This window comes from Pogona vitticeps, chromosome 3, assembly GCF_051106095.1.
Source record: "Pogona vitticeps strain Pit_001003342236 chromosome 3, PviZW2.1, whole genome shotgun sequence".
Lineage (NCBI taxonomy): Eukaryota > Metazoa > Chordata > Lepidosauria > Squamata > Agamidae > Pogona > Pogona vitticeps.
This window is the reverse complement of record NC_135785.1, coordinates 28313627-28424906: the sequence shown is the minus strand read 5'-3', so window position 1 is coordinate 28424906 and position 111280 is coordinate 28313627. Positions and strand designations below refer to the sequence as shown.

Below are 111280 nucleotides of genomic sequence, written 5' to 3'. Positions count from 1 at the left end.
TTCCTCCAGAGGTTTCAGATCCCACAATTCCTCACCGTTGGCTATGCTGGCTGTTCTAGGAACTGGAAGCCTAAATTATTGGAGAAACAAGAGTTTCCCCACCTCAACTGTAAGGCTTGTTACAGCTCTTGAAAAAACTGCATCAAGACCAACAATTCACAAATATTTCTCTCAGTATCCTATTTAAATTTTCCTTACAGCAGTGGCAGATTAGTGTTCGGCCACAGTGGAAAAGGTATACTGTGGAAGGTATACTTCTCATTTGCAGAATCGACTTTCTGGTTGCTTGGTTGGTTGGATGGTTGGTTTTCCAGAAGCCAGGCTTTCTACCAACCACAAGATGGTTCAAAGGAATATTGGAAATCAAATAATTCTGAGCCTACAAATTTGTTTTGTGTATTGAAACTGAATACAGGTCACATTCTTTCTACACAAAAATCTGTTCCTGCTTACTTCTTTATTTCACCAGTGTACTTCACAGGATGAACGGAGAATCATGTTCCTGCTGCTGCTAGACAATTGGGACTTAGAAATCATCACCAGTATTGCAAATCCCTAACAGTAGATCCAGATCTATGTAACAACCCTGAGAAAATGTGCTTTCCTTTTTATTCAGTTTTATTTCAGCTTATACACCAGAACATAAATTATATTAAAAAAATTGGGACTGGTCAAAAAGAGAAAAACTGGTGAATAATTGATACCCCCTTCTAGCAACTATTGGAGATTCAAGGTTTTAGTAAATCAGCTTAATCCATAACCTGCTTAAAGCATCTTTTCCAAGAGTTAGATCTTAACTATTGCTAGTGAAAATTGTAAGATTAAAACTATCATTTAGAATCTATCATACAGCAAGTTGCAGAGTAGACCTTTGGTCTAGATAGGCGGGGTAGAAATCCAATAAAATTAAATAAATTAAAGATTCTGGGTGACACAAAATTGGAATCAGGTTTGGTAGTAGTGGGCAGGGATTGCATTGTTCTAATATGCATGTGCATATAGACATGTACATAAAGCTGAATAAGGACTCTCCAGGAATGAACAGGCTTGCAGTGCTGGAGGGACAGTTGATGCCAAGGCACAAGTGAAATTAAGCTCAGAATCAAAGGTTTCTAACCTTAGATTGTGAACTTGCCAGGCTTCTTAAACTTGCAAATGCTGTTTTTCACATCATAGCTGTTGTAATAGATATGAAATTAGTGAGTGTGCTGCCTGTCCTGTGCTGACAGTAACAGGGAAGGGCAGTGAGGCCTCTTCCCTCTCGTCCTTTAAGCGGGAGTTAATGACATTTTTATTTTAGGAAGCATTAAAGGCAACCTTAAGTTTCTCTTTATATGTCCACCATCATTTGGGGTTTTATTGAATGTAGGGTTTGATCTTACTGGCTTTGTTGGGAGGTCAAGGTTATTGTTTATTTTATCTTTGTAACACTTAGAGTAGTGTCTCACACTAAATCAGTGGTATATAAATTTACGAAATAATAAATTAATTAAAAGACTTTGTGAAACTGTGTGAAGGAATACAAGCTCCCAAGATGATCCAGCCTGTGCTTGTTGCAGCTGCAAGGACTAAAGATGTGTCAAGCAGAAGAAGTAACAGGAATACTGCAAAAGCTCACATTCTGTGGTGGTGTTTGTTTCCAACTGTACTTTAGAAAAGTAACTTGCCTTTCCTCCTGTTTTACTTATTACAACTACCGTACCATTAGTAAGATAAGCTTTTTAAATCAGTTCCACAAGCACATTGCTGGCCTGAACCAAATATTACACCTGTCTTTCACAGACAAACTATCCGGACATTAGAGCTGCTAACATCTCTTTTTGCTTTATATAACAAGACTTTGACAAGTGAAATAGAAGCATAGACATCATCCCATTTTTGGTGACAATGCTGAATTTGTTAGCCTATCTGTATATAGAATATCCATGATGGAAATACAGCTAACAGAACAGCTTCTGTAAGTCAAAGGCATGAAAAGAAGCATGCTGAAAATGAGCAAATTTGATAGCATGTAATGGTAGGTAATAATTAAAATAATTAAAATGCTCCTGTTTTATTTCTACAGCTAGATGAGTATTTTGGCACAAATTTGGCAATTTGCTACTGAACAAATTGTGTAGAGATTGCCAATTTTGCTCTGGCGATAAAAAAAATGGTGAGGTAGAATTTGTCTGATCAAGAGCACAAATCTTATGCCTGTCTGTTCATGTTCTGTTCCATTTAATGAGACTTACTTCCCGTTAAGGGTGCATACACTATGTAATGCCTAGCCTTAATTTGATTTTGTGAAGTTGCATACCAATATTGTTCATAAAAACTCAGAATAAATATTTTGATTGTTCACTTATTTTGAGTTCTATCTGTTTAAGACCAGCTTGTGCTTCCACTTCATGCAGCAGCCAACAGAAAGTAGGCACATTCTTATTAGATCTGAAGGAAAGGCTGCTTGCTGGTGATGTCATTCTCAGAAACAAGGATTTCTGAATAAGGATATATATTCTTTTGGCCAAAGCACCAGTAGCACTGACATTTCTAAGATATGTCTTATAAAATGTTTCTGGAAGGTTCCTTGCTGCCTAAAATATTTCGGCAACAGTAAGAATTAGAAACATGATCCCCCCCCCCCCGGACACTGCCAATCTCCTGACTTAAATAATTGGGGAGGTTAAATCTTGAAATCAGGTGTTTTTCTTTCTTTTACCTGAGATCTCTAAAATGACAAGAAGCATTAAATTTTGCAGTAACTGGGACTAGTGATATCCCAGTTCAAATTGTTTTCCCCAAAGCCCAGTTGGTTCAACTAATAATTACCTTCTATTTTATTTAATTTATATCCTACCTCTCTCTCTTGCAAGGTCCAAGCCAGTAGACAACATCAATTTAAAAAGCAGATGCAGCTAAAACACAATGAATGAAAGTATTAAAACCCTATTAAAATGATCATCAGATTAACCACTAAAGCCTTTTAACTACAACAGCAACAAACCCCCACTATTAAACGGTCCAGATTAGTGACTAGAAGTCTTTTAAAATAAAAATGACATTACCTGTGGACAGGAAATAAGAAATAGGCCAGTCTACCCTCCCTTGGAAGGAAGTTCCATAGTTAAGGAACAGATATTGAAAAGGGCCATTCTCGTATCCTCACCATATAGGCTTGTGAGGATGATGTAGGGCAGAAATGCCTTTTCTGAACATGTTAAGACCTATGCAGGCTTACGGAGGGAGATACGGTCCTTCAGATGCCATGGAATCAAACTGTACAGGTAATCGCCAACATTTTGATTATGTTTGGAAACAGACTGGTACCCAACATTTCTAGCTGCTTTTACCAACAACCTGAGGAAAGTATTGCAGATCACTGAAGATTCTGAACACCTTCCAAAGCCAGGCTTGCATAAAGCATTCTATAAGTCAAGTAGCGTGCAACTCAGGCACATGCATCACAATGGCCAGATCAGATTTCTCCCAGAAAGGGTGCAGCTGGTGCACCAACTTTTCACTCTACAAAGACACTCCTGCCCACTAACAAAAACTGGGCATCCAGATTTATGGCTGAATCCAAGCTTTTAACCTTAGTTGTCAGAGACAGTGTCACTCCATCGACAATGTTTAAATGCCTATTCCCTGGTTTGCCTTTTGACTGACCAGGAGCACCTCTGTATTGTCCAGATTAAGCTTCAGTTTTTCACCTTCATCTAGTCCAGTAGCACCTGAAAATGAAAATATATTGGACTCTTCTGTAAATCATGTCAGATAAACTTCAGTTACGAGGCTTCCCTTTCTGGCTACAAACTAAACAATTATAATTATTTTCAGAGGTTTGTTCATTTCTCCTAAAAGATCTCTGAAATGGTAATTGCTAGAAACACATATTTGCTTGGATGCTACTGATTTAAATACCTGCCTTACTTAAGCTGTGACTACATGGGCTCTTCTTATAAAAGGATGAATTTGAAGTATTTTTTACTGACCACATGACACAAAGACTCGTCCGGGAACATCTATCTTTTTAAAAGCTGAAATAATTTAAATGGTCTTTCCCCCATGTGGTTAGTTGTAATATGACCTTGTAAAGACAGGGGGCATTCTGTAGGTGGTGCTTTGGTGACATAGGCAACTGAGTTGTGATGTTCACGACCAGGGGAATATGTCCCCACATTCTTTTTCCATGATGATCCTCTAACTTTTTAATTTAAAAGAAGTCATACATATATGGGTCACCATTATTATTTTCTGTATTTATGTCCCCATCAGTTCCCATTCAGATTTGCTGAGGCAGGACCAGAGGAAGGAAGAATCAGCAGATGCAGGACCACAGGAAAGAAGGGGAGGCTGTGGGCCAAAATGCTACTCCTATTGCATCCAACATGAATAGTGAACTTTTAAACCAATCTGCAGCCTCTGTGTGAGCACTGGCTGCAATTTCAAATGTAATACACTCCGATTTAGTTTTCTAGTGTAGTTGCTCTCGTATATGGTAGAATTGATTCTCCTGGAGGTCCAACTGGGCTTACTGATAATAAACTTTTAGTAGTGACTAATCATAGATGTTTGGTCAAATCATCTGGTAACATTCATTCAGACTAAAATGGAAAAGTAGGAGTAGGAAATCCAGATGTTGTAGAGCTCCAAATCACATCATCCTCAACCAGAGTAGCCAAGGGTCAGTGATGATGGGGGTTACAGCCCAAGCACAGGATAGGAGGAAATGAAGAATATACATTAATACCAGCCCAAGACTTCCATCTCAACCTAGAAATACATTTGCTAATGTTTATTCACTAAATGGTGAAAGGAGGACTATAGGACATAGGGGTGGCGGGTGGGGAATGCCATTGTTTGTTTATATGTGCTGTTCCTAGTCTTTATGCCGCTTTATCAGCCAACTCCCTATCGCTGCAAAGCCCCTTCTTTGTTTTCTGTGTGACAGCTCCAGCTTAGTCAATCAACTGCTGCAGTCAGTGTTTGCATCACATGATAGGAGCTAACAAAGAAAACAAAACCTTTTCAATGTGGGGAGGGGGGGAGGGAGGGTGTTCAGTGCTGTGAATGCATAGAGTGGAGCCATGCCAGCTGCTCCCTGCTACTAGGTCTGCTTGCCAGTTGGTCTTTTTTAGCACTATTCAGCAATACTATATAGGTGTGTGTGCATGCAAGAAAAGAGCCAAAACAAACCCAAAAGACAGGCCACTAAACACATGAGGATTAGGCAGAAATCCTTGTCCCAAGAAAATACCCAAAGAAAAGCAGAAAGGATTCTGGATGTTTCACTGCTTTCCCACCCGCCCCCATCGTATTCTTTCAACTGGAAACTGAACTTTATCTGATGGAAAATCTTGTTTTTTTTCTTGAGAAGGAACCCAATCTCTACAGCAATCAAAATGCAAAAAGGAACTCAACTAAACATGACGATGTTTGCAATCCTTCAGGGAAGAATCTTTGAACGTAGAAGGATAAAAGGGAAATAGGAACATTGCTGATGTAACGTCTGAGTAACAAATATTTGGGTGCTTCTAGATTAAGTTTTTAAGTCTAACCATCTTGCCTTGCTCATGAAGTTTTATGGGGGGACCAGATGATAATTGTCTTCCACTTGTAGAAAAAGTAGCCATGGTAGTCAGGGCAAGCATTATTGGTAAAAACAAAAATAAAAATAAAAATAAAAACAAAAGAACAAATGCAAAAGACAAAAATGGGATGGCACCTTAAAGACTAAAATATACTTTAATGTGATTTTTCATGCAGAAGTCCACGTCTGCAGACATAAGATCTTCCACTTGTAACCCCTCCCAAATCTTCCTGTTTCTGCTCCTTTATTTTCTAATTGTGAGAAATCTGTCAAGAAAAGAAAGACTGGAAATCTGTGTATTGTCTTTTGAGTGGTAATATTAGGGGCATCTATCTAGAAGCACCATGATTGTTGAAAACATCCTTTGACATTGGAGTTCTGGAGAAAACAAAAAAAAAGTTTAGGGATCCCTTTAAAAGAATATTATAACTCACCTTTTATACTGTAGTTAAGACGATGAAAGCACTAGGGTTGTGCCATTCATTTTTTGGGGGCAGGCGAACACCAACTCCTAGAAGTCCCACTCTGTAGAGTGCGCTTCCCAAAGAACTACTACTCCCAGGAACCACCACAACAGATTATCTCCTATATATTCACTACAGGAAGCAATGCTGGTGATCAAAATGTAGATTTCTGTAGACATAGGTCTTTATTTAGATGGAAACATCTTGAATTCTTCTTGGTCAGTTTTTGGAGAACTTAAAAATGAATACTTAAAAGAACTGCTGGCTATAGCTCAGGGGTTTAGGCATCCTGCTGTGGAGCCAGAGGCTGGGAGTTTGATTCCCCACTGTACCTTCCTCACAGGGACTGGACTTGAGGATCCATAGGGTCCCTTCCAGTTTTGCAGTTCTATGAAGAGGAGGAGGAGACGTTTTCAATAATGAAGCCTGCTTTGTCAGTATTAATGGATGAATAATTAACAATAACATTTTCAAAAGAACAATCAAATAATAAATACAATTTAAAAAAACTTACTACATCAGATTAGAGAGTTCCAGACATACAAATGGCCCTGGGGAAATCAAATTCCTTTCCCCTGAGAGTTGTGTTTGAGATAATTTTTCAAGGGGCAGTGTTTCTGTGATAGGTAAGGCCAAAGACAAAACAGATGGGGGAGGGGGTGTCAATTTTCTCTTAAAGCTTTCTCTACTTGAACTAGGGGACATGGTGGCACTGCGGGTTAAACCGCAGAAGCCTCTGTGCTGCAAAGTCAGAAGACCTGCAGTCGTAAGATCGAATCCACGGGACGGATTGAGCTCCCGCCAACCTAGCAGTTCAAAAGCATGCAAAATGCAAAAATGCTAGTAGATTACAGTGGACCCCTCGACTTACAGATGGCTCAACTTAAAAACTTTTCGAGTTACAGACTTCTCTCGCTGCAAAATTTAGGTTCGACTTGCAGCCAGAGAATCAACTTACAGACCAGAAAAAAACCAAAATGGAACAAAAAACGGAACAAAAACGGCTGGTTACAGATTAATCAGTTTTCAATGCATTGTAGGTCAATGGAGACTCGACCTACAGACTTTTCAACCTTTTCGATTAATTCCGTAAGTAGAGGGTCCACTGTAATAGGTACCACCATGGTGGGAAGGTAATGGCATTCCGTGTCTAGTCACAGCCATGTGAGCACAGAAGATTGTCTTCGGACAAAAAAACCGCTAGCTCTATGGGTTTGAAACGGAGATGAGCACCGCCCTCTAGTCGGACACGACTGGACAAATTGTCAAGGGGAACCTTTACCTTTACCTACTTGAACTAGGCATTTCAAAATTTTAGAATGAGAGGGGCAAAAGGGAATCTAAGATCTGATAAGCCATGCCAGTAATGGTTTAATGAGGAATGGGGTGTGGCTATCTGGCGAGGCTCTGAGATCTGGATCAGCATCCCAAGATGGGTGGATTCATCCCAACAGTGTAGGTTTCCTTGCCCTTTGCTTATCTAATCTTGCTTCCTGCTTCCCTCAGTGGCCAACAGTGGCGTCTTGGGAAGCCCACCAGTAGAACTGAATAGCCATCTGCTGCCTTACGAGCTTCCTAACAACCATCACTCCTACAGACTAGCAACAGCCCCTGTGGTTTAAAAACAAGGAACTTCAGGACTCAGAGCACATTTAACATTTGAATTCCATATCAGCTCTTGCTAGCTAAATACAGTTTATTTATTTTTAAGCCACGTATTCCAAGGTCTTGTGGCACTTACCCAAACAATGATCACCACATTGTGAAACATTTTTGCTGAACATTCCTTAGCTGTCATTTTACCTTGTGCTCCACCTCCACCTGCTGGTAAGAAGGTTTAAAGCCAGCAGTTCTTCCAAGTCAGTGCTCTGAATGGTATCAAGAACTACAGTTCTAGAAAGCCAAGCTGTTGTTCTGTGAACCAATATTCTGAATAGTATTTGTCATTCACACATTTAATGGAATGACTCCAGACTTAGGACAAAATCCAATTGTACCCAGGGTGTTGTGGACAAATCTCTGGGCTTTGAACAGAGAGGTGCCCATTCAAATCCCCACAATGCCATTGAGTGCTATATCCATGCCTAACTGACCCCACAGAGTAGTTTTGAGGATTAAATGGGATACATCCACCCCCACTGCTGGCCCAAATTCCTCTAAAGAAGTATAGGATATTATGCATTTTTGGGGGAAATCCAGCTGTACAACTCTTTCATGTGTGAATTGTATGATAGAAGCAGATACTGCTCCATTTTATCCCATTGTCCATTGGTTCACTTTCCTGCTCTACAAAGCATGGGGATTTTGGAAGGAAGGAAGGAAGGAAGGAAGGAAGGAAGGAAGGAAGGAAGGAAGGAAGGAAGGAAGGAAGGAAGGAAGGAAGGAAGGAAGGAAGAAAGGAAGAAAGAAAGAAAGAAAGAAAGAAAGAAAGAAAGAAAGAAAGAAAGAAAGAAAGAAAGAAAGAAAGAAAGAAAGAAAGAAAGAAAGAAAGAAAGAACTTTTCCAGGCTCTGGATATCCTGATGGGCACATTTGCAGAACTGTATCTTCTTCAAGTGAGGTGGCATGGAGTGTGGCAGCAGGAAACTACAGAATGGTGTATAAATAAAGCAGATCTTTCCATTTATGAAACTACTGTCTGCTTTTTGCCTTTGTTGTAAAGTGGCTGTCACCTTCTCAGCCTTCCTGCATCTCTTTCTGAGAAATGGTATTTACACTTCCTCTGTGCTTCCCCACATTCAGATATAAATTAAGCCCGCAAGATTGCAACAGGCTGAAACTCTGCATGGGTTCTTTTGATTTAAGATCATTCTTGAAGTTTCTTTTTATAATATCAGGCCTCATTGGCTTTCAGCACAAGGATCTTGAGTTAAACCGCCAGTGCTGCTAGTTGAGAGGAATGTGGTGAAACATAAACCCTACAACTGGAAGGAACATGGCCTGTATCCAGAGTTAAAGACCTTTGATTTATCATGGAGCTCCAGCGTGACTCCCATCTTCGTTTCACAGGATGAACAAATAAATAAACTGATGTGGGTGATATTGTTTGGATCTGAGATGGGTCTAATGAAATCTAATGTCATCCTCTAATCTCATTTTTTGCCATCTTCTACCAGAAGTGCCCTTCTGTTTTTTGTCTACATAGAACAATTAGAAAATCTCTACACAAAAAAGAGAATCAATATAAATCTAACATAAAGAATGGGAGCACAGAGGAAACCAGTTTTAGAATATTTCAGCCTCTTAAGACACTTTGTTATGGATCTCACAGTAACTTTTTTTAAAAAATAGGGGGGTTACAAAGGAAGAATTGAGAGGGACACAGTGAAAACTGATCTTATAAACAAGTTCCAGTACATTATTTAAGGGCTTAAATAGAAACCAAGGTTTCTTGATGCACTACCCATTATTAACAACCTAGTTTCCTGTAATATTGATTAGAAAATGGTTGTTTCCCTTGGCAGCATCTGACCTTGGCCCCAGAAATAAATTCTTAGAATTTCTTTGACAGTAATATCAATCTGGCAGAGAGGTCATCACCTGGTCAGGACCTGCAGTCTCAAGTATTTAGCAGTTTGATAGTCCCATTCCTGTGTTAACAAACTATTGTCACTTTCTCTATAACCTGTATCCTCACCTCGTCATGATACCTACCACCATGGGGATATATGGCATGTGATTTGCACCTTTTGGGTCCAGATAAGTGGATTTTGATCCATGAAAGCTCATGCCAAAATACATCTTGTTAGACTTTGAAATGCCATAATATTTTGCCACTTTCCTTACCCCTTTAATTTTGCCAACAGAATTAGTCACACCAACATTCTTCACCAATGCAGCTTCACAGGGAAGCTTCACACCACCTTTGCTTCCTATCTTGCCATTTTATAGCACACCTCACAAGCACTATACCGTGTAACTTACTTGACATATTCAAGCTTTTCTTCTTCCAGCAGGCGAGGCTTCCTTACTATGCATTTGAAGGTAAGTGATAGATCCAAATCCATACCTAGTTAGATCAGTAGTACACTTTAAAGCAGGGTCAAGCTTTTCATTCTAGAGATGAGATCCATTTTGAGAAGGCTTGCAACAATGATCTGGGAATGGGTGGGAATAAGGCAGAGTGGGCAACTTCTAGAATTCTGGGAACCATGCCTGTCCACCTCTAGACCTTAGAGGGCCATGCCGACTCCCACAATCCCAGTCTCCAAATATTATTCTTCCAGGAAAAATATATTTTTAAATTTAAAAATTCTTCTTGCACATCTATTAGCAAAGCAAAAACAAAAACTTTAAAAAAATTTATAACATTGAAGTCTGAAAGGTCTCCAGACATGACAACATTTCCTCTGACATCCTTTAAATGGCACAAATACATTTGTTAAGCAAAAGGAAGGGGTAGGAGGCTGAAGGGTGCAGGGCTGCTAAAGGCCACACGTCCCCGGTGGGCCTACATGTGGCTCATGGTCTACACTTTGCCCACCTTTCCACTAAGTAAATAGGCAGAGGGAAAGAAAAGTGCTGCAAATATAATTTTTTTCCAGCTTAGACAATTTCTCACCAACAAACCTAAGCACAGATCAGTTCCATTCTCATCTGCTGAGAAATAGGTCCCAATGCAACCTTCCCATCTTAGAGCCTAAAGCTATGTTCCACACACAGCAGCTTTCTGGACTGTAGACCAAAGTTGTTTCTGTGCAACACTTCCCAAAGTGCAAACTGGACTTTAAGTAGCTGCTAAACTTCAACCAGAGATAAAAACAGAAGAAGCTGTGGGTAACAAGTTCCCCATCTCTGCCTTCAAAATTGCTAACTTCTACAAAAGCTAAAAAGCACAAGGCAATGTTTCTATTTTCTTATGCAGATATTTGGGGACAATAGGCTGCATTCAAATGTCCTCTTCTGCAGGGAGTACCTCTTGTCCACAGAAGCGGTTCACCCAGTAAAGCAGATGTGGACTGCATCTCTCGCCATTGGCTATGCTTGCTTGAGTTGAGGTGCTCTAGTAAGCATGTCCAGTGGTGAGGGATGTTAGAAAAGGCAGTCCAACAGCATTTACAGCAATGAAGAAATTACCATTTGAGGATTGAAAGTAGACAGACTAACCACTTTCTGCTAATACTATAGTCATGTGAAAGAGAAAGGACACCATCTTTGCGTTCTATGGTTTTACATATTAGGACATAATAAAAATTATCTGGTCCTTAGCAGGTCTGAAAATTTGGTAAATAAAACCTCAGATTAACAACACATGGCATATTACACCATGTCATGATTTATTTTGCAAAAATAAAGCCAAACTGGAGAGGTCACGTGTGAAAAACGCTCTCTGGTTCCATAAGAATTAAGAGGCTAAATAGCAGACAGGTGGTCATATCAGCAAGTATGATCACCTCTATAAAAGCTGGTTAGCAGTTTGTTGGTCTGGAGCATTCAGGTGTGTGTTAACACAATGCCAAAGAGGAAAAACATCAACAATGATCATAGAGAAGCAATTGTGGCTGCCCATAAATCTGGAAAGGGTTCTAAGGCCATTTCCAAATAATTTAAAGTCCATCATTCCACAGTGAGGAAGATTACTCAAAAGTAGAAAACATTCAAGACAATTGCCAGTCTTTCCAGGAGTGGGCATCTAAACAAATTCACCCCAGAATAAGGCTATGCAAGGCTCAGAGAAACTGCAAAAATCCAGTTACATTTCAGACCCCAAGAGTTACATTTCAGACTCTACAGTTCACATGGTAAATGTTAAAGTTCATGACAGTACAATTCGAAAAAGAGTGAACAAGTATGGTTTGTTTGGAAGGGTTGCCAGGAGAAAGCCTCTTCTCTCTAAAAAAGAACATGGCAGAATGGCTTATGTTTGTAAAGCTGCATTTGGACAAACCATAAGACTTCTGAAACAATTTTTGCACTGCTTGTCAGTTTGTACAGCAGCAATCTTGCCCTGGAAAGCATTCAGAAATCTTCATAGAGACCGTTTTAAATGGTAGAAATTGAAAATGGCTCATGGGATGCCCATATCTTGTGGACCTCTGTTAGTGGAAAAGGAAAAGGGAAGTGACCTTTGACAATCCCAACTCTCCTAGCAAAACACTCACTCAAAGCAGAGCTTTGGAAAGCAAATGGGCACAGAGAAAATGGATAAATGTCCATTCTAACCCATATCTGGGAGAGGATATTGGGCAGGTATTATGAAACTTTTTTCTTTTTTTGGCATGGTAACAAGGATTCAATTATCAAATCAATTTAATTTGCATGAAGTCACACATGAGTGAAATGACTGAAACAGCCAGTTTTCATCTAGATTACTTGAGACACAGTTACACAAAAGATTAAATGTTAAGATCCTTTTGAGAGGTTTTTCTCCACATTTCCCTGGTGAAGTACTTACTTGTGCACATGGCCACAAGGGGGAGGGCTATCTTAGGGCGGTAATTAACTCACTGTATTACAGTAAAGGAGCAATTCCTCCCCTAGAAAAGAAATGTCTGAAATCAAAGGACTTTGCATCAGACAATAAAGTCCCCTGGCTGCTATGTTCTCAGCCTGCCTTTTGTTCTCTCTTATAAACTGCAGCCAGATACCAGCTGGAACATTTTTGCTCAAGAGCTACAGCTGCTTGGATTTGTCTGTTGCTATATGTAAGAACGCATTCTTGGATTTTGCAGAAAAAATGAGAAAAAAGCCATTTGGTTCTTACATAAGACAAATGCTATAACAGGTGATGCCTTTATTACATTTCTGAAAAATAAGCTAGCTTTTAATACTAACCTGTCTTCCTCAGGTGGTGTACCAAGACTTTGTGGATTGTTCAGAGGGGGAAATGAAAGTCCCCAAAATTCAAGGCAGATGATTGTGCTAGATCTGCTTCTTAAGATAAGTTCACTTTTTGGAGCCTTACTGAAACACACACATTTATGAACATGCTTAGGCAGCAGATGGCAGTATTGACTAGCATACATTTTTGTTCAGGGACACTGTGCAGCAGTGACTCCTGGCCCTAGGTCAGGAATACTGATGTGGAATTTAGCCAAATGCATGCCAGTGAATAGTAAAATCTGCAAAGCATCACAAAGCACTAGCAGGATCCCACTACTATTATAAGGAATGGCCTCAACAAGTTAACCTGCCTCTTTTCTCCTTATGAAGTTCAGAAAAAATCAGGACAAGGCCATCTGTTCCTCAAAAAAATACAAATGCAGGAATAATTTGATAAAAGCATCACTTATTCTTGCATTTGTATTGTTTTTTTCCTTATGTAACGAAGTTGAGACCCAACAACATAATGAATTAGTGCCGTAGCAGCTTGCTGGTTATCTGGGGCAAGTAATGTAATGATTGTGAGGAACATCTATTAATGTCCATAAGGTACATGATGCAGTTGCTTTTACAGTTCTCAATTTGTTTTATTTATAACTTGGCTTCTGCTCCTGGAGAAATAGTCCAAATGATCTTCCTCTGATTTCTCTGCTCCTAATCCAGCACAAACCACTACTGTATCTGAACAGGAATTTATCACATAGCCTTTCTCTGGATTGCTAGAACTAAGCAATAGCTTGCAAAATTTAGCTCCCTCTTCCCCAGAAAGTTCTAATGATTTCATGTTATAAATATTCTATCATGTCCCACACAGCTATGAAATGTAGGCATTAGCTGTGGATGTATTATATTAAAATAAAATTATCCTTGCATGCATGGATTTTCTGAAACAGGATCTCCACCTCAGAAATCCATGCATGCAAGAATAATTGCTATCTCTCCTTTGCCCAGTCGGGCACATGACTGATGAAATGTCCTATTCTGCAAACAGTGCGTGACTGATGAAGGACAGCCTACCAGAGGGGGCAATCTGCTGTGTAATTGCCCTCCTGATTCATCTTTCTCCAAGGAGTTTCTGTTCCTGGTTTTCATAAGCGTTTAAGTAGAGCAGTTTGTTGTTGTCATGCGCCGTCAAGTTGGAACCAACTTACAGCAATCAGAAAGAAGGATTTCAAGGTAAGTGAGATATTTAGGAAGAGCCTTTACCAGTTCTGCACCCCCAGTGAGTTTTCAGGGCTGAGCAGGGTTTGAACCCAGGCCTCCTGAGCCCTAATCCATTGCTCTATCCACTACACCACACTGAGTATCAAGTAGACAAGCAATTTATGCATATTCTCAGGAGCATGAAGGGGCTCATTTTGCAGACTGTGTAAGGCAGTCAATTTATAACTGCGCTGATACTTGAACTGTGCACCGGCCACTTCCTGGCTTACATCATTAACATCAGCAGGATATCATCTCGATGTCAGAATCATGAACTGCTGGATAGCTTTGTGGTTTATGTACAGAGGTTGGGAGTTCAGTTCCCCACTCCCTCCTTCACAGGAGATCATCGCAGTGATCCATAGGGTATCTTCCAGCTCCGCAGTTCTACTATAATGGTGATGGTGATGGCCAGCAAGACCTATACAGGTGTGATCATTTTTTTCCTGTGAATTATATGTACAATAAAGTGTTAACTGAATTTTTTGAATTTTGAACATTGTGGTCCATATCTGTTGGGGGGGGGGGGAGGCAAAGTTCTGAAAAGTTTTTTTTTTGTACTACATCTCCAAGAAGCCATTATCTGTTATGGCTACTGATCATGTTTGTTTGGAATTCTGGGACTTGTGGTAAAAAAATACTCACACCTTTCCCCAAGCTTTAAAGCAGGCTTGTCCAACCTGCGGCCCGAGGGCCACATGCGGCCCAGGTCAGCTCATAATGCGGCCCAGTGCAATTGTTTATTTTTTAAAGAAATTCCAAAGTTTCAAGTTACACTGCCGGCACTTGCAGCCGGAATGCGGCTGGGGCATGTCACAACAGGGGGGGGGGGGAGAGGGAAGGAAGGAGCGGGAGGGGAGCTGCGTGACTGCATTGCGCCGTCCCCGTCAATAGGTGGACCCCCTCCTGGCCCCATAATGTCACCGGAGTTGAAGCTGGCAGCCTCTGCTGTCTGAGATCACAGCTGCTGGTAAGCACGCTTGGAGAGGGGCTGCGGAGGATGGGTAGGGCTTCCCCCCCATGCGGCCCAAACCACATTTTCATCTTCTAATGTGTCCCAGGGAAGGTGAAAGGTTGGACACCCCTGCTTTAAAGAAAGGGAGATTGTTGTATAAGGCTATAGTTTACACTGCTGAAAAGAAGTTACACATTAAAGCCTGCAGCCCACAGGTGAGCTGAGCATGGTTCATAGGCGTCCTGTAGCTTTGTGACTATCTCTACACATTTCTTTCACAGTTGAATGATCTCTGTTGAATTTTATTTTGTTCTTATGGATTCAGTTCTCCACCCAGTTAAGATTACCATTAACCTTGTTCTGCCTTTTATGATATTACCTCACCCACCCAGCTTAGTAACCTCTGAAGATTTGGTTACTACTCATCTGCTCTTTTACCTAACACATTCATAAAGTTGTTAAACAACACTGTGCAATTATTATTATTAGGCCAAGTGTGCTGGATTTCTGGGGTGGGGCAAAGTATAGCTTTCCAGATATCATTGAACTGTTCTTCACTCACTCTTCTTTAAGATGGCACTACTTTTATTTCAATATGTGGCAAGCCAGTCCCATCCAGTTCACTTTTCTAACCAGGCTCATGGTTGTCTGTCCCAATACCACCATAGCCCACTTAGCATTTCTTTCCAGGTTGAAAAGGAGCCATGGTCCAAAGCATAGGCATCCTTCAGTCTCGAGAGACCATGGTAACATGCTCTGTATCAAAGAGTGTCCTCTCCAGAGCATGAAGCCTGGGTAAAGTAATATGGAAGATAAGCTGTTACCCAAGCAGCAGATCCTCCCTCTCCACGTTGCTGAAATGGTCCAATGGAAAGGAAATACAACTGGTTCCAGCAACGTCGCAGGAGTTGGCAGAACGACACAAACTGTCTTCAGGACTCCAGCTCCAGATTTTGCTCTAGGTTAACTCCTGAAGCCGTTTCCATTAGTGGATATAGCCACAGTGCAGTGGAGATTTGAAATCAGAGTTTTACTCCTCCTAGATGGGCTGCCTTCCAAGGCTGACGAGCCCCACCTACCCGGCCTGCTCTCCAATAATGCAGAAGTATGATCTGACTCTTAAAACTTTCCTGCCTCCCAGGTGTATGCAATTCTAATTGGCTTTCCTATTTACCATATTAAGGTCAGAGATGGCGCATAGTCCAGGGACACCCTCAGCCCAGCTTCTGGGTTGTTGTTTTTTTTTTTTTGGTGTTTTTTTTTTTTGAGACCAAAAGAAAGCCCAGCACAAAAAACAAACAAACAAAAAAACCTCCTCAGCAAAATGTCCATGCAAGCATACCTGGCCTTCAGTCTCAGCCCAGCTTCCTAGGGAAAAGGGCCCAGGGCCCTGGGACACCCTCTTTTAAAGTAGAAAGCCCCACCCCTAGGCCATGCGGTGGGGGAGACCAAAAGAAAGCCCAGCAAACAAAACAAAGAAACAAAAAAAAAACTCCTCAGCAAAATGTCCTTGCAAGCATACCTGGCCTTCAGTCTCAGCCCAGCTTCCTAGGGGAAAGGGTCCAGGGACAACCTCATTTAAAGTAGAAAGCCCCACCCCCTAGCCATGTGGTGGGAGAGACCAAAAGAAAGCCCAGCAAAAAAAAAAAAACAAACCACTGACCCACATTTCTTATTGCAACACCCCTTCCAAGTTATTGGCAGGTACGACAGGCTAGAGAACTTGAGAAATTGTAGAAGTGCAGAAGTATTAATTGAGCCTAATAAAAACATGGCCTGCCACTGGATTTTGAATCTTGTGTTGTTCTTCTGGGCCACCATAGTCTTTCCGCCCCATATTCTGGCAATACAGTACAGTGGTGCCTCAACTTACAAACTTAATTGGTGCCGGAACTCCGGTCCAATATCCAGCTACAAATCTACTCAGCCTTGCCCTTCTCTGGAATACCAGTGTGTCAACAAAGTGCACACTTGAGAAGAGTGCTGCATCGCAATGAGAGATATCAGTGCATTGAGGAACTGAACCACTGTTCCTTCAAGAATAGTTGTAATCCAAAATAATTCAATGGCCAAACCCTGGCACAGGCCTACTGTCTCTCACATGACACAGGCCTTCATCAATAAGCGACTGCCTGGCAATCGGATGGCAAAAATACTGGAACATGATTTCTAGCCATACAGAGGAAAAACCGTAACCATAGCGATCACTTCTGATCTTGCTGTATGTTTTACATGTTGTCTTGTTGGGCATGCAATAAAAAGGACTATCCTTGCTGATGCATCTTTCCAAGAAAAGCCAAGAGAGACAAAGAGAAAGCAATGGTCGGCATCTGCAAAATGAAGAGCTGATAAAATAAGCTATTGGTAGAAAAATGGAAGTGGATTTCCTAATACTTCTGGTTATTTTTTGAGATTAGTGCATCCCCCTCTATTACTTGGAGCAGCCCTTCAACGCCTGGCATGTGTCACTCTCTGGCCCTATACACTTACTAGGTGTTTAGGTCTGCTGCCAGACACATGCTTCTCTGATCTTTCTCTTTCCCTAGCTAAGGAAACTGGACTGTAGACACCCAAGATATTTGTTACTTTTCTCTAGGGAAGTGGTTCCTAACCTTTTTTGAGTTGCAACCCCCCTTTATAATAGCCAATTAACTTGCAACATACCTTGCAATGTTTCCATAAAAAACATTTTAATAGGGTAGTCATCCCATCCATACTTTTCTCAGCATACAGTATTTATAACCTATGTGAGACAGTGCCGTTGGCTAGCAAGGAACAAATTGTTAATCAGAACATAGCCGACTCTACAAATGGACAACATAGGAGGTGACTCTACACATGGACATCACCAGATGGGCAAAACCGAAATCAGATTGATTACGTTCTCTGCAGTCAAAGATGGAGAAGCTCTATACAGTCAGCAAAAACAAGACCTGGAGCTGATTGTGGCTCTGATCATCAGCTTCTTATAGCAAAATTCAAGCTTAAACTGAAGAAAGTGGGAAAAACCACTGTGCTAGTCAGGTATAATTTAAACCAAATCCCTTATGAATACACAGTGGAAGTGAAGAACAAAATTCTTAAGGAACTAAATTTGGTGAACAAATGTCTGAAGAACTATGGATTGAGGCTCGTAACATTGTACAGGAGGCAGCAACCAAAACCATCCCAAAGAAAAGGAAATGCAAGAAAGCAAAGTGGCTGTCCAACGAGGCAGAGAAGGGAAACAAAATGCAAGGGAGATAGGGAAAGTTACAGAAAATGGAATGCAGACTTCCAAAGAATAGTAAGGAGAGACAAGAGGGCTATTTTAAATGAACAGTGCAAAGAAATAGAGGAAAAGAATAGAAAGGGAAAAACCAGAGATCTGTTCAAGAAAATTGGAGGTATTAAAGGAACATTTTGTGCAAAAATGAACATGATAAAGGACAAAAATGGTAGGGACCTAACAGAAGCAGAAGACGTCAAGAAGAGGTGGCAAGAATACACAGAGGAATTATACCAGAAAGATTTGGATGTCCTGGACAACCCAGATAGTGTGGTTGCTGATTATCCTGGACAGTGAAGTCAACTGGGCCTTAGAAAGCATGGCTAACAAGGCCAGTGGAGGTGATGACATTCCAGTGAAACTATTTAAAATCTTAAAAGACGACGCTGGTAAGGTGCTACACTCAATATGCCAGCAAGTTTGGAAAACTCAACAGTGGCCAGAGGACTGGAAAAGATCAGTCTACATCCCAATCCCAAAGAAGGGCAGTGCCAAAGAATGCTCCAGCTACCGTACTTATTTCAAATGCTAGCAAGGTTATGCTCAAAATCCTCCAAGGTAGGCTTCAGCAGTATGTGGACCAATAATTCCCAGAAGTACAAGGTGGATTTCGAAGGAGCAGAGGAACTCGAGACCAAAATGCTAACATGAGCTAGATTATGGAGAAAGCCAGAGAGTTCCAGAAAAACATCTACTTCTGCTTCATTGACTACATAAAAACCTTTGACTATGTGGACCACAGCAAACTATGGTAAGTCCTTAAAGAAATGGGAGTGCCTGACCACCTTATCTATCGCCTGAGAAATCTATATGTGGGACAGGAAGCAACAGTTAGAACTGGACATGAAACGATTGGTTCAAAATAGGGAAAGGAGTATGACAAGGCTGTATGATGTCCCCCTCCTTATTTAACTTATATGCAGAATATATCATGCAAAAGGCAGAACTGGAGGAATCCCAAGACAAAATTAAGATTGCTGGAAGAAATATCAACAACCTTAGATATGCAGATGACACCACTCTGATGAGAAAAAGTGAGGAGGAATTAAAATAACCTCTTAATGAGGGTGAAAGAGTAGAGCGCCAAAAATGGTCTGAAGCTCAACATAAAAAACAACTGGATCCATCACCTCCTGGCAAATAGAAAGGGAAGATATGGAAGCAGTGACAAATTTTACCTTCTTGGGCTGATCACTGCAGATGGTGACAGCAGCCACAAAATTAAAAGGCACCTACTTCTTGGGAGGAAAGTGACGACAAACCTAGACAACATCTTAAAAAGCAGAGAGATCAGCTTGCCGACAAAGGTTCACATAGTCAAAGCTATGTTTTTTCCAGTAGAGATGTATGGAAGTGAGAGCTGGACCATAAAGAAGGTGACTGCTGAAGAATTGATGCTTTTGAATTGTGGTGCTGGAGGAGAATCTTGAGTGTCCCCTGGACTGCAAGGAGAACAAACCTATCCATTCAGAAGGAAATCTACCGAGTGATCACTGGAAGGACAGATCCTGAAGCTGAGGCTCCAATACTTTGGCCATCTCATGAGAAGACTCAGTGGAAAAGTCCCTGATGTTGGGAAAGTGTGAAGGCAAGAGAAGGGGACGACAGAGGACGAGATGGTTGGACAGTGTCATTGAAGCTACCAACATGAATTTGATCCAACTCCGGGAGGCAGTGGACATGCTCCAGAGGGCCTGACATGCTCTGGTCCATGGGGTCATGAAGAGTCGGACACGACTTATTGTGTGGCGTATTCTAGTACCCACAATAAGGGTACTGGAGTAGGTGCTTTTGTTGGACATGCACAGTTCTGACGATTTTGATATATTTATAACCTAATTCCTAGGATTTCTTTGTGGTTTCCACCATCACTGATTCCCCTTGAATGTTTTAACTGTGCATGATATGAAGCAAGAGACTATTCTCTTGCTATTCTCAGTGGCCAAGGGCCATCTGAATTTACATTAGGCCAACTGAAGCCACATTGAACTCAAATCCCTCCTAATCTAGGGATGCTGCAAATTACTCATGACACCTTTGGACTGACCTAACCTTATGCCACTGTTGGGGCTGTGTCCCTGCACTGGAGGAAGTCTGGATCTACAGTAACTCGGCTTATCACTTGCTGTGTCACATCTCTGTCTATTCAGATCCCAGGCAGCAATACAGTTCTGTCAGCATATTACTATGCCAACAGATCTGAGATCAGCTGGGAGAAAAGGGCTGTGCCAGCAAAAGGACATTTCTGCAAGCAGAAGAGGCTTGTGCCTAATCCATAGCTGACCCACCTCTGAGTTAGGAGTGCCTTATAGCTCAGCTTCTCCCTCTAATGCTACCAGGTTTTGACTCTGTACAACAAATATTAAACTAACCTGAAGAATATAGCAGCTAACCCATGATGTTGGCACTACATCAGAAAGCAAAGGAATCTGTGCCAGCTGGGAAACTGAGCATAGCATTGTTAACCAAAATTGTTGATCATCTGTAATTCCTAACAGACACCATTTAATGTACAATTCTCAAATAAATCATATAAATTAAAGACTTAAAAAGAAAACAGCTTAACACATATTAAATTTTGAAGTAATTTATTGGAAATAAATCCTGGATTACAAACAAGCGATTCTCATTTACAGAATGTGCTGACAGCTAATGGCAAGAAATATAGCCTTCCAGTTACCAGCATGTCATGCAACCCTGTGAGATTTACAGAGCCATTTATACCTAGCTAACATTTATCTCAGCCCTTTAAATAGTTCATTTGTGGTCCAACTACCTGCTTATAAGACATTCCCTGAAAAGAGTGCCAGATCTCACCTCTGTTTTGCTATGCTCTGCAACACGATGTTGTTAGCAGTCACAATGCCATTTCAGTTTTGTTCCTACTACTTAGTGAAAATGTCACCCTCTTACGTCACTCTGCTGAAAACTTCTTTAAAATGAACATGCTGTGGCACTGAATAAAAATGGCTCGAGTCACAGCAAAAGAAAAATTCTGATTTAACCTGCTAACTTGTTCAGCTGAAGTGGGGTGATATTCAGCCTGCATGCATGTTAGTGCTCTCTGGATGAGTTAATGTAAACATTGTAGCATTATGGAATAAGCCACCAGGTGGTTTTTCTTTCTTTTGTTTGCACACTCACCACAGCTTTAGCTTGAGTTGATCCCAAGGGTAGTACCCATCCCACCCTAGCAAAGGAATGATGGCATTAAGAAACACTGACATTCAAATACATTACAACAATGAAGCATTCTGTGAAATCTCTGATGCACTTGAAGACGGAAGAATTCTGATCTTTATGTAATCTACAGTCAGTTAAGCCATTGGTTTTACATTACATTGTTTCATTAAACAATCTCCCAAGAAGCACAGGATAAGGTCTTCTACCAGAATCGTTTGAGAATTAAGTTGCCACATGCTACATAAGAACTAAGCTACACATACATAAGATGTTTTTTAGATAAACAAAAGCCACAGCGCATATCTGTGAACTGAGCTGCATGGGTGTGCTTTGAACTAGTCACACAGTCATTATTTGATAAGCTTACCTTCTCCATTTTAAATAAAACCACTTCCATTTATACAGAAGATAAACAAAAATCAGTGTTTACATATGATGCAGTCACTAAGTATCTACACTGCTTATATTTAATAACATAAAGCATGAATTTGATTCACAGAATAAGTAGGTCCACGATTGTAAGTTAACAATAATTCTTTATTGCTTTATACATGTGGTGCTTTTTCAAGGCACTGTGGCATGGACTAGAAAACCTGGAATGACTTGTGAAGGAACTTGGAATGACATATGGCCAACATGGAAAGTTCTTCAGAAGCAAGACGACAGCAAATTTAAATTCCAAGTTATCAAACATCAGGAAAGAGAGTTCATAGTTCACAGGAGAAACGTAATTATTGTGTATCAAGCTCAGCTCCTTCACATTCCCATCCTGATACTCTGAATAATCTGGAAGATAGCTACAAAAGGAAACAAGCTTAGATATTCCTAGCCAAATAGGTAATGACAATGTTGAACAGATGCATCTTAAAAGTTATACATGCTTACATTAAGTCACTGCCAGTTTAATAAATAGTTCAGAAAACTATTATAGAATAGTTATTATAGAATACCGTTAGTATTAAATTTAATACTAATAACCTGTCTGAAGTAAGGCATCATATTTTTACACCACTATTTGTTTCATACAAAGATTTTTAGCCAAAGAAAGAATATTAAGACAACTGAGTGAAACACTGAACTTCACCATATGGCAAAAAACCTCTTCTGTTTTCCAGCTGAAAGCAACCTTTTTTATTAACAGTCTTCATTCTAGTTATGCTGCATTCAGTTCAATCCTGTCTTTGCTCAGAAGTAAGTTTCACTGTTCTCAGTAGGACCTACTTCAGATGTGCTTAGGGTTGTTGTATTAAAAAGGGAAAGTTTCCAAGGTTCTATTTTTTTAATGAGACTTTATCATGAACCATCTGGCTGCACCAAGGTTACCTTATATGTAAGTTAACCATTTAAGCAAGCTTCAAATCACAATTAAGTATAAACCTACATATATTACTATGTGATGCAAACCTGTTCAGCTGGGTTGGTTAACTGACTTCATTCTGCAGAAGTGAGCTTGAGACTGATTGTGAAATAAAAATTCTACAAATACTTACAGGAAAGTATCTTATGCTTGCATTGCTTTGAACATATGTTACATCACTTTAATGTTATTTAGTGAGTTTGGTCAGATAAAGAAAAGCTGGCCAGATTGTATGTTAGACAGAAAGTTTATATATGTATTATGTAGAGAGACTTTCTTAATCAAATCATGACTGATAACAATAGCAAAGCACTAACAGAGGTGAAATTACTTGTTAAGAGTTGAATTATGAATCTGTCTGGATATTAGAATTAAGACAGAATCTCTTGAAAATAACAACAGCTGCAAAGGCGTGCTTAATAATGTAGAATGAATTTCCACCCCCAAGCCATGAAAAATTTCCACTCTCCTTGCTTATAGCAAAGTGTGAAGACTTATTTTAAACTGGCTTATGATAATGTATCATTTATTGGGATGACCTTAACTGCCTATACATTTATCAATTTAATGGTTCTTATTGCTTGTTTTGTTTCATTTCAATTATTTTACGGTTGAATCTCTTTTTATGTCCTATGATCAAGAACTGTCTGCCATTACTTTAGTATTGTGAATGTGGAATTTAAATATAATGAAATACTGTACTATAATAACAGTGACACCATCATAGCCATCACATTCAAAGGATTATTTCTGGACCCCTCCAGAATTCGCTGTCCATATGACCTTTTGTCTGAATGTTTATCATATATAGTCTTAGGTTGAAAAGTGTGTCTTTCAACCCAATCTTCGTGTGAATGGAATTATGACTACTACTTTCTCTCCTCCCCTCTCTCTTTCATTATATAAAATAATTCTGTTTTTAAATTTGCTACCTTCTGCATGAACCCATGTCTGAATCACTGAATATCTGCGATTCCAGAACCAGGACTACTTGACTAGGATGAAGTAACAGAAAAACACTTGCCTGGCTCAGCTGCCACCTATCAGTAACTTACCCGATCCGCACACCACGAAGATGAACAACGCCAACAGCCAAGGCCCCACCGACGCCTTCTCCTCGGGGGCATTTCTCTGTGGGAAGAGCCAGCACGTCAGGACGGCTCTATGCAAGCAAGTAGAGGACCTGGAGTGCCCGATCCGCAGCGGCCTCACCTGGTGGCCCTCGTTCCGCACCCTCCCCGAAACGAGTCACAGAGTTCCCTTCGGACCCCCACTCTTGCACGCAAGTAAGACCCCCTCAGGACTAGGGGAAACTTCACGGCAAGAGAAAAAAGGATCCAAGGTACAAGGTACCACTGGAGGACTCCAAGGGTGGGTGGCCGGGTGTCCCTTTTCTCCCTCTCCCTCCCCCACTTCTGTTCGTGAGGAGAACCGGGCGAGGGACCGACCTCAAGGGCAGCCGCCGAAAGGGAGCGGGATGGGGACTCGCTTTGAAGGGAAGCTGAGAAGCCTTCGCAAAGGAGGGGCGACGGGCCGCTGGTCTCTGTGAGGAAAGCGCCGGAGGATGGGAAGTTAACAAGGGAAGGGGGGGGTCCCTACCGAGGTCTTGGCCACGTTTCCGCGCTGCGTAATGTTCTTGCTGTGCTTCTCGTTGGCCATCCGGATCCGCTGCTTCGCCACCATCTTTGCTGCTGATGCTACCGTCGCCTCAGGCTACCAGGTCAGGCACCGAACCGCCACCGCCGCTTCACCCGCGGACGCCACCAATGCCTGGCCTCGGAATGAACACTAGGGTCCCCCTGCGCTGAGGTGAGGGAAGGCAGGTAGAGAATCCCTCCGCCCGTTCGTCCGCCTCGCCTCTCCGGCTCCCTTCAGCCAAGCGCCGCGTAAGCAGCAACCGCCCCTCACAAAGGTCCCACCCTCCGGAAGCAGGTCACCCTGCGGCTGGGAGGCGGGACTATCACCCGGAAAAAATCCTCTATGCGTCGGCTGTCTCATTACTCATGCCGAAGAAGGCCACCGAGCCGACGGTAGAGTTTGCCCCTGACTTTGCTGGTCAGCGTCCAATCAGGGGTGGGCTCGGACACGCAGCCTATCAACAGGTTGTCCTAGGGCCACGTGGCCAGGGAAATTCCATGCCCCTCCCCTCGGGCTGTTACACGTCACCGGAATATTGGCTTCCGCAATTGAGTTGGCGGGGCAGAACAGAGAGACGTGTACGGTTCTCGGCTGGGCGCCCTCCCCGTAACCCGGAAGGAGAAATAAGCGGGCCCAGTTCAAGATGGCGCCTCCCACGCCGCTTCTAGCAGGTAAGTTTGGTACTAATAAACAAGCACATTTCCCCCGCCCCTTTAGCAGTTCTGTACTGTATGGGATAGTCCTTGTGAGGTGCAGTTTGTTCGTGATAGTGTTATTGGGAGGCTTTCTCGAGTCTGCTTTTCCTTTATTCCGAGAGTGTGGCGTGGAGTTCTGTCCTCGTGCAAAAAGTTGCACTGTATTTACAGGGCAATCCTGCCTCTTTGAGGAAAGACTAGATGGTTGCAGGCCATCCAGTTTGATGAAGTAGGTTCTAGTCTTGTGGAAGCTCGTACTGCAATGAGTCCGGTTTTTGTGCACGTTTTTGTAAGACTCCGTTGTTTGGAGTGATGGAAGAAGGTGATAAGAGTACGTGCTTTGAGTACAGAAGGTCCGAGGCCCAAATCCCTTTTGGTAGGGTAGGAAGTGGATGAAACTCCGTTGGAAACTCTGAACGATTGCGTTTAGACTGGGCTGGAACTAGAGTCTTCTGGCAATCATAGATAGCGGCATGTACATTATACAAAACAAGATAGGGCAAGTTAGAACATTGCAGAAGTTAAAATACAGCCACTGATGTATTTCTAGTAAAGTTTTCACAAGGTTACAGCTTTACATAATAAAGCTTATTCTTTAATCCACAGGTCCCCAACCCCCGGTCCGTGGCCTAGTGCCAGTCCGTGGCCTGAACTGGCCTGCGCCACGGAGACAGACCTCCTGCCCCACCCCTGCACACACTCATCCCTGCACAGCTGATTTGCACATGCACACGTGCTCCAACACGCCGCACCATTTACGCATGCTCATACTTGTTCCTACATGTGCAGGAGCGTGGGGGGGGGTGCCCTGCCTTCCCCAGCTGGTCCACGGGTTGAAATGGGTTGGGGACCCCTGCTCTAATCTACCTTGCTTCGGTCAGGAGGAGTGAATAGTCCTTCCATATAAACAATGTAAGATACTTGCTTGGTGTGAAGTCTGACTGACTTTATTTTTACAATTTACCAAAGCTAGAATTTTGTCCTCACTGAGTGTAATTCCCATCCAGTTCTACTTTTGAGCAAGCGTATGTAAAACTGAAAGTCTAGCAACCAGGAGTAGAATCTATACCCTTCCATCTGGAGTCCACCTTTATGAATTTTCCATTGATTTTCCACACTAGACACTGTTCCAAGTCCTCCATACAGAGTACATTACCATAGTCTTTCGAGACTGAAGGATACCTAATGAATGATGATTTAAAAAACAAACATATCATATTAAAAACAATTTAAAAACATTTACAAATCTAAGATTTAAAAAAGCATTCTTGAGACACTTACTGATTAAATGCTTGCCTGAAGAGGAAGGTCTTTATTTGGGGACAGAAGGTCAAGAGGAAGGGGGACCACCTGACTTCTTGGACCAGTGCATTCCAAAGCCTGGGGGCAACCACTGGGAAGGTCCTTTCTTCTGTCCTTGCTAAAGGAGATTGGGAAGGTGGTGGAACTGGGCCTTCCTAGAAGAACTTAAAAACCAAGAAAGCTCGTATGGTGTGATATGATTCTTCAAACAGTCTGGACCCAAGCCATCTAGAGCTTTATTTATAGGTAATAATTGGTACTTTGAATTGGGCCTGGAAACAGACTAGCAGGCCAGTTCTGAAGCTGTTGTAAGCAGGAAGTTCCATACTCCCTGTAACTAGTGCAAGTCAGCTGGCTACAGCATTTTGAAACAGCTGAAATTTCCAAACATTCTTCAAAGGCAGCTCCATGGAGAATGCTAGTAATCCAAACTGGATGTAACTAAGGCATATGTCACCATGGTCAAATCACATATCTCAAGGAGCAGGCACAACAATATTGAGCTATTATTGATGGTTTCTTCTAAAGCAGGGTGGGCATGGCGTAGACCAAGGTTTGCATGTTGCTCCAGAGTCCTAAAGGAGAGTCCTAGGATATAGCATAACAACATTTGGGGGTTCAAAACACCTTTTTGTGCTCCCAGAGAGTTGGGAGGCAATTTTGCCATGATTTGAACCTCTTTGCACCTATGCCTCTTGATTTTGTTTTTTTTTTTTTTTTTAAAATATTTTTGGCCCCTGGAGAGTTTCAATTTTTGTTGAAAAAAATGGGAGTGCGTAAAAGCCCTTTCGCTCTCTACAGATCATGTATGACCATTTATGACTCCTGAATCTCTTAAGACCCATCCCTGTTTTGTAACCAAAGTCCATTGTCCTTCTTTGAATTAAATGAGGAATTTTCTTTATTTCCATCTTCTTGATCTGATTTTTTTTTTAGAAGTAAAGTTAGATGTACAGGCAAAGGTATGTTCATATTTTTTTCTTACTAAACAGGGATAAGACTGTCTCAGTCACGTTTTTATTACATCAGCATAAATATTATTTCCTTCAAAACCTAATCTATAAATGCTTTTGTTTTGCTAGTGCGAGGATCAGAAGGACTCCATATGCTGAATGGGCCTCCTCAGTTAACAGAAAATACAGCTTTTCAAAGGTATTTGTTTCTTCATTTTTGTCAACTGTTAACCATTTTGGATTGTTATAACAGGACAACTAACGTACATATATCAGCTTAGTAAAAATGTGTTTGGTTGGTTTATGCATTGTTAAGTAGAGCTTCCATTCAAAAGCTTTAGACATATATTCCTGGCTGTTAATAGAAATTATCCTTCCTACAAATCAACTGAATGAGAATGTCGTATTCCCAGATTTTTAAAAATTAATCAGAATGTCTTCAGGTACATGTGCTCTAAATTTCCATTTCTAGCTAGCATGGGTAGTACAAGATACTAGAAAAATCAGATAGTGAGACACTGATGTGCCTGAATCAGTTACTCAATAAAGATATTTCCCATGTAAGTACACAGCATCCTCACTTGTATAGACCCCTGAAAGCATATGTTCTGTACATTTAATATTGCACTTAGTGTGTCCTTTGATGTGCATTTCATTGCACATTCTATTGAAATCAGTGCATGCAACCTCTGTATTTGAATAGGCATCTAATGTGCCTTTCAGATGTTTTCAGTGCATTCAAAATGCATTATGCCTGAAGTGGCTGATCAGGAAGGTGCACAGGGATACAAATTTGACTTTTTGGATTGAAAGAGGAGGAGTCATCTGCCATCTCACAGGACACTGGGTGAGAGAGTGTGTTACTGCTGTTGTCGGCTGTAGCTTCCCCTGTGGAAGTTTGGCTCCAGACTCTTACTGCCTTGTAGTACTGGGTCTGTGCATCTGGCTGCTTCCCACCCCCTGGTCAACACCAGCTACCTTGCTCCAGGGGAGAAGGGGCCTACATAAGCAGAGCCCTCTCAGGAAAGGTGGGGTGTTGGTTGTTTGGTTTCGGGATTGAAAAATAAGGGTGAGGTCCATTCTTCCTGCCTAGAAGGATTCCTTTTTATTTGCCTGCCTGTTGCTGTCAGTCTGGGGTGAGCGGGATGTGTCTTTCAAATAAGGAGGCCCATGAAGGGGAGCAGGGAGCTGCCATTGGCATTACACTGGGTAGAGGGAGATATGGGGAGAGGGAGATATGGGGAGAGGAGACAAGAGAATCATTGTAGGAGGGGGAAGGGAACCGTTTTCTGAGGGCTCTTGGGGAGTTTCCTGTTGCCTCAGCAGGTGATCCTGTCGATGCTCTTGGTGATCTCTGGAATGGGGAAATGCCAGGGCGGTGGACACAATTGCTCCTAAGCTTCCTCTCCCATGGTTCACCAGGGAGCCGGCAGTGATGAAACGAGTGGGATGGAGACTAGAGTGACGATGGTGGAAAACTCAGAGTGAATCTGACCGAACACGGGCTAGAACCCATTTGAAGGCCTGTTCTGTGGCAGTGGCTGCAGCAAAGAAAAAGTTCTTCGCTGCTGCCATTGCATCTGCACAAAGTTGTCCAGTGGAGTTATTTTGAGTGGTCAGAGGCTTAGTACATGCCCCACGAAAAGAACAAAATATTGACCACTCCACAACCGACTGTGAGAAATTTGTGTGACACTTTGCAGATAAAGTCACTCGGGTTCACTGTGACTTGGATACTGTAATAATTGATACAGACCCAGTGGATGTAACTTTGGCCCTGCCTTGTCCTGTTTTAATGGATACTTTTCATTTGGTGCAGCCTGATGATGTGGACAGGATTCTTGGAGAGGAGAATGCCACCACATGTGTACTGGACCCTTGCCCTTCCTGGCTCATAAAAGCAGCCAGAGGAGGAATGGCAGATTGGGTATTGGGAGTGGTAAATGCCTCCTTGCAGCAGGGTAGGATCCCTGCTTGCTTAAAGGAGACAGTCAGAAGACCACTATTGAAGAAGCCCTCCCTGGTTCCCAGTGTATTGGATCATACCAGCCAATCTCAAACATCCTATTCCTGGGCAAGGTACTGGAGCGTGTGGTGGTTTCTCGGCTCCAGGGATTCTTGGAGGAAGCGGATTATCTAGACCCATTTCAATCTGGTTTCTGGTTTGGCTATGGGACCAAGACAGCCTTGGTCACCTTGGTGGATGACCTACGCTAGAAACTGGACAGGGGGAGTGTGTCACTGTTGGTTCTGCTGGACCTCTATGAGGCTGGGAATACCTCCAATGGCATTCCACAGAGTGTCCTGCCCATCTCTCCCAGCAGAAAGACTGAGAAAAAATTGACAAACATTGTGGGAGAGTTGCAAGAGTTGTGTTTAGGATCACCAACATGAAAGGGCACCATTTTGATGGGAAAGGAGGAGGATAAAAAAGAAGGCGAGAGGAGGGGAGAGGTTAGTCTAAAGATGGAGGAAGAGGAAGTTTGTTGGATGTAGGAGGAGAGAGTAGAAAAGGAGGAGGATTTAGTTGAAATAATACAAGAAGACCCCTGGACAGGAGAATGGGTAGAATTCAACTTTCCAAGGCAATATGTAGAAAAGGAGTGGAAAAGACGAGCATATAGAAAGCCACCCTATTGGGGAGAGACGGAGGAAAGAAAGAAATGCAAAGAGTATAAAGCTTGGCAGCAAAGAGAAGAACAATGGTGGAGAGCCCATGGGGCCAGTCCCTTCCAACCGAGAGTGAGGCTGAACCCGGGCAAAAAGGTTTGGGAGCCAGAGGTGGGCTGGGTTTTCCACCCTTAGCAATGATGTTATCTGACTATGCACCTGATGGATCAGGCAGTATTCCCAAGTGGAGTTCAGGAGTTTTGAGTTCTTCACTCCTTCAGTTAAAAGGGGAATTGATGCGATTTGAAAAGGTTAAAAGTGATGACTTGTTATTGGAACCAGAAATGGAAAGTGTGGACATAAACAAAGCTGAAGAATTGTTAACAAATAAACCTGTTTTATTAGAAGACTTTGGTGTGCAACATACTTCTGTAGGGTGACCTGTGTCGGAGGAGGTAATGGACGCGCAGGGCAATATCGCAACCTCTCAGCAGCTTTTGATACCATTGACCATGGTATCCTTCTGGGCCGCCTCTCTGGGATGGGACTCGGAGGCACTGTTTTACAGTGGCTCCAGTTCTTCCTGGAGGGGAGAACTCATAAGGTGGTGCTGGGTGACTCCTGCTTAATGCCCTGGCCATTGGCCTGTGGTGTTCCTCAGGGTTCTGCTTTATAACATCTACATGAAACTGCTGGGAAAGAAGTTTTGGAGTTTGGCGTCACCAATATGCAGATGACACCCAACTCTCCTTTCCACCTAATTCCAGGGAAGTTGTCCTGACTAAACCAGTGCTTGGCATCAGTAATGGTCTTGATGAGGACAAACAAACTGAAACTTAATCCAAACAAGGCAGAGGTGCTCCTGGTTAGTCGGAAGGCAGATGAGGAAATAGGGATACTGCCTGTGTTGGATGGTTGGACAGTGTCATTGAATCTACCAACATGAATTTGACCAAACTCCCAGAGTCAGTGGAAGACAGGAGGGCCTGATGTGCTCTGGTTCATGGGGTCACAAAGAGTCAGACATGACTTAACAACTAAACAACAACATACATCTCTCACACAACACAGCTAGAGGCTCAAATTGCACCTCTAAATAAGTATGGTAATTCTAGGCCAGTACGTGTATTTGCATTCTGCTACAGGAATCATACAAGAAATCTTTGTTCCTAGATAAATCGGCAAATGTTCCAGTTATCTTCAGGCAGCCTTTCTCTTAGTGACTAGTTTTCTAAGTGAGGCTTTAAAATTGTCTAGGGGGGCGGAGTATAAATCAAATAAATAAATAATTTTTTGTTGTTTTGATTTGTTTTGATAATATTTTTATTTAGCAATTTTAATATAATGTATATTTAATTCATTTTAAATATTTGAATAATTTATTGTTTTTATCCATCTCTTTTAATGATGTAAGTTACCCAGGGTCCTTTTATGGAGAAAGGCAGAGTAAAATATTTTAAATAATTTTTTTTCTAAAATTGCTTCCAAACAGTTAATGTATTTGTGGTTTACCTGGAAAGGTGGCCTTTAAATTATGCTTGTTAAGACATGCTAATGTCACATGTGTATATATGAAATTATGAGAGAGAACAAACTTTGTTCTGTGTTTCCCATTTCCATCCGATTATGATCAGTGGAAGTCAGTGAATTGTATCCCTTCCAGGACTGGTAATGTTCAGGGATGAAATACTGTACTGATCATTTGCTGTTGCACACAACACTCCTTGGCTTCTTCCCAAACATACTATGGTAGCATCTATACCCACATGAGCACATTAAGGACCTGTTTTATTAGAAGTTCCTTTCCTCAAGAGAGCCTTTCCTTGCTCTAATGCAGCAGCACTTACGTCACATTCAACTGCCCCTTATCTGGCCTTTGGTCAGTTCAAGGATTGTTCTCCAGGGATTTTTTTAAAATGGTGAGATTAAAGCCGCTGTTTTAGTTTGGCCAATCAAAAAAAAAAATGTAATGTTTGAAATTTTATTCCTGTATGCCTTGATATTAATACAAAAATGAAAACATTTATTTCATTGTTTTACAATTTTATAGAGATATTTAGCCATTTATCCTGTTAATGTGTTTTCTTGTTATATACAGTATATTTGAATTGTAATAGACATCTGCCTTTATTTTTTGTTTTTCAGAGAGTCTGGAAAAAACAGTAAAGTCTTTACTTTCAGCAAAGATGGTTCACTTTTCGCTTGGTGCAATGGAGAACAGTCAGTATTTTATTTTTTAAAAAACATAAGTTTGTGGGCACTTAGTACATCATATTCTTCTATACATTAAGTGGCAGTAAGGAAATATTGTATTTCCTTCTATTCCCAGCTGTCCATTCCTTCTGACAGAAGAGTAGTTTGTATGCTGTCACATAGAGTGTTACTGTGATATCTGCCAGCAGAGTAATATAATGTGACCAAGCTAATTTCTAATAGAGTTGTCCTTGTTGCTTGTTACAGTCTAAATCTGAACCTTTGAGTTTGTTCCCAAAGAGCACAGTTCTCAGCATTATACATATATACAGTATGTGTGTATGTCTGTTTTGTTAAATCTGTAAAAAATTAAAATGTATAGAGGTTCATTTTCCAGTTCCTGGAATCATGCTCAAGCAATCATGTGTGCCATATGGGACTTGAAAAGCGACTTCTGCCTGTCTCTAGATTTAAGAACAGAGTCATAAAATATGTATGTAAAGAAGATGAAGAACTTGGAGCTAATAATTAGGAATTTCCTTATTATTTTTTAAAAAATTTCTGCGATACTGCAATATTCAATATTATTAAGGTGAACAGAAAACAGTTTGTTTCTTATCATGTGGGCAAAATCAAGCAGATTTAGAACAGCTAAAATGGCTATTAATTAACCACTCTAATCGAGCTTTGTTGACGTGACCTTTTTTGGTTCCAGAGTAAACATTGTGAATGTCACCAGCCACAATGTGCTGCATTCTTTTGATCTGCCAAAGACAGTTTGCCTTGAATTCTCTCCAAAGAGCAATGTTCTAGTAACGTGGCAGCCCTACACAAGTAAGTACTTCAATATCTGCTTCAGCTGCCTTCATTGTAATCATAGCTTCAGCCCTGTTTGTTCTGAGACATAGAATGCTCATGGAAACTCTCTAAAAGATGTGGCAGATCCTTCTTCTTTGGCCCTTGAGCCCCTTTTGTTCAGGCCCTTGGCCTTCTACCACTGCCAAATTAGCCACCATTGCAAAATGGCAGCCCAAAAGCAGGTGATCCTGAACAGTGATCTCCTTTTTCCCCCCTCTTGCAGCAAAAACCTCAGAGATACTCTGCTGTGCATTCTTGTGGGGTTTTTTGATGCAAAAGGACACTGTGGCACCCTTCTATAGCTGTAAAATTTGCCAGCAGCTGCAAAGGTATGCCGTCTAAAGCAGAGGTCCCCAACCCCTGGTCCGCAGTCCGGGTCCGTGGGCTTCACAGGACTGGGCCACGGAGACAGATCTCCCGCCCCCCCTGCACAACCACTTGGTGGGTGTGGCGTGCATGCGCGGGTGAACTTGCACGCCCCTCTCATCTGCATAAGCATGCCACCCCCACCCGTAAATGTACCACACTGACCGGCTACTGGGGGGGTGCTCCCAGCCCCCCAAATGGTTCTGAAAAGGTTGGGGACCACTGCTCTAAAGGACAGTGGGACATACAAAGCAGCTGAGAAGCAGGGTTAAAATGCTATCAATAAACTAAATCAGCATATACTTAATATATCTAGTACTGCAGCTCTGCTGTAATTTCACCTTAAGCTGCTTTACGGGCAGAGCCATGGGAGTGTGTAACCCACCCACCCCCAGAAGGTGAACACCTCCATTCACTGTACTGGCTGGAGCTGATGGAAATGACGTTCTAACAACATCTGGAAAGTCACAAATTGTCCACCCCTACTTCTGGGAAATAAAATTTTGTTGGAAAATTTCTGTTGTGGATTCTAGGTCATGTATAGGTAAACCTACAAAGAGAGACCAAGTACATCCCTGTTTCTTGCTTTTAGAACAAATGATTCTGTATGAAGGCAAATGACTTATGCCAAAGATGGGCAATTACAGTGTACAGTATGTGTGTGTGAGTGAATGGGTGAATGTGTGTGTGAGAGAGATTAGAGGGCAATTTATGTGACAGGAATATTGAATTGTTCATTCTGCTTCTAGAGTTTGAAGGACTGGAAATGTTGATATAGTGTAAAAATATTTTTTATTAGGAGGAGGAAAATACTTTTTCATAGCTAAAGAATATGCAATCAAGGACAGCCACTTTTTCTATTTTTGTGTATAACAAAATACACTAAGAGAATGTGCCATAAAATCGGCATAGAGCAGGAGAGTATACAAAAAAGTAACTGTTGAGGCCATGGCTGCAATGTTAATATTTTTGTTGCAGCTGCAAAAGATAGTAAAGCAGGAGAACCCAACCTTCACATTTTTGATCTGAAAACTGGAAAATGTTTAAAGTCTTTGATCCAGAAAAAGATGCAAAACTGGTACGTAACATCTAAGAAAGTTTACTGTTATGATTTAAATCTGTTATTTATTTGTTATTTAGAATCTGTTGGCTGAAATCCTGTTGCACAATTATGTGTGCATAATGTAAAGCCATACAAGTGGTAGGAGAACTTGTGGCAGGGTGGAGATAATATCCATGAAGCACTTCTGCAACCCTATCGTGTGATGGTTGTGAAGCATATGTTGGTTGTATAATTGTTAACCACCCAATCAGTTGTGCAATCAAGAATTGTCCAATGATTTGCACGATGTGACATGAATTGTGTAGTTCATTGCACAATGCTAGTTGCTTGGGTGTAACCTCTAACACACTTCTGTTACATCAACTTGAATAAGATTTCAGCCACATACATAAAATATAATTTAAATCTTAGAATTTATCCATTCAGTTGTAAAGCTTGTTTAGCTGCATTGTTTATAATATGAAGAATCATTTTTAATTTAAGTAATTCTGTATTGTTGGACTAGAACAGTGGGCTAGGGAATATGTGAAGTAACCATTTGTGAGAAATAGCAATATTCTGTATAATTCTAATAATACTGAAATATTTTCATTCCAGATATTTTTATGTTAATGTTCTGAAGTAATGGCTGTCCTAAAGGTATTACTTTTCTCTTGCTTTAACATAATTGTCCCTTCTTCCCTCCTTTAATCATTAGGTGCCCTTCCTGGTCAGATGATGAAAGTATATGTGCCAGGAGTGTTAACAATGAACTACACTTCTTTGAAAACAACGACTTCAGTATGCAAGTCCTTTTTTGTTCTCTAGATAAGCTTCCCTGCTTAGTCTTTGTTCATTGTTTCTTTTAACATTTTGAGCTGCTTAATTTATCACAACTCTCTGTATTTGAAAAATCACAGCCTTTTTTCGGCATGTTGACATAATTGTGAAGTTTCATTCAGTAATATAAGTTCAAGATTGATTTGATCTAGCACCCACTTACTTATCTTTCTAGTGACCTATGTAGAGTAGGCCTGTTGAAATCAGTAGGGGTTGTGACTAAATTCTGTCCCATTGATTTCAATGCATTTAATATAATTGTGACAAACCCTGGGTGCAACTCACTATCTTAATGCATTCTTGGCTCAACCAGAAGTATATGACAGATAGATTGAAAGATTGGCTGCAGAAAATTTAGCAGGCAATTCTATGCACATTTATTTAGAAATGTTCTTCGATATGGAGGTTTGTATCCAACAGTGCAACCAAAATAGGAAAATAAAAATGGATAGGAGGGGCTTTTACTTTACCCCATGTCTGATGCATAAATAGTGTCATAACATTGGCGTTTCCCTCATTAATGTAGGCAGACCTGATCTCCAGGAATGCTGTCCCCCCCCCCCCAAATGGCCATGCTCCCAACAATGAGGGTGCCATTGTAAATGCTCTAGCCCAGAGGCAGGTAGGTGTGGCTCTCCAGCTTTTGTTGGAAAGTCACTTCCATCACCCCTTGCCACTGGCTGTGTTGGCCAGAGCTGATGGGAATTGTAGGCTAAAAATGTCTGGGGGGCCACAGTTACCCACTTCTGCTCTAATGTGCAACATATATGTGGGATTTGTCAACATTTGACTGCATGCTGGAGGGGATTGTGTCAGCAGCAGTTGATTATTCCTGAAGTTAGGACTGTATTTCTCCTAGCCCTTAGGGAGGGAGCTGTTTTAACTTGAGCAGATGTGTGGCCATTTAGAGACCAGATCTTATACACCACAAACACACAAGAGACAGGAACACATTAATTTCTGAAAAGGAAAGATTATTTATTCAAAAATAAAACTGAGATGATAAAGCACGGACACTGGCTTATGATATTTTGTTTTGTTGTCAGGCTTAATTTGTGTGTATGCTATCATATTACTTTATGATGGGACTGCCTAAAATAATTTGGCCAATTTTTTAAAAAAAGATTTATAAAAAGAGTGTTAGATTTATTTTATCACACTTGTATCCTGCCCAAATGTATCATTTCAGTGAAAGCCTATTTTAAAGTTATTAATGTGCCAAGTCAAGAATCCTATTTTAAAATTAGTGTCATCATTACATCATAAACCATTCAGTATAGCTATGTACATTGTTTGTTAATGATATTAAATTGAGTACAATTGTAATTTTGCAGGCACAATTGCAAATAAACTTCATTTGCAGAAGGTCACTGATTTTGTGTTGTCACCAGGAGATCAGCCAACCAAGGTGCTTCTTTATAGTTTTTTCCCCCTCCATGGTTTTGGTTTCGTACATTTTTAAAAAAACAAACAGACATTCATCCATTTCTTTCTTTGTGCTGCTTTTGGGAATTCATGAAATATTGTTACCACAGGTTGCTGTATATGTCCCTGGAAGCAAAGGAGCTCCATCTTTTGTAAGGCTCTACCTGTACCCTGAATTTGGAGGCCCACAAGCTGCATTGGCCAACAAGAGTTTCTTCAAAGCTGATAAGGTGACAATGCTATGGAATAATAAAGGTAGAATCATTTTTTCCTCCCCTTATTTCTCAGGGTGTTTATATATCTACAGTATTGAACTGACAGACACCATACACCTGGATTTGAAACCATACGTGTAGCAATAGTAATTAACTACTAAAAATAGCACCATATGCAGTAGAGTTCTAACTCTTGGTCAAAGTAAATAAGAAAGATTTTGGAGCTTTCTTCATGGCCTTTAATGATAGTATCTGACTGGCATTAAACTGAATACAGATCCCTAAGTACAGAGTGTGGGTGGCTACTAAAGAGACGTTATCCTTTATATCTGATGGCCTAATTACGCAAGTAGGGCCTCCACCTCTGCTCTCAGAGTGTCACTATGTTGGCACGTGGCTGTGTAAACCCAAATGCTGAAAACAAATGTTTACTTCAATTTTAACATTATATTTTAAGTCATTCTACAAGACTAGTCGTACGGAGCCACATCATACAGTCATGCTGTGCTCACTTTGTTGGGAGAAAGTCAGACGGATATAGATAGCAGTGAAATGCCAATCAATAGGAATGTTACAATATTAGCCCATTTTCTATTCAGCCCAGTGGATCTTTGTGTAAAAAATTTCCTGATGTAATTTGCTGTCTTTTTTCTCTGCCTCTAAAAACATATTGGTCTGATGGTTTTTCCAAAATGTAACAAGAAATGATGTCATGATTATCTATTTATTTATTTATTTATTTATTTATTTATTTATTTATTTATTTAATACCTCCCCTATCTGGTCACTGCGACCACTCTAGGCAGCTTCCAGGCCCTAAACGGTTTGGGACCTCGATACTTGGCGGAACGCCTTCACCCACCAAGTTCTACCCGGACCACCCGCGCGACCCAGGAGGTGAGGCTGAGGAGCCTGACGCCGAGGGAGGCCCGGAGGGAGAAGACACGAAACTGGGCCTTCTCGGCGGTGGCTCCTCGCCTTTGGAACAATCTCCCTCCTGAGATTCGCGCGGCCCCTACGCTGGGTACATTCAAAACTCAACTAAAAACATGGCTCTATGTCAAGGCCTTCCCTCCTGCCAGCACCTAATCTAACTTAATTTATTTTTCTCTTCTTTATCTATTTATTATTTGCGATTATTTATCATTTTTGTCATTTTCTGTTAATTGATTTTTAATTTATTTTATTATAATTGTATATATGTTCCTGTTAGCCGCTCAGAGTGGTATAGATTTACCAGATGAGCGGGATATAAATCAAATAAATAAATAAATAATAAATAAATAAATAAATTCCAGACAATATAAAGAATAACATACATATACCAAAATAAGAAAAATAAAACAATATAAAACAATGAACAATAAACAATTTAGACCTAGATATGACCTTATAGCTGTTGAAGGTAGTAGAATATGATCAACATATCCTATTCTGTTCTCTCAGTTAGGGAGCATTCAATTCAGAGTATATATATTTGGGGGGGCATGGAACTTACGAAATTAGGGAAGGACACCCCTCTCACAAAAGTAGGCTAGAAAGATAATACAATATACACAAATCTATAAGGTGAGTTTGTTTTAATAGGGCTATTCTGCCTACTAGCTTCCAAACAATAAAAACAAGCTTTTCTAAGAGAGAACAAAGAGTATGTTAAAACATCAATAACAAAGAAAAAGGTACCTCATCTGGAGGAAGACACTGAATTTTTGGTGTTACTTGGTAAACTCTTGTAAGAGCTTCTCTGATGGCTGCCAATTAGTGCAGGTAACTGATTTTTTTTCTAGAAATAATTAGTACAGCTTCCGTATAAAAGCAGTGTAGACACATTTGCCTTGCAAAGATGATAATTTATCTCAGAGACTGAGAATGAGTAGTCTTAAAGATGTAATTGCACTGCGGTTCCTGTCATCGTTCATCATGCATTGTGCTGGCTAAGGTGGGTAGGCATTTAAGCCCAGGCATACTTAGAGGTCTTCATATTCTCCATCTGCTTCAGCTGTTGTAGTGTGGATGCAGCACCTAAAGGAACATATGGAATCAGGATGATAACTTCAGTTTCTACAAATTACTTAACGTCTAGAAAAGGGCTCACTCTATAAAAATGTAATAAGAGTCCTGCTGACCATTGTTCACCATTCTGTTTCTCAGAGTCTTCTGGGCAGGATAGGAAGGCAGCCCCCCCCCCTTCCATTGTTGTGCCCATTTGATTGGAACTTAAAGGCTTGTAATCTGTGATACTTGAAAGTTGCATTTCAGTGTGTGTTGAAGTTTCTTTTTCTATAAACTTAAATTATTCATATTTTAGGTAGTTTTTTTTAACATTCTAATTATTTATGTGCTTCTTTTACATCTCAATAGCCACTGCTGTGCTCGTAGTAGCTAGTACTGACGTTGATAAAACAGGAGCATCCTATTATGGAGAACAAACTCTGCATTACATTGCAACAAATGGGGAAAGTGCTGTGGTTCAGTTGCGTAAGTGAAGAAATATTTCTGTCAGTGATGATCTGGGAGAAGAAATAAGGGCAGATCATTTATTTATTTATTTCTCCCTGGGTTCTTTGAATGTTATTTCTCTATTTATTTGATTGATTTTGGATTGCATACATGGAACAAACTTGAACAAATCTGCTGTACTGAATATATGATAACTTGAATGTAGCCACTTAATCAGAAGAAGATATAGATTAGTGAGGACAGGCCTCTTTTTTAATAAGACCTTCAAATGCCTATGTTCTGACCTTGTTGCTTATTATCAAACTTATTGGGCTATCTGCTGTTAACTGTCAATGTAATTAATTCAGTTGATAAAAGTTTGCACTGTCCTTCCCTGAGTAGCTTTTCAGTGATAACAGTACTGAAGATTACTAGGCCAGTGTTGGTGCCACTAATAGGCTGGTATTTCTCCCATTGCTAACTTCCTAGCTTCAGATCCTGAGCAGAGATGTCACTAATCTTTGGCAGAGGGGAATACTAGTATAGGCCAACACAGTGTAAGCCCCATCAGACATATATTGCGATTGTTGAGTTCTTTTTCATACATAAAATGTGTACTACTGGAATGTTTGCAGTTTGCTTTGTTCGCAATCCTAGAGAGGCAGCAAAACCTTCATCCTTTACTCACATTTGCTAAAGGGAATTAATATCACATGTTACTACTTTTCAAATTCATATCTCATGGTCTTCATTCTGAAAAATATCAATACCTGTTTATAAGACAAGCCCCATGGCTCAGTGCTGTGGTAGTGCAGACAAAACTCCGCTCACAACCCATGTTCAGTCTTATGTAGTTGGCTTGGGATTCACTGAGCCTTCCAAGGTTGGTAAATTGAGTACCCAGCTTGGTGGTGGTGGGGTAATGTGTAGCCTGCAGAATTAAATTGTAAAGTGCCCAGAGAGTGCTTAAAGTTTTATGCAGTAGTACATAAGTGTTGCCTTCGATCTCCGGCAAAGACAGGTAGGCTAAGACGCATTAACAGCTGGTACCAAAGCCAATCTTTATTGAAAAGTACAGCTGGACCCTTCCTCTTAAAAGCAGAGGACTGGCCCCCAATTATCATGGGAATAATCATTTCTACACAAAGAGCGATAAAGCACCACATTCCTTTATTGGTTCCATGAAACTCAAGTTTGGATCCTGCTCCTAATTGGACCAAAAATGCCAATTAACTACAACCATTGGTTATACGTGAATATCCATAGTGTGCCCCCATGTTCCCTTGACCTAAGGTCAGAATGTACCCGGGGTGTGCAAAGATGTTGCCTGAATGTCTGAAGAGGTATTTTTTCTATTCCTCTTATCTTATTAAGATGTTGATGTTACTCTTTCCTGGTCCCCGGTATATGGCCTTCAACTGTTATAATTTTCTTACTGGTGTCAAAATATCTACAGTGGACTAGAGAGGCTATAGTAAGCCATTTGTCTCCGGAATTGCCCATCTCTTGAAGGGTAGAAACCTGTATTGTTATTACAAGTGGGGCCTGTATGCTGTCTCACTGGGGTGTTGATTTCTCTTATTGCTGGGCTGGCAAGGATCAAGGTGATTGTGGTATGCAGGAATACAGGAGTATCTTCTAAGACTACAAGAGCACAATAGGGAAGGTTACATGAGCTAGTTAAAGACCTTGTTAAAGAAATCATGTCCTTATAAACTATATAACTGTACTGCTTCAGATACAAAGGTTACAAGGTATTTTGGTTACAGATTACAGAGTCCATGCAATGCTTAAAACCTTTTACAGAGAAATCTAATATACCTTAAGCAATAATTATGCATAATTAAACATAATATCTCCTGTTAAAATAGGGTTTCATCCTGTCCCCCCTAACATAAGCAGCACAGTTTATTTTGGTTTCGTGCTATAACTGTGGGTTTTTTCTCTTCCTCTAGCAAAAAATGGCCCTATTTATGATGTCACCTGGAGTCCCAGTGCCTTGGAGTTCTGTGTTGTGTATGGTTTTATGCCTGCCAAAGCAACTATCTTCAATCTGAAATGTGATCCTGTGTTTGATTTTGGGACTGGCCCACACAATGCTGCTTACTACAGCCCCCAAGGACATATCTTGGTATTAGCTGGGTTTGGGAATCTCAGTGGACAAATGGACGTGTGGGATGTTAAAAACTACAAACTCATTGCCAAGCCGCAGGCCTCTGACTCAACATATTTTGCATGGTGCCCTGACGGAGAACACATTGTAACTGCTACATGTTCTCCAAGGCTGCGAGTTGGGAATGGATACAAAATCTGGCATTACATTGGTTCTGTTCTATACAAATATGAAGTCCCGCAGAACGCAGAACTTTGGCAAGTTGCCTGGCAACCCTTTTTGGATGGAGTGTTTCCAACAAAGGCAGTAACCTACCATGCTGTCCCAAGCAAAGTGCCGAATGATGAGCCAAAGGCTGCCCAGGCCTATAGGCCCCCTGCTCTCAGAAACAAACCTGTAACTAGTTCTAAACTTGTAAGTAACCTTTATTTTCACTGTATAATGTGCCACTGTGAGATGTCTTCTCTGTTCTGGAATCAGGTGGAAGGGGTAGTACTAAAGTTAGCCTATTGTTTTTCTACCTAAATGTCAAATGTGGAAGATGATCTAACTAGCACTCTTCAAGTATAGCTCCAGTTGGGATTTTCCTCTTGCTCCCAACAGATAATTGATCTTTTTAATCAAAGCACTTAAAATACACATAATAAGTGAAATGTGTATGCACTACCAATTTGCCCAAGTGTTTTCTGCTAGATCATGGTACAGATTTTTCTTACAAAAAAGTTTGAAAAGCTGGAGAGAGTGTGAAGATAAGCAAATTAATGTTACATTTTAATTTATGTGGGGTGGAGTCTATATGTTGCATTTGGATAGAGTAGAGCTACTGAAATCAGTTAACCAGCAAGTGTCTTCGAATTACATATAAATCTGAATTCAACTTTATTTTCCCCACCTGGACAGGCCCGCCACCCCCCCCTCGCGCCCCCCCATGGCAAAGCACCGCTTTCAGATGTACATTTTCACTGCGGTAAAAAGCCCCAGGAGGCTTCCGAAAGCGGCGCTTTGCCGGGGTGGGGGTGTGGTAGGGGCAGGCCCACCCCCGTGCGCCGCTTTCGGAAGCCTCCTGGGACTTTTTCAGCAGTGAAAATGCACCTCTGAAAGTGGCGCTTTGCCGTGGGGTGGCGCGGGGGAGTGGCGGGCCTGTCCCTGCCACCCACCCCCACCCCAGCAAAGCGTGGCTTTCAGAGGCTTCCCCAGTGCATTTTCAGTGCCTATTTAGCTGCTGGGGAAGCTTCAAAGAGCACCGTGGATCAGCTGTAAGGCGGGGAGGGGGAGGGGCTGGAGCAGAGAAGCTGGCTCCCAGCTCTTTTCTGGGACGATCGCTTCCCCCCCCCATCGCAAGCTGTGCAAAAATGGGGCATTTGTGATGGGGGGGAAGCCATAATCGCAAAGCAATTTTTCCCTATAGGGAACATCGCAATGCGATGGCAAAAGCAATGGCAAAATCTTCATTGCTACGCGGATTCCTCGTTAAACGGGGCACCCGTTAAGCGAGGCACCACTGTATGCTTTAAATTTCCTGAACCATATGTTTCAGGATAATTTGCTGGCTTCATTGTAATTCTGTGGAAAGGGGGTTTCCTCTTTGCTCCTGTACTTTCATTCCTTTTGGGCACAGTAGGCTATATCTCATTGAAAAAGAGAGATACTAAGAGCAAAGCTTCATCATAAACATTTTTCATTCATTATTGCACTTAATGATGGAAGAGCTATGGTTTGCTCAGGTGTATGTGAAACCACATACACCCTTCCTTTTATTTTTATAATGAATAGGGTTTTGGCTACAAATGGACTTCCAGGTGCTTAGCACTACCTCACCTCCTCTTCATTAGCCCTTCATGCCTGTTTCCATCCTCAGTATTGCTGTATCACTACAAACTGTTCAGTGATTGAGCAGTTTGCTTGTTGTACAGCCACGAATGAAGAGCTTGTATGAGATGTGCAAGCAAATTCTGGTAATGAACTCTTTTTCCCAAGAGGATTTTACAGTTAATTCTTTGAAGCTTATTTCTAAACAGCTGTTAACCTACTTATCAGCAACAAGTAAAACTATTACACAAGATCACTGCTGTTCACTAGCAAAAGGCAATCATATGTCATTTTAGAATTGTTTTTAAAATAGCTGTCAATTTATTACTCCCTCAGAAAAAAATGTTTGCAACATAAGTAGGGCCTTATTGGCTGTATGAAGAATCCACTTACAGAGTCAGTCTGTAGTTTGTGTAGACAAACTGTGAGGCAAGTTCTGAGCTTCAATAACTGAATGATAGTTTTGGGTCAACAGCCATGGCATTTTTTTTCTTTTTATACTGTAGATAGATTTGATAGAGTTATCTGGCATAACTGTATCATGCAATTACAAAGGCTGCTTCATATGTTCAGCACTTTCCAACATATAGGATCACCACTTCTTCCGTAGATCAGATCCAAGACCTCCTTACATTTACTGCACAAATGTTACAGGGCTGCTGCACATGGTAATCCTTTTGTCGTTTAGTCATTTAGTCGTGTCCGACTCTTCATGACCCCATGGACCAGAGCACGCCAGGCCCTCCTATCTTCCACTGCCTCCCGTAGCTGTGTCAAGTTCATGTTGGTTCCTTCGATGACACTGTCCAACCATCTCATCCTCTGTCATCCCCTTCTCCTCTTGCCATCATACTTTCCTAACATTAAGGTCTTTTCCAAGGAGTCTTCTCTTCTCATGAGATGGCCAAAGTACTGGAGCCTCAGCTTCAGGATCTGTCCTTCCAGTGAGCACTCAGGGTTGATTTCCTTTAGAGTTGATAGGTTTGTTCTCCTTGGTTTTGTGGTTAAGAAACATTTGGTGTTTATTAGAATCATTAATGTGCATGATGTTTTAAAGTTAAATTCCTTAGAAGCAACCGGCATATTAGGGGAATTTTTCCCTACAGAATAATCATATAATAAAAAATATTGGCCTTTTTATGAGGTTTTTTTAAAGAGAGGCTTAGATTCATCTTTGCATTCTTCAGATTTTCCTTTCAAGCTCTGCAGTTAAGTGATATGCTCTTAAATTTTTTCTGCTTGGAAGTATGAGTTGACAGCTTACAGTGGAATGAATGGATAAGGAACAAGCAGCTCCTGAGATACATAAATAATGTTCCGTTTTTTATTGTAAGAGATGTTTGGAGTTTATGAATCAATATAGCTTAGAGGTGGCCAACTAGTTGGTAATGGGGTCGGACTGGACTCCCAAATCAATATCTCTTCACTGATAGCATTAGCAAACTTGAAGCAAGGTAGCATAGATTTTACACAGGTAACATTGGTGTGAAATGAGTATGAGACCCATAATGGTGAAGCCCTGACTGCTAGGTGCTGCTGATCTTCTTATAGAGTCTGAGCTCATGGGAAAGTGTTGCTTTTTATCAGCCCCTTGATAACTTGCTAGATAATGTATGGCCGGGGGATACAGAACTTGATGATCCTCAGAGACATCACAAATGACAAACATATTCACACATGTAGTTCTGAGGGGCAATCAAAATATTTCATACAATTTAGCACTGAGGTGAGTACACTTAAATGTAGAAATTGCTTTATAGTATTTGTTTCATAGCAATAAGTGTGGGTAAGTAAAACATCAGAAGCTTCTTTTCTCGGGTGCTAGAATCAGTATGTGCTGGGATTTTCAGGCATATTTTCCTACTTTAATTTCAGAATATAAACTTGGTTCTCAGTAATGTTTTTCCTGGTGTTTGTTTTTTATCCCCATTCTGCTTTCCCTTAGCATGAGGAAGAGCCACCACAGAACATGAGACCACAGTCAAAAAGCAGCGATAAGCCATTATCTAAAACAGCACTCAAAAATCAAAGGAAGCATGAGGCAAAGAAAATTGCTAAACAGGTATGGCTGGTGTCTTAATTCTCTTGAGCAAAGTGCTGCATTTCTGTTTGGTAAACTTGTTTTATCAGTTTTTTGCACAGAACTTGAAAGTATCTGCTTCATCATCATAGAATGTGAATAAACTAAGAACAAAAGCTGAAAAACTTCAACAAAAAGTCAGTGAGAATAAATGCTATAAAAATGATTGTGGCTGAAAGCATGCTGTTCTGATAAAACATGTTGTTGTTCAAAGGAGGCAAGAGCTGAAGGGAACCAGGAAACTGCTCCAGATCCGCCACCACAGAATTTATTGCACAATACAGTGCCCGCTGTAACATCAGGAGATCCTGAGGTGGATAAGAAGATAAAGAATCTGAGGAAGGTGGGGAATTCTTCTAACAAAGAAGCTTGCAAAAAAGTGTTTTCCCCACTTACAGACATCTGTCATTTGTATCCTCTTACTGAAGAACCTATTGTCTGGTCTTGTCCTAAAGCAATGGTTCCCAATCTTGAGTCTCCAGGTGTTCTTGGACTACTACTCCCAGAAATCCTGACCAGCACAGCTTGTGGTGAAGGCTTCTGGGAGTTTTTGTCCAAGAACATCTGGAGACCCATAGGAACCACTGCCCTAAAGTAACAACTTCCCTTAGTACAAAGGTGGACAGCTTTCAGAGGCCTGCGGATAGGGGGCTTGCACACATCCGTCCCTGCTCCTTGGAGGGTCATACCTGCTTTAATGCCCCATCAAAAATATTTTTGTTTATATAAAAACAATTGTTTAATGAACAGTTCTTGTGTCCCTTAAGGAGGAGGCACTTGCTTCTTGATCTTTCTGTATGCTGACCATACTTCTTTCTAAGAATAATACATTTTGGAAGTGGAGGTGGGAAGAAACCTCTTCACTCTCTTGAAAGACAGTATTTGAACAGCCAGGGAGGACACCTGCATCCCCTTGGCGCAAGCATCACATAATGTTTTCTTCTTTGTTTTCAACATGCATTCCTCACTATAGAAGCTGAAAGCAATTGAACAGCTGAAAGAGCAGTCTGCTACAGGGAAACAGCTAGAGAAAAACCAGGTATTCCTCACATATTCATATTTGATTATTTATTTATGTGTTTATTTATTCACTATGATTTGTGCTATGGACAGAATACAGGATTTGTTATGTACTTTGTTCTTAAAACACCTTGCCAGATAGAAATTCAGTAAGTGCTTTTCTCTTCGTGACAGTAAGATCTCTAAATGTATTCCAGTGCAGATGCTGTGAAATGACAGCATTTTTCACACAGGATGTCCTCTGCTAGTCCAGAAACAAGCATCCTTTTTGCCCCTGAGGGTTGCAACCTGGACCTGTTGAATATTCTAGCAACTTGGTTTTTGGAATGAAAGCTAGTTCTTATCCCCCCAAAAATGAGTATCATGTTTCTGTGGTTATGTTTAGCTGCTATGATGAAAAATTATTAAGTGTTCTATTTTCCATGAAACAATATAGTCACCTTTTAAAACATCTTAAGTCTGTGAATTCTATAATGTGGGTTGTAGATTGTGCAAATAAGTACTCCCTAAACCTACTGCCCATCAGTTTCTTTTAGAAGACTCCCAACTTCCCCTATTACTAGTGAGTGGGAGACACTCTGATTATTATCTCTAAACCATACATATACACCTTTATTGTTAGGTCCAAGCTATCACAAAGACTGCATCTCTCCTTATGAACCCATCCAAGTTTTAAGATCAGCAGGGGAAGCCTTTCTCTCAGTCTGATGACCCTCACAGGTGTGCTTGGTGGGGACACCGGTGAGGGCCTTCTCTTTTGCTGCACCCAGACTCTGGAACCCCCTCCCATGGGAGACCAGGCTGGTCCCGCTTTTGCTGCCCTTAACACAAGCAAGCAAAGACCTTTCTCTCCAGGCATCTTCCCTTTTGTGATTGTCTAAGAGTTTTTTTTTAATGGGATTGTTGTATTTTTGTTGCTTTTAAACCTATTTTCAATCATGCTTTTTATCTACTATTTTTAATATTATGGTTGTTTAATTCTTTTTAAATATTCTAATCACTTAGAGCTTTTAGCTTTTAATATTGTTTCTTTTTAATGGCACAAGCCACTTGGGGTTCTTTTTAAAGTTTCTTGAGATTACAGTAACATGTACTGTACTTTGGTTTTTCATTGGGTTCTTTAAGCAGAATCTGATGGTGTCTTTTGTTACCTCTTATAGTTGGAGAAAATTCAGAAAGAGGCTGCTCTTCTCAAGGAGCTGGAAGATCTGGAATTGGGTTTTTAGAAGAACAGAAAAAATTCAGTTTTGTTCTACAAAGTCATGTAATAAATGATTGCAAAAAGTTCATTTTTAAATATAACTCCATTCCCCTCCCTTACCCCAGTACCTGAATAAATGTAAAATTCTGAATGCAAGCATTGTATTTCAAACCCAGGCAAAGTTAATAAGGTTCGAAAATTAAATCCAAAATAAAATATGTTGCTTCCTTTCTCTTTTCTTTGGTCCTGAATTCAGTTGCATCTACAGTTGTGATTCTTATATAACAATATGATTGTAGAATATAATAAAAGAGCATTTACGAATAGTAATTTTGTGTGGTTTGTTGATAGGTCTTAAGATCTTATATATTTCTACATTTAAAATACAGTGGTGCCCCGCTTGACAATTACCTCGTTAGACGAGAAAATTGCTTAACGAAGTTTTTACGATTGCAAAAAGATGTTTTAATAGAGAAAAATCGCTTCACGATGATTGGTTCCTTGCTTCAGGAACCGATTTTTCACTTAACGTCAAAACAGCTGATCGTTGGGCTTTCAAAATGGTTGCCTGCTGTGTTTAGGAAGGCTTTTTCACTTTACAGGCACCAGAAAATGGCCACCCTATGGAGGATCTTTGCTGGACGCTGAGGTATTCCGCCCATTGGAACGCATTGAACCAGTTTTCAGTGCATTTCAATGGGATTTTTACTTTCGCTTGATGATGATTTCATTCTACAGCGATTTTGCTGGAACGGATTATCCTTGTCAATTGAGGCACCACTGTACCAACATAAATTAGTGAGCAAAGCCTTCTTTCTTTCTAATTATTGAAACAGTTCCCTAGGACATGGTGTTTTGTTTTTTTCCTGGCTATGTGCCACAGAGGCACAAATGAGAAAAGATTGAGCATATGGGGGGGGGGAAGGTAAATGATTATTGATAAAAGGGTGTGGTTGGTTCTTTTGAAAAAACAAAGGAAGTTATGACTCAGGGTGGAGGATAGTTGGCCTTCTAGATGTTTTTTGATTGCAACTCTTCCTTCACTGTTGGCTGTGCTAATTAAGTCTGCTGAGAATTTCAGCTCAACAACATTCAAAGAGACACATGTTCCTTACCTGTTGTGTAAGATATTAATTGAATGCTGACATATACATGGGTTGAAATCCTGTTGCTTAGTATAAGCCAACCCCCTATTAGACCCTTGCTCTAATAGATCTGGTTTTAATCTTAATCTTGAACCAAATTATGCATAGTTTCTATGACTAATGGAAAGGTGTAAACTAGTGATTCTCAATATTTGGTCCTTGACATGCTCTGGTCTTGTAACTCAAAAGAATCCCTGACCATTGGCCGTAGTGGCTAGGAATTCTGGAACTTAAAGACTAAAATATCTGGAGGACAAAAAAATTGAGAACCGCTGGTATAAACTGCTTTTCCAAATAAGTTAATGGACAAAACATCAGTTGATTTGACTAGAATAATAACTGGTAGTTATAATGGACTTATTGCTATTATTTCAAAGTATACAAACTCTTTCGAATGGAAATTTATGGTGGCAAGTAGCACTAAAAACAACACTGAAATTACAGTTAGAACTGATTAAAAGTGGTTTGCTCAGCTGTCGGCCTGAGTCCATAATATAATCACTAAAAATGCAACTAGCAAAAACTTTGAAGTAGTCCAGATAAGCCTGAGTTACAGTCCATAGCATTTTCATGTCACATGGTAACGTAGATATAAGGCTGGCCAGTTTCTTACCATTGCAGCAGGAAAAAGAAAGTAAAGCAAAAGGAACGCATGCCCTCTACTGGAATAGCCTGCAATCTTTTGTTAATTTGAAAATACTGTACAGGGAATTTTCAAGTGACTAAATATCAATTGCTAACAGCTTGGAAATGTTAATTTTGGACAATATTTTCCAGAATCCTGCAACAAGCATTAGCCAACATTGCCTGTGAAATTCTGGGGTTGCAGTTCAAAAGAGTAACTTTTGTAAATTGCTTTGAAACGTGCACCCCAGGATTGGTTCGAGACATCTTGGCACCAACTGCTGAAGCACAACAATGTCCCAAATGTCTTTCTACAGCAGGGATGGGCAACCTGTCTCATTCCAGATGTTTCAATGCAGTGCCTATTATTCCTTGCTATTGACTATATTGGCCAGGACTAATGAGAACTGCAGTCCGGTAACCTCTGGAAAAGTTGACCACTCCTACAAGAATAAGAACACAACTTGACACATGAAGTTAGCATAATGCTTGTGGGACCTGGTCTTGTTCACTGCTTGCTTTATCTCACAACATTTTTCAAAATGTAAATCCAGTAATTTTTCTTGCACACATTAATGCACACTACTACTACTACTTTTTCTTTTTCACAATATCAGAAACAAAATTTGTTTCTCCTTGTCTATTATAATACATCAGAACAGAGAACGGCACATCCGAATTAACAATGTTTCTTGTGTAACATAGTATGCCCTAAACTTAAGGAAAGGATGTGTTTATATACACTCTGTTGGAGTTTTTGTTTGCAACCTTGCATGCAGTCTGTAGCTTGTGTGGCAGGGAGGGACTTTTCTGGGCTAGTGTGATTGTCTATTGGTTCAGTGCTGGTGGGTTTGTTCCTTTCAAGCTTTGATTTCAGGGAGAGCTCTGCCTGTTTCCTGAGTGTTTTTTTTCCCGGGTTGTAGGAGGGTTGCTTGCTGTTCATCTGTACTGTTGGTTGCTAAATATATGGACAGTGAAGAAAGCAGTATAGACACATCTGTAAATTCAAGCTACTATAACTAATGTTTTTTATTCTTTCTCCTACAAATGTCTCAGAATGAGTTATTGATATTTTAAATACCAGTTAATGAGAAACAGGTGGACTCTTGGAAACCTGTAGCTATTCTTCTCTGTGGAATTCTGTACTTCTACTGCATAGCAAAGATAATTTTACCAGAAATTCAAAACTCTATATAACACACTCATCATACAACTGATCTTTTTAAGTTGGTGGAACTTTTCAGTAGACTGAATGCTATCGAATATTAAGTTGCTACCAGCATATTTTGTGACACTGAATTCTGTTAATTAATTGTGTGAAGTAGCCACACTGGATGAGTGATTCTGGGAACTGTAATCCAAATAAGTAATTTATCTAAGATTGAGGGGGGAGGATATTAGTGGTGAACTAGGACTATGAGTATTAGGTGTATACATTTAGAAAAATATAAAGTAGAAAGATGAAGAAGTATAGTGCACAACAGAAATGGTGAACTTGTAGACTTTCAAATTTTGATGAACTTCAACTCCCATCAGTCTAAGCCAGCATAGGCAATAGTGACGAGTTATGGGAATTACAGTGGGGTCTTGACTTAAGAATGGCTTGAGTTAAGAACATTTTGACTTAAGAACCACTCTCATAGGAAAATATTGACTTGACTTACATACTTAGATTTGAGTTAAGAACTGAAAAAAAAACACGTGGGAGGCAGGGAAAGTGCAAAATGTGAACTTTCAGTTAACTGTTGGCCAGTGAAAAGGGTGCCTGTCTGCTTCCTCACTCCTCCCAGCGTTTAGAGAGTGGATTGGGAGACAGTGTTCAGACTGCCTGGTACTGTACTGCCTGGACTGTATTTTCCCTGCCTTCCCTGAACCTTTCTTGACCTAAGAAAAAAAGAAACAAAATATCCCCCTCTAGTGGTCGAAGGCAGAATAGCAGCTTCCCATTAGTTTCTATGGACGGAAAAGAGCAGATACGGATCAAATGGTTTTCAATGCATTCCTATGGGAAATGCAGATTTGACCTGAGAACTTTTTGACTTGAGAACCGCCTTCCAATACGGATTAAGTTCTCAAGTCAAGACCCCACTGTACAGATCAACAATAGCTCGAACACCATATAAAAGGCTAATACTAAATCCACTTGTTAATTCCAACTAAAACAAAGCTATTGAATGAACATACATAATTTGTTACATCAAGACCTATGCACATCCAACTAATTCAATGGATCAACTCTAGTTTTCAGTGTGATTTAGTGGACAGAGTGAAGGACAAGGACTCTGGAGAACAGAGTTCAAATCCCCACTCAGCCATGGGAATTTACTGGGGAAGTGGAACTGGTAAAACCAGTCCCCAAATATGTCACTTTCCTTGAAAGCCCTATTACGGTCACTATGTCGGTTCTAATTTGACACACACACATACATACACGTTAAAACAGACCCTGGCTTGCCCACCAAGTTGCATGGCTTAGTTGGGACTACAATCTGCATTTTCCTAGATCCACTCCTGTTATTTCTGCTGATGACCCAGACATGTTTTGTCTAATACTGAACAAGACCTCACTGCAGTGCTATTAGAATGCAATTACTGTTTATCACACATTTCAAGTCTAGTCTAGATGATTTAGCTGAAATATACAAAAAATACCACAAGGGCATTTTTACTTTTGTTGAATATACTGTTCAGCATTAAAATTTTAAGTTGTGACCTGACTCTTTTGGGAGATGGGGTTTAAAGCCCTGCAGAGAGAGAAAGAAAAATATTTCTGGAATTTCAGGTTGTCTTACAAAATCTGTTGAAATTGGTTGATGAAACTAACTGCAGTTATGGAAATTATTTGATTTCCATCATATATTATTAAATAGGCTTAGACAAATTTTATTACAAGGGTCCAATGTTATTGCACAAAGATAGAATTGCTAGGATATTTCCCAAGCATCAGAATTAGCTGACCATGTTGTATTAATCCGAAATGCTTAGTTTATGGAGTATCCTTCCAAGCTTGGGAGTAAAAAATAAATGGGTACAGGATGAGAAAGAGAAAATCTTCCCCAACAGTGGAAATGTGTGCAAAATAATAATAATTACAAAGGCCTTGAAAAAGGGAGCATTGGTAAAGTGGATTATTTTCTGGAGGAGGAGTACCTGTTTCAACTATGGTCAGATGAGTCACTTTATGGTTTCTTACCCAAGTATACAAAGCTCAGCTATTGCTAATGGAGAAATCTGTATTGAAGAATAGTGCAGGAATAACCCTGAGACAAAAAGTCTCTGTATATATGCATTGAGGTGCAGGTAATCCTAAATAATTTTCAAAAGCCTGTGTTAGATCGATTGGGTTTGAATCTTGAATATGAAGTGTGGCATCTCTTACAAATGCTGACGTCAATCCAGGATATCATTATAAGAAAAAATAGAATTAGGAAAGACCTGTCATAAGTTACATGTGGATATTTTAATTTCCTGTTTTACTAGCCTTATTTTTACATACAATGTTTGTGGTGACTCAGAGCTGAGTCACCACAAACATGATAGCTTTGAAGGAAAATGTGACAAAAATGTGGTGTTTGCCCTCCTGCCTGTTTGTCTCCCCAAATGCAGAGCTCACAAAGGCAAACCAAAACACCTCTTGACAGGCTGCCACCAGTTGATCTCTGTATCAAAATACTTAATTAGAAAAGATGAAGGTCCATTCAGTACTGACTTTTTAATAGAACAGGTTTATTGATTACAGTTGGTTTCTGGAATAATTCATAAGCACATTCTTCAAATTTCATCAAGCTTAAATATTAACCGTCTGTAGTAATTATCACAGTTTACACTCAGACTAATCACTCCTCAGACCCCAAACTGTCCTTCTCTCTTTGATTCCTGACACAGACTCTGACTGACTTAACTTGGACTTAACTCCTCCTCTCTGAGGCTACACCTTTTAACACAGGGGTCATCAACCCCCGGTCCGCGGCCCGGTGCCGGTCCGTGGGCTAGCCAGAACTGGGCCGCGGACATGGATCTCCACCCCCCCACTCGCCCACCCAGGGGGCATGTCGCGCTTGCAGAAGGGCGAATTGAGATCCGGTGGAGGCAGCGGCGGTCACTAGCCTTGATTCCTCACCTTCCCTGCAACCAGCGACGGCTCAGCCTCTGCGCCTACCAGCAGGTGGGGTGGCCTGAGTGTGCCTGGCAGCAGTCGCTGTTCCCTGCCATACTGCCTGGCCCCCAGCCGCAAGGAGCTGAGCTGCCGTCGGTTGCAGGGAAGGCAAGGAGTTCAGGCACACTTGCCTAAGAACAAGTGTTGTTCAAGAAAGACCTGTCTTCTGCAGAAACATACATGGAACAGGGCTGCAAGGGAAGGGTTGAAATATCTGCCTGCCACAGTAATGGACCGTGCCTGGCAGGGGTTGTGGTTCTTCTGGATTCCAGGTCTCAAGGATGACAAGGTTCATGGGGAAGCATTTGCATCTTGTTTTCCTAGAACCTGGTCTTTACTGAAGGAAAAAGGTGCTCTCCTTTCCTTCCCAGTTGCTCCCAGATAGCCTTTTCATACATGCCAGATGAGGCTTGTCAGAGTGCTCTGGGGGCAGTCAGTGTGACTGAAGGACATGACACCTTTTCTGGTAAGCCCCCGCAGACACTTCTGTGACGGGCTGGCCACCCACCCAGCCAGAAGCCAGGAGGAGGAAGCAGGCCTTGGCATCCCACTGCCGCTCCAGGGCTGCCACCTCGGCGGCGTACTCAGCAAAAAGGGTTCGGAAGCCCTTGTCCTGGAAGGCCTGGCTCAGGCGCACTGCCTGTCAGCTCGAGGTCCTCCAGGATCGTGCGGGCCACCATGTCAAAGGTACCTCCCCTCCACTCAAGGCTGGGTCGCCCAAGAGGTAGGCGTGTCATGCACGTGCATGAGGGGCGTGTCATGCTTGCACACAATCTTGACACGCCCCTCTGCAAGCACAACATGCCCACCTCCAAGCATGACAACCCACCTGTGAGGGCGGGGGTGACTCCGCCCCCCCCCCAACTGGTCCACACACAGAGCCTGCATGCCCCAACCGGTCCCCGGTCTGAAAAACGTTGGGGACCACTGTTTTAACATCTTTTTTGGCCTCACCTCTTAACCATATAAGCATATGACTAATGAATAATACATAATTTACAACACATAACTTAGAGTGTTCACAACACCAGACATCAATTTTAAATTCTAAGTTCTTTAATTTTACTGATGACTTGTTACTCCATGGGAGAAGCGCTTCGGGGATTATCTATTTCAGGAGCCCAAATTCTTATTCTGGCACTATGCGCTTTAAGTGGTATCAGGCAAAATCCAAAGAAACGAAACAAAATAAAAGACAAAGACATGTGGCACCTCAAAGGTTAACCATTATATTTCAATATAAGCTTAAGTGAGGAGGGGGTGCCACGCCGTTCTCCATTCTGCCTCGGGCGGCAGAAACTCTTAGGTGAATAAAAGCAGATGCCAAATAAAACTCCGCTTGTCGTCTTTAGACCAATCCTGAAAAGAAGGCTAGGCTTAGAGAAGTCACGAATTCCAAACCCCCGTCCCTCAAAAAGAACTGGTGTCGCCCGTATGGACGCTTGTGAAGTAAACGGACGCCCCGGCAACCTTCCCGCTTCCACAGCAACGGCGGTTGGTGAGGCGTTGTCGCCACTCTCGAGAATAGGCGTCCCTTCCCCTCCCCCACTCCGCACGCGGCCCGGCCGGCGCAGGCGCATAACGACGCCGGCTCGCGTGACCTTGCCGCTTAGAGCCCTAGAAAGAGGCAGCGGCGGCGGGGTTCCGGGTCCAAAAGGGCGGCAGCGGGCAGAAAATGAAGCCGGCCCTGGCGCTCTTGCTGCTGCTGACGGTGGGCTTCGGCGGGACTTCAGCGCAGCCTGGCGGACTGCCGCCGGGGAAGAAGCTGCGCATGGCCTACGCCACGGGGCCGCTCCTCAAGTTCCAGATTTGGTAAAGGAGGGGCGGAGGAGGGGAACCCGGCTTCGTGGTCCGGCCCGGCTTCCCGGCCTGCCTCGGGGAGCCTTGGGGGACGGGGGTGGCGGTGGTACTTGTGAGGCAGGGAGGAAACCTTTGCGGAAGCGCGGAGAGGGGACTAGCCGCCTCGGGAGGGGATCCCGGCTGCCGGTTGGGGCGAGGGACCCATGGGGGGCCCTAAGGGGCGAGGGTCCGAGCCGAGGGGGGCCACGCCTCGGAGGAGGGAAGAGGTGGGGGGGAATGGGGAGAGCTGTCTCCTGGTCCCAGCTAGGTAGTAATCGAGAGGGGAAACTCGGCAAGGCAGAGAGGCCCGTCTGGCGGCCTTCCTCTCTCGGTGCAAGGTCGCCTCCCATGTTAATACGGGGGCTGGACAGTAACGATCCCACAGCATCTCGAGCAGTAGGACGTATAAATGTCCGGAAGGCCTGAAACTGTGAAGGTAGTCAAAGCGGCGGACTTCCCCCAAAGTGGGGGAAGTGACGTCAGGCGAGGGTGAAAGCACCGAGGAAGCTGGTGGCTCCTTAAATTGTAATAAATTCATTCGGTAGAACCTCTTCCAGTGCTGCATTCAGAGGTCACGTTAGAGCTGTGGGTCCCAATCTTGGGGTCCAAGATGTTCTTGGACTACAACTCCCAGAAATCTTAGCCAGCACAGCTAGTGATGAAGGCTTCTTGGCAGTCTTTAAGGTGCCCATGAGATTCCTCTGTTGTTTTAGGTGGAAAAGACTGATAGGGCTTTTCACCTCTGCTCTGTAGAGTGGGTTTTGCAGAGTGTTAGGCATATCTATTTTGACTGTTTTAAAATGATACTCAGGTGTAGTGGATAGAGTGATGGACTGGGTCTCTGGAGAACAAGGTTTGAATCCCTGCTTGGGCATGGAACTGGTTAATAAATATCCTACTTAGCTTAGAAGACCTGTTAGGCCCACTCTAAGTGACGGTACATAACAACAACATGGTTTAAAGGGGCTGGAAAGCATGAAGAGGAAGTTGAGACCCATGGGGATAAGGAGGGATAGGATAGCAAATACAGTATATGCGTTGTAGCGTAGAATAGATAGTAGGTGTGGAGAGAGTAAAATGTTAGGATGGTGTTGTATGCTTAAGAGGCAGGGGAGGAAAAAGTGTGTATACCTGGACTATTGAGTAGGGAGGTGTCACTGAAGATGGGGAGACTGTAAGTGAGGTATTAAAATATTTAAGGGGTTTCATGAACTGCATTATGGTGAAGGGACCAATACAAGTTGACAGGAAGCATAGGCATTTAGAGAATGTAGTGAAATAGAACATACTACACTATTATGTCCTGGAGTCCTGCTCTGAAGGAAATAGTAGCAAAGGGGCACTGGCATGGTTACCTGCTTTCCCTCCATTTTGTACTGGGCAGTCAAGGGACTTTGCTTCCATATAGTACTGAACAGGGATCGGTGTAATCCATCAATTTGCTACAAGTGGGGTTGCTAAATAAATATTCCTCTGAGATCCTCATGTTTATCATAAGGCCAGTATGTTTGTATGGAGGATGTGGAACAGTGTCTAGTGTGGCTAAGACCTATTCGAGAGTGACAATCTCTTCCACACTGAAGACAAATACAATCTGTCCCTTATCCAGCTCCCTTATTTTGCTTTGATGCTGTATGCAAAATCAGGGAGCTGGATAAGGGACAGATTGTATTTGTCTTCAGTGTGGAAAAATACTGTGTGGTGTTCAAATAATTTTGAACACCACACAGAAAAAGTATGTGCATTCTTGTTATGCCATTGTAAAATCCCATTTTTGCAGTTTAAAAGTAAGCCATTGTTGAAGAGGACAACTGTGAAGCAAAACAAAGGTTCTGAACGTTATACTTGTTATAAAACAAAACTCAGTAAGAAGTCAGAGTAGGAAGCAATTAAAGAAACACAAGGTTTCTAAACACACTGAACTGGAAATTCTTGTTGAAACAAAATGCAAGATAGCATTGCCTGCATGTGTTCACATCTGACTGACTCTTGTAAATCATTTGGGAGTTAGATTAATCAACATACAAGTAAAACACAGTCAGGTTTTTCTGATACAGCCTTTTGTTTCAATGGACACTCTTTCTAAATTACCTAGATGGAAATGGAACCTTCCTTGTAGCTGCATTCAGATATTTTAGAAGTAAGTTTGCTACCAGAGCTATTGTCTTTAGAGGCGATTACAGGTGGTTTTGTAATTGTTCTTTGTTCTGTAATCTTCATTTTAATTTAAAAGTAGTTGCACATTAAGCAGCACTAAAGAATAAAGTTCCTAAAGTCCTTGATGTATGTTTAATAGTACAGTGTAGAGCAGGGGTGTCCAGCCTTTCACCTTCCCTGGGCCACATTAGAAGGTGAAAATTTGGTTTGGGCCGCACATACATTTGGTTTGGGCCACATGGGGGGGGCAGCCTTAGCCATCCTCCGCAGCCCCAGTCCAAGTGCGCTTAACGGCAGCTGTGATCTCCGACAGCAGGGGCTGCCAGCTTGACTCTGGCGGCTTTATGGGGCCGGGAGGGGGTCCATCTATTGATGGGGACGGCGCAATGCAGTCACGCAGCCCCCCTGTCCCCTCCCCTCCCACTCCTTCCTTCTCTCCCTCCCTCCTCTACTGTTGTGACATGCCCCAGCCACATTCTGGCTGCAAGCGCTGGCAATGTAACTTAAAACTTTGGAATTTCTTTAAAAATAAAAAATTGCACTGGGCCGCATTATGAGCTGAACTGGGCCGCATGCGGCCCTCGGGCCGCAGGTTGGACAAGCCTGGTGTAGAGTGATAAACATAGTAACTGGCGTAGCAGAATAGTGTAGAATTTGAGTTTTCAACATGCTATTGCAGCATCAGGTGAAAAGCATGGATCTCAAGAAGAAAATGAATGTAATATGGTGGTGCCCCGCATGACGACGACCCCACTAAACGACGAATCCACAGGGCGATTAATTTTTTGTGATCACAAAACGATGTTTCCTATGGATTTTTGTTTGACGACGATTAGATCCGTGCTTCGCAGACCGTTTGTTCGCAAGACAAGGAATTTTCCAGCTGATCGTTGGGTTCCTTAAATGACTGCCCTGTGTTTTCCGGACCCATGCTTCCTAAAATGTCTGCCTGCTGTACGACAAATCCGCAGGACGGTGACTTTTTGCAATCGCTTATAGCGATTCGCAAAACAGTCATTCCTATGGGAGAATTCCGCTTGATGACAATATGGTCCATGCTTCGCGGACCGTTTATTTGCAGGACGACGATCTTTATAGCTGATCGTCGGGTTCCTAAAATGGGTACCCTGTGTTTTCCGGACCCATGCTTCGCAGGGCAGCCATTTTAACAGCTGATCAGCGCTTGGAAAATGGCTTCCCTATGGGCGATCTTTGCTGGACAACGAGATAATTTCCCCATTGGAACACATTAAATGGGTTTCAATGCATTCCAACGGGGAATTGTTTTTTGCATGATGGCAATTTTGCTTAACAGCAATTTCAGGGGAATGGATTATCGTCATGCGGGGCACCACTGTACAGAGAGAGTTCTCTGCTTGCTACATTTTCCTAGTTTTTGCAAAAAAATTTCAAAAAACTAGAGTGATAAATTTTGATATTGAAGGGAACTGATACTTTGTTAGCAGAGTAATTCCAAGTAAGGCACTTAATGCTTTTAATATGCTAATGAACAGTGAATAGATTTCAGTCAAGTTGATGCAAATCAGCAACAAAATAGGTGAATTTGAAACATAGATTGAAATAACATTTCCCTTTGATGCTTCATAACAGTAGAACTCTTCAGTAATGGTGCATTGGCCATTTACAATTACATAACAGCATTTTGTTCTTGCTGCTATGCTTTGCATCTCTTTTTATTGGTGTACCTATGGTTTGCATACTGTCCCGTCTTTTTCCTTAATTTGCTAAATCCTTTTAAAATAATCCTATTAGGTATTCCTTATACAGCAATGACACTTAATTAGCTTAAATATGAAAATATAGGAACTTACTTACTGGACAGTGTTATTTTTTTCTTTGTCTCTGCACAACCCCATCCTTTCAGTAGTAGCTAATCAAATAAAAATGATTAGCCTACTGTTTAGTAAGTATTCAGATTTGACAAATGAAATTGTATGTTGGTTTATTGTGAGGGTTCAGTTTTCGGGGCTGTCTGTTCTCCAAATAAAGGATGAGTCGGTTGAGGTAAATCAAAGGGTTCTGTATTTATTGCAACTTCAACTCCAACATGGTTCACTCCTATAAAGGGGTTCAGAGATTCTTGCAACATGTTACTAGGTTTCAACGGGGTCCATAAACTATTTACAAAAGGGTTGGTTGTCTCTGGGTTCCAAGGTCCTGTTAGTAACGGCACAGTCCCCTGCCCAGGGTCCAATTCTTCTTCCAGCAGATCAACGGAATTGTCTCTTCGTCCCCGCTCCACTCACCCCAAGACGACCCATCTCCGACATCGACTCCCCAGGGGCCGGATAACCCCCCAGCTTCCTCAACTCGGCTATATGCCATTGTTTCTTACGTTCCAGTTCTCGTGCCACAGCTTCCCTTTCCTCCCAGAGTTTCCTCCTCCACTCCTTGGCCTCGGTCTCCCCCCAGTATGATGGGCGAGGTTTTAGCCCCAGCTGGCGGCGTTTCTTGGCCTCCTCATGGGGGACTCGGACCTGCTCCCATTTGTGGGTCCAAGGATCCTCTAACCAGATCCACTCCCAACCCCCCGGTATTTCTGCTGGCTTCCCTCTTATATCTCCCGCCGCCGCCTCAATCTCCTCCCTCCTTCTTCCCGCCAAAGATTCCCCGGGTCCCGGGGAAAGAGTTAACCCTTTCATAGTCGCCTCCAGGTCTCGCGTATCTACCCCCTTGTTTAAGGTAAGGGGTTCGGCGACCACTTGCTCCCAATCAGGGGTCTCCACGCCTTTCTCTTCCCGACGCGGTGGGGACGGAGGTGGGGATGTCTGTGTGTAGAGGGTTCTCTTTGAGAGCGACGGCACTCCCACTAAGGCCTCCACTTTGGGGGCCTCACATTTATATAGAAAGTTTCTTTAAGTCAGCATAACTAGTAAGTGGTGTTAAATTTGGTTTTAGAAATTTTTTGTACAGCTGCCTTGTTTATATTATTTAATATTAAAATTACCTTGAATTTTTGGGAAAAAATGGGATCGAAATACTAAGCTTGAAGCCCAAATTTAGTGGGGGGAAACACCATAAAATTGCTTCTATCAGTGGAATCAAAAGGAGCAATTTTTATTGTGCAGTTTCCATTTGCACAAAACATGCTCAAGAATATAGGAATCTCTCAAGGCTTATTTTCAGGAAACAGGGTTGCATTGGAATGGAGCATATAAATAATGGGAATTCATTATTTCTAATTAAATTATATTAATATATTTGCAAAGACTTTCACGGCTGGGTTCCAATGGTTGTTGTGGGTTTTTCGGGCTCTTGGGCCATCTTCTGAAGATTGTTCTTCCTAACGTTTCGCCAGTCTCTGTGCTGTCCTCTGAAGATGCCGGCCACAGAGATTGGGAAAACATTAGGAAGAACAACCTTCAGAACACGGCCCAAGAGCCCAAAAAACCCACAGCAACCAAATTATATTACTGTTTATACATAAGTACAACCATGTTTAATTAAACATTTCTGTTTAGTGTTTCCTGAGGATATCGGCGGGTGTTTGAGGAGTACATGCGGGTTATTAGCCAGCGGTACCCAGACATCCGCATTGAAGGGGAAAATTATCTCCCTCAACCTATATATAGGTAAGCTACTTTTGAGTTATAGAGTGCTAAATACATAATTTGCAATAGTTTGGGCAGCTCAGATTCTTTGACATGATGAGTAATATTAGCTTGGTTCCAGTGGAAATAATTCAGTTCTGTGAGAATATGGGATTACCTAGATACTGTCTTGAATTGGCAAGCTAGTAATGACATAATGCTTTTACAGTACCCTGTTTTCCCGAAAATAAGACCTAACCTGAAAATAAGCCCTAGTATGATTTTTCAGGATAATCGTAATATAAGCCCTACCCCAAAAATAAGCCCTAGTTAAGTGAAACCCAGCCTTTCACCATTGTGTAGCAACCAGAAGATGACATGACTGTATTTGAATAAACATAGATTGTTGTACATGAAAAAAAAATCCCCTGAAAATAAGCCCTAATGTGTTTTTGGAGCAAAAATTAATATAAGACCCTGTCTTATTTTCGGGGAAACATGGTAGGTAGAATATTTACAGTAGTTCCTATGCAGATGAATAATCCCCCAAACAGAGAAGAGTTTTATTCTAAATTCTAAGTAGTAAAATACCTTCTGAAATCTCACTTATCTGTTGTAATCTCTTAGAATGTAGAATGTGAGGTTTTCAAGTATGCAGTATTGATAAAGTGAAAGCAGCGATATGTAGCTATGTATAAATGATTTTTGACTTTCTTGATACATTAAATATATCTATAGCTATCTTTAATGATTGACATGTTCTTTTTCTTTTGGCAGACATATAGCATCTTTCCTGTCAGTCTTCAAACTAGTGCTAATAGGCTTCATTATTGTTGGCAAGGATCCTTTTGCTTTGTTTGGAATGCAAGCTCCAAGCATCTGGCAATGGGGTCAAGAAAATAAGGTACTTTTTCCGAAATGTTGATTTTTGACATGATGGAAGCTACCTTCACTGTGAATACGTTTGGCCATCACGATACACCATGGTTCTGTGGAAACCCTGGGGAGTCTGTGTGCAGGCTCTTGCTTTACTTGCTCCACCTAGCATCACATTTTTTACGCTGAGTAGTGTTGGTTTTCTTTTGTGAGGAGTAGTTTTTCATAAATCAAATCTGGGACCTTTTGCATGTAGAAGTCGGCAACAGAGCACATTTTTGCACATAAAAGATCCCATATTCAGTCTCCATCATCCTCTGTGGTGCTTAGGAAGGAATTGTATCTGAAACCTTGGATAGGCGGGGTATAAATGCAATAAATAAATAAATAAATAAACAAACACACACACACGCGCACACACACAAAGTTGATGGAAATGTGGTGGAAGGACTAGTGCTCTGACTTGGACTAAAGTAGCTTATTATGTTTCTAAACAACTAGATTTCAGTCCATGGTTTGTTTAGAGTAGTAGGTAAACCCAGCACTTTGTTTCTTAAGAAGCTAGGGATAGTATCTAGGTTTGGGTTTGGTTTATTTGTGGAAAAACAGATTGGTGGCTTGTGCAGGATTGCATGTTGTACTAAACAAATCATGGACCAAAGGTTTGTGATTTTTTGGTCGCTGCCATTGCAAGCATGTCCATATTAAGGCAGGGTATCTGCTGATCCCCAGGTTACCATAATGTGCCAAACCAGCCTATTTGTTTATTTAGTTGAAAGTGCTGTTGTAAGCAAACTCTTTCTGATAATGGTGAGTAGGGAAAAAGCTTTCCCCACCTTGTTCACGAGATTATAATAATAAAATTAAGTTGTTGTAAGATAGAGATGAAAAAAAATGCTAGTTGTTATTAATTTTATTTATATGTATTTTTGGCCCTCAAATAAGAATTTGGGGCATGGCCACTCATGGTCCTTCTTACTGCCACCAGGAGCAATGGTTTCTTTATTGGCTGGCACATATAGGTCTGGGAGAACAGAATGCATCCACATTGCCTTACATTTGAAGTAAGGGACTGGGATCTTAGCATTTTCACTGTTAGACATTCTGAAGCATTTGTTTCAAAATAACTGACTAGATGAAGGATTTGGGTAATACATAGTAGATGTGGTTTTGTCCAAGAAATAGCACTCTTAAGGTTTTTTAATGAGGAGTTGAAACATTTATCTTTGTGGGAACTTCCAGTATCGTGTTGTTGATGATTGCATCAATTTGTCCTTGGTGTATAGGCACTAAAAGAGCATTCTGTAGAGTAATGCAATGAGAACAAAATCAGTAGGATTTGAAGCCAAATAGTAATAAGGCATATTAACAGTAGGAAGTGATATCTTGTATGGAGCATTTGTGCACTTACTTACCCACTACGTAAAAGAGGTTACATTTTATATATAGTGCTATTTTAAATGTATTTTAGAAAATAATACAGTACATAATAGTAGTCTTTTTGGTATGTATTTTCAAAGTGTTGTTTGAAAGTTCTTTCTAGGTTCTTCCTAGGATATGAGGAAGATGAACATTTTAATTAGTCATGAACAAAAAGAAAATGGATGTTTCACCAAATAGTAATATAAATAGAATGTACAGTATATATATAAGAACTGGCATATATGCATTTAAACAAAATAAGTTAGATGAATTCTCTTAATTTTTAGGTCTATGCTTGTATGATGGTTTTCTTCCTGAGTAACATGATTGAGAACCAATGCATGTCAACAGGTGCATTTGAAATAACTTTAAATGGTGAGTTTTTTTGTATCTTCCTTATAGGTTTAATTTAATTGTACTTATTGTTGCAGTTTCTATGATGCTGCCAGGCACATACAGGGGATGAGACTACAGTAGAGTAATGAGATCATGAATGGGCTACTTCCAAAAGTCACTGCTGCACATGGCCACCCCTGGACATCTTAAGAGGAGACATGTAGCTTTCATGTCTTCCTTATGTCTTCATTGACATCTAAAAAATTCCCAATAAAGTATCCATTGTTGCATATATTCTGGTATGTCTTGTTTCTAGTTTAAAGGTGAGAATAGATTTAAGGCTCTTAAAATTGTGGATTTCTCTAGTTTTTGTAAAATTGTCTGCTCAAAAATAGTGATTGAATTCTTGTTTGATAAAATTGAGATCTTCATTTGATTGTTACAATATTCAGTAGTTTGTATCAGTAGTCTTATTCTAGATCTAAAGTTGATGCATTTCAGATCAGAGCAACAACTAGAGACCATTAAGCTCTATAAATGTTACATTAGTGTGCTAGTTATGCTTCATCTCCCCTTCCCTCTCTCTTGTTTAGATGTTCCGGTGTGGTCTAAGCTGGAATCTGGGCATCTTCCTTCCATGCAACAGCTTGTTCAAATCCTTGATAATGAAATGAAACTCAATGTGCACATGGAGCAAATGCCCCATCATAGATCATAGCCCTGCCCATCAGTACTGAACACTTCTTGTAAGTTTTTCACCAAGATTGCTTAGCTATTCATTTTATTTTTCTATGTAAAATACATAGTAAAAAGTCATTAAAAACCCTATTATTCAGGCAGGCATTTCAAAATATCATACCTGTGGACTCAGCTGAATTTGTTTAGCCATATTATGACTAATTCCACCATTTTAAATGTTTTTACATAATTGTATTTTAATATACTTTGTACTGTTTTTGTATTTTATTATTATTTTTGGTGGTTTTGAATTGGTGTTTTAATTAAATTATTGAGTCTTTTGTTTTAAACTGCCCATAGTGGCCCTTGGTCATAGGGATGGTAAATAAAAATGAATGAATGAATGAATGAATGAATGAATAAATAAATAAATAAATAAATAAATAAATAAATAAATAGTGAAAGTATTCAGCATCATCAGAATTGAGTGTTTGGTATTAGTTAACGAACTAAGCTTCTGCTTGAGGGATATCTTATAACCTAGATACCCTCACTAACCTCATTTAATAAACTTCTCTCTTATAGTAGCAGAGTAACATACAGTGTATATTCATTATTTCTGGTATCAAGACTTTTAGATTATTCTAATTCCCTTCCTTGGCAAATCTCATATAGAATAGCTTCAAATGGTTTTTTGTTTGATCTTTGTCTTGCTGTGTTTTCAGACGTTAAGTGACACTTTTGAAAAGCAGCATGAACGAAATAAATGAAGGCCTGTACTGAAGACAGCGTGCTGTTGGTACAGACTGGATGCTCTTCTTCGCTTTCATGTTGTTTCCCTGAAAATCTTAATGCAAGACCCCTTTCAGTGCTGGTACGTTTCTAAATACTGCACTTTCAAGGAGTGCAATAATATTGTATAGTGTTTTTTTTTTTACAAAAATGTTAATTCAACCAGTTCAGTGCTAGACAATGCAGGCATTAACTGATTACAGCTTTTTATTTTGAGTTGGATTCAGGCTATATTTGTTTCACTTAAGCTCCATTGAAATTTAAGGCTTAAGTGCAGCCAACTTTGCCTCGACCTAACCCTTATATTCATGTCTAAGAAAATGACAGAATAAGTTAATATCCTAATATTGTCCCAGGAAAAAAAAGTCTGATCTGCTTTATGTGGGATGTATGTTCTATCTGTAGTTTAAAATAGATGTTTAGAAGTATAGGTTATCTTTTAAACTGGTTTGGATGATGATTGATGTCTATCAAACATTGTTGATTTAGTCATGTAAGTTTTGTATATTTTCAGAGTATATTGCGGAGTGAATGATGCATTGTATACTAAATAATATAAACAAAATTATATGAAAAGTAACTTCCGTCAACATCCTGACTTCAAAGAAGACCAAGTGCTGTTCAGATTCTTTCTGCAATCTTAAGTCTTGTTTTCTGGGCCAGTCTAAACGATCAAGTAGTTTGGTCTTTATGCTGTCCTAAATAAGAACCTAAGTGACTAATTTAAATAAAGAACTTCCATTTACTCTGTGTGAAGAAGCTTGAATTATTGTGTGGTCTTCCTGATTATCAGTTTAAAGCAAAAACAGCGTTTTTAATGCATTAAAAAATCAACATCTACAATTCTTGGGCTACATAGCACCCACCAGGTTAGCCTTACATTTGAAAAATATTTAATATACTTTCTTTATATACAAAAAAAGGAAATGAAAGATTTCATTTAGGAACATTTTTGTTTGGAACAAACAGAAATGTATACACATTTAAAGTTCTTTATGTTTAATTGTGCACAAACCTTACAATTATTGGTTATCCCCCCTCTCACCTCTTCTATTTGTTCTAGCAGATTAGTCCACTGTGGCAATTATTTCTGAAGCAAATACCGTATTTTTCGCTCCATAAGACGCACCTTTCCATAAGACGCACCAATTTTTTTGGAGAAGAAAACAGGAAAATATAATCTGTTTTCTTCGCTCCATAAGACGCACAGACTTTCCACACCCGTGTTTTGTGGGAAAAAAGTGAGTCTTATGGTGCAAAAAATACAGTATATCTTCCACAGCTTAGAAGGTTACAAACCACCAAAACACTATCAATAGTCTGGCCAAGTCCTGGACTTCATAAATAAATTGTGAAACACACTCAGAGTTGGTCATAAACTCAGTCGTGGGATGGGAGTTTAAATTTATCTTTTAAGGCCATTGTTTGACTTTCCCATGAGTACTTCACAGTTCAAACTCTGAAAACAAGTAAATTGCATCTGTGGTAGTAGTTCCTTAGGTGTGTTATATCATATATCATAAATATATGATATAAAACAGTTAACCAACACCACTTTAGTGCCTGCATTCTTAAGGATCAATACCTTCAAAACTAGTTTTGGGCTGAAACAGTTACGTAGTTTTCACCAAAACCTGAAATATCTTTGTATGGTAATTTCTGCCATGTAGTCGGGCCATTATTGTTCCACAGCTATATTTGGAAATTAGAGAATCAATAGGAGTGAAGGGTTGCTGTTGATTGGCAATTACACAGTGCACAGTGAGCTGAAGAGCTCTGACTTCAGACATGGGTGGTCTGTTTGCTTTCCCCTTCTTTCCCTCCACCCGCAACGACGACAGTGCAAGATTTAGGTAGTTGGAGGAGTTGTTAAAGCATTTGAATTTCCACCACTGAGTCCCTCTGCCAAAACAAGGGCAGACTTGAGTCCCCTACAAGATGGCTGGAAAGTCCCCAGGTTCATTACTTGCACATGGGCTGGTCATTTGGGGTAGCTCTACTTTGGCTGTAACTGCTTTGTGAAGCAAAGCAGATTCCTCTGCTCTGTAGAATTTTCTCCAGAGAATTTTTGCTCATCTTCTTTTAAAGTTATTTTTCCACCTAGCTTCTCTTGTAATTTCCAAATTTATTCCAAGTACTGTCTTTCTTTCTTTCTTTCTTTCTTTCTTTCTTTCTTTCTTTCTTTCTTTCTTTCTTTCTTTCTTTCTTTCTTTATTTATTTATTTATTTATTTATTTATTTATTTATTTATTTTTATTTCTATTTCTATTTCTATTTCTATTTCTATTTCTATTTCATTTATACCCCGCCTATCTGGTCAGTTGTGACCACTCTAGGCGGCTTACAACACACACTATAAAAACAATTAGACCTATAGCATAGCACATAACATAATTTGCATAAATAAAAAGAAACATTTGTTTGAAATGCATTGAAAATCGGTTCAGTGCATTCCAATGGGGGAAATACCTGCTCGTGCAGCGAAAATCTTCCATATGGTGGCCATTTTGCGATGCCTGTAAAGCGAAGAATCGGTCCTGAAAACAGCGGGGAGCCATTTTGCGACCCGCCAGTCAGCTGTTTCTCATCGTCGTCTAGCGAAGAAATGGTTCCCGAAGCAGTGAACCGATTGTCGTCAAATGAAAAAAACCCATTGAATCATTGTTTTGCGATTGCTATAGCGATTGTAAAAAAGGCATTGTTAAGTGATTTCAGCGTCAAGCTGGGCACCACTGTACTGCCAATTTGGTGCCACTTCAGAAATTTTCTTCTTTTATCCTGTGCTTGGAAGTGCACACATGTAACATTGTTACGGCTGTAATCGTGTCTCCACGAGATTTAATTTCCCTTTAAAGTAACAGTAATAATTTTTCTCATCCTCACGAAGCCAAGTAAACAATCAACATAAGGCAACCATCTGTCAGATCTGCTCTGACTTGGATTCCTGCATTGAATAGGAAGTTGGGCTTGATGGCCTTACAGGCCCTGTCCAATTCAATTATTCCATGACTAATATTTTTCCCTCTTAAGCACAGCTCCCAAATGCTTACAGAACTTCATTACCCATCCTACCTCAAAAGAGGAGGAGTATATTGCTGAAGCTTTGTCATTGCCACGGGCATTCAGAGCAATATAGCATACCCACTTTTCTTTGTAACCAGTACAGTATATAATTTATTTCAGCTTATATACCACTTCATAGTGTATGCCCTTTTACTTTCTACTAAAGTAAATGTATCAATTAAGCATTAATTTTAATTTTAAAAATTACTCTTATTTTTGCCTCATAATACATGTTTATTGGAGTATTAAGTCCTATGGAATTCAGCTTTATATACAGAGGAAGAAAAGCCAATTGAAAGTATATCTTATATCACTCAGAACTGTTTGTTTTTATTTATATGCTGCTTTTCACCCTATAAATGACTTTTTGTGTGTGTTCTTCCTCAGCAGTTTTGGACTGTCAAAGTAGTTAAATAGTATGACTTGAAATATATTGTGAATTTTGTGCTCAAAATATGAGTTTTATTTAATTCTTTACTTTTCAGGGTGCTGTTTCCTGAACCTTACAAACCCTGCTTTGCTTGGGAGATTTCTAATATATGAGGTTGACATAATAGAGCGACTTCTTCCACTGCAGAAAAACTAAAGGCAGGGTATTGAATCTGGATAGCTCCTTAGTGACAATTGGCAGTACGCACATTTCACCTATTAAACTTGCATTACCAGGTCCTTCTCAGGGTCACAAATGGTTATCCTAAAGGCCCTAAAAGCTTGGCAAATGGTGTTGTGTAAATTGCTTAGAAACATCTGAAAGGTACAAATGCTTTTAAAACTGTGTTTGCTGAGCTATTACTAGAACTGTTATGGTAGCCATTAATGAGAAGTCACTAGTGATATCTATTTTATAACAGTCAACATAAAATCAGAATCTGCAATAAATGTGAACTTAGCAAATAGACTGTTTGGAGAGAAGATAAATTGACCATGTATTGGAGCAAGCTTCAGTTAAAGTAGTTCTGTGTAGTTAGCTAAATATAGCAGAGTCAAGTACATCTGTACTTTTATGTTTCAAATTTGTCATGACTCAGGTTTTTTGTGTCTATTTCCCTTCTTCACAGAGCACTTTGTTCTGGGAAACTGATTGTTAATTTTCTTTGATCAGCTAAAGTCCATAGGTTGCTTGGCAGAAAATGAAGTGAAGTAGTGTCTAGTTATTTGTTCCTGTTTTGGTTTTGCAAGTTATCAGTTATTTTCTCCCAATTTTGATCTTGCTGTTTACTTTCATTAAAGGTAGCAAGAAAACTGAGGTTTAGTAACTAGTGTGGCTTTGATTTAAAGTGTTCTTCCCCCTGAAGTGTGTATTTCTTTGGAACTCCATGCTGCTTTACATTCCTTTTGGTTCTAATTGAGCTATGTTGTTACCAGGTAGTAATGGAACAGTGACTCTGAAAAGTTATTGAAGACTTCATTGTACTATGTATTGGTATATTTGAGAGTTGTACACTATATCCATGGGGTCACGAAGAGTCGGACACGACTAAACAACGACGACACTATATCCACTCTTCTAAACTTCTGTCTTACCTGAATTGCCTTTTCTGTCCACCGATACAGAATATATTGTGCAAGCCAGCACTGTGTTTCAGGTCATGACTTTCTCTCAAAGCTTTTCCCTACCTAAGCATGTATGTTTGCATCAAGCAAGGAAGTTCTGCCCAAATAATTCCATCTCCTTGCCAGCTAAAAAACAAAACAAAACTGTCGCCTAAAGAAAATACTAATGTTAATTCTACAACTAGCCAGTGCATATTCAGTTGACTATGTTTATAGATCTCTTCAATGAAATATTTTTAATCTGATCAAGAGTAAACTACTGTTTCAAAAAGGATTATTGTCTGACACGGCCTTCTAGTGGTCCCTAAATAGCCAGCACCCTTAGCAGCTATCACCAAAGCAACTTACCCTTTTCAAAGCCCTGCAGTATATGAAATTGCATCCTGGCTGGTATGGTTGCTTTAATTGTCCAGGCTGGAAACTGGGCCTGAATGATAAAATCCTCATACTGTTTCTCAAAATGGAATGAGACTTCTTAAAATTATTCATACTTGCAGATCATCTTAATTGTGAGTGCATTAAGATCCTATGGATGAACTCCAGAAATATCTATTCAACCATACAATCATTACTTGATGTAGATTCCCTATACCATTTTACCATATGGAAGCACTGAGAACCAACTCCTATATTGCCTTTTAGTGGTTTTTGTAACTATACAAATCACATTTTTGCATATCTGGAAAAAATCAATTTCTTATATACAGCATATCTAGTTCTCCATTTTGTTAGATGAAGGGAATTGACTGATACCTGCAATATTCTTTTTTTTAATGTTATTTTTCATTTTTTGAAATTGATAGGCAAGTAATGGCCAAGAGGATAGGTGGATAGCCCTGTGTTATGTTCTTGATTTGCTCAGTAAATTAAAAGTAATGGTCTCTTCAGCAAGTTTTCTACCTTCCAAAATGAGCTTCTGTATATATGAGAAATTGTGACCTATGAAAGTTAGCATTGTTCTTTTTGAAAAGAATAACTATGTGGTCTTTGCAGCATATGAAAATTGAGCATATGGGATATTTCCTACTATAGAAACCGCACTGCCCCATTTAGTATTCCTGCCTTGATTAGGAGAAATGTTGGGAGATGGTTCATTTCTGGAAGTATATTCTAATTTAAAAGCCTAAATTGTAGAAAATGCTGAGCCCTCAGCTACTTGGTTAATGAATCTTTCAAAGACAAGCAGTATTGCAAAGCCTAGGCTCTGTTGAGATTTTCTTTGTTTAAACCCTGAGCTTCCAGTTTGAAAGCCACCATCCACTTAGCCAGATGGAACACAAGACATTTTTTTCAGGCTCAAATAATCAGTATCTTAATGATGTGCTGTATATATTAATAGCAGCAACACTCTGGATCATTTTCTCGCATGGACAAAGCAAATGCTTTTTACGCATGGACTGATTTTACATGCCTACCAGGTCTGGAGTTACAGTGTATCTCTTGTGTTTGCCAAACTACTTCCTTATCTTTCTGCGTCAAAAGAGAATTCCATGAATCGACTGAACAAGACTCCCTCCCTAGATGTTTCCTCCCATTATCTTAGTCACTGAATTCATTTTGCCTGAAGCTTTGATCCGGCAGGACTTTGGACCTCAGAGCATCTTCAAACACATCAGATTAAGAAGAACTACCTGTAGTTAACCAAAGGAAATGGGAAGCTGGTAGCTAAAAAGACATCAGCAGTGCTCCTGTGGACAGTTTGCTTCAATTTATAGAAAATCGTCCAACAACACAACAAAGGCGTCTACCCATCAGATACTTCATTTTTCCTGCTTTGTTTTCAGAAATCTGAGGTGCATGTTTATGCCTGCCTTGATGTTGCATCTTGTGGGTGCAGTATAATATGTATCTGCAAAGTAGATCTTAAAACTCAATGTTTCCATCACAGTTTCCTAAAGAAGATGCCTGCTCTAGTGTCTACAGTGCTGCATGCTGCCTTAGGTGTCTTCATCCCGTCTGCCAACCTGCTAGTGATTATTGTTATCTGCCAGTTGAAGAAAAAGAGACCAAGCAGGAACTATGTCTTCATCCTCAACTTGGCAGCTGCTGATCTCCTAGTTGGCATTATGTGCATTGGGGATGCTTTGGATGATGCAACAGATGCTCTGTTTGACACCAACCTGCTCCTTTGCCTCTTGCGTATCTCCTTGAGCATTACTCCTTGCATTGGCTCCATTCTCACTTTGCTCTTGGTTTCTTTGGACAGGTATTTGGCAGTGAAGTTACCCCTACATTACCCCACTCTCATGAGCAAGAAACCCATCATCATCTCTCTCGTCGTCTTGTGGATTATTTCCTTCTTAGTAGGACACATGGCAGTTATTTCCTCACAACTGCAGCAAAGCAATTATGCAGGTCCTTGTGGAGTCCTGACTGCTGCCAAGAGTGACTACCTATACATAATCTGTTTTGGTATCTTTGTTCCTGCTTTGTTGATCTTGTGCTCCTTGCATCTCTCAGTGGGAAGAATAGCCTATCTGCAACACAAGCAAATCCAACGCATCTACTTGCGTGAAGACACTTTCATTGCTCATCTCCGCCATTTCAAAGCTCTCAGGACAGTCCTTATTGTGATCATCTGCTTTATTCTATTCTGGGGACCTTACTACGTGACTGCCATTGTGAAAGCCGCCTGTAACTCATGCAACATAAACCCAGTGTTGAGAGATTTCTTGTTTGTTTTAGGAGAAACCAATTCTCTGATCAATCCTTTTATCTATTCACTATACAGCAAGGATATAAGAACCCAGTTTATCAAGTTAATGAAATGTAAGGAAAGAGAACAAATAAAGCCTTACAGGTCCATTGCTCTGGCAGTCCATTTCAACATTGGAAGCCAGAGTGATTTAACCTCTGGAAGATCCATGGGACAAAATTCATTTGGTGAGCAAACCTCTAACTTGCCTTCTTTTAATAGCGCTTTTGATTGCAAAACAGTGTTCTCTGTTTCCTGATGCAAAGTAAAAGAAACAAGACTCTGCCTAAAACATGTTAAACATTATGCTGAACTCATAATCAGTGAAGAGGTAATTGAGAAGTTGCAATTGTGTTACTAAGCTTTCTGAACCTAGGTGTGGGTTGTTTTTTCATCTCCTGCCCTACCAGAAAGTCAGACATAATTTAGTGATGGAAAGATCACTAAAAGTGAATAAAGTAATACATAATTATCAATGAATAGGTATTTACAGAATGAACAGTTTGAAACCTGAACTGTAATGAATCTTCATATATTTCTGTTTCCTGTATGCTTTTTGGAAATCCTATTTTTTTAAAAAAGCATTTAACTGTATGTGTTCTGAACATCATTTAAAGAGTGTTCTGTTCATTATCTTTGATAAAATATTCTTAGCAACTGATTCAGACATATCTTTGGAGACATTTTGCACAACAAAGGTAGGAGAAATTTAGCTCTCTAGATAATTGGCCTGCACTCCATGGGGGGGGGGGGAGAGATAAGGGATCACTGAAACTGCATTCCAAAAGATCTGGAGAGCTAAAGACTCTCCACCTCTGACCTAAAAGTGGGGGAGTTGAAGCCTTAGTTTTGTTTCTGAAATTATTCCTAAATAGTATTCTGAGATGCTAACAAAAATCTGCCTATGTTCAAAACAGTGGTCTCAACAGAAGTATAAACCTATGTTGTGAGAGCATTTCTAATTGTAAATGGAAAGTTCTGAACATGTCCCCATCCATTAGGAATGAACAAACCTTTACTTACAGAAGGTGATTTTACATGCTATAACTTACTACTAACAAGAAAGTGAATTTTGAAATACAGAGCTTGTGTGGGGCAGTGCCACATACTTTTCCTCCTCTGCAGCAGATTGTCATATATCTGCATACATATGACTGCTATTACCTTCAGTGTGGCAAGTAACCAGAACATCACCTTCAGCTGGAAAGTCTATTGGTGAGATCATATGTGTTTTGAACTCATTGAATAGCCTTTGGGCCAGCTAGTGTCCTCTCAGCCTCAATCACCCGTCAGTTACATGGGTATATTTGACACTGGCTTCCCTTAACTTTACAAGGTATTTTTAATTTGAAGTATAGAGATAATATTTGATGTATTTAAAATGGATAGGGAATATATTGGATCTTTCTTTATTTATATCAGAGTGTGCCATTTAAAAATATGGATGCATATGAAATATTGGTAAAAATAAAAAACAAATTAAAATGTTAGAAATTATTGTCATTTGTGGTCCTAAAAGGACTGTTGGGTCACTCTGCATATTAGCAAATTTGCAGTGCAGTGCTTCTAGAAGGGAATGACAGTCTTTTGAACTGAGCTCTTGAATTATTTTCAGGTACAGTATTACTTTCCATTCTATCTGAAATGCAATCTATGCACATATAGAAGAGGGGCTTTTCAGTAGCCAAGCTTGCCCAGTAGAGGTCTTTTAGATGAGGTCTATTTTGTTTACACCTCTTGGCTGTAGCTGAAAACAGCTGTCTTTTGGATGAAATTTGAAACAGATTATAACTGAATATATTACTGATGACCCAAAAAGATCTCGGGTATTTTACTAACTGTTCTATGCCAGGCACAGATGAAGCTCCAAGTCCATCACCACACCTGAATATGTATAACTTAACCAGAGCTTAGAAAGTTATTTTGTTGAAATAATTCATTCATTTTACTTCTATAGTGTTAGGAAAGTAACTTATTGCCATTATTGGTTACAATATCAAAAGCAGTTTGTTGCATTTTTTATTACTTTGTTACTTTTGATTATTTTGCTGGGTGGGGCTGATGACTGATAGGAGAATGGCATAACACCTGAAAAATTCCTGTCAACATGCATAACTTCAAAAATGAGCTGATGCTTCTTGTTCTTCTGTCAGAAACTGGATGTCACTATAGCTATTTTGACTTTGAATGCAGCAGCTCTAAACAATGATGTTGTGTTGCATCCAACTAGCCTCCAAGATCCTTTGGACAAAACCTAATGAGAAAACGTTATTCCTTCCAGTGTTTCATCTGAAACATGACTTTATAATGCCTCAGTTGCACCACTAACCCTGCCACCAAATAACTGGTGAAAAGTAAGTTGCTTGTATCTTGTTGTTTTCAAGCTCTGAATTCTATTGTAGCTATGCCTTAACAACAATTAGATAACTCTCTGCTTGTAACATAATGATGGTCAGTCTGGTGAATTTATTATTTCTGTGATTAAAGTGTCCAGAGCAGAGCTTACTTCACACTCCTTGCAGAGGTGTATTAATTTCAAAGCCCGTTTCAGAACATATGAAGGAAGCTGGAGTTTTGTCCACCAGTCATTAGTGGGAAAGTCTAAATAGCCATGTAGTTTAGCGAAGATACGGAGAATCTTTATTCTGCTAGCAAAAAGCAGAAGATCGTCTTCAGATACGTACTTTGGCCATGGATGGTGATCAGCAAGGGGCTTTAAGGAAAGAAAAAGCAGTAGAAATTTAGCGATTTGCATGAATTGCAGATAGAAATTAACTGGTAGAAATTCAATGACTTGCATAAGAATAAAAATGGTAGATACTGATTTAAATGAAGAGGGAAGATTATTAAATCCAATATTAGTTCCAACTAAGCAGAGCCAATGAAATCAATGGGACTTACGTTAATGGCAACTAAGAAGTCTTGCTCGTTTCAGTAAGTTTATTGTGATTGGGACTAACATTGGATTTAGCCCTAGAGATCAGCAATTCTGATAGTCAAGCTTCCCATAGATACAGCAGTGTTTCTGAAACCAGGAGTGGGCAATCTCTAGCCCCGCATATGTAATTTTCAAAAGCTTATCTTCTAGCAATTAATCCCTCCTGGCAAAAGCAATATCTTATTTTGAAAGCCTGCTGGGCAAACTGAAAAGCAGGTTGGGGAATTGCATGATCTGGGAGACAAACAAACGGTGAAGGCCAGTGAGAATGGGAGAGGCCTTGTCTACATTTGGTTATCACTCCATCTATATCCTGGCTTCTGCACCATCTATATCTGGCATGCAATGCACCACCGCCAAAATATTACTCTCTTATCAGGGAAATATTTCCAAGCTGCCCATCCCTGCCCTAAACAAAGGTAAACATTAGTTTAAAAACTAGTTGTTGATTTTTATTCATGCAATTCTCATTCCTCTTAAGAGATGAAAGGTTTTAAGTTTTTGTCTCTGCACATCTGCAAGTCATTGGAACAAGAATGTGTAAATGAAGGGTTACTTCATACATTAAGTGTACATCTGAAATATTTAAGTCTTGTATCATAACATAACATTCATGAGAGAACCAGGACTTGTGACAGTTCCCATAGATACTTATCATTTGAAAACCATGGAGACTATAAAGGCGGTAATATTATAGACTATAACACAACTATGATTATAAGTATGTACCTATTTATGAGGGACAGGATAGTGTCACCTGAAGCCAGAATAATATCCCAACAAATATGACACTTTCCCAATCTTTGTCCCCCAGTGTCAAAACTAGGCTTTTTAAAATTGAGAAAAATATTTATTAAATAAATTTATAAGAGTGGCTGTATCATGTTCCATTCATCATAAAAACTGCAGAAGCACCAAATGCATTATTCAATTTCCCACTGTGCTACTTAAGAGGGGCTGGAATTGATGATCCATAGGGTCCCTTCTAGCTCTGCAATTCACAGGTTATTCTTTTAAATCATCTTGTTTTGAGTATTTTAAAAAATTATCTCCTTCCATGCATATGCGTATCACCCTTGTGAAACCTCAAGAAGATCAGCATTCCACAACATATCTTCTGAACTGGTGTTTTTTAAAAAATCTTTACAATTTGTATTTCCTAAAGTCTTTGCTCATTAAAAAAAGACTGGCATTCTTGCTCTTTTTCCCATATACCCATATGAATCACTTATATAAAATACAGTGTGGAATTTGTGCACATCCCTGTATGAACATCTGTAAGAATACATTCCACTGAATACATTCTCTTAGTAGCTATGTATATAATTGCATTGTTAATTTTTGAAACTAAAATGCTAATACAAGTTTTCTGTTGTGGAGTTGATGACAGGACCAGCTACAAGAGAAGAATTCATCCATACCATAACTATATGTGACCATCTTAACTGAGAAGCAATTTATGAGGAAAGTTGCAAAAGAAACCCTTGTACTGTGGCTGAACTATTTAATAATTCATAATAATAATTGTGTACTGTCGTTAATTCAGACTTATGTAAACCTTTTTCAAAGCTTTATACGTAGAGAGTACTCAGAAGTGGTTTACTATTCCCTTCTGGGGATGCTCTAGGATTGTGCAGCTAGCTCAAAACTATATAGGCTGGCTCTTCTGGGTTGCACAATGGGGTATTTGACTCCCAGCCTCTGGCTCCACAGCCAGAAACCCCACTCACTGAGCTATCAAGCTAGCTTTAATCAGGAGATTCTGAACTTGGAAGATTTCATTTTATGTAAATCTACTTTTCAATGAACACATTTTTCTCTGTCTAAGGATGTCTTTGCCCCATGTGTCTATATCCAGTAGAAACACAGTATTTGTTTCAATTAGCTAGAACTCTTAATTTTCCAAATTTATATAAATGCTTTTGAAGTGCTCTGTGGATTTTAGATACTCCCCAAGATTATTTAATGGATACTTAACTGGATGAGAGCCAGGGTGATGTAGTAGAGGATACAGAATTGGACCAGAGTAAGAATCCGGAGACCTGGATTAAAATCTTTGCTCAGCCATGGAGATTCATTTGGGGGAGAGTGGCAGTGACAAAACCACTCCTTGCATACCTTTAAAACCTCTCTAGAGGCACCCTAAATCAAAAGTAATGTGATGGAACATAACATCTACTTGCACAAACCCAGTCAGCCTTGACTGTTAATCAGTCAGTGACAAATTTAATTTCATTTTCAAGTATTTTGAAGTTAGCTGCTCCACTGCCCCTTTTCCCAAAAAGGCTTTCTTGTCCACCCACAAAACTGCCCCATTATTTCTTGTCCTGCTCTGAATAGATAAACTCTCACCTTAGTTTCTTTAAGATAAAATACCTCTATAAAATAAAGTACCTCTACTTTTGTTCCTACGTTGATTTTTGCTTGTTTCCCCATTGCAAGAAAAGAAATGGCTATTTTGTCTTGTCCAAGTATCCTAACACCGACATTCTGGTTCAAGGATAGAAAGACCGGTTTAAACGACACGCTGGGGTTGCTTTTCTGCAGGTGGTTTGGCCAGATCCATGCCTTCACTTTGTTGCCTGCTTGGTCTGAATAATGGCCTCCTCGGATTGTAATGTTTATCCTGAATGTGGAAAATAGTAACTTCACAAGAGCTCCAAAGGGTATATTCTATTCCCACCCACTCCCCAGGTCTGTAAGCCTCATCACATCCAGGTACCACTAAACCCAAGAGAGAGAAAAAAACTAGTAATACATTGGGACTGATTTTGACAGAATCACTGCTGCCTTGTTTGCCCACTATGCCTCATTGAGGATGTTGTTTGATTGCTCAAACATTCAACACAACTCCTAAGATTGCTGTCTCCGTAGCTGAAAAAAGAAGGCTGCAATGTTCTTTGTGGATACCCTGCACTACCAGGAAGACAAACAAGTGAGTTCTAAGTCACATGAAGCCTGACCTTTCTCTGGAAGCAAAAATTGTGAAACTGGTGCTGTCATACTTTGGGCACATCATGAGAAGGCAAGACTTACGTCAAAAGACAATAATGCTAGAAAGAGTAGAAGGCAGCAGGAAATAAGACTAAATAGGAGACAGATTGACTCCCTAAAGGAATTCATAGCTGTAAGTTTACAAGAGCTGAACAGGGCTGTTCAGTACAGGATATGTTGGAGGTCACTCATCCATATGTCCGAGATGACTTGAAAACATGTAACAACAGTATTATTTTGACAGTGATAACTATATTATTGTCTTGCAGAAAAAAAACAACGCCTCATAGTATTCTGGAATCTTACTGTGGTACAAACCTTTAGGGTCTGTAGTCATCAGATGCATGGCTATCCTGAATTATAGGTGTATATACCCATGGAGGAAAAGGTTACAAACAGTAAGGTCAGAAGACAATGAAATGCAGAAAGAACAAGCAGTGACATTTTATGAGCAATTAACATTCTCAAAACAGTTGCTAAATAACATCCCCCCCCAAGACCTCTATATAAGGAGAATACAGCACCAAGGGAAAGAGGAGAGAATGGACAGAAGGGTGCAGAAGGGGTGTGGTTTTGGGACTGACAGCTTTCAATTCTAATCATAGTGAATTTTTTTAATAAAGCTCTCCAAACTGCTTTGAGGCATGACTATTGAAATAATATACTGTAACATTATCTGAACTGAAACTATGGGAGACAGTATCTGATTCAGAGGTGGAACACTTTTAGCCTTTCAGATGTTTGGACTTCCATCTCCAATCAGCCCATTCAGCAATGTCAAAGGTAAAGGCCCACAGGACTTGGAAGCCGAAAACATCTGGTGGGCCAAAAATTCCCCACCTCTGATCTAATCGGTTGTTCAATTTAAATGACTAATGCATCATTTTCAATTACTTAGACAGCCTTTTAAACAAATAACAGAAAACTGAAAAAGAAAGGCATCATCTCAGAAGCAGCATTTCTCCTTTTCTGCAGCATGGGTGAGAACATGGCTTCCAAGATCCCTGCTGCTGTGACAGCTGAGCGTCAGTTAAAATAAAATATATGCTACCTTCAAAAGAATTGAAAATGCATACAGATTTTATCAACTGACTGAAGGATTAAACTTCCCTACAATTTCAGTTAATCACCTAACAGTGTCCCAATGGAATGTATGATCCATTAGAAACTGAGAACAACAACAACAACAAAACAAAAACCCACACCCTCTACGTTAAATGAACTTACCATACGTTCCCATTTGGATGATAGCAAGTACTATTACCACAGGACTCAAACACGGCTTGGATTTCAGCATTCTCAGGCTTGTCTTCTTGAACGATACAAATGTACCCTGCATCCGTGTTCTTTTGTACAACCATAATTGCCAGATTTCCAGATGGATAGCTGTGTATAGATAAGGTTCCTATGACTGCTTCACTTGCCACTTCATTGGGCAAGTGGGTGATTTGAGTGAATTATGATTTTTGTGCATGTGTACTTTTAGAATAAAAAATAAGTTATAAAAATAGGAAGTAAATAAGTAAAAGGAAGTCATTGCCAAGAACAATATAATGGTGTGATGGATTACAGCAGAAAAGTGGGTAACACGGTTTATCGGTTGTATCCCTGAACCCATAAGCTCCACAAAATGGCAATCACACGCCCAAAAACTTTTGGGGGAATAATTTGACTCTGAAATGTGATTTTTTCCCCTCCAATGGCCATATTAGTTCAGGATAAGCTATTTTTTAAAAAAACAAAAGAGCCCACGAGGAAGTAACATACAAATGGCAAACTTCACAAGCTTCTGAAGGCTGTTATTTTGTGGCTTAGTTTTCAAGTGTCCGGAGGAATGTCAAAGTGGTCTGTGGCCCTCCAAGATTGAATGGCCAAGCTTGAGGGAACATCTCTTGAACATTCACATTCCTGGATCAGAGCCACCACTAATTAAGGTTTGCCTGTCGTCCTAAAGACCTTTTTTCTGCTTCAATGCTGGCAATGTCACTGATGCTCTTCACCACCCATACAGTGAAATGGAACAAGATCAGCCATAAAAGGATACAATATTTGTGCAGTACCATCTGGGAACATGGTAAGAAACTTCACACCATTTTTGTAGTATTGTTGTAAGAATTGTTTTTTCAGTAACTGCACATACAGGGAGGAAAACAGTGAGAAAAACACATCAAAACCGTTTTTCAAAATAAGTATTCAGAATCCAAGATCACCAAGCACAGAAGAGGGAAGTGAGAGACGGGGGACAAAAAGCCAGTGTTTTGTCACATAACTTGGCTGACTGCATTGTCCCTTCCAGATGTTCTGCTTCAAATGACATAGTTGCATCTGCACCTTCCCCCATATGAAGTTCCGAAAGGATTCTGAGAAGACAAGCCAGCAAGCAGTAGGTCCAACCATATCTACAGAGTAGGCAGAATTTGGAAAGATTTCGTTTTTAGACTTCAACTCTCACAAATTCCTAGCCACCATGGCTGGTGGCCACACTGGCTGGGGGATTATGAGACAGACATATTTCTAAACTCTGAGAGTGGGTTTTACTGTCACTTTTCTTGCCCTGCTAAGACAAAACTATACATCTTGTAGGCAAACATTCGAATTGCCATTCTGGAAGCAGCGAAGGAAAATAACAAAACTAGTAACTGGCCGCTCAAAAGTGGAGGATCCAAATACTGTATGCATAGACTTTGAGACATTACAGAAGGAATGCTACTTTAGGAAGCTACCATACTGTAGGTCTCCCTATGGGTCTTTCTAGCCTAGTACCGTCTTTTCTGGCTGGCAGTGGCTTTTCAGCATCTAGGCAGAGGTCCTTCCTATCACTTATTACCTGATACATTTAATTGAAGATACCAGAGACTGTACCTCCAACTTTCTTGCCACTGAGCTATGTGTGGGCAATAGCGATCACAAAAAACTCATTGTAAAGCGGATTCGTCGTGGAGCGGGTAATCGTTAAGCAAGGCACCATTGTATAAAATTAGCATATATGGGAAGGAGCTACACTGGAATGTTTCTTTCTAAAAGCAGAAAATAACCCATAAAGCATTCAAAAATGCAGTTTGTTGCCTGCTACAGAAAGCAGTTCAACTCCAAATGGACTTTGCCCTGGGATTTTCCTGAACAAGATTAGGCTAGCTGTGTAAATGCTTATTACTGTGAAGAGAGCATTTAAGTGCTATGTACAAACAGCATGTGGCTAGCTCCTTTCTTGATGCTCATATTCAAGGATAGGCATAGAAAATGTACTTTTTTTGGTCGACAGCTCTTAGAATTCCACAGCCAAGGCTCAAAGGTCAGTAGCCACGCCAGATAGGTGATTGCAGGTGTTATAATCCAAAACATAACTTCTCCTAAACCTGTTCATGCATAAAACCAAGACTACAGGAAATGCTTTTTATTCTCTAAACAGAAAGTCTAAAAGGGCATGTGGTGCTCCAATGCCAGAAATAGCTTACCTTTCCCCCTGCAATGGTGAAATCACAGAAAGAGATACTGTAGTTCGTATCTTGGCCCTCTGGTACTGTTCTTCCCGTCAGCTGGAGAGGAAGCCTTGTCCAGCCTGTTAAAGAAGGTCTCTCTTGGGACAGAGAGTAGGAAACTGTTCTTAACTGTTTATTGTCTAAGGAATAAAAAGCAACATGAATGTTAGTAAGTAAATGTTATTCCATAAAATCAATCTGTTGAAGAAATGTCACTAAGGTAAGGTTTTGAAAGGGTAATGTTAATCATTTAGGATTGTAACCAGTTCAAGATTGTGCTATGCCTTTATCAGGATGAATAAAATATCACCATTGTACCTAGTGTAAGCTGTACCCAAGGTAACACCAGAGGGGAAAAAGCAATAACGGAGCTGGTGTTTTTTTGCTTGCAGTTGTGTAAGTGCTTGTGGAACAATGGGTGCCAGCAAAGCCAGGGAATAACTTGTTATAACTTTTCAGGGTTTTCCAGGTAGAAAATACTTAGAAGTGGTTTACTATTCCCTTCTTCTGGGGCCACCCCTGGGATTGTGCAGCTTGCCCAAGGCCACACAGGCTGGCTCTACTTGCAGGAGGCACAGTGGGGAATCAAACTCCTAACCTCTGCCTCTCCAAACTCTCCTGAACCACTGAGCTATCCAGATAGCTATCTTTTATCTGCTGCGACTTAAATAAATCATGTTTGTGTGACTCATTCAGCAATCTATGGCCACTATCTCATGAGGTATAGATGGACCTGGTTCTGTCAAAAGAAACAGGAAGGGCAATTTCTCTTCTATTCTAAAAACTTCTTCTGCAGGAGTGGGAAAGGATGCAAGGCTGTAGAAAGGTAGTAGGCAGGAAAGAAATTCAAATTCTTTTGTGAAGTTGGGCACCAGCACAATGTTAATTTTATGTCTGGGTTACAACAGTTAGAGACAGAAGGTGTTTCATTTGGTTCAACATTAAGCCTGACAAAGACTTCTGGAGGAATCAAAACTTTGGTCACAGCTTTTTATTTATTTAAAATATTTTTGCCCTGTGTTTCTCCTAAAAAAAGATTCAAAAAGGCTTCCATCATTAAAACACAATATTAAAAGCAAAAAACAGTACATAATTCAAATATTTAAAAATGTAATAACACTACATTAAAAATGTTAGGTAAAAGCATGACTTAAACAGATTTAAGAGCAACAAAATAGAAACCAACCCATTTATTGTCTTCTAGATGGTCGGTTAGTAAGGAAACACCTGGCTGAAAGGTATTTGCCTGCTTCTGGAAGGACAGCAAAGATGGGACCAGCCTGGCCTCTTGTGGGAGGGAATTCCAGAGTCTGGGAGCAGCAACAGAGAAGGCCCTCTCCCATGTCCCTACCACGCATGCCTGTGAGAGGTGGTAGCACTGAGAGAAAAGCCTCCCCTCATGATCTCAACCACCCAGGCAGGCTCATAGAGAGAGAGAGATGTGGTTTTTGAGCTAGCTTGGACCCAAGCCATCTAGGCCTTTTTAGATGAAAACCAAGCACTTTGAATTATGCCCAGAAAGAGATCAGCAGCTGGTGGGAGTTGCTGGAACAAGGGGTTTATCTGATATCTGTAACTAGCCCAGGTTAACAATCTAGTTGCAGCATTTTGAACCCACTGAGGTTTCTGAGCAGTTTCAAAAGGCAGCCATGTACATACTATTACATGCATAACAATAATCCAGACAGGATGCAACTAAAGCATTTGTCACTGTGACTAGGTCAGACTTCTCCAGGAATGGCCACAGCTTGCCCACTAGGTTTAACTGCAAAAGCACCTCTGGCCACCACCAAAACCCGGCTAGACAATGTCCAAAAAGTACTGTATAGTTAGGAATCACCAATTGACTTTCTATAGAGTAATGGTTCCCAATGTTGTTGTTATGTGCTGTCAAGTCACCTCTAACTTATGGCGACCCTATGAATGATCAATCTTCAAAATGTCCTCTCCTCAAGAGACCTGCACAGCTCTTGTAAACTCAAGCCTGTGGTTTCTTTAGGGAGTCAGCCCATTTCATAGTCAGTCTTCCTCTTTTCCTGCTGCCTTCAACCTTTCCCAGAATTATTGTTCTTTCTAGAGAATCTTGCCTTCTCATAAGGTGTTCAAAATATAACAACCTCAGCTTCATCATTTTTGCCTCTAGAGATAGTTTAGGCGTTGTTTGCCCTAGGACCCACTTGTTTGTCTCTCTGGCCATTCAGTGTATAGGAAAAGCTCCAGAACTATACTTCAAATGAATTATTCTTTTAAAGAAAAAAAATATATCCTATGATGGTTCCCAATAAAGATGCAAAAATTTGTGTTTCTGAACAACTCCCAGACTTCCATCCCCAAAACGGTTTGGGGAAGTCTGGGAATCGCAGTCAAAAATTCAATTTTGCATACGTCTGGTTCCCAACATAGAAAAACATTGAGTTAATTTCTCAGTTTCTAATATTTAACCTTATCTAATTAATTTTTAAACTTAATGGTCTAAGATCTATTACTGATTTATATATTGTGTTACCTATTATGTGGTGTAGTAGGTGATCTCTATTTAAAATAATATCTGCTTGCACAGTCATCTGTTCACTCAGCTAAAGTCAATCCTAAGCAGTGGTCATTACTGGGAGATTTGGATAAAGTCAATTCCAACTTATGGTGACACTTTCCAATGGTTGTCTAGATATAAAGTACTCAGACGTGGTTTTCCCAAGGCTATACAAGCTGCCTCTTCTCCTGGGAGGTAGAGTGGGGAATTAATCTTCTCAGTCTCTGGCTCTACAGACAGGTACCCTTCTCTCTAAGCTACCCACAAGCATAAATCAGCAATCAGATTCTGGCCACTGTCTATTACATCAACAGAATAAAATTGCACTCACAATCTGCACCATGTATTGGAAAGAACTCCTTTTCATGGTCCGGTACAAAGGTAAGCTGCCTTGTCATTTGTCTCTCCTTCATTCTGCAAAATCAAAACATAGATGATATGTATTCCCTATACTGAAGCTAAGGTTTAGATGCTTTTGGAGACATAACATAGGTAACTGCTCAGGTAGCCACTACCACAAAAAAGCACCTTCTGGGTATCAAATACCCCTGTATATCTATCTCAGCCGTATCTTTTTCTGTAATACCAAAGCCATCACTTCTTATAACTTTTAATTAATCCTTAAGAAGCTGGGTAAGAGTTTCTGAGTTAATAGGAAAACTCAGATTCAGAGACTAGAAACTGAAAATAAGTAAAGTTTCTTGAATTAGTGATCCCCATCCCACTCTTTCCCCTGAAATTATCGGTGCTACCAGCAATCAAATCTCTCTAGAATCTTATGAGGCCTTTTGTGCTAAGTTAACTGAGCTCAGGATCCAAAATCCATTTACAAGCAATTCCACAACCTCACTAAGTTTTCCTCCATAACCTTTTTCACACAAGACAAGAAACTACCATGTCCTCCAGAAAGAACATTTTAAATCACTAAAATTACTATTTTTAAACTACTTTACATTTATTTATTTATTTATTTATTTATTTGATTGATTGATTGATTGATTGATTGATTGATTGATTGATTGATTGAATTCTATCCCTCCCATCTAGACCAAAAGTCTACTAAGTAGTTATCTCCTATTAATTAGCTGAAATCCTGTTGGTGCAAATATGCCAGCAGAAGGCTGATAATGTCATTAGCCAGTGGCAATTGTAGTTATCTATCTACTTCTGTCCAATAGTTTTTACAACTCCAATGCAATCCTTTTCATCATGTGGAAGTTGTGGAGGCCACAGGATGGGAGGTGAGAGTCCTTATTTATGGAAGGCCTCCCCCTGGTGGCAATGTCATCGTAAAGGTAAAGGTAAAGGTTCCCCTTGACAATTTTTGTCCAGTCGTGTTCGACTCTAGGGGTTGGTGCTCATCCCCGTTTCCAAGCCATAGAGCCAGCGTTTTGTCCGAAGACAATCTTCCGTGGTCACATGGCCAGTGCGACTTAGACACGAAATGCTGTTACCTTCCCACCGAGGTGGTCCCTATTGATCTACTCACATTTGCATGCTTTCGAACCGCTAGGTTGGCAGGAGCTGGGACAAGTGACGGGAGCTCACTCCGTCGCGTGGATTTGATCTTACAACTGCTGATCTTCTGACCCTGCAGCACAGGCTTCTGCGGTTTAGCCCACAGCGCCACCACGTCCTTTGGTGGCAATGTCATCAGGTGGCAGCAATTTAGAGAAATGAAAGAATTCCTCTTCCCATCCTGTGGCTCCCACAGCTTCCATGCAATTGAAGAGATTATATGGGAGTTGGAAAAAGTAGGAAGTTTATAATTACCAAAAACTACCCCTTGCTGATTATCATCACCTTTCTGCGGGCATTAAGTTATGCAATAGGATCTCTGCCATTGCATTACAAAACATTTTTATGGCTTTCCCCTGAAAGGCACAAATTTGTTCTTGAAAATAATTAACTGAAAGGTAATCACATATCAAGGGAAATGTGTACTTCCTGCTATTGTGTTTTCTTTTCCTTCAAATCTCCCTGCCTAAGCAACCAGACTTCCAAATGAAGTCTCTATTTACTTTCAGACATCCAACCACAAAACAAAACTAATTTGCAACATGTGGAATGGGGCAAGTTTGTGCTGTGATAAACAGATATTTCCTCCTCTGCCCTAGAAAGCTTATATCCACAACTTGCAGTACCTCTGTCGAGCTCTCTCCCTTGCTTGTTGCCTCTCAACCTCGCTCCCACGGGGCTGATTAGTGGAGATGTCTATCAGCTTTAGTCCTTCCTTTGCATAACGGTTTTTTTCATTGACAATGAATTCATGAAGCTCTCTGCATTGCTGGCAACAAAAAAGCTGGAAAGCAAGGTCCTGCCATTACCTGGAGGTGATGTGGTCTCCTTGGCTTTGTAGGGAGGCCACGAGGAGTACTTTTCTGTTACTTACATATCCATACTTAGCTATTTGTTCCAGGCTTTCAAATGAAGGAAAGTGTCTCAACGGGCTGCCACAGAACTCACAAATGTCTGGAAAGGATTTTTCAAGCTGCAGAGACAAAATGGGGCAATTTTGGGGGCAAAAATATTAGTGAGGATCATGATATGAGAGACTAGAAGGAGAGTGCACGGCTATACATGGGTAATAGCAAGAGTATGAGATAATGTAATTTTGGTACTGATTTCATCCACCAATTTCACACACACCCTATTTTTCTTTAGCATATGCTTCCCATCTGTCATTGTTCACATACCTGTTTGGGGGCATATTGGGAGAAGGGGAAGTCTTAAGATCATGTGGATCTATGACACACCCACACCCACCATAGACCTCCATCATCCCCTCTGACAATGGAGTGGACTTGTGAATCATCCTAAAGGGATGATCTAGGCAGGAAGCAAGGATTCTCTCCATTAGCCATGCAACTGGCTAGGATAGAAATGTATCTAGGTTAAGAGGCTATCTAACTGGCCTTATCTGTGCCCTTTTTAGTTTGATGCAGTGTGAAGGCAAGAAGGCCAGTGTGCCATCCTCTATAGAGCAGAAGCCAGAGGAGAGTCAAGGTTGCGTGGTGGGAGTGTTAGTGGAAATAGAGCAAAGTGATACGGCGTGGAAGGGGTCATTGGAGGTGTGTCTAGCAGAGGATAAAGGAGAGGAGCAAGATCTAATTGTGTGGGAGGAGGTTATAAGTGAGGAAACAAATGCGCGGGAATTCAGAATTGTGACCGGTGGGGAAATACCTGAGAGGAAGGATCGTGCGGTACAGACCAAGCTGAGTGGCGAATTTGGAGAATGGCATGGACTGTTGAAGGACTTTCCGAATCTCCAGCTTGGAGGTGGGTTGCTGCCTGACCCGAAGGATTACCACATGAAGGGGGAAGATCTTGAGCCTCTGGAATGGACCGTGGTTGTGTACCCACACAATCAGCATGGGGGGAGGAGGGTGATCCGTCCCAGTCCCTCTTTTCCCCACCAACCGTGCGAGGGGGACTGGGCGAGACACCCCTGCTGTGGGACAGCCTGTGCCATGAGGAGTACCCCGCTGAGGCCGATAACAGACAGAGAGTGGTTTGGTCCGGCCCCTCTGTAAGAAGTGATTTGATAACTCCAGATGTTAAAGTTAAAAGTTACAGAATATTGCCAGAGTTAAGTTTGATGGATCCTTTTGAATCTGTCGAGTTGAGTTTGTTGAATAATAAAAAGAAGACTGTTCAAACTTCTGAGATGCCTCCGACCATTTTTCCCGCCCAAACCCAGGGGCCGCCTGAGCATGATCACGAACCCAATCACATGCAGATGCAAAGATTATTTTTCCAGACTGGTTTTGGGGAAATAATGCTACATGTTTATTTTGCTGATTTTTCGGTCCTGTTTGCTTTTATTTTACCTTATTTGTACATTTGCGGTTGATATCGTATAAAACTTTTCTATCAGGTTTTTTTTTAGCAACTATTGTGAAAGAAGTAAGGAAGAGTTATACAGTATAAGCCAATTATTTTGTTATGGTTAGCTCTCCTTAATAATGGCATGCAAATGTTATGCATGTGACAGTTGGCACACAAATCATGCAATGATGCTTATAAGTGCTTTCTGAGCCCATATCTTCTTGACACAAAATTTAAGACAGAAGAAAAGAGAATGAAACAAAAGAGCTTTTTTTAAAAGAAGAGAAATATTCTATTTCACCAGATCTGCAAATGTGGGTGGAATAATTAGAAAATGTGCCGTTTTTGTAACATGTGACCCTCCTCAGAGTCCCAATGATATCATTTTCATTTACTCACAGTGGAAATAAGAAAAAAAACCATGGGGGCCACATTTGCTGTCCACAAATTAATTAATGTTTAGAAATGATTAGGAAGAAAAGAGTCCAGTTTGGTCCTGTTAGGACTGCAGTAGCAAGTAAGTGACCAGTGCAGGGTGTTCAGCAACACAGTTATCCCATGCTGCTACAGACAACAGCAGAGAAGCCTCATTCTGGTGTAACAGCCCCACAGAGAACATTGACACAGGCAAGTTCCTATTAGATACATCACTTCCTGTCAGGGGTGCATCCATTGTGCTTTTGCTTCCTCCCCAGCAGGTCTAATAGGTTGAGAGCTGGCACCTATGTCTTTTATTATTGTGTTTTAAATTGCATTATATTTGATTCAGTGTCATGTTTTTAATAAGACTGCTTCTCAATAAATAATTGTATCTTTGATTATTTTTCCTTTTTGGCCAGAAGGCAAGGTATAAATAAATAAATACTTAAAGAGTTATGACAAATGATACAGAAGTCCATGTTTATCTGCAAATGGCATAAGAAAATAAACAACTACTGTACTTGGTTTTGTGAGGCTTTCCCAAGAGAAAGCAGTAGTTATTTAGTGTCCTGTTATATGACATGATCAGCAGAGGGCAATGTTCAAGCTGCTAGAATAGTAGTTCTGTTCTCAAAGATGTTAGATATAGATTAAAAATTGATTTATAAGGAGTGAGAGATTCCCATCCACTTTACAAAGAAGAACAATCACTAATTTTCAGCAAAACCACAGAAAAAAGTGAGGGATGACAAATAAGGTTGTGTGCTTTCCTTCTATTTGCTTGACATAACCATAGAAATGTGCAAATATCAATAGACACGGGAGTTTCAGATTTTTTTGAACAACAGATCCTATAATTGTCCCTTCTAAGAATTCCACCTGACAGATCCACATCTAACAGATGATTAAATGTGGCTCTCTAGTCAAAAGGGCTAGCTGGGAAGGCTTCATGGCCTAGCATAGGCCTAGCTCCCTATTCCATTTAATACTTTTCCAATGTATAACAGAGGAAAACAGACACCATAATTGTAATTTAAGCAAGGGATTTGTAGCATGATAGCAAGGGAGGTAAATGAGCAAGCCATTTCTCCGCAGTCTAGATTACATCCTTCCAGATCATAGGTTGCCAACCTAAGGACGTTCCAGCAAGTTGTTGGTAGAACAAAGATGCTAAATGTATTCTCAAAGGCTTTCACTGCCAGGATCTGATGGTTATTGTGGGTTTTTCGGGCTCTTTGGCCGTTTTCTGAAGGTTGTTCTTCCTGACGTTTCACCAGTCTCTGTGGCCGGCATCTTCAGAGGACTGGAGTATGGAACTCTGTCCATGCTCTGTTGCTGTTTGTTGGACAGTTGAGTATTTATAGCTGTGGGGAGAGATTATCTGTTACTGTGATTGATGGGTGTCATTAACTGGTCTTTTTTGTGCAATGATCCCCGGTCCTTGTGGCTGGGTAGAGTTCATTGACCTTTTACAGGCTGTATTTTTCAATATTGGGTGCCAGGCCGTGTTTAGTTTTAGGCCTTCTTCCTTTTTGTTGAAATTCTGTTCATGTTTATGGATTTCAATGACTTCCCTGTGCAGTATAACATAATGATTGCTGGTGTTGTCCAGTACTTCAGTATTTTGAAATAGAATTTCATGTCCAGCTTGTTTTAGGGCATGTTCAGCTACTGCTGCTTTTTCCGGTTGTTTTAGTCTGCAGTGTCTCTCATGCTCTGCAGTGGTGAGGGGGTCCCTTTTGTCCTTTGCTGTCCATAATATTTGTTGTATTTTTGTGGTGGGTCTGAAGGAGTATACCGGCTACCTTGCAGTTGTGGACAGGTATCTATTGGAACCACAAAACGCAGCATTCATACCAGAATCAAATAACATAAGAGACACTTTTTTGCACAAAAAAGACCAGCTAACGACATCCATCAATCACAGTAACAGATAATCTCTCCCCTCTTACAGTAACAAATAATCTCTCCCCTCACAACAACAACAAAAAAACACGCTGAACACCCTATCTCCTGAAAAAAGACAAAAGCTGTTCCCACAGCTATAAATACTCAATTATCCAACAAACAGCAACAGAGCATGGACAGAGTTCCTACTCCAGTCCTCTGAAGATGCCGGCCACAGAGACTGGCGAAACGTCAGGAAGAACAACCTTCAGAACACGGCCAAAGAGCCCAAAAAACCCACAACAACCAAAAATGCTAAAGTTTAGCATTTAGATGATATGAATAGAGCCATGCACAGTCCAACGCCAGAATTAATGGAATTTTCCAAATTTGATAATTTTTTAAATGGAAGCATTGAATATGTGATGGGCTCACTGGTCTGGAAATTAGTAAAACTCAAAGTTTAACTTTCATAGGATTGTGCCCTCAATGTTTATTACTGTATCACATCTAATCTCACACTCCAAAATATAAAAATGTTCAGTATATAACAGGAAGGTTCTGAAATCCAGGTCCCAAGTGAGGAGAGAACAGTGTGTACCAAAACTACTGTAGAACTTGGCAGGTACCTTTAGTGTCATTAAAAACTCAGTACATACTAGCAACATAAGACAAAAAGGTACTGTACCTATGAAATAAGCAGGAGTGGAACAAACTCTGCTTTATACAAGTAGAGAGTTAAAATCAGACAGAGGATGGTGGCTATATATATATAGCCACCAGCCTCTGAGGTTTCACCATCCTTCACAAGGTTTCACCATCCTATATACAGTGGTGCCCCGCACAGCGACGTTAATCCGTTCCAGGATTAACGTCGCTGTACGAAAACATCGCTAAACGGAAAGAAAAACCCCATAGGAACGAATCAAACCCTGTTTAATTCGTTCCTATGGGGCAAAAACTCACCGTTCAGCGAGGATCCTCCATAGGGGCGGCCATTTTCGCCGCCTCGGTAAGCGAGGAATCCGTCCTGAAAACAGCGGCGGCCATTTTGCAACCGCCGATCAGCTGGCATTTCCCCCCAGCTGGCCCGCGGGTGTTTCAAAAGTAGCCAGAAGCAGGAGAGGGGGAGCCAAGCGCCAGGCCCTTTCCCTCTCCCTGCCGCCGCCGCTGCCGCCCTGGGAGGAACAAGCCGGCTGGTTGCCGGCTTGAAGAGGAAGAGGAGGAGGTGAAGGGGGAGGAGGAGCCAAGCACCCGGCCGCGCTGGGTCTTTTTCTTCCCCCTTCCCCCTCCACAGCCCGGGAAGGGACAAGGCAGCCGGCTGCCGGCTGGAAGAGAAGGAGGTGAAGGGGGAGGAGGAGCCAAGCGCCCGGCCGCGCTGGGTCTTTTTCTTCCCCCTTCCCCCTCCACAGCCCGGGAAGGGACAAGGCAGCCGGCTGCCGGCTGGAAGAGAAGGAGGTGAAGGGGGAGGAGGAGCCAAGCACCCGGCAGCGCTGGGTCTTTTTCTTCCCCCTTCCCCCTCCACAGCCCGGGAAGGGACAAGGCAGCCGGCTGCCGGCTGGAAGAGAAGGAGGTGAAGGGGGAGGAGGAGCCAAGCACCCGGCAGCGCTGGGTCTTTTTCTTCCCCCTTCCCCCTCCACAGCCCGGGAAGGGACAAGGCAGCCGGCTGCCGGCTGGAAGAGAAGGAGGTGAAGGGGGAGGAGGAGCCAAGCACCCGGCAGCGCTGGGTCTTTTTCTTCCCCCTTCCCCCTCCACAGCCCGGGAGGAGCGAGCCCGGCCTTCGGATGAGCCGCCGCCGCCGCCTCCTCGGAGGAAGAGGTCTCCCCGCTCAAGCTCCCACCTGCATTTTCCCCCAGCTGACCGGCGGGAGCTTGAGAAGGACCGCAGGGGGAGCCCTCTCCCGTGGTCCTTCTGATGCCCCCGCCGATCAGCTGGGGGAAAATGGTGCCTATGGGGAAAAATCGCTAAGCGATTTTTCCCCATAGGTAACATCGTAATACGATCGCTTTTGCGATCGCAAAATCCGCATCGGTATGCGGATTCTTCGTTAAACGGGGCACCCGTTAAGCGAGGCACCACTGTATATAATATAGGAATATCACAAATATAAAGAGCTACTTTCTATCTATCTATCTATCTATCTATCTATCTATCTATCTATCTATCTATCTATCTATCTATCTATCTATCTATCTATCTATCTATCTGTCTGTCTGTCTGTCTGTCTGTCTGTCTGTCTGTCTTTTAGATTTTTATTTAAAACAAAAACATAAAATACACAAATCAAAATATAATATAACTGTGTTCCCCACCACCATAGACGGGACGTCTTGCTATACTCGTCTTCTTCCACTTACACTGGTGCCCCGCATAGCGACGTTAATCTGTTCCGGATTAATCGTCGCTATGAGGAAACATCGCTAAACGGATCGAAAAAACCCATAGGAACGCATTAAACTTGGGGCCCTATGGGGCCCAAACTCACCGTTGAGCGAAGTTCCTCCATAGCGCCGCCATTTTCGCGCCCTCGGTAAGCGAAGGCAGGGCGCGAAAACACTTGCGGCGGCCATTTTGGGTGTCTGGTGGCCATTTTGGAGCCGCCAATCAGCTGTTCTAGGAACATCGCAATGCGAAGATCGGTAAGCGAAACGCTTACCGATCATTGCAATGCGATCTTCGCCCTATCTAACCATCGCAATGCGGTCGCATTAGTGATAAAAAAAAGATCGCTATGCGAATTCGTCGTTAAACGGTGCGCTCGTTATGCGAGGCACCACTGTATATTCTTCCTCTTCTTTTATTGTTCTCTTCTCCAGAACTGCATTGATTCTTGATCTGGAGCTTTCCCCTTTCCTCTTGTTAATACATATTCCAAGAATCTGCCCCAAATTTCATAAAAACTATTCTTTTTCAACTCTCCCTATCTATCTATCTATCTATCTATCTATCTATCTATCTATCTATCTATCTATCTATCTATCTATCTATCTATCTATCTATCTATCTATCTATCTATCTATCTATCTATCTATCTATCTATCTATCTATGCAACATGATTACACTACACGAACACTGCTTCTGGAGAGAATCTCAGATTACTCTGTTTAATTTTATTGGAAGCAGCATCCTTTTCATATTTCAAAATGTTCTTTTTCTTAAAATGGGTTTCTATCAAATTTCTTATCAGGGGAAGTGAAAGATCAAAAGAATAAGATGGGGTGTCGATTAAATCCAAACCAGAGGACAGTGAATCAAATTATGGTAGAATAATGTTAAGCACGATTCTTGTCGTAGCGAATCCCACAGCTTCCCTTTCTTCTTGTCTCTCCCCGTTTAACTTCAGTGGAGTTAGTTCTAGTGTTATCAGAATCTGTGGTCTCCATTTTGGTACTTTAATTTAGCTACAGATCCTGCTAGCTAAGATCAACATGTAGCCAAGATGATTTTTGAACTTTTCTGTCCTTGCCTCCTCCCACAATAGGATACAAAGTCTGTAGATTATATTCTAACAGGAATGTTGTTACCCATCCTTGTTTTTGGAATTTACACATATAAATATATGTCTATCCCAGCAATCTCCATCCTTCCTGGGAAGAAGCAGAGCTCAATCTGCATAAGGATCCCTGGGAACTGAATGGAAGGCTTGCTCCCCCAGCAAATCACTCTTTCCTCTCTGGCACTGATAAACAGCAAACTGTATAAAATTCATGGGAAATCTGCCAGGCAGGGAAGGTTGGCAGTAGGAGCAGGATAAGGTTGTTTATAGTGTACCATCCTTAAATCCCATGGAATGCTTTCTCAGCCTGTAGTGTAGAATGCCTTCTCTGCATGACACATGACCATCAATGACACTGCCTTTGTTTTGATGCCAGGTTAAAATCTGACAGTTCACTCAAGCATCTAGAATGGGAAGCCTTACTTTTTTGAACTGCAACTTGTAGATTTCCACAGAAAACTTGGCCAAAAAGTATTTCCCCCTTTCCACAAGCAAGGATTTTTTTTAATGAGGGGGAACATTTAATCTTATACCCCAGCCTTCATGCAATCAAAGGTTATGAGGTTTCACAAGGACCACACCACACATGGTTTTCTCTTTTTTTCAGCAAAACCTACCGCTTATTCTTCAAGGCTATGCTACACATCTAATATATTTGCAGGGTTTATTTTTTCTGACAGCTCCACAATTCCAGAAGGAAAAGTATCCAGAGGAAGCTGAAATCTTGAAATCTTAAGCAAAGGACTAGCACCAATGGGAAAAGGGCGTCTTTACCCTTCTCCTGAAAATGTGCCACTCAAAATTGCTGCTCATCCCCTCTGCATTGCTGCTCATCCCCTCTTCCCAAGCTGATTTTGCAGCACTGGACAAAAAAAAAAAAAAGATACGGCAACCTATGTACATTTATTTTCACAAAATTACATGAATTAAGGCAGAGTTTTTTAGGATACTTCACTGTGTTTCAAAGACACTTGTTCAAAATGGAGCAGAATCTTATCAGATAAAGATAATGCAGTAGCAGGCACTTCGGATAATGGAATCATTGCACTGGGATTGGATGAGCAAAGGGGATTGAGGACGTGATCAGCTGCCAATGTTCTCCAATTTAGGACAACAACTAAAAATTTTAGAGGTAAAAAAGATTACTGTTGAATGATGTCCTGTTAAGTCTTAACAAATATAATCTGTCAGTCTTGCAAGAGGTGGAAGATTAGCCAGCCCACAGAGATCCAAACATTTCGATCAGGAGAACCTGGAGTGCAAAACCTGTGATACTCCAGAGGTTTCTGGAACTCAGATTTCCACCAGCATGGTGCTTTGGGATGATAAGAGCTCTAGCATCACAAAATCTGGAGGAGCACATTTGTCTCAACTCTCATGTATGTGTTGTAAAAATTATTTTTACAGAATAAATTGCTCCCGGCCTGAATGACATACTCACTGCTCCTTAAGAGAGACACAACTCCTTCACATTTACTAAACGAACAGTGAATAAAAATTAAAAAGAATGATCAAAAGTTTGCTCTGCTCTGTAAAGGAAAATGCACAAATTCTTGTGCATAACCGCAATACATATATAACTATTGAATGGAAAGAATGGTCACCTCTATACTTATATCTCCTCTTGATGATTCTGGTCTGTATGCTAAGATAGTTGGTGGCCCAACGCTGGAAAGTGTGCGCAGTGATTCCTGAAACAACCTTAGGAAATCTTCTTTAAACTAAAACACCAAAAAAGGAACAAACAACAATACACAGTAAAAAATAATGTAGTTTGAAATCTCAGACCTCCTTGCCCAGAACTTTACCCGGGGGGGGGGGGGCAGTTTCTACAGAACAACAGCATACTAAGAGCCATGTAATATTGCTCATGTTCTCCAGAATTATGTTCCTATGCATTGGCCAGTAGCTGTTCCTGGATAACCCACAAACTAGATATCAGTATATATCACTTCCCCAGGAAGTGATATAAATATAGACAGGGATAAGATCTGTGGTATTAGAGGGAATATATACATGACTGGAAGTACTTTAAGACTTTACATTTCTTTAACTTTCATTTGATTATGAGGGGTGAGGGAGAAGATGAAGGCAAGACAGCACAGATAGGACATACATTCCCAATCTGTAATGACCACAAGTGTTCAATACCTCCGTATCGCACAAAATGTCTAAGCAGCTGAGGTCATCGGACATGACAGCATAGATATCTAAACATCAACAAGAAGAATGAATTAAGAAATCAAGTATTCTCTTGTTTTTCATGTCAGAATCATAAAACCTATCTAGATTATTCTTATTTAGAATGTCTACACAGTCCCTTGTTGAATGGAAGGACTGTGGGCAACAGCTCATGCCCAGCTGGTTGCATGGCAAATATAGGATTATTGCAATACAAGCTATGCAGCCCATGTGAAGAAAGAACCATTCACCTTTTACAGGGATGCCTTACACCAGTGGTCTCCAACCTTGGGCCTCCAGATGTTCTTGGACTGCAACTCCCAGAAGCCTTCACCACCACCTCTGCAGGCCAGGATTTCTGGGAGTTGAAGTCCAAGAACATCTGGAGGCCCAAGGTTGGGGGCCACTGCCTTACACGTTCCATTGTCTGTGACACCAGGAAAGTGGAACACACAACTCAGCCATATGGAAGTACAGTATCTTTCAAATGCATATCAGGAGTGACAGGATCTATTTGGATCCCCCTTCCTGAGGACAGAAGCACCCCACCCCTGAATGTAGCGATCCAACCTCCGAACTCCCCTCTCTGAATTACGAAAGTAACAGATGTGTCACCTCCAAAATTAGAAGGGAGGCAATGCATCATGCCAAAGGCTGTGGTAGAAAAGCCTGTGGATCCCCCTTTGCAGTCCTCAGATATTCTCTCAAAGTAGCTGCAAAAGGCACTTTGCATGGCTCTCCTCTAGAAAAGCCTTCCAGACAGTGGGAATGCTGCTTTGGAGAGGCTGGAACCAGAGGAATTAAGAGTCCTGGATATGGCTGAAGAGAGGCATTGTTTCTCATAGCCAGCACATCTCTTTTTGTCCCACTGCAACCGAGCTCTTGGAAAAGGATTTATTGTGTGTGAGGGGAATTTGGTAGTTGTAGTCCAAAAAATTAGTATTTCTAAGCCCTACTATCACCTCAGTTGTTTTCAGGTTTCTTAAACAACTAAACCTTCTGAACACTTATTTATTTATTATTTATTTATTTCTTCATTTTATATCCCGCTCCCATTAGTGCTGAGGCACTACTCTGGATGGTTACATTAATTTGTTTTGGCAAGAACAACTAAGAGTCTTGTGACATCTTAAAGACTAGTAAGTTGTACTGGCATAAGCTTTTATTGGCATTCAGCCCAGTTCATCAGATGCTAACTATAGTCAATAAAAGCTCATTCCCGATAAAACTTGTCAGTCTTTAAAGTGTCACAATGTTTACTGTTTTTCCTGCAAAACCTGTTTGCCAAAGGCAACAGTTGAACTGTATCAGCAGTTTTCTCTCTTTCAGACTGCCTATTGTTCTTCTGCCTATTGTTCTGTCAAGAAGAAAAAAACTCTCTGATTTTATCATGTCATGTGTTTTTCAATTCTTGTTTCACTGATTGCCACCACTACATCAGTGTAAAGTGAGTTCAAATTCCTGCTATATATTGCAGAAAAGAAGACAGAGAAATAGCCACAGACTTAAGGGCACTCAAGGAATCTACAGCTGAGTATGGGATGATGGACTCTGGGCTTGCGTACCCATTTTGATAGCATTATTGTTTTGGACTCACACAGGCTTTGACATAAAAGCTCAAGAGGAAGAACAAATTTATGTCTGAAATAATCAGTTTACCATTCTCAGGAGGAAGCTTCTGCTTGCTCCTTGGAGCTGAAAAGAAAGCAAAGTAAGCATGACAGCCAGCTGATTTTATTTTTAATATGTAAGTAGTTCATTTTTCTCTCTTTTTGAAAACAAGGCCTATGTAGAACAGAGCTCATTCACTTAAACCACCATTGATTCAATGGTCCTACTGTAGTGTGATTTATTATGCTAAACAACGAGATTTTGGACAATATATTTTAGATTTTACACCCATGTTAGATTTTACACCCAAAATAAAACTATGGATTCATACCTGAAGAGCGGATTATCTTTTACAGGAAAATATGGGCCTTCTATAGATATGGACATAGAACTTAAAAAGACTGTGTGCTGCATGTAGGGCTTGGCAAAACATTGATCTAGCACTGGAAAGGGACTGAAAAAAACTTTCTAGCCAGGGAAAAGCGGAACTTTCAGAGAGATAAAAATTCAGGATTTCCAAAGCGCCTTCGTCTGTTCAATACTTGGCCCACTTTTCATTATAACTGCACATCTAGGAAAAAGATTTGTTCTCTAGAAGTGCAATACTATAGTTTTGTCCATGAGTATTATCTTGTTGTATCTGGTGGGAGCTTTAAATAGACTCAATTAGCTTTACATCACTGGGAATCAAACTGGCTCCTGTGCTAATATTTTCAAACACAAATAGTTCACGTAGCTTTGTTTCAAATTGATTCCTGTTATGAAGAACATACTGGATAGTACCTGACATACACTGCCACTCATATCATAAACCTGACAAATTCTTATGATTTGTCCCACATGGTCTAGAACTGTGTTTTCCAATCTCTTACCCTCCAGACTAGACAACTTTTGTGGGCTTAGGTCCCAAATTTGAACAAAAACCAGAAAAAATGAAGAAAACAAACATCAAAGTCTGCTCCAGACCTCCCCAATCTCACTAGAATAAAAACCATGATTCTTGGAGGACTCAGGAACAAATATAATCATTTTTGTGTGTATGTATGTCTCTGTGTTAACTAAATAAAAATTTTGGACTAGCTGGTAGTGGTGGGTTAGTGGCCCACCTCCTACCCACTCCTGTTCTAGATGTTTTGTTGGCTGGAAATGATGGTAGGTGTAGACCTATTCGTTGGCCAAGGCTACCCTAGAATGATTGTGTCCATCTCTGAAAGCACTGTTGAACAATCTGGGCTGAAGAACTGTTGACTCTGGAGTGAGTGTGTTGGGTGGGGGATGGGAGAAGAAATAAGTATTCTTGCTCAAAGTTTTGAATTCTGGGGGCAGCTGGACTATTCATTTTCATTCCCACATCATTATCAGTCACTTTTTTCCCATCAGCTAATACATTTACACTACTTGTATTTTTGTATTGTACATATGTTATTTTGTTTTTGGAGTGGCAACCCCCCCCGCCAAAATTGTCTATCATGTAGCTAGATGGACAAAGAAAGAAAGAAAGCTCAAAATCCTAAATAAAATAGATTAATCACAAGTGATTTACTATGCCAGGGCTGAAATCTCTTGTTTCACTTTGGCTGCAATCAGCTGTATGTATTGTATGGTTGTTTCCATGGGAATTTGTTCTCACTAGTGTTTGATAATACTGATGATGCCACAATGACACCTCCAGTTGGGACATGTTTCTTTGGAAGAAGCAGAAGGGATTTTGAGTGTTTCTCTTGTGAGGCCCAAAGGAATAAGAAGCCAGGCTAAATGTATTTCATAAATACAGTTCTCTGTATTGCCTAAGGAATGCACGTATACACAACTCTCCTCATACTCTGTCAAACACTCCCAAGGAATGCTTACCATATATTCCTCTAAAAATAAACCTTTCTGCCCTGTATGTTTTAAAGTGGTCAGAAGCTGAATTTAGAAGGCTCCTCCAAAATGCTTCCAGTCACGTATCTTAACTATTGCTTCTAAGTTCCTACTAGAGTAGTATTTACTTTCTATATAACTCCCTACCCTTCAGTTTCACAACTCATAAAGGGGTTCTTATTATTAATACTTAGGATTCTCATAAAGAGAGGGAAATCAAAATACAATTAAAATAAGAAATAACACAAATGTGTCAGCAGGCTTAAAACCTGTCTAAACAATGTTTTAAAAAACCTGAGAAAATTAAAGCCCAGGTACCAACAAGACACATAACCCAGCACCAGCGGAGTGTCCTGAGGAAAATATTCTGCAGGCGGGTCTTACATAGAATCACAGAACTGTAGAACTGGAAGAGATTCCCAAGAATCATCCTGTTTAACTTCCTGCCTAAACCATAGAGAAGCCTCTGGTTACCATCAGTCTAACTACAATATAGTCAGAGAAATACCATATGGGGTGGGCTCATGTATATACTAGCACTCGAATTGTAACTGGAAACACCAGCTGTCAGTGACACTGTCTAAGAATTAATGAGATATGTTCTTTTATCAACTCTACATTAGTGGAGTGTTGATCAATTGCCAGTTCAGCAATTGGAGGAACTAAAACTTCCTTAAGGTCCTTATAGGCATCCCCTTATATTACCTTTTGGAAACTTAGATTCCTCCCACATACAGTGCATTGCTAATGTGTAAATTTAAAAATGATCTTTTTACAAATCTGTTGAAATACCAAAAAACTTCTAAATGCTGCAAAATTTTCCCAAAATGTTGTTTTGATGGGTAACTTGCACATTATTTTAAAAAATGTAGTGCCAATATTGCTGATTTAAAATGTTTAAAAATAATGAATATTGACTTCATTCTAAAAACATGCAACTAGTAATATCATTGCTTTTAATGTGTGACCTCCAAGCTCTGATTCAAACCCCAGGTGTAGCTTGTTCAAAGTAGGAAGTCTGATTGTACCTTTGGGAGGGCCTGTTGCCTGGGGTAAAGGCTAGCACAGGTTAGCTAGCATGCAAAAAGTTCCTTCCAAGTTGAAGAGCATGCATCTTTACTTCAACAAACACCGTTACCAAGAGATAGGAAGGATCTCTGTCTGAAACCCTTGGGGAGGCCTTCCAATTACAATACAAAACACTTGTCCAGGTGAGCACACAATCCGGCCCAAGTTCTATGTTCTATTGCCGCAAATATTTCTTCCATTTTTAAACAGTAAGTAGTAAGCCTTCTACTTACCCCTTCTCTTTTTCTTCTTTGTGACATGGTCACAAAGCCAGCTTGCATCTGTCTGTATTGAGACAGATAATCCCAAAGGTTGCTGATTTGTATCAGCAGCCATGGTATCCAGGGCCTCCCTTTCAACAGACAAAACATAACATGTGTAACCAAGCTGAATAATTAGTTTATGTCTCAAATAAATAAATAAATCCACAAACTTAAAACCCCTCTAAGGCTCTTTGTTACTTTTCATGCTCATGTGCTATCTCTATTGCCCACTGCTTTGAACTAGTGGAAATACAAACTAGCAGAAGAAATTTTATCAGCAAACAAGACAGGAAACTGCATTTATATCTAGGATACGAAATCTCCTAATATTGGCAGTGCTAACCCACTGCCACCTTTATTAATTTTGGAAATGACTACAAACCTCACAGTTTGTGTTCTTTCTACAAACCAGAGTTGTTAAAGGTACATCCTTAAAGGAATGGCCAACAGTGCGTGTGCCTGGAAAAATACTCCAAATTACATTAAACTGATTTTGTTACTGAACATAAACCTGTGATGGGTTTTGCCTTTCAGTCTCCAAAGCATACTCCTGCAACCCATGAAAATATCCCAGCCCTTCTTAAGCATCTTGCCTTCCAGTCTGCTGGACTACAACTCCCATCAACCTCAGCCACTGGCCATATTGACTAGATACAGTATTATGGGAACTGCAGTCCAGGGTAGAATGTTGCTTTATTTCAAAGACTGCAAGTGAAGTCTTCCCACCTCTCTGACTATCATCTAAAAGAAAAGAATCCATCACTATCAACGCAGATGGAACCTTTTATATAATTACTCAAGCTTGACTTGAACAAACTCCCTTTTGGAAAGCAATGCTTTCCAAAGGCTCACCTGCTTAATTCGTATACAGCAGCACTACTTTCTCTTCTAACTGTTCCCAATATTTTTGGAAAGCCTTTGGTTCCTGCTGAGCACAAACCAAATGAGTTACATGCATAGATGGCTAATTCTAGTGGCAAATATTAATACATTACCTCTCATAAAAACAAACATACACATATATAACAAAATGAGTAATTCTACCCTGACAACAATGACATTTAACCTGAGTGCCCATTGCCCCTAGCAGTAGCTATTATGTAACTACACTATTGTGTTGTACTCTTCTGCAAAAGTGCATCACATTAATAGACCCAGGTCTCTCAAAATCTAGCTTAACAACTGTGTCACACTGGACACTGAGGTTTAAAAGTGAGAAACACTGTTCTTCAAATGAGTTGGGTTTCAGCCCACCCCCACCCAGTCTGGTCCTATCTGCTTTCCCAGGACCATAAAATGTAGAAGAAATCACAAACCAGCCTGACCCTGCTCCATGAACATCTGAACTTTTGGGTTCAGTGGCAGGACTACTCTTGCTTTGGATCTCGCTGGAGCGATGGGGATCAAGTTGTATGTGCATAGAAACAAGATTGCATGCAATGGAGCAAGCCTTCTCGGTCCAATCCAATGCGATCCTGTTTCCTTGTCCGATCCCACTTTCCCCTTAATTATTAGTTTTATTTCCTAGTCTATTCATATCACTACATCTAGCTGTTCCTGTTTGGGCCCAATTGGCACACTTTTTAAAATGCAGTTGAGCTCAGGTGTTTTGTCTAGAACACTGACCTAAACTGTCTTCTTAGTGCACAAAACTGTGAGGATGTAAAAATATATATGACCTGTGCTCAATGATGATGCTTCAGTGGTTTGGAATGAAGATAACTCTGTTAATTCAACAGAGGCAGTACTCTCTGATCCTGGCTCTGGACTTCCTTCAGACCTAAGGAAACAGAATGACAGTGTATTAACATTTAAGACCAACAGCAAGTGATGGAAAATTAAAGCAACTCAACACAGTATGGGATAAAAATTCAGCATTCTACTGGAAAATAATCTTTGGGATATTCTTCTCTTGCCTCACCCTTTCACTATACATGGTACCTGGAAACTGGCTCAGGGTAGTGGGGTCCAGCCCTTTATTGCTGGTGGGGGGAGCACAGAGAGTAGCAAGAAACTTTGGTGTGGAGTAGTGGTCCCCAGATGTTCATGGACTGCAACTCCTAGAAGCCTTCGCTACTAGCAGCCCAAAAACATCTGGGCATCCAAGGTTGGGAACCACTGTTATGTAGGAAGAACTACCCACTACACAGTTCTCTTGGATCCCAGCACTCTGCTAGCAGAAGCCTACTGTTGGATTCTGCTCTGTCACAGCATCTGTGTACAAGTGGATATTCCATCTCCATAGAATCCTGTACTTGTGAATTATTTTAATGTATACTGTGTTGCAATGTATGCTGACATTCTTCTATGCACTTCTGCACCCTGGAAAATAATTCTTGTGTTTTATTGTAAAAATGCACATGTTGCTAAACTGACTGAGTCATAATACAAACGTGGCATTAGTAACTGCCATTGTCAGTTCCCAAGGGATTCTGAACCTGACTACAGCACAGCCAATAAGAAATAAACATGTTTTCAGTTCAGTTGCAATATCATTCTTTCAAAGAACAAACTCAAGTGCTGAGTGTCAGCAGGAATGAAGCCAAATGAGGACATTGAGAAACAAACAAGGTATCAGTATGCTTAGGAGAACCTGAGGTCTTGCAGCAAGACAAAATATTTGTTAAAAACCAAGAAAAACAATGCACTCTCGATAGCCATCAGATGTATAGCAAAAATGTAAGAAGAATATTGTGGGAATGGGAAGACAGAAGTCCCAGCTTGGAGAGAATGTCTGGTTGGAATTCTGAACAAGAACACTCAATTTGCATTGGAAGATATGTTGTAACATTTTGTGGCAGTTCTATACTACAGTAATGACATGGTCATTTATCCCACTGAATACTTGCATCAATAACTGGATCAGGCCATAAAGCAAAGGAAGGATATATGTTAAATAACATTCAGTATTTGAAAATAATATTAGGAGCCTTCATCTTGTAAGCAGTGATGCACTTTAAAAGCTAATAAAGGAAGCATGTTTTCCCATGGGATTCATCAATCTAGCTACTGCAACATCCCTAATTTTGATTGGCACTCCATTTTCCAGTGCTCATCATAGAACTGTCTGAATAAGAAACAGGCTGAAATCCTATTGTGCTGGTACTAAAAAAGCGTAACTGCTGGAGGTGAAATACTGTAAGCTAATAGATCTCTGTAGACATTATCTGTCGTATCCTGAGCCTTATGACACAGGATGCAACAGACAATATTTATGGAGATTTCTCAACCTGAGGAAATTCAGTCCCAGCAATTGCTCCTTTTAAGTAGTGGTGCAACAGGATTTCAGCCACAATGTAGTAAGGAAAAACTCTAATACAATGTCTGAACACATTCTAAGGAATCACAGAAATTTTGTTCCAAAAGAGTGCAAATGTAATAGGGTAAATCCCACTATAATTATGAACAGCACAAGATGTCTTATTGTTATTGTTACCTAGCTGAAGATATTTGTTCTGTACTTTTCACTCTTCTTGGATGATCTTCAGAACCTGTTTATAGAAGCACCATTAACACCCAAAACATGATAATACATGGTTAAACAAACACATAGCTTTCACATCAATTTTTTCCTACTCAACCACTAAATAAAAAAAAATCTAGTTTTCAATGTGATCATCTGTTCAATGAATCTATACTTTAAAAAGGAAAACAACCTGTTGTTCTTATGCTGATAATAGTGATACCAAGACAGGGATGTTTCTTTTTAGATACGAGTCCAAGGAAATTGTTTCACAGCTTCAGAAGAACACCTTTGGCCTGACCCCACCTTATACTCCTTCCTTAAAACGGTTCCTACCAGGGCTTGGACTGTCAGCCTTCCTCAACTTAGTACTTTTCTAAGGTGTTGTGTACAACTATCACCATTCACAGCCAGAACAACTACTGTACTTCAATGGCTGAGGATAATGTGCCCTGTTACCTAACACTTGGAGGGCTTCCACTACCTGTGTGGTTCATTTTGCAGCTCTGTCAGTTGTTCAACCAGTATAAGGAATTCAAGGAGAGCAAACAGATTTTCCATGGACCCAGAAGGGTTACAGAGAGAATGCAGTTAACTTGGAGATTTATGTGAAACATAGCTGGGTGAAGAACAGTAGCAGGAAACCAAGCAAAATGTAATTGACCTGAGCAGCTGTGAAAATTGAAACCCTGTTATAAACTGATGAGTCTCAAAGTACTCATCACCTTCCCTGGCATACTCCAAATGCAGGACATTCTCAGTCCAGTTCAAAAGTAGCAGAGATGTAGTACCTCTTCTCATATCTGCCCCTTCCATAGTCTCAGCTGCATCCACCTCAATGTTGTCATTCTGTGGTTTTTCCATGCGACTTTCAGGAACCCTATGTTGGAAAGAAATCACGTATAGTTTTTTGGAACTATAATAACAATCATCATCATCATCTTTGAACTACAGAGCTGAAAGGGACCATTTGGATCATCCAGTTCAGCCCCTGTCAAGGAGACACAATGCAGAATCAAATTCCCAACCTCTGACTCCACAGCTAGATACCTAAACCACCAAGCTAACCAGCAGGTACAGCTGAAATTCCGCTGGTTAACATTGAGTCACAATGAAAGTAGGCCCATTGGATCAGTTGGGATTTGGTGAGTCAACTCATTCATAACTTCTGTTGATTCAATGGGCCTATTCTAGTTGCAACTTACTATTCTAAGCAACAGGATTTTAGCCAATGCATGAATCTGTCCATCCGTCCATTGCTCCATCTTTCTTTCCTTCCAGATATTTGTACTCTGCCCTTCTCCTCAAGAGGACATCAGGTGGCTGACAATATTAAGAACAACCGATTATGTTGTATTGTTGCTATAATACATCTCTGTTGCTACTGTTGTTGATAGCACTGTGAATGCCCGTGGTTTTATCTCATGAAGTTTTGTCCCATAAAGGTAAAGGTAAAGGTTCCCCTTGACAATTTTTGTCCAGTCGTGTTCAGCTCTAGGGGGTGGTGCTCATCCCCGTTTCCAAGCCATAGAGCCAGCGTTTGTCCGAAGACAATCTTCCGTGGTCACATGGCCAGTGCGACTTTGTCCCATACCGTTCGTTTTATTTATAAAGAATGAAAGTAGGGCTGTGTGCTATCTTCAGACAAATGTGGAAGAATAGATGGAGTCAGGGACTTTTGTGAAGCCCTGCGGCAACCACAGGGTGGAACAAATAGTCCACGGTCACCCACTGGGTAGAGCAGCACCCAACATGGATCCGTCATGTTCAATCTGGTAATCTAAGGGTGAAAAGTGGAAAGATTTTTTGAAAAGGCATTGTGCCAGTAAAGGGAAACTGAAATTAACATTTCAGGAAGACTGAGTGGGCACCGAAGGAGAAGATTAACATCTGAAATGCCCAATGAAGCCAAAGATTTCCCTTGGACTATGCCAAAAACAGGTGTTAGGAAGGACCTCTGCGTGAAATTAGGAAGCTCTAGCGGCCACTGTCCGTATGGTTTTTTTAAGTTACACTGCAAAGTGAGGGACTTCCATTGGTGCCTGGGCTATGCCCTTTTAATGTTTCTTTACAATTTAGTTCCATACTCATGCTGTATGTGCACATGTGTGTATGGATGAATGCATGCATTTGTCACAACTTAACAAAAATAGTCTAATTCTCTTAACATTTTCATTTGTTTTTAATTTTACCCATATGTCATATACATCCATACTTTTAAATTGTGCAACACTCTGACAGAAAGAAAGAAAGAAAGAAAGAAAGAAAGACTTTAGGGTGAAAGAAAGAAAGAAAGAAAGAAAGAAAGAAAGAAAGAAAGAAAGAAAGAAAGAAAGAAAGAAAGAAAGAAAGAAAGAAAGAAAGACTGTAGGGTGTCAGGGGTCTGTCTTTCTTCCCTGTTCTGTTCCTTTGAGTTCTCCTTTCTTGTTGGTGTACTGAGGTCACTGCCAAAGTTCATAAACATTCTCTTGTCCTCTATTTACTTATACAGTATTCCGTTGGCTGCAGGTGGGCAAAAAATTCTACCAGAAATATGGCCCTATTCAAAAGCCTGTTGCCACTGAATATGGACCTCTGATTTTCAGTTATGGCATTATTATCTCTATTCTGTGTTTATACCTCACTCCTTAATAGTTATCTACAAGTGGCTGTTGCTGCATTTCCAGCAATTAATATAAAAGGCAAAATTCTGTTCATATACATATGACACAAAATTACACCTGTGTACATGTGCTGGGTACATGGATAGGGAACTGCGCATTTCGATTGCACAACTGGCTGCAGGATTTCCATTGTAACTACTGCACAATGAGCCAGTGGAAGTGCTTTACAGATAACACTTCTGCCTTGGTAGTTAGGTAGCTATTATGGGTGCTAACCCAGCAGTTCGAAAGCATGTAAATGCAAGTAGATAAATAGGTACCACCTTGGTGGGAAGGTAACGGCATTCCATGTCTAGTCACACTGGCCACGTGACCACGGAAACTGTCTTTGGATAAATGCTGGCTCTATGGCTTGGAAACGGGGATGAGCACCGCTCCCTAGAGGCGGATACGACTGGACTAAATGTCAAGGGGAACCTTTACCTTACTTTGTGGGTGTAATGTCAAGTTGTGTCTGCATGACTATGCGTGAGGATTATGCCTCACAAGTTTTCTGATGTAGGAAAAAAATTATCCTGACCTGTTTCTTGAACCTACTCTCAGTTAATTCTATTGGATGGCTAGCCATGTTTTCGGAGGACTTTCATATTCTTATTCTTTCTTTATCCATTGCAAAACTACCACTGCAGTCAATCCTTTGCTCACAGCTCAGGTAGCTGGCTCAAGACTGACTTAGCTTTCTCTCTTTCTGAGGTCAATAAAATGAGTACCTAGCTCGCTGGGGGGTGGGGTGGGGAATGTGTAGCCTGCACAATTAAACTGTAAACCGTCCAGAAAGCACTTTAAGTGGTTTAGGACAGTATGTAAGTAGAACATTTTACACTTTACCAAAAAATAAAAGCAAATAAAAACAGGGTTTCCATTTACCTCCCAGAATTATCCATTGGCGAGCCTCCAGCATCTTTACTGCCTGTTGAACACAAACATATGTAGTTAAATTCATTGGTAACATGTTCCTAAACTCATAGTTTCCAGTAATTAGATGAACATTTCAGGTGGGAAGCAGAATAATGAATGAATGATCTTTATTACAGTCACTGACCAGCAAATATATGCAAATGTGACTATAACACAAAAATACAATAAGTACTGTAATAACATAAGGTTGCAATATAACAGCACATGTACACAATCTATTACAATGTAACTAAATTAGACAGAGCCTCCTTAGTTTCTCTGCAGTGTTCAGTAAATACATTCAGTAAATTCTGTACCAAAATAATAAAATAATAAAAGCAAAATAATTAAAATTCTGGTGAACTGTAGCCCCACTCCAGTTAAAGTTAGTTATGTTTACTTGGAAGTAAGTATGACCAAGCAAATATGCACAGGATCAGCCACTGCTTTCCATTAAAATTCATTAGGTCATTAAGTTGGGTTTAAACCAGCATAATTTCATTTCTTGTTGTTTAGTCGTTTAGTCGTGTCCGACTCTTTGTGACCCCATGGACCAGAGCATGCCAGGCCCTCCTGTCTTCATTTCAGTGGTAAATAAATGAAAAACAAAATTTGAATAATATATAGAAGTTGTAAAATGCACTAGACTCCTCTCATTTTCTCAATATATCCCCACAATGTTCTGCGTTGCATTTGTTGACAAGGAAGAGGGTGTTTCCCAGAATGAAGCAAAGTCTGAAAACACCTACCAAAATGTCAGTAAGATTGGGTGTTTATGTTTTGTCTTGTATTTTTAATGTACAGCTTTTCTGTAACATTATTCGAGCCTCCTGCTCTTTAATTTAAAATAGGACCTAGCTAATATGGGGATGTTTTTGTACATGGATAATAATTAGAGGACTTGCAGTCAAAGCATGATGCTGTCATTTTTGCAAATAATTCCATAGTTGGCAAAATGAATTCAACTTCACAAATGAAGCCTTCATACTCTCTCTTTCCTGAGATACCCTTACACTTTTGATACACATGGCAACCATCCACCCCTGATGTTGCACAAGACGGTCTTATGCCCTTTGAAGAAAGCCAAATTGGTGACTTTAAGGGCAGTGCTGCAATTTGCTTTAGATCACAAGGCAAGACAGATGAAACTATAACAAATATATGCCCAATTTGGAATGTGGTCACTTGGTACTTTTGGCACTGAAGTTCCACCTGACCTCACTGTTACAATATTATCCCAACTGTGAGTACCACATATATACTTAAAATTCTGGGTAGTACGTCCTGCATCTGATGAAGTGGGCTACAGCTCATGAAAACGCATGCTGTAAATACATGTGTTCGCTTTTAAGGGCTCTGTTGCTTTTTCTGCTATTCCTTTGAGGAATGAAAACAGGATGGGTGAAACATGTATCAGCTACATTTTGTTTGTTTGTGGGAGAGACAGTGAAGAATTAAGATGGCTGGGGGAGAGCATATTGATTATTGTGCATGTGAATTATTCTAATACACCACCTTGCAGCTTTTTCAATGCCAACCCGCCCCCAAGGAGATATTTTTCCGGACGGGCATCTTGAGGAGACACAGATTGACAGCCCACTCAAATGGTCCCGACTCCATTCACAAAGCATGAATTTGGCGATGCGCGCGCATAGTTCCTTGAACTGAATCGCTCCTGCACGTGACAGCCGATCCTTGCCTCAGAAGAGTCTGAACCCAAACCTCGGTTTAGACTCAACCTAAAAAGAGGTCAGATTAGAGAGAAACGTCTTCTCTCGCGAATTCGGACCCCCCCCCCACTCCCGATTCTTTCCATGGCACCGATATTCTTGGCCACGGATCCCCGAGCAACACCTGGCTCTTCGGCTTCATCGTGATCCTCCTCCAGGTTCCCGGGAGCGCCTTCCATAACGCGATGCACCCAATTGCTCCTTGCAAAAACATCGCGCAGGGGCGGCGGCCCCTTTAAGACTCCAGGGGCTGGTCAGAAGAGCAGCGTTCTGTGCTCTCTGTGATGCGCCGTGTTGTGCGTTCTGGTTTCCAGGGTGACGACGACGGGCCGGAACTACACCTCTTTGCCTCTCCCGGGACTTCACCGAGGCGGCTCAGCAGGGCTTCTGACGTCTTTGCAAAGGCTCCGCCTTCTGCTCGTGACGTCATCCTCCTGGGCTTTAGGGTTCTTCGTTTTTGTTTCCCCCCTCCTCGATCTGTTTCGGAACGCATCTCTCCCCATCCTTCATAGTCCAGATAGTTCTTGTCGGGGCTTTTAAAAGCAGTAAGAGGCAGGTGGCTGAATGTTACTTGAATGGTTGCTGGTTTTTCCCCCCCACACATGGTGGTTTAGTGCAGTCAGATATTGAAGACGTAGGAGCTTTAAATTGCAAGGACTGGGGCATCATCAAGGACACCCCTCTCTAGGTGTAGTCCTCACAGTACCTGGGCAAAGAAAGGATACCCCCCCCCCCAGTTTATTGTTGAAAATACTGTACCTCCATGACAATGCTATGATCTTGTAGCTTTTCAAAGGAAGACTATGCAGGAAAGTGTATGTATAATGCCTGGAGCTCTTCGTTTGAAGAGCTGGGGTGTGATACGCAATCAACAGCTTTCTCAGCTGTAACTTTAAAACCACACACCCCCAAGGCAGCCTGTGCCTCTCCTGCTTTACATTTAAGAATAGGTATCTGCCATGAACTTTTGGGACTCTCAAATCCTCTGCACTAATGACAAGACAGTGATGCAGGCCTGAGGAAGTGGGCATCCTGCTCAATGAAAGCTAGTGGATTGTATGATTTTTGCTTGTGGTCTACTGCAGTGAAGTTTCTTTACACCCAGGTTATTAAATGAGTAATTAAATGATGGGAGAGTCAATTACAAAAATGCCTGCGTCAAGCAGAATGCATTTGAAGCAGCTAAGGAAGCCTCTTCAAATAGCCAAATAAGACAGGAACAGTAAAAAAAGAAGTAGAAGCATTCCCCTACTTTGTAAGGTATGAAGCTTCTGTCAAGGAAAGTCCATTCCATGTCAAAAATCTCTGCTTGTTTAAATGGTTCCTGGTCTGGTAGCGCTGTTGGGGGAAGTTACGGCATTCCTTTGTCATGCTGCAGGTTGTGTTATGTCGGAACTCAGTATGGTGGAACTCTCTAGCACAGATATGGGCACAAGGTGGGATTGGTGCGCTGACACC

The 111280-nt window shown here is 40.7% G+C and overlaps 5 protein-coding genes and 1 long non-coding RNA gene across 8 annotated transcripts; 4 read left to right on the top strand and 2 right to left on the bottom strand.

Moving 5' to 3' along the window:
* Positions 1-20854: 20854 nt before the first annotated feature.
* On the bottom strand, positions 20855-24653 carry SERP1 (stress associated endoplasmic reticulum protein 1). Its single transcript, XM_020781880.3, has 3 exons — positions 24423-24653; positions 23879-23954; positions 20855-22263 (listed from the first exon to the last, which is right to left on the bottom strand). The coding sequence occupies exons 1-3, from the start codon at positions 24504-24506 to the stop codon at positions 22223-22225; spliced, it is 201 nt and encodes a 66-aa protein (XP_020637539.1). The 5' UTR covers positions 24507-24653; the 3' UTR covers positions 20855-22222.
* A 136-nt stretch (positions 24654-24789) lies between these two features.
* EIF2A (eukaryotic translation initiation factor 2A) lies at positions 24790-47952 on the top strand. The gene is made up of 14 exons (XM_020781879.3): positions 24790-25132; positions 27541-27610; positions 32167-32241; positions 32930-33048; positions 34417-34516; positions 35199-35281; positions 36655-36728; positions 36856-37000; positions 39322-39438; positions 41355-41926; positions 45267-45383; positions 45616-45744; positions 46375-46440; positions 47582-47952. Exons 1-14 carry the CDS (start codon positions 25105-25107, stop codon positions 47645-47647), a joined length of 1761 nt encoding a protein of 586 aa, XP_020637538.3. The 5' UTR covers positions 24790-25104; the 3' UTR covers positions 47648-47952.
* LOC144587800 (uncharacterized) lies at positions 37351-38638 on the top strand. Its single transcript, XR_013542950.1, has 2 exons — positions 37351-37773; positions 38259-38638. It is a non-coding gene; the product is annotated as an uncharacterized LOC144587800 (long non-coding RNA).
* A 7167-nt stretch (positions 47953-55119) lies between the features above and the next one.
* Positions 55120-74004, top strand: SELENOT (selenoprotein T). Of its 3 annotated transcripts, none has more exons than XR_013542949.1 (7): positions 55120-55359; positions 61026-61136; positions 61872-61998; positions 63680-63767; positions 64322-64474; positions 65132-65280; positions 72022-74004. XR_013542949.1 is itself a non-coding variant. In XM_020781883.3 (6 exons), exons 1-5 carry the CDS (start codon positions 55223-55225, stop codon positions 64444-64446), a joined length of 588 nt encoding a protein of 195 aa, XP_020637542.1. In that variant the 5' UTR covers positions 55120-55222; the 3' UTR covers positions 64447-64474; positions 65132-65943. The 3 variants fall into 3 exon arrangements, 1 of the variants encoding a protein (XP_020637542.1); XR_002299511.3 differs by lacking the exon at positions 72022-74004 and adding an exon at positions 65713-65943; XM_020781883.3 differs by lacking the exon at positions 72022-74004 and having other exon boundaries at positions 65132-65943.
* Positions 68626-110227, bottom strand: ERICH6 (glutamate rich 6). The gene is made up of 18 exons (XM_020781843.3): positions 109947-110227; positions 108063-108105; positions 105324-105412; positions 104506-104560; positions 102749-102849; positions 101922-101994; positions 101040-101158; positions 97924-97959; positions 96235-96293; positions 95688-95804; positions 86844-86942; positions 86596-86753; positions 84783-84865; positions 81898-82061; positions 80487-80572; positions 79670-79828; positions 77843-78074; positions 68626-75223 (listed from the first exon to the last, which is right to left on the bottom strand). Exons 1-18 carry the CDS (start codon positions 109999-110001, stop codon positions 74963-74965), a joined length of 1989 nt encoding a protein of 662 aa, XP_020637502.3. The 5' UTR covers positions 110002-110227; the 3' UTR covers positions 68626-74962.
* On the top strand, positions 71717-72769 carry LOC144587770 (glucose-dependent insulinotropic receptor-like). The gene has a single exon (XM_078389017.1). It carries the CDS (start codon positions 71717-71719, stop codon positions 72767-72769), a length of 1053 nt encoding a protein of 350 aa, XP_078245143.1.
* Positions 110228-111280: the final 1053 nt, after the last annotated feature.

Bases quoted from the DNA above. Each gene is read 5' to 3' on its own strand.
- ERICH6 (XM_020781843.3), bottom strand. From the start codon at position 110,001: ATGGAAGGCGCTCCCGGGAACCTGGAGGAGGATCACGATGAAGCCGAA. The intron at 105,413-108,062 runs GTAAATGGAAAC...TTTCCAACATAG, and splicing joins CCAATGGATAATTCTGGGAG to GGTTCCTGAAAGTCGCATGG. The intron at 86,943-95,687 runs GTGACCATTCTT...TTGTCTCTGCAG, and splicing joins GAGGAGATATAAGTATAGAG to CTTGAAAAATCCTTTCCAGA.
- EIF2A (XM_020781879.3), top strand. From the start codon at position 25,105: ATGGCGCCTCCCACGCCGCTTCTAGCAG. The intron at 45,384-45,615 runs GTATGGCTGGTG...TGTTGTTCAAAG, and splicing joins CAAAGAAAATTGCTAAACAG to GAGGCAAGAGCTGAAGGGAA. The intron at 46,441-47,581 runs GTATTCCTCACA...TACCTCTTATAG, and splicing joins AACAGCTAGAGAAAAACCAG to TTGGAGAAAATTCAGAAAGA.
- SERP1 (XM_020781880.3), bottom strand. From the start codon at position 24,506: ATGGTGGCGAAGCAGCGGATCCGGATGGCCAACGAGAAGCACAGCAAG. The intron at 23,955-24,422 runs GTAGGGACCCCC...CTCTTCCCACAG, and splicing joins GAAACGTGGCCAAGACCTCG to AGAAATGCCCCCGAGGAGAA. The intron at 22,264-23,878 runs GTAAGTTACTGA...TTCCTTTTGTAG, and splicing joins CTTCGTGGTGTGCGGATCGG to CTATCTTCCAGATTATTCAG.
- LOC144587770 (XM_078389017.1), top strand. From the start codon at position 71,717: ATGCCTGCTCTAGTGTCTACAGTGCTGCATGCTGCCTTAGGTGTCTTC.